This window comes from Eutrigla gurnardus (genome assembly GCF_963514095.1).
Source record: "Eutrigla gurnardus genome assembly, chromosome: 15".
NCBI classification, from domain to species: domain Eukaryota; kingdom Metazoa; phylum Chordata; class Actinopteri; order Perciformes; family Triglidae; genus Eutrigla; species Eutrigla gurnardus.
Genome location: NC_139938.1, coordinates 16120513 through 16228496, shown reverse-complemented (window position 1 = coordinate 16228496; position 107984 = coordinate 16120513). Strand labels below are relative to the sequence as shown.

Sequence of the window (107984 nt, the reverse complement as noted above, 5' to 3'; positions counted from 1 at the left end):
AGCCTTTGCTGTACTTTTTTCTTTTTTTTAAATTATGTCTTGGCATGATCTGCAGGTTAAAGACTCTGTGGATCCATGATGTAATCTAATGTAGATTAGGAGTCCTTTATCTCGTCAGACAGTTTTAAACAAAAGTTACATTTTAACCACACTAAGTGAGTATGTGTATTATCACGTTTACAGTCTGCATGCACTGTGGTGAAACTGGAGGATTAATGAGGCTACAGTTCCTACACTGTTCCCCTGTTATGATGTGATCTGAATCTCTCAGGATGTGAGTGCTACAGCCCTCTGGCCATCGAGCACTCCAGAATAAATAAACAGCAAGGCAGCCTAAATACAATCCGGTTACTCTAGATAATCCACAGAACAGTGAATGATCCGGAGTGAATGGAGCCCTACAGGTTTATATCAGCTTGACTATGAATACAGTACGGTGTCTTTGTCCATCTTGATTAAGGAACGGTATAACAATGTGGCTCATTTTTAACAATGCAAACATAAATAATCATCAGACTACCATCATAGACATATACCACTTAAGACAAGTAAGACAATGTACTTCAGTACAATTTTGTGGTACTTGTGGTCCCATCTTCTGCTACTTTACGCTTTGTGTACCTACATATTTTACTTTTTAGTCTGCTGCATTTACCTTACAGATTTTAGATAAAATTCTGATGTATTATTGTGGATAAAGTCTTAATCGATCCACACGCATACATACATATTATGTAGTAATAGAAAGTATAAATGGGCTTAATAATGATGCATCAATAATTACAATTTGATAACGCTACTTAAACTTTATGTGCTTTTGATGCTTTGTACTTCTAGTATTTCTACACTAGGTTACTGCTACTTTTACTCAAGTTAAACAAAGTTTTCAGTATTTCGAATACCACAGCAGTGATGGGCTTTTATTTTGAAGGCGCTGTACTTCCTGTTTTGTAGCGCGTGGGACTTGGGATTTGGAGCAGAAGAGCTCGAAAGAGAAAGTTGAGCTCCTTCGCGACGACAGTCTCGCGCCGTGACTTTGGCGCCAACACCTTGAGGAATGGCCGACCTGTACGTGTCCTGCGCGGCGCTGGGGGCCGCGGTGCTCCTCAGCGAGGCGACCCGCCGGGCCGCGGCGCGTCTCTCCCCGGGAGTTTTCTGGATTTACCTGCTGGAGGCGGCGTCCACCTTCCAGCTCTGCTGCTGCACGCATGAGCTCAAGCTGCTGGGTGAGACGGCTCAGCTGGGGCTGCCGGTCGGCCTCACCCTCACCTACGCCATGACGGTCATCCACTTGTCGACGTTCCGGGAGGCGACGTGCAACCCCAGCGGGGCTCTGGAGAGCGTCTTCCGCGGGAAGAGAAGCGGCAGGTCGGCCGCCGTCATCGTAGCCTGCCAGTTCGCGGCCGCGGTCGCCGCGCGGCATTTCGCCGCCTTCGTGTGGTCGCTGGGTCTCTCCGACGTCCACGTCCGGCACCAGAGGTTCGGGTTCAGATGCTTCGACCCCCTCGGCGGGACTCTGCTGGAGGCCGCGGCCGTTGAACTGGGCTGCGCCTTCACGATCCAAGCTGCCGCCACGCACGTCCACATGCTGGGCGAAAAACTTCGCGCTCACTTCGTCGCGGTTGTCATCACCGCGCTGGTTTACGCAGGTGTGTTTGACCACCTGGGGTTTACCTGCCGGGGCTGAAGACTACCACAGCGTGACAAAACGTAGAATATAACAAAAACGTATATAATTATTACACATAAGACAAAGTATTAAAAGTAAATTAAATGGTAAATGACACACTGGAGGGTTGCAAGCAGCCATCATTTTTGATTATTTGATGAATAATCAATGATTTCCTCGATTCAATTAGAGCTTTATTAGCCTACAAAAGTCAGAAACCCTGATGAAAAATGACAATCGAACAGTCCCACAAATGTATTTTTTTATCCAAACCAGCAGTCTAAAACCCTTTTCTAAAAACATTTAATTTACTCCCATGTGAACTGAAACAAACAGCAAGTTCCTGTTGATTTAACAGATTTAAATGTTAAGAGAAGAAAACGGTATGCAAAAACAAAATGTATTCAGTAAAATTAATATTGGCATGTAACAGGGCTGTGAGTAAGTACTAGTACTTGATTAATCAGTCTATTTATTTTTACATCTGTTGTTTAAAACTCCCTTGTGTGCAGGTGGGAGTGTCTCGGGCGCTGTCTTCAACCCCGTCCTGGCCTTCTCCGTCCAGTTCCCCTGCAGCGGCCACACCTACCTGGAGTACTGCTTCGTCTACTGGCTGGGACCGGTTTTAGGTGACGAGCAGACGCTTATTGCCCTCCTAGTTTAGTCATCACCGGTATCGGCCCTGAAAAGCCACATTGGTCGACCCCTAATTCGTACCTTTAAATGTGATTGGTCCACCTTAAGTGTAACCACCTCCTGTGTCGTCCCCTTGGTAACCTCCTTTGTCTCACCAGGCATGGCGAGCTGCATCCTGCTGTTGGAGAAGCTCATCCCCTTCCTCTCTGGGAAGAGCACCGTCAGCTCGGACGTCCAGAAACAGAAGAAGGCACAGTAGCGGCGGCGGCGACCTGGAAGGAAGTCACAACGGTTTTGAGCTTTTATTCCACGTGTCTGGGCGGATAATACCGGTAACACATCCACACCTGTGACGACTACACTCGCTGTTATTGTGTCCCAGACAGGCCCAAGTTATAACAAAGCTTTTGTCTTGAACAGAATGAAGGTGGGTTCAAATTAACACATAAATCTGCTTTGAAGTCACAGAAATGAAGACGTGAATGAATGTAAAGAATCATATAGTTTTTATTTTTGCCGAATGTTTTTCACGTGAATGCCTTTTAAAAAGCACAATATTATATTAGCGCTCCAATGCAACCAGGTGTTACTTGTTTTTTTAACTGTGACTGACTGCGACCATCATAAGCCTGAATCTGATAAATAAGACGGTTGGAAGCACTTTTGGTTGCAAAAGGTGAAAATAATGAAGCGTTGAATGAATTTGGGATGAAGTTCGGGGGTTTCTGTGCACAATTGTTGGTGTTTCCACCAAAATGTTCCTGGGACACTTGACGTGAACGTTGGTGAAATAATTCTTAAGTTCTGTTCAGTCGTTATGTTTTCCTGCATTCTTGGACAAATTCTTAACAACTTGAATACCTCTATGTTTGGATGACAGTGACTCTTTTTGTTTCTTGTATGCTTATTTCAAATAGGAATGTGAACAAATGTGACATTTTCTGACCAGGTTTTGTGTTGTGATTCTAATGCATTTCCAATATCTCGTGTGAAATATTTTGATTAAAAACATCTATTTTAAAAAGCACATTTTATGGTTGCCATTTCTTGTGTTTAGAAATGTTGTTTTATGCTCAATAGCTATAAAGTTATAAAATCAGGTTTGTTCAAATTTATTGAAGATAAAATAAAAGTAGCTTTAATCACTTTAATTGAATCTGTTTTTAACCATAACATGACAGCTAGTTTGGTGATATTGACAGAACTACCAGCGGCAGATTTGGCAGAAAACAGCCCGATCAGACTTAGACTTAGAGACTAAGACTTCTCTTTATTGATCCCTTTGGACTCTGGATTTGGGCCGTTTGTACTTGTTGACCAACAACAGTGGTCCATTTGTTGCTTGGATCAGCTGTTTGTTCCTCGTCATTCGTTTGTTGAAAGTTTAAATGTGGATTCTTCCTTTAAAGTTTAATCGTTGATTCTTTCTTTAAAGTTTAAATGTTGATTCTTCCGTTAAAGTTTAAATGTTGATTCTTCCGTTAAAGTTTAAATGTTGCTTCTCCCGTTAAAGTTTAAATGTTGATTCTTCCGTTAAAGTTTAAATGTTGATTCTTCCGTTAAAGTTTAAATGTTGCTTCTCCCGTTAAAGCTAAAATGTTGATTCTTCCTTAAAAACCCAGTTTTGCTTAGTGGAGCACTTACACCAGCGGATGCCATAAACAAAACCAAAATACGTCGACCAGGCCTGCCTGGTACTTTGGCCTGCATGGATCCGTTACACAACCTGACCTCGGTGACCCCGCCCCCCCCCCCCCCCCCCCCCTTTACACTCATGTGACACAAACACATAACGAAAGTGCAGATAACATTCAGCTCTTTAACAACGTGATGAACAGAAGACTGATCGCTAATGAACAGGAAAACTCAATACATGCTGCGTTAGTGCTTCACTCAACAAGCATTCAAATCTTAACTTTAAAAGAGTCAATATAAGTATTAATATGTAATCATGCGTAGCTCATCATGAGTGAGCGGGTTTTAAATGGTAATACTACAACTCAGAAATGCTCCATTACAAGTACAAATACTGCATTTATGAGAAACTACAAAGGTATTATCAGCCAAATGTTTTTGAAGTACCAATTCCAGAGTGCATTCTAATACTCAAGTAAAATACAGATACTTGTGTTCAAAAATACTCATTCTGATTCAACTTCAGACTCTAAAAATGAGGATATTTCTACTGGCTCTTTATTTTTTACATCGATAATCCCCCTCAAATGCATTTAAACTAAAGTAACAAACTGGTTTTGAAAATGTGAGGAATAGAAAGTACAGATATTTGTTTTAAAATGTCGGGAGGAAAAGTAAAAAGTTGCCAGAAAAGTACAAATACCCGAAAATTCTACTTAAGTACGGTAAATATTTGTTCTTCGTTACTTCCAACCTGAGTAAAAGTACTAACACCAGACTGTGAAAATACTACTTTCAAAAGCTTACTTAAGTAAAAGTATCATCAGCTAAATGTATTGAGATCTCCATGGTATTGTTGCGTGAACCTCGCAGCTCTCAAAAGTCAAGTTTTCATGAGCTCAGAAACTTACCGTTCCTTTCCTCCGTCCTGTTTGAGCCAATAATCCGATCTCATCTCACCGTCAACGCCTTCAATTTCTGTGGTAAAAAACAAACAATTTAGAAGTAATCGGGTGTTCAGTTCTCTTTAAAGATGTTTTTTAGCATAGCATGTTATCATGAAGCCGTTAGCATTTAGCTCAAAGCAGACCATCATCCTTCCACAAATGTTAGCATGCTAACATGCTAAACTAAGACACTGATATAAATATAAGATAATAAGTGACATACACCCTAAACTTGTTTGGACTTCTTAACGTTGCATAAATATATTCAAATATTAAGTCATAAAAAGCAACGTCGTTGAGTGCAAGTTAGCATGCTAACGTTAGCAAATCAGCGTGATAACCCATTAAACTAAGAAAGTGAAAATACATTTAAAATTATGTAAAATAACTGACAAATACGTATTCTGCTAACACCGTCAGTACTTGTTTACTTATAAATGTTACGAATCAGCAATGTCATCGTATGTTAGCATGCTAACACACAACTAATATGGTGAAAGTACATTTGAAATATTAACATTAAATTAAACGTAAACTTATTAATTGAACTGTATTTACCTACATCGCTGTCAGTTCAAGGACACATGAATATACGGTATTACAATTGCATTGTGTCACATTAGCTTTTACCTCAAAGATGGTTTACGCCTGTTTTAATTCTAAGTCTAATTTAAAAAAAGCATTTCTTAGACGTAAAACATTCGTAATACATTTGTATTAACGGCAGTCGACATTTCATCTCACATAACGCAGAGCAGCAACGATGAGGCTCGAAAACCATTTTATTATGACAAAATGTACAAGATCAGGTTCATATGAAATAACAGTAAAGTTAACAAAAAAGGGAAGGAGCAGACGAAACACCAACAACCAGTCTACGAGCATCTATACACAGTGGCAGGGCGTCTTCCTCCCAGCTTCATCATGAGGTAAATAGGAAACTGTTAACACTTCAGTTATTGGCACCGACTGTCTCCGTTAATCCCATCGCAGCCTTTATTATATGTAATTCACTCCTCTCTTCTAGGTCTTGCAACAGGTCATTTCATATTTAATACATCCTCCTCATCTGTGGAGGATTTTAAAAACGGTTACATACAAGCATCCACATTCCTTTAAGTCCAACTCAACCCACCAGAACACACACACACTTATGACATTTGTAGAATTGGGTTTCTATATTCTGTCCTGCTAATCTAAAAGCTAATTTTTCCGTGTCCCTGTGAGCAATGCGAGTTTCGTCTTGGAAGTCGTGTTTTAGCCTTTTGGCAATATCAAAACGGTTTGATAAATAGTGGTTTTTCCTTTGTGAAGACCATGCTGAGACTAATTTACAAACTATTTTACAAACAGGCTTCATTTCCTCTCTTAAATCAGATTCGACTGTCCTAGATTATTTCCTATAATCCCCCCCTCCCCCGAGCTTCTGTAACATGCCGTTAGTAGGTCAGTGCATGCTTGCCGATGCAGTTTCACTGCAGAACGATGAGATGCCGTGGCGTCGACGTCACTTGTCCTTCAGCACTGAAGGAGATCCTTAAAAACATGCCAAAGTTTCTGGTTTTGTTACAAAAAACCCAAAACTCTTGTGCCAATATTACTTCCCTACAAAAGAAAAACTATAAGAAACTCATGCAATCCCAAAGAATTGCCCGATATATTTTTCAATGATCAAAAAAATGCCTCTAAATATATTACAGCGAGAAAAACCTACAGATATACACAGACTGGTTCCAGCAGAGGTCAGTGGAGTCATTGGTTGTTTTTTTCTGTCCATTTCCCTCAAAAAAACTGCATCCTGACTCATCACTGTGAAAAACTCATTATTCCACTAAGTTGGTTATTTTCACAATGTTGTGTTGAGGTCTTAAAAGCCAACTGCGTCAACTCAGATCGTGAAATTAAAAGAACGTGAACAGAAATGGGGGAAGATCGGGAAACCAAAAAGAAAGACGTTTTGGAGTTTAGTGTTATTTTAGTTCACAAAGCCGCAGCTGCAGGTTTTGGAACCTTCTAAGAAGGACAATGTACAAATAAAAAATAAGACACTTTACATTTTGCTCAGAGTCAAAAACAAATAAAAAGTTTAGATATACAAAAAATACATTATTAAAAAAATGAATGTAATAAGTGGAAACTAAACTAGAGTTTAGGATTAGGAGGGCCGAGTTTTACGTCAGATTCTTTGAGCATGACGTTCGTTCGTGGAAACAAATCAGAGGGTTCACACGTATACTGATGGCATCGCACATAGTTAAAATAATTATATATGTATACAATATACAAAAGCTACTATAGCGTTCGTCAAAAAGGTTCAAAAGGGAGGACCGACGACGAAGGTTGGTCAACTAGTCGTTAGTCTAGAAGGTTATTATTTGACAAGAATATAAATAGTCTCATCTAAAGCTTTCACAAATAATGTTTAGAAATAAAAGAAGAGTTTGAAGCAAAGGTTTGACACTTTGGGAAACGTGCTTATTTAAGATGCCGCTCTCGTGAATCTACACAAACTTAGCACAAACACTGGAAACAGCCGAAAGGTCACCAATCATCATGTTATATCTCATCTGTTAAATCTGGACCAAAACTGAAGTGTAAAAAACACAATTTGCTGTTTTTAAATTGAACAAACGTGACGGCTATCATGACCTTCAGTATAAAATTACTTTAAATGCAGCTCATTTGTGTTTCCATTCAAGATCTGATTTATCAACAGAATGGAATAGTCCATGCTAGCTACTGTTAGCGTAGCGACGCCCAATCACAGCAGCTCGGAGCCGCTCCCTTGTGGCTACGCTAAGCTAACCGGCTTCATATCTGCGGTACAGATGTGAGAGCGGCATCGATCGATACCTGAAGGCAAAAGCATCAGCACTTCTTTCTTTTTTTCCTCTCCAAAATGTCAAACCATTCCTTCACGGGTTAAAATGGAACAGCATGATTACTTTTTCTAAAAGATGTCCAGAACTTCAAATCGATTACGGAATGACTTATTTTACTCTCTGAAAAGTCCCAGGTGCTTAGCATTAAAATACAAAGTATTTTACCATTTTCTACACTTTAAGCAATTCAATTTGCCATCAATGAAGACAAGGAGATCAAATTTGAAGAAATCTCAGATGTAACAAATCAATAAAATCGTTTAAAAAAAACATGATGTGTGAGGAGAAATGAGTGACCTGTGACCTTAGAGGAAGGAGGTGGTTTTGGCAGTGGAGCTGGATGTTGTGGTGATTATTACCAAACAAATGAGAGTCGGAGGTTTGGTGGCCCGATCCCAGAGGGACAGCATCAGACTGGAACAGGGATCCAGTTCCAGGTCCAGATGACACGTGTAAAAACGACGACAAGGAAGTGTTGGTGTGGGAGGGAATAATAAAGTTAAGCAATATAAAAATACAATACCACAAAAAATGAAACGGTACAACATTTTTTTTTTTTTTTTTTTTTTTTTACAAATCTTCGTTATTGCAGACGTAATCCACTAGGTCTGTGACTCCTAACAGGTCATCTTCGTCTTCGTCCTGCGGCGCCATCTCCTGGCCGGTCTGCCCGTTTGGTGCCACGCCGGGAGCCGGTGTGGCGTTTTTGGGTGTCTCCGGATGGGGGGTGAGGTCTGGAGCGGTGGTGGCGGGCTGGCTGACGAGGCCCTCCAGGCCCTTTATCTGTCCGTTGGTGGGTGGCAGCTCCGCCGCATTGCAGCCCACTTGGTTCGGTCCCTTTGAATCCTCGTCCACTTTTTCAGCTGCCTTCTTCTCCTTCTGTTTCTCCTGTGCATCCTTCTTCTCCTCCTCCTCCTGCTCCTGCTCCTCCTCCTCCTCATCATCGTCCGAGTCGATGCGGTTCACGCGTTTGCGAACGGGACGGTCCTCCTCCGACGATTCGTCCGAGTCGTCGTCTGAGTCGTCGTCTTCGGAGGCTCTCCTGCGCTTGAGTGCGAGGCGACGGTGCCGCTGCCGGGAATCTTCCTCCGAGGAGTTGGCTCTCCTCTTCACCCTCCGATCCCTCGACTCCTCCTCGGAGCCTTTGGAGGAACTCGCTGTGAAGACAAAAACAACACAAGCCTTTAGCTGCCTGTCGTTCTGCCTCCTCAAACACTCAACCGTTTTATGCAAATTAGATCATTGTCGAAATATAATATTCCATCACCGGTGATAGAAATATGACCTCATCTTGTCCATTTCCTAACATTTGCCTCAATGGAAATAACATATTGCTGTATAACCGTGGCACAAACAAACTCCTTTATATATGGCCACAGATATTTGATATGTGCTGAACATGGGTAAAACAAATTCAACTTTTTAAATGTAGTATTGTACAGTACCACCTGCGTGCCAAATTATTACGTTTCTGCTGAAAAAAAATAAATAAATAAATAAAAACAAGCTACAGTGTGCCGAACTAAAACACTTATCGACTCATCCAGTTCAGCACAGATGCATCAAGATGATCTTCATGTCGCTGTCCATGGTGCTGAACACGCTACATGAGTTTGGACATCGTGGATTAAATACAGGCTTGTTTTGTAAAAAGAATGACGACCGATTAGAAGTGACATTAAAGAGAAGCTGAACGCCGACTGACCCTCGCTGTCGGAGCTGTCCAGGCGGCTCCTGGGTTTCATCTTGGCCCGGTTGGTTTCTGCCTGGGAGCCTTCGGACTCGGACGTCTCGTGGTAGTTCACCTGCTTCTTTTGACTCCGCCGAGACCGCCGTCGACTCATATCCAGATCGCTGTCGCTGTACTCGCTGGAGCCTTCAGTCGCTGTTTGCACAGAGATAATAATAAGCTGGAGTGAGGAAGACCTGAAGACACTGTATTGCATAAGACACCATGTGAAAGACTGCAAAGATGAACTATTTTCATCAATGTTTTGCTTATTTGTTGATAAAAAAATGTTTTAAACTGTCCATTATAAGTGCAAAGCGCTCAAGATAGCTTTGTCTATTTTTACATTTACAATATTAATTTCACAATAGACATTTTGCACTTTCTTTAAACATGAAAAAACAAATTCTGTTGATAAATAATTGTTTGATTTTGTGTTAAGTTCATAAAAAGTGGCATTAAGTAAATAGCAAAACAATTTGGTAGTTATGATGTTATGTTATGACCAGGACTGAAAGGGGAAAATAAATATAATTGTATGGTGTTTTAAGGACATCAGACATGTTTTCTTGTTGTTAAAGGGATACACAGGGATATAAAGCACATTAAGGTTCATGTATGCTGATAAGACGACATCTCTTCTGCAAGCTTGAAAAAAAAAGCAATAGAAGAGAAGGTATTAATAATATATAATCATATATACCCATTTCCTCTTCATCTTCCTCGTCCGTTTCCTCCTCTTCGTCGTCCGAGTATCCTCTCGGTCTTCGCCGCTTCCTGGAGCTTTTCCGTCGTTTCACCGGCTGCCGGCGCCGTGAAGAAGGCCGCTTCTTCCCGCTGCTGCCACTGTTGTTAGACTCCGCCTCCGATTCGGCGTCAGAGTCGTTTTCTGACACGACAAACTCTTCTTCCGAGCTGAAATGCACAAGTGTGAATGTTTGATTTGACAGAGTTTGGTGTTTATTTGAGTGCCAAAATGGAGTTCAAAGGTCAGCTCTCTACCTTTCAGAGATGCGAAACTCATCCTCACTCTCCTCCTCGTCCACCGTGCTGTCGCTGTCCAGGTCGTTCAGCCGCCGGCGTTTCTTCCTGCGCAGGCCGGCGGGCGGGGGAGGCGGGCGGCCGTTCTCCTTGCCCTCATCGGCTTGAAGGATGGTGGACATATCCTTCCCTCTGAGCCCCGTGATGTTGGCCATGTCTTTACCCCGACCAGCTCCTGTGAAAATCATCATTGTTTTCAAAATGTAGAGCGACAGCCGCTTTGAAATCATCCTCTAAAAAGTAAGAGCTCATCGTCGTACCTCCGCCCTCGGCCTCTTTGATGTCTTCCTCTATCGCCTCCTCGATCGCCTCGTCGAATTCATCAAATCTGTTAAATTAACATCAAACAGCCAAGAATTCAATGTTATACTACATCCATTATATATATTACCACTTCTAGTACACTTAAAAAAAAAAAAAAAAAAGACCTGTAGCTGATGGATTTCTTCGTCCTCGTCGACCTCCGACCCCAGCTCTTACTTCGCTTTGGTTCCTTCTTCTCTTTGATGATAATCTCGGGCTTTTCCTCCTCCACATCCCCCTGTTGACGAGTTCATTGTTTAAATACGAACGGGTGAACGTACATCGTTAATCTCCCAGCGTGTACTTACGGAGGGCGTGATGATGTTTTCAAGACTGATTCCAACATAAATGAGACGCTCCTTTCTGGAGGAGAAACACAAGAGGAAAGCCTTTCAGTGTCAGTGCTTAAATGGAATAAACTCTACTTGTTATTACAATAATCAGCATGTGTTTTTGTGCCAGGGCTGCAAAGCTTTTACTGTGAAGGAGCTGATATTTCACAGTAAAAGCTGTGCTGTTATGTAAATTTGCTTTAAGATACATAGGAACTAAATGTTCACCTTCTCTCGGCCCGCTCCTTCTTTTTCAAAGCAGCGTCGAGGTTTAGGAGCTGCTCCTCTAGTTTCTCACAGAGCAGCTTCTGCAGAGGGGGGGGTCAACGAGGGGAAAACGTGTTTATTCATTTCAATAACCATCTTTGAGATGTGGCGCTCTGACGGTACGTACGTGGTGACAGGGCGGACAGAACCATTCCCCGTCTGGGATGATCATAAGCGGAGGCCGGAGGCAGGCGGTGTGGTAGCCGCTGTCGCACGAATCACACAGCAAGATCTGGAATGGAGACGCCAAAGATCAGTCACCAAAAGTTACCGAACTTTACCAACACATGAAACTGATGCTTTCTAAAAAAACTGTATCCCGGGCAAACAAAACAAGACATTTGAAGACGTCACTTTGGGAAACTGTGACAGATATTGTTCACTATTGTCTGACATTTTATAATCAATGAATAAAATAATAAGATCATCTGAAGGCTGAAAGATAATTGGGAAAAGCTGGTTTAGCGAAGGTTTAGTGAATACTGGGATACGAGATGCCTGGATAACGCTGCACAGGAATGTTTAAGAAATGTTTTGCTGCCGTTTCCTTCGTCTACGTACCAGCTCGGGGTGATTTGGAAGCCCACAGTGCTTGCAGGGGTCGTCGTTTGGAGGTAGGTCGTCGTCGGTGGACGTAGAGGAGTCTGAGCTTCTTCTCTCTCTGTTGCGATTCCGCCGCTTCCTGCTTCGCTCGATCTTGTAGTCTTCATCGCTGTCGTCCTCGCTCTCCTCCTCCTCCTCCTCGCTGGACTCCTCCTCGCTGTTGTCCTCGTCGTCGGAGCCTTTCTTTTTACGCCGCGTCCTCGTGTTGGACCACCGAACCCTCCGTCGCTTTCTCCCCTAGAAACAAAACAACGTGTTCAGCTCAGGAAATCCTACATTTTTTAATTAATATGTGTTTTCTTCTTCTTCTAGGGGGCCTATTGGTGTCGGTTCAAAAAGCTAACATACATATCGACTACAGCTGTCTGAAGTTTGGAGGGGGAAAATGAAAACCATAATAACCATAGTAACTCATAATTCTACAGCACCAGACACACACATCAGCGTTTGGTTTTCCAACATATCTTCCCAAAACAGTGGTGATTTTGGACAAAGATCATGAATTGATGAAACATTGATTGCTGACTGGCGTCACAAACACATTCAACACTTAGATTGGATTGTCCCATTGGCCTGCAGGTAAACAGCTAATAAATCAAATACACTGACTGCCCTTCATGAAGAGATGTTAGAGAAAGTGCACCCGTGTTAGCAGGCTTACCTTAGATTTGGGCTGACCCTCCTGATCAGGCTTTTTCTCTCTGGGTTTCCTTTGAACAGCTTTCACCTCCTCCACTTCCTCCTCCTCCTCGTCTTTTTCCTTCTCCTCCTTGTCGTCCTCGAGCGTCTCTCCTGGCAGAGCGGTCTGTGGTTTCTCCAGCTTCCTGTCATGGATGTCCACCACTTTGGCTGTTGGTCTGGAGATCCTGGGCGACCTTCGGAGAGACCTTCCCGTGTTGGTATCGGACTCGGAGTCCGCCGGTCTCTCCTCTCTCTTGAGCTGGGCTTTCCTTCGGTGGCCTCGGGGCTTGATTGTTCGACAGGAAGTCAGAGTTTCCCTGATGTTCCTTTTTCTTGCTGCAGAGTCCTCTTTAACACTTTTGCCTTTACTTTCCCCGTCGGTGGGCGTTTCGGTATCCGGTTCTTTGCCTGGGTGGCCGGCGTTGTCTGTTTCACCGGAGGCTTTTCCATCAGGCTCGTCGCTCACCTTTTGGTGTCCAGATTTCTCCTTTTTGGTTGAGGCTTCATCTTCCTCATGAGCATGTTTCTCACCCTTTGTTTCATCAAGCTTTGAGATTTTATCTGCCGTGGAATCCTCTTTATTTTCGCTCACTTGACACAGGTGTTTCTCACTTTCATTTTTACCCTTTTCCTTGACAGCGTCCTTATTCTGGTCCACGTCTGCATCCTTATTTTTGTCTACATCAGCGTCTTTTTTCTTCTCCAAGTCTGTGTCTTTTACCTTGTCCTCATCATTTATCTTATCTGCGTCCTTATTCTGGTCCACGTCGGCGTCCTTTTTCTTATCCGCCTCCTTTGTCTTATCTGCATCCTTATTCTTGTCCACATCTGCATCCTTATTCTTGTCGGCATCCCTTTTCTTGTCGACATCCCTTTTCTTATCCCCCTCTTTTGTCTTATCTGCATCCTTATTCTTGTCCACATCTGCATCCTTTATCTTGTCTGCGTCTTTTGTCTTGTGTGCGTCCTTTTTCTTGTCTGAGTCTGCGTCCTTTATCTTGTTGGCATCCTTTTTCTTGTCCATGTCTGTTTTCTTGTCTGTGTCCTTTATCTCATCTGCGTCTTTTTTCTTGTTCACATCTTCTTTCTTGTCCATGTCTGCATCTTGTATCTTGTTTGCATCCTTAATCTTGCTTGCATCTGCATCCTTTTTCTTGTCTGCATCCTTTATCTTGTTCAGGTCTGCGTCTTTTTTCTTGTCCATGTCTGTGTCCTTTATCTCGCCGTCGTTCTTTTTCTTGTTTGCGTCCTTTTTCTTGTTCGGGTCTGCGTCCTTTATCTTGTCTGAGTCTGTTTTCTTGTCTGCATCCTTTATCTTGTCCGAATCTGTTTTCTTGTCTGCATCCTTTATCTTGTCCGAATCTGTTTTCTTGTCTGCGTCCTTTATCTTGTCCGAGTCTGTTTTCTTGTCTGCGTCCTTTATCTTGTCTGAGTCTGTTTTCTTGTCTGCGTCCTTTTTCTTGTCTGTGTCTGTTTTCTTGTCTGCGTCTGTTTTCTTGTATGAGTCTGCTTCCTTTCTCTTGTCTGAGTCCTTTTTCTTGTCTGTGTCTGTTTTCTTGTCTGTGTCTGTTTTCTTGTCTGCATCCTTTATCTTGTCTGTGTCTGTGTTCTTGTGTGAGTCTGCGTCCTTTATCTTGTCTGTGTCTGTTTTCCTGTCTGCGTCCTTTTTCTCATCTGTGTCTGTTTTCTTGTCTGCGTCCTTTATCTTGTCTGTGTCTGTTTTCTTGTGTGAGTCTGCGTCCTTTTTCTTGTCTGTGTCTGTTTTCTTGTCTGCGTCCTTTATCTTGTCTGTGTCTGTTTTCTTGTGTGAGTCTGCGTCCTTTTTCTTGTCTGTGTCTGTTTTCTTGTCTGTGTCTGTTTTCTTGTCTGCGTCCTTTATCTTGTCTGTGTCTGTTTTCTTGTGTGAGTCTGCGTCCTTTTTCTTGTCTGTGTCTGTTTTCTTGTCTGCGTCCTTTATCTTGTCTGTGTCCGTTTTCTTGTGTGAGTCTGCTTCCTTTATCTTGTCTGCGTCCTTTTTCTTGTCTGTGTCTGTTTTCTTGTGTGAGTCTGCGTCCTTTATCTTGTCTGCGTCCTTTTTCTTGTCTGTGTCTGTTTTCTTGTCTGCGTCCTTTTTCTTGTCTGTGTCTGTTTTCTTGTGTGAGTCTGCATCCTTTATCTTGTCTGCGTCCTTTTTCTTGTCTGAGTCTGCGTCCTTTTTCTTGTCTGCGTCCTTTTTCTTGTCCAAGTCTGCGTCCTTCATCTTGTCTGAGGCCGTTTTCTTGTCTGCGTCTTTTTTCTTGTCCATGTCCTTTTTCTCATCAGCGTCTTTTTTCTTGTGCACGTCCTTTATGTTGTCCCCGTCTGCGTCCTTTATCTTGTCTGTGTGGTTTTTCTTTTCCTTGTCGGCATCCCTTTTACCTTCTGATGGACGCTCCGTCTCGGTTTTCTTGGGCTTTTCTTCAGACACCTTTTCCTGTCCCGTGTTTGGTCTTTCAGGTTTTCTAACAGTTTCTTTGGAGATGTTTGTCTCAACGTGGCTGGACGGTTCATCTCTCCCCACAGATGCTTCCTGCGTTGTCTTACTAACCAAGTTAAACTCTGTTGTGTCTTCCTCTCGTCGCTTCGTCAGATCGGGTTTAACAGCCACCACGGGCTCGGGCGCAGAGTCTGCCATCTTGGAAACACATATCGTACCGTCGTCACAGTCGGTCTTCTTCACATCTTCAGGCTTTTTTGTGTTCTCTATTTTTTCAGCGTTGGTCTCAGAGGCTGCACCGTCTTTCTCTGGCTTCCTCTCTACACCTTTGGCAAGATGCTTCTCCACAGGTTGACATGATTTATCTAGCTTCTTAATAACGGAAGACTCCAAGCTCTCTTCAGTGGACGTTACTGGTCTGTCTGCCTTTTTAATGACGTTAGGACTCCGTGTGGCTCCTTGGGCCTCTGTACGATCACTGTCTTTGAGTGTTTCTGCCTTTTTAATGACAGACGGTGATGCAGCGTTTTCAGGGCCAGCACATTTCTTTGCAGAATATTTGTCTCGACACTCTATTGTTTTGATGACTCCCGTTTGATTTGTCAGCACTGATTTTTCCTTTTCCTCTGCGTTGGGCTCAAGCGCTGCTTTCTTGTTGCGTCCGCTCATTTCTGTACTCGTCCTGGCTGTTAGGCTTTCTGAGTTTTCTGCTTTTTCAGTCTTACTCGACTCTGAATCTTTTGACTCAACTTCTTTGGACATGCATTTCTCTGACTCGGCAGTTGTTAATGTTTTATCAGTTTTCTTTAACGTCTTTTCTACTGTATAAGACTCTTTCATTGCTGCTGGTTCTTTTATTTTTTCATGCTCTTCATGAATAGAGGGTTTCTCTGGTGCAGCATCTTTAGGTGATGGCGCCGGTTCCTTTGGAGACCTGTGTGCTTCTTTCTTTTCTTCTGATGCAGTGGTTTCCATTTCTACCTGCACATCTAGATTTGTATTGCCGGAGTCTGCTTTATGCGATGTGACTCCCTCTGTGACCTTCTTTGCACTGCATGCTGCAGCCTTTTTATCTTTGGCATCCTCCTTGTCTGTGGACGAAGACACCTTTTCTCTCGTTTCTACAGATCTACCTGGTTCACTCGTCTGCTCTTTGCCGACGGCGGCGCCTTTTAGTGAGTCAAGGGAGAGACTCTGTAGGCCTTTTTCTGATGCTGCAGGCTGAACTTCACCGTTAACATGATCGTTTACACTCTGCACCGTCTTCGCCTGCTCAGGAGTCGAGTCGGCTTTAGGGGCCGAGTCAGCTTTAGGGGCCGAGTCGGCTTTAGGGGCCGAGTCGGCTTTCGGAGTCGAGTCGGCTTTCGGAGTCGAGTCGACTTTGGGGGTCGAGTCGGCTTTGGGGGTCGAGTCTGCTTTGGGGGTCGAGTCTGCTTTGGGAGTCGAGTCGACTTTAGGGGTCGAGTCGACTTTAGGGGCCGAGTCGGCTTTCGGAGTCGAGTCGGCTTTGGGGGCCAAGTCGGCTTTAGGGGTCGAGTCGACTTTAGGGGCCGAGTCGGCTTTCGGAGTCGAGTCGGCTTTGGGGGCCGAGTCGGCTTTGGGGGTCGAGTCGGCTTTAGGAGTCGAGTCGGCTTTAGGGGTGGAGTCGGCTTTAGGAGTCGAGTCGGCTTTAGGGGCGGAGTCGGCTTTAGGAGTCGAGTCGGCTTTAGGAGCTTCCTTCACCTCAGAAACAGACGGGTTTTGCACTATGATGCTACTATGTTTTTCGAAGTCTTCACTAAATTTCATTCCCCTCTTCTTCAGCGGGATTTTGGCCTGCTGGTCGTTCTTCAGAGCTTGTTGAATCTCCTCCGCGCTGCTCTTCTTGACCTCATCTCCCTTCTCCGTCTTCACTGATAGACTCGGCGTCTCGGCGGTGGCTTCACTTGTTGCTGTGCTTGTTTTCGGGTCCGACACCTCCATCGGCTCTTCTTTGATGCTCTGGGCTTTTGAACCGCTACAAAGATCTGCTGCAGATTTCTCCGAATTGAGCTCTGCTTCGCCTTCAATGGTGCCATTCAGAGAGGATTTCGCCTCGGAAGCTTCTGATTTTAAGTCGTCTTTCGGCGTTACTTTGTCGCTGTCCTCCGTCTTTGGCGAGACTGGACCAGCGGCCTTCGGGGAGACTATTTTGTCTTCGTCTGATGTGTCCTCAATCTTTTTAACTTCACCTGACATTAAATATAAAAGAAAAGATCAGATGACTGTTTAATAATATAGAAAGGAATGTTTATTTGGATTCAGTATTTGGTGCCACATGATGGCCGGGTAGTAAAGGACTGCACTATTCAGCTCAATGACTGGCAGAAGTATAGTGGTGAAGTGCCTCCACTTGTTTTGGTGGTTGTATTGGTTCTTTTCAATATAATCATGCTATAAGCCACTCGGCTCGTGGTGCTCAAAGTGCCAAAAAATACTCAAGCTTGTTGTTACTTTTTCAGTATTCATCGTGCAGCCCTGCAAATTAAAAATGCAAACTGAAACAAGTAATTCAAAAGTGGAAGCTTTGCTCTTACCTTCTTCTGTTTTGGTTTCCAGATCTTTTTTTAACAACTCCGGGTCAATTTGTGTCTTCAGCAGAGCCACAACCTCAGCCAAGTCGTTTCTATCTCTACAGGAGGAAAAGACAGGAGAAATATAACCGCTTCCTTTTCAATAATAACAAACACAGGACCCCCTCATTTAAAACACAATGTAGTTCAATCAAACATCACTTTTGTGTGCTTACTTGACGATGCACTTCCATGTCGAACCGTCCAAGTCGTCCTGTTCCTCCAGGTAAAGGCGCACGTTGTCGTCCTGGTCCAGCTGGAACCAGTACATCTGGCCGTCCTTGTCCCGGCCGATCGGCTGCAGACGCATCTTGTCTGGGTCCTCTTCGTTGATGGCCGTTTTAAACTTAACATTTTCATCAAACTGGCACTCACACAAATACTGGAGAAAGGAAAAAAAACACAAAAACATTGTTGCTGATGAAGACTGAAGGATTCAGAGGTTTTCTGCTGGTTTCGGGTTGTGTAAATGAAAATAAAAACATTTGACACATGAGAAAAAGCCAGTTTCAGTAGGACTGTAATTCAAATAAATGTATAAAATAATACAATAACACAAGAGATGTGAAAGGGGCTTTTCGGTTTTCCTGTTTGAGCAAACAAGTACCAAAATGTTCCTGTGAAACAAATATTGAATACTCATAATTCTCTTGTTTTTTTCCCCAATACAAATAATTCATATTAAGGTTCATATTTCTTGAAATCTGGTCTTTGCTTGACTTTAAATGCAAAAATCACTTAGCTTTTGGTGTGAACGCACATTCAGAAGAAAAACTTACTTTAAGTATCCCCGTCTTGCACTCCGTCTGCAGCTCCTTGTATCCTTTTTCTTCGAGTTCCCAAGCCCACGTCGCGTTGAACTCCTGACATACCTGCGAGGAAAGTTAGAACAAAGTGAGATGATGTCAGAAATGGACTGTGAAACAGCTTTGTCGTCATTAAAACATTTCATTTTAATCAACACATTTCTCGCTGACTCGGCAGTCAGAACTAAATATAAACTGGGTTTTAATGGATGGTTTGATGGTCTCAATGTGGTGAAATGGTACTTTTCCAATGGTTGTAAAGCAGCACAAATCAATATTTTTCATAGTAATAAAAAGAACCATGTGACTAATGTGACACGGAAGGCATCGCCAACAAAATAAAATAAAGAGAAGCTGCTCCTACGTAGATATGAAGGACTCATTCCAACGGAAACAAATCATTCTTAGGTTCAGGTGATTAAACACGAATGATAACATAGTGATTCTATTTCTGCTGATAAATGCTCAGAAATTCTGCACACTGGCCCTTTAAACTTATCAGGTGACAAACTTCGGACATAATCTGTTCAAAATGGAACTTTGGGGGGGAAAACAAAAAAATAATCATACATGTAATACGAGTAAATAAATAAATAAAAGTTATTGATTTACCTTCACTAGATATTTCTCCCATCTGTCCGCCGACACTGACTTGCCGATTTTCCTCAGCAACTTGACATGAAGATCAACCAGCAGCTTTGGGACTAAGGAGTCATCAGAAAGACAACAACGATAAATAGACAATACATCATTACACACAGTTTATTACAGGGGATGCAGAAAAAGACAGCGACAGACAATCAAATATAGTCTCTGTTGTTACTGATTTAAAGTGATTTAAACATTGGTTTTCAGCCCAGGCACACACATGATCATTACTCTGCACCATTTCAGAGTTTGCAGTATTAATACGACAGGTTTGCATATCAACAATAGAAAGCTATAGGGTTTTTTTTCTCATTTTGAAATACTGATTTCAAGTGTAGCATCCATGAAAATAATGCCGTAGGAAGGTAGATCCATACAATCAACAATTCTAAAATTAAATATAATTTTAAAAGATGATGTTTAAGTTCAATTTGAACAGCAGACGTCAACATGAGACAAAGTGAGAAACACTTGTAAATAAATAGTTGATATAATATAATAAGCAGCACAAACAGAAGTAGAACCACTTTGCATGAAGAGTAACCAAATACACACCAGAAAACGTACAAATGTAACAACTGTGCCTTTCATCGTTACTAAATGCAAAGCCAGAACATTATTTAATAAAAGGAATGTGACTTAAACTCCACAAAAGCTGATTAAGTATATTATTAATCATTAACTAAATGCCTCATTTTAGTTTGGCTTTATTTTGACAGCGTCCACCGGAAGTGGTGTCCGCCGCGGGCGGCTTGACGGAAGCTGAGCGAACCCACTTCATAGCAAAATATTTTAACTGTAAATAAAGTGCACAATCGCGCACCCGTGACAGACGTTGACCTCTCCGCGGGTCGACGAGCAACACCGACGACGCGTCGCACGAACCGTGTCCGTCTTCCGCCCCTCGCCACCGCGGTGGCCACATATTAATGCCCGTGATACAGGCGGCGGATAAAGGCTGCCTGGGAGAAAAATTAAGCCCTATTCAAAAGCTAAAAAGTGAGAGAAAACCTCGACCGATTCGGTGGGCTTGCACTCGCACCATCAGTTAATCGCCCCTGGGCACATTTTCCACTTCGAGAAACGGCTCCGAGATGCGGTCGACTCGCACTGGCGTGAACGCGCAGGACAGAAAACCACACAATAACACACAACTAGCTAACGTAGCTGCTAGCCCGCTAGCACGGTATCACTAGCTGTGAATGGTTGGAAGTCGCTCCTCCTCCAGCCGCTAGCAACGGGGTGTTTTTGCCGCCTTACCCGAGGATGTGTCCTGCAGATATCTCTCCAGCTGGGGGAAGGTGAGCTCCGGTAAGTCCAGCAACGCTCCGTAGCGCTCCAGGAAGGAGCAAATCACGGCGTAATTTGGACACAAACCGGGGGAAGAACTCGCCGTTGCCGCCGAAGCAGCCATCTTTTCCACACCAGTGTCAAGCCAGCCGGAATGCAATGTAGTACTTCCGGTGTTAACAAAATAAAGCGTTGATAATAATTTTGTTTCGAAGTCGCAGAACTGAATTAACTGTATCTCTTCAATAATAATGTTTTTTTTTTTTTTTTAATCTACCATCGTCTAGGTTGGTAGATATTAAGATTCATTGTGTTTCTAAGCAGTTTGCTATTTTAAATTTATAATGTTAGATCTTGGAAAAGTGGGGTGATTTAACTATTTTAACAGTTATGAAACAGCCTTTTTGTTCAAAGAAGAAAACATTTTTCACAATAAGGAACTGGCGGATATAGACAATAAAGTTTAAGTGATGAAGAATATGGTTTTCTTCGTGGTGACTGACTGAATTCTGGTGGGATTTTTTCTTGTTTATTCTGGAAATAAACGAAAAGAGACCAGATGTGAAGCTAGCCGCAATGAGCTACACTAAAACCGGAAGCACGGCAATATTTATTTCAAATTAAAGCAGTAAAGTGTGTTTTGTGGGGGACAAAACGTTGCGAGGGACCTATATACAATTAGTAACGATAGAGGATACCTACCACATATGATTTAATACATTTGTAGAATTTCTTCTATTTGTTTTGTGTTCTTATGGAACAACACTGAAATTAAATATTTTACCTTACCAAATACGCAACAAAACAAACATTATATATATATATATATATATATATATATATATATATATATATATATATATATAATGCATTTTTATTTGCAATTCATTTGCAAAAAAATTTACTTAGTTTTCTTCAAGAACCTCATATTCCTCCAAATCAACACGTGTTTTACTTTAAAAGTTCTGCCAGGAAGTGGCGCTTTTAATTACATGGAAATTGACGACGTCCCGCTGTCAACGTAAACAAACGAGATCATCGTTTTAACGATGCGTTCATGGTCCCCAGTTCATTTAATAATCAACCTGAAGTAATCATTCATACTAACCTGCGCTCCCTTGCTTTAAAAAAATTAATTTGAAATCAATATGGATCCTTTTTTCTTTTATCTGCAATGCTTTTTAATTGACCCAACAACCTATACACTCAAAGCCAGGGGTGGAGGAAGTACAGCAAACAGTACTACATTGTGAAAAAAGTATGAATTAAAATGATGTATCATCAGGAAAATTAAATTTTCTATGCTGGATTATTACGACTCATGCATTAATGCATAAACAGGATTTCCATGTTATGGTTGGTTGAGGTGGAGCTGCTTTTTTTTTAAACCATTCAGTACTTATTGTCGGGTTGATGAGTAATTAATGCCATCAGATAAACACCCTGAAGAAGAAAAGTACATTATCGTTTAAGATGCAGTGGAGTAGAAACCCTCATATCAAATACCTAAAATGTTGTACTCAGACAGTAAATGTACTTTATTAAACTCATTTAACTCATTATACAGGGCTGCCTCAGTCAGAGTTGTTGTTGCGTTCACGTTTTTGCTGCCCCCATGTGGCCAAAGCAGGGGTCTCACTCTAAGTCAAGTGTCAGATTCCTGACTTTTTCCTGGGGGGGGGGGGGGGGACGGACACATGGACACACACACACGGACACACACACACACACACCAGAAAGCAGAGACAGCAGGGTGGTAAGGTTTCATTTAAGCTATCTTTATTTCACATTTATTTGTACACAATAAATACAGTTAAACATGGCTGGTGCGTGAATGTGACACTCAGCCTCGGCAGAGCTTCCGTTGTAAAATGTGGGCCGTTACTGAATTTCAGATCCAGACTTTAACATGAGTCACGCCCAGCAGCGAGTTAACAACAACTCCTCTACTGGGGGAAAAAGAGACGTCAGTCTGATGACTATATATATATATATATATATATATATATGTGTTTTATTCCAATACAACAGGGTAAATGCAAACTTCAAAAATAAGTTTGATGTCATTCAGATCTCAAGGAGATCAACGAGAACACAGCAACATGGCTGACAGATATCTCTTTTTTTCTTTGATCGAATTGAACTAGAACGGTTTAATTTTTTAATAACCTAATCTAAAAACCAAACAAAAAAAAACATAAAAAAGCTGCGCTGTTATTAGTACAGATATCCATCTCCAAGCTCTCTGTAAACTATCGGTATTTCAAACAATACGATCAGAAGGTCATATCTCAATCTCAATCAAAGACACTACAAAAGGCTACTTAAGGCTAAATAACGCAAGATAAAAAGAAAAGTATTCATACCAATATAGCTGGTAAACAAATCGTCAAACAGGAAATATTCAACAACGTAGTATCCACAATACTGAAAAGGAATAAGAAGACATCAAAAAGTGCTTCACTATGACGTATACATGTTTTTGTTTTTTAATGAATTAAATGGACAGCTAGCAGCTCGGATGGTTCCCTCCTTGAAAATAAAGTTTAAACTGCACATTACCTCAGTGTAAACTGTCACCTGCACCGCCTCCTCAATAAACCACACTGGCCAAATATGGAAGCTCAAGTCTGCCAATTAAATAAAAAATAATAAAGATGAAAATAAAAACTTTCTTGAAATAATGGCAAAGTTACGACGGTGTTTTAGGGCATTGTTGGTAAAAAAAAAAAATTTGCGGATTAAATTTTGAGAATATTTCTCATTACAATGACACACACAGGGTCGTTGTTTTTTTTTAATCCCATTGACGGAAATGGGCTTCCATAGGCTAAAATTAGTGTCATGATAACATTTCTAGATCTTTATTTTACAACACGAGAAAAAACAAAAAGGTTAGACTACGTAGGTAAGGCGCTACGTTTCTCCCTTGAGGACTTTCTTTGCATTCGGTGCAAAGAAAACTAACACAAGAAGCAGGTTTTAAAAAATGAATCAATAAAAAAAAAAGATAAAGGATCCATTATTTTGATCAGAACATTTCTAGGAGATTCTCCCTACTGACATAACAAATCACTCAACTAAAATTGCCACTTTTCCCTTGTTTTACGTTTCCGTGTGTTGGAGGAGAGGACCAGCCTCGACCCCGCAGGCCTTTCTTTGTTTGTTTGTGTGTGTTTTTAAATCGACGACCAGACTTTGACTTTGAACGTTGAAGCTTCGCGTTCACGCTGCGATGACGAAGTGCGACGCCGTTGCATAGAAATCATCCGATTGTGAGAACGAGAGCTACAAAGTAAGTGATAAAGTGAGGCGTTGCTGGGCGATATGGTTTTAAATCCTTATTATTAATATATTAATAATCAGACTTTATGATGCCAAAATCATGACTACGAGGTATTGATTAGCTTCAATCAATATAACTGGAGGTTCTGACGGCATAAGAGGCCGATGATGAATCTGCAAGAAACAAGTTAGAAATATGTTTTTTTAAATCGTGTTTTTTTTTCATGTGGTCTTTGAAGATTCTGGAAATATCTTCACGACCACTTTGTGAGGTTTTTCAAACATCGCCCTGCAACGAGCCGGCAGGAAGCTGAGCCGAGTCGGAGGTGATCGGCAGCGTTTACTGGCCGATGAACTACAGCGGTGAACACGCCGCCTCCTTTTCCTGCATCTAAAGATAAAATACAGATCTTCATGTGGGAGTGAATAATGTGACGTCACCTTTGGACAGTTTTACTGTATATCCAGGCCCGGCACAGAAACATCGCATTACACGCCACAATATCAATTACTGTGAGCAAAGAACTGTTTGTGTGATTGTGAACTGATAATTGAAGGATATCAACAGCTGATATTCAGTCGGTTATCAATACATTTTGTGAGGACTGTAAACGGATCCATGTCCAGGTAGAAGATGTGGACAATGAAGGACTACAGGATGTATAAATAAGGCCATATCTGCCCCATTAATCAGAGCAGGCACTGAATAAAGGAGTGTCGTAAGAGAAAGGCACAATGTTCTTCCACAGCACACTGACCCTCATAAAGGCCTCTGTAGCAGACTGACCCTCATAAAGACCTCTGTAGCACACTGACCCTTATAAAGACGCCTGTAGCACACTGACCCTTATAAAGACCTCTGTAGCACACTGACCCTTATAAAAGCCTCTGTAGCACACTGACCCTCATAAAGACCTCTGTAGCACACTGACCCTTATAAAGGCCTCTGTAGCACACTGACCCTCATAAAGGCCACTGTAGCACACTGACCCTTATAAAGGCCTCTGTAGCACACTGACCCTCATAAAGGCCACTGTAGCACACTGACCCTCATAAAGGCCTCTGTAGCACACTGACCCTCATAAAGGCCACTGTAGCACACTGACCCTTATAAAAGCCTCTGTAGCACACTGACCCTTATAAAGACCTCTGTAGCACACTGACCCCTATAAAGACCTCTGTAGCACACTGACCCTTATAAAGGCCTCTGTAGCACACTGACCCTTATAAAGGCCTCTGTAGCACACTGACTCTTATAAAGACCTCTGTAGCACACTGACCCTTATAAAAGCCTCTGTAGCACACTGACCCTTATAAAGGCCTCTGTAGCACACTGACCCTTATAAAAGCCTCTGTAGCACACTGACCCTTATAAAGACCTCTGTAGCACACTGACCCTTATAAAAGCCTCTGTAGCACACTGACCCTTATAAAGACCTCTGTAGCACACTGACCCTTATAAAGACCTCTGTAGCACACTGACCCTTATAAAGGCCTCTGTAGCACACTGACCCTCATAAAGACCTCTGTAGCACACTGACCCTTATAAAAGCCTCTGTAGCACACTGACCCTTATAAAGACCTCTGTGGCCCCTGGGGGTCTCAGGGGTTTCCCGGGGGTCTCTGGGGTTCCCGGGGTCTTCAGGGGTCCGGTTTCCTCGGGTTCCTTTGGGAGTGCATCAACAGAGCTGTGAAGTCCCGGCTGGTCGTCACACCAGCGTGATCTCCACCTCCTCCCTCCGCTTCACCTGCCCCCGAGGGTGCTGCTTGGGGGGGGGAGGGGCAGCACGGACCTGGAGACATCATCAGTCAGGCTCGAGTCAAATACGTAATAGTGTGTTTTACATGTTATTAGCAGTATTTTAACTGTGTGTATATGTATGTATGTTGTTGTATTAAAAAAATGCCCAAAAATTATTAGTCATATCTGAAAAAAAAAAAAAAAAAAATGATTTTTTAAAATATGTTGTAGACAAATGTTTCAAAATCAATAGTTAATGTGTGGAAAATATAATGTCAGAAAAAAACCTTAAAAATTATTCATAAGATGTAATAAATATGAGTGAAAAAAATAACGAAAAGTATCTGAATATGAGTCAAATATGTGAAAAAGAATCGATAAATGTCCAGAAGTGGAAATGTTAATGCAATTTACATAGTACTTTAAATTTAGCATTTTTCAATAATAATAATCTCAGCAATTTATCATTAATTCCTTTTTTTTTTAAATGAAAAACAAATTAAAACTCTGAATGATCAACTCTTCTGAAATGTGATAATTAGCAGCTTCTCTGTGTTTTCTAGGATTTTAAACGTTGGACTCACAGGCCGGATGGAGCCGGAGCTGGTCTCGGGGTATTTGGGGGGTTGAGGCGAGGCCTGGACCGGACCTGGAGGCTGAGGCGAGGCCTGGACCGGACCTGAACACAGCAGTGACACACATCACCATCGCTGCCTTCACACATTCACTCACTGTGACACGGACGCACCAGGAAGTCTTACTCTGAAAGGGACTTTTGTGCGGTGCCGGCGGCGGCCGGTGATGTCCGTTGTGATAGGAGGGCGGCCGGCCAATGGGAGAAGCCGATGCGCTGCAGGGGCTGGACAGCGGGGAGGACACGGTGGGCGTCTGGAGGGGGCTGCTGTGGAGAGGCTGAAAGGGACTGCGAGGGGATCGGTCACTCTGGGCCAGAGGGGAGGGGGACGCCTTCATAACAGAGAAATATTAATTAAACAGTGATGATGTCAGACAGACCGACATGTGTGACAGGAAAACCAGATTCAATTTTAAAATCAGCCTTAACTTCATGATATCTATTAGATTTTATCAACCACTTCACTAGACCAGGGCTCCAGACTAACTTTTTCCTTGGGTGCACTGGTGCGCCTAACTTTTTAATTTGGGTGCACCAGCACATATTTTAGGTGCACCCAAATTACAATATTACATTTTCAGCGTCAGTTCACATAGACATTACGTAAACAGAAGTAAAGGTGTTTTTTTTTAAGTGGGCGCACCAGTGCGCCCACGTAAAATATCTGGTCGCACTACCCCGATTTCTGGGCGCACGTGCGCCCAAATTAGGCGCACTCTGGAGCCCTGTAGACTGGCATCTCTGCTGATATTCAGGTGTCAGAACATGATGATTAACTTATTAAAAGATACAATTTTTTTTTTTTTGTTATAATTTCTGTGATTCAAAAGAGAGAACAAGGTCGTCCCGATAACAGAAGATGCAGCTTTGCAAAAGTGTAACAAATCAAATTAAATAGCTTCTCACAAAACCTCAAATAATGCAATTTATTCATTTCTATAAGCTCCATTCATACAAAACGTAGGCCAATTAAAAGGTTAATGAACTAATTGTAAAAAAGGATGGCAAGAGATATAATATTTGAGAAATACATTTCTTGTTAAGACTGGCTTCCAGTACAGAAATACAAAAATATTGTTTGTTTATTGTCAAAATATAACCTAGATTAGTTATACTAATGATGTGTCATTAAACTCTGACACATCATCATAACTTCCATATAGTTAAACTACATGGCAACGCTGGATGAATATAAGCAGAGATGATCTTCACCTGTGCTCTGCCGTCTCTTTGCCCATCGCCGTTATCGCTGGCGGCGCCGGCGGTGAGATCCTCCACCAGGACGGCGGGGAAGACGCCGACCACGCCGTTGAACTCGCCCTCCCAGAAGCCGTCGTCCTCGTGGGTCTCTCTGCTCAGGATGCGGATGATGGCGCCTTCAGGAAACGACAGCTCGTCGTCCGTTTGTCCCGCGTAGTCGTACAGGGCCTTCGCAAAACACACTGCAACAGGAGGGAGGCAGTGTTGACAGATCCCAGACCAGAACGAGCCACACACAAATAAAAGAAAGCCTTATTTAAACCCTCACCACTGGAGTCTCCGTTGACGGAGCCGGTTGCTGGTTCGGTTTCCGGCTCCGTGGAGTTGCTGGAGGAATGGGAGCGGGCGTCCAGCGCGGCCAGAGCCTGCAGCATGCTCAGCAGGCTGTTGGAGGAGGGAAGCTGCAGGTATTTCTCCGGGACGTAGCCCACCTGCCCGCCGCGGTTCCTGGCCTGGAGAATGAAAGGTGACGTGAGATCAGTGGGAAATTCACAAACAACAAAAGGAGGTTCCTGTTCATTCAGTCTGGTGCTTCTTTTCAAGGAGTTAAAAGGTCGACAGCTTTTAATGCGATCAAACGTCGTCTTGAAATTAATACGAGGGCACTTCCTGGTTTTATCAATGACGTCATCTCTGCAAACCACACACTGAATGTTCCTGTACTCATGAAAAAGGCTCAAGACTCACCTGTTCAGACTTCACCTCGACTCTACATAGCATGACCCACTAACACCCTCCCTCGACACCCCCCCCTCCCCCCCCCCCGCAAAAAAAAAAAAAAAAAAAAAAAAAAACTCGGATCGTAGCACTGTTACTCTTGAAGTACTAGTTTACTCAGATGAGGACCTAACACTTGTTCTATTTTTAGCTCTTACTGCATCGGCAATGATACGTCGTGGTTTCTTTGTTTCCTTCTTTTGACAAATGTACTTATTGTAAGTCGCTTTGGACAAAAGCGTCTGCTAAATGACCTAAATGTAAATGTAAATGTAAATGTACTCCTGTAGAATAAACATGTATATGTACAGTACCTTGACCCAGTCCTCCATGTCGCCATCATCAATAACCTCCAAGATTTCCTGCTCCTCAATGGTCAGTTCATCCGGCTGAGACGCCTGGAAACCAAGACACGGGTCAGTTATCAACAAGCCGGGTCTCCTGAACTTAAAAACACGCCTCGGTTTCTGAGTCCTGCATCCATCGGTGTTCAAGAAGAAATCGCTTCTGTTGTCAAAAACACTTCCTTATTGCCATCATAAGCAAACGAAGATATACGGTGAAGGGACGGCGACGTAAATGAGCAGTTTAACAGCAGTGACGTCCCGCTGAAAGCCCAACATGGTACCTTGTAGGAGTAGAGGACTTTACAGGTGAGGGGGTAGTTCTTCAAGGTGCTGGAGGGGCTGGAGCTGCTGTCGTCCAACACTTCACCACTGTCCTCCATCTCCTCCTCCTCATCCTCACGCTCCAGATCTGCTGTTCCCTGCAGAGATACGACACGGTACACTTGTTTTTTAAAGTACGCTGGATAAACTGCACTAATCGTTGGCCAATTCGGTCACTCTAATAACCACGGAGACAGGTAAGAAGAAAATCCGACATTAACATGATGCAGGCCTTACCGAGAGTGAAGGATCATGGGTACTGAGGTAGTTCCAGCGCTCGTTCTCCAGCTCCTCCATCACCTGATTCATGGCGCTCTTCAGCCACGTCTCAACAGCAACGCCCGCCTGCCTCAGCAGGTCCAGACGGGCCTCGGCCTTCACCTTCATCGTCTGCAAATCACAACATAAATAAGACCTCCGAAAATACCGCATAGTACTACTGTTCATTTATTATCTAAACTAACCCAAATACCTCATAGTACTACTGTTCATTTATTATCTAAACTAACCCAAATACCTCATAGTACTACTGTTCATTTATTATCTAAACTAACCCAAATACCTCATAGTACTACTGTTCATTTATTATCTAAACTAACCCAAATACCTCATAGTACTACTGTTTATTTATTATCTAAACTAGCCCAAATACCTCATAGTACTACTGTTCATTTATTATCTAAACTAACCCAAATACCTCATAGTACTACTGTTCATTTATTATCTAAACTAACCCAAATACCTCATAGTACTACTGTTCATTTATTATCTAAACTAACCCAAATACCTCATATTACTACTGTTCATTTATTATCTAAACTAACCCAAATACCTCATAGTACTACTGTTCATTTATTATCTAAACTAACCCAAATACCTCATAGTACTACTGTTCATTTATTATCTAAACTCACCCAAATACCTCATAGTACTACTGTTTATTTATTATCTAAACTAACCCAAATACCTCATAGTACTACTGTTCATTTATTATCTAAACTAACCCAAATACCTCATAGTACTACTGTTCATTTATTATCTAAACTCACCCAAATACCTCATAGTACTACTGTTCATTTATTATCTAAACTAACCCAAATACCTCATATTACTACTGTTCATTTATTATCTAAATTAACCCAAATACCTCATAGTACTACTGTTCATTTATTATCTAAACTAACCCAAATACCTCATAGTACTACTGTTCATTTATTATCTAAACTAAGCAAAATACCTCATAGTACTACTGTTTATTTATTATCTAAACTAACCCAAATACCTCATAGTACTACTGTTCATTTATTATCTAAACTAACCCAAATACCTCATAGTACTACTGTTTATTTATTATCTAAACTAACCCAAATACCTCATAGTACTACTGTTCATTTATTATCTAAACTAACCCAAATACCTCATAGTACTACTGTTTATTTATTATCTAAACTAAGCAAAATACCTCATAGTACTACTGTTCATTTATTATCTAAACTAACCCAAATACCTCATAGTACTACTGTTTATTTATTATCTAAACTAACCCAAATACCTCATAGTACTACTGTTCATTTATTATCTAAACTAACCCAAATACCTCATAGTACTACTGTTCATTTATTATCTAAACTCACCCAAATACCTCATAGTACTACTGTTCATTTATTATCTAAACTAACCCAAATACCTCATATTACTACTGTTCATTTATTATCTAAACTAACCCAAATACCTCATAGTACTACTGTTCATTTATTATCTAAACTAACCCAAATACCTCATAGTACTACTGTTTATTTATTATCTAAACTAACCCAAATACCTCATAGTACTACTGTTCATTTATTATCTAAACTAACCCAAATACCTCATAGTACTACTGTTCATTTATTATCTAAACTAACCCAAATACCTCATAGTACTACTGTTTATTTATTATCTAAACTAACCAAAATACTTCATAGTACTACTGTTTATTTATTATCTAAACTAACCCAAATACCTCATAGTACTACTGTTTATTTATTATCTAAACTAACCCAAATACCTCATAGTACTACTGTTCATTTATTATCTAAACTAAGCAAAATACCTCATAGTACTACTGTTCATTTATTATCTAAACTAACCCAAATACCTCATAGTACTACTGTTTATTTATTATCTAAACTAACCCAAATACCTCATAGTACTACTGTTCATTTATTATCTAAACTAACCCAAATACCTCATAGTACTACTGTTCATTTATTATCTAAACTAACCCAAATACCTCATAGTACTACTGTTCATTTATTATCTAAACTAACCCAAATACCTCATAGTACTACTGTTTATTTATTATCTAAACTAACCCAAATACCTCATAGTACTACTGTTTATTTATTATCTAAACTAACCAAAATACTTCATAGTACTACTGTTCATTTATTATCTAAACTCACCCAAATACCTCATAGTACTACTGTTTATTTATTATCTAAACTAACCCAAATACCTCATAGTACTACTGTTCATTTATTATCTAAACTAACCCAAATACCTCATAGTACTACTGTTCATTATGTATCTAAACTAACCCAAATACCTCATAGTACTACTGTTCATTATGTATCTAAACTCACCCAAATACCTCATAGTACTACTGTTCATTTATTATCTAAACTAACCAAAATACCTCATAGTACTACTGTTCATTATGTATCTAAACTAACCAAAATACTTCATAGTACTACTATTCATTTATTATCTAAACTAACCCAAATACCTCATAGTACTGCTGTTCATTATGTATCTAAACTAACCAAAATACTTCATAGTACTACTGTTCATTTATTATCTAAACTCACCCAAATACCTCATAGTACTACTGTTCATTTATTATCTAAACTAACCCAAATACCTCATAGTACTACTGTTCATTTATTATCTAAACTAACCCAAATACCTCATAGTACTACTGTTTATTTATTATCTAAACTAACCAAAATACTTCATAGTACTGACTGTTAATTTATGTTTCTAAGCTAACCAAATACCTCATAGTACTACTGTTCATTCATTATCTAAACTAACCAGTAAACTCGGTGTTGGTTCGGGAACACCACTGATGCACCGCATTTGGGTTTCAACAAGCGACTGTCTTCATTATTGATCAATGTCACTTTCTTCCCCCTCAATTAATCGATTGGTCAATAAAACATTCAGGAACATTTGGAGAATGACCATTGGTCAGAAAAACATTTAATTTGTTATATCACACTTTTGCCTAAATACCGATTAATTACCAAAATAAATGCTGATTAATCTTCTCTCAATGAATTAATCCTCTCTGTGAATACAGGCGTCACTCTTTAATCTGTTGCTTCGTCTTTTAACCAGCAGGGGGAGCTCTGGGGCCATTTTAGGCAACGGGAGGTTAATTAAGAAAACAGAAAAGCATCACACACACACACACACACACACACACACACACACACACACACACACACAGAGACACACACACACCCACACACACACACACACACACACACACACAGAGACACACACACACACACACACACACACACACACACACACACACACACACACACACACACACACACACACACACACACACACACACACACACACACACACAGAGACACAGAGACACACACAGAGACACACACAGAGACACACACAGAGACACACACACACAGAGACACACACACACACACACACACACACACACACACACAGAGACACACACACACACACACACACACACACACACACACCTCCACACACACACACACACACACACACGCGTTACCTCCGCCCTTCGGAGACTCTGCCTGGCCACCTCTATCTTGGTCTCCAGCTCACAGTTGTTCTGCTCTGAAGAGTCCGGTGTCCCGAATCCCTCCAGAGCCTAAAAAACAAAACCACCACCACCATCATCAAATATGTATTTAAAAAAATAAAACACACACACCATGAAAACTGTCATAATAAAAAAACACATCTGATGAATTTGACTGAGCTTCGCTGGAGAGAGTGACTCATTTCCTCTTTACTGGGAAACTGGTTTACTCCAACGTCTCCATGAGTTTATCGCTCAGCTTCACCGACAGCGGAAAAGGTGGCGATGTTGATTAATTTCATCACGTCTTATTTCTTCATCGTGGTTTCCTTTACACATGGGAGATGATTTTATGATCTCCAGGTTTATTACTGTCAAACTGACCCACGCTGCTGCTTTTGCAACCATGTTTAAAGGCCAAATTCCATTTGTTGGTCATTAACACAACTTTGATGTATAATCAGTCAGGCTGTTACACATCAGAGTATTTGTACATCACAGCTGGTCCTCTCTAAACTCCCACATTGCCTAACTTGACCTTTCGTTTCATTGCAAATTAAATATATATTTTGTGACCGTTATAAGGGAAAAATAAGCAAGCAGTATAAACGAACCACCAATAGAAACAGTATCTCTCTCTCTCTCTCTCTCTCTCTCTCTATATATATATATATATATATATACATATTATATGTACAGATCTGGCTCATACCAATTGATGCAATGCAATAAAATGCATGATTGTTTCTACTATCACAGTTAATGTTGCCACCATAAAAAGGAAATTGTGTTCTGTTCAATGATTGATAACTCATTTATGGATGTTCTTTATGCTTTGTAATGGAGCGCTGCAGGAATGACTCCTAAAGCCCGATTCGTTGAAGTCGATGTGTTATTTGAACGGGGTTTTTGGGTTGGATGCCTGAAATAAGGTCCGTGGTTAACACGAGGAGATTTTAAAGCTTTGTTTGACGATATAAAGGACGTCAGTAAATTCTCCTCGGGTGCATTTTCAAGCTTTTATGCTTTCACTTAAAAAAAAAACACAAAAAAAACGGCGGTTGCTAACAAGTGGCTAAACGAGAGGACAAAAATGCCATCGTTAACAAAAACAACAAAATGTGCACGTAACAAACGTTTGGTTATTGCAGAAAATAAGCTCTTTGTTAACCAAACAATCAAATGGATGTCCATGTTTTTACGAGTCACCATTTCCTGGATCTGTAGAACATTAATGTTGAAGACGTTTACTGGAGAACGCCGGCTGCAACCTGATTGGTTTGTTAACGCCACTACAATATCAACTATCTGACTCACTGTTACAGGTGTTTTTATTCCTTTGGAGAGGTTTGTCAGGGGCATTAAAACTCCAGCTTAGTATGCAAAGAAAAAGTAAAGGGATGTTTCAAATCAGTCCATCAGAGTTTAAGTCTCCCACAATGTTTCCTAGTAACAGCATATGTTCCTTATTCTTACTTTTGAGTCTATGATGCTCAGTGTTTAATAAAAAGGTGCAGATTAGATTTGCCTGCCTGCAGCATCATCATCATCGTCTTCATCAGTCCGGTCCGGTTCTTACCCGCTGAGTGTGGATGACGCTCTTGTATTCTCGGGCCACGCGGCTCGCCCACTTCCTCGCCTCCTTGTCCAAACTGTGCTCCTCCGACGTTCCACTCTCCTTCTGCAGCTGCACCTCCTACAAACACAGAGAAGGGGGAGGTGAAACCATCACACTTCATCAGAGATGGGTCAAACCGCTGACACGCCAGCGCTGAATATCAGTTTACAAGTTTAATATGCTGAGAAAGTTTTTTTTTTTTAAGGCAATCCAAATTAAAATCCTACGACCTTAAAAAAAAAAAAAAGTTTTGGCAATGACATTTCTCTTGACAAGGAGGTGGTTTGTCAAAAACAATCATGCAAATGACCTCGCGTGGAAACACAAATTCTTTCTCTCCAAAATAAAACATTGCTTCCTGCAACGGCCCACCAGAACACCTTTAAGAGAACCTTGTGTTAGAACCAGCAGTGAGCTGGTTTAACACTGTGTTTCAATGTGGCAGCTTCCTCTGAAGGAAACATACACAGGAGTGTGAAACACAGCATTCGTCTCAGCCTCACCACTGTTCACTACTTTTCATTTACGTAGAACATCATCATCACGACGGCAACAGATGCATTTTTCACTTATTTATGAACCCTAAAGTCTGAACCCGGCTGTCTCTCCATTATGTAAGAGGGAGGGGAAAACCCAAATGTGTTTACTCTGAGCAACACTGGAGAGCCAACAGCTTCACTGCAGTCCACCAAGGTATGTTGGTATGTCAAATAAAACCCTCACAAACCCCCGGATGTTTACTATTTGTGTTTCAGATAGCCGATATCACATTACACCATTTTCCTCATAAAAACGACAACCAGGCACATCCCCAACGATGCATTTCTTATTTTAGCGTTAAGGTTCTGAAAAGTGAAGCCAAAGCGAAGTGCCTTAATCCTGCATTATTACTACTGGCCACCAGGTGGCGACTCGTCTGGTTTCACAAAGAAGTCTGATTGCATGGAAGTCTATTCATCATCTCAGTAAACATTGTAAACATGCGTTTATGGTCTCAATCACTAGATTTGCGTCTTCTTCAATCCAGCATGATGTTCATTTAGTGCATTACGGTCCATTCAGAGTCCACCAGACCAGAAAGCAGGGGATGATTTAAGGGGGCGGGGCTTACCTGCTGATTGACAGGTCCATTCAGAGTCCAATAAACCATAAAGCAGTGGATGCTTTACAGACTATCTTTCATTTATGCAGAGGGACCTTATCATTACCTCACTTCAGATTGACTGATTGAAGGATGCTCACAAGAAAGGAGAGTTTTAAACGTATGTCGGTGATTATCTGGATAATATTGTGAATCTCCATCATTTTGCCTGGGACATTAAATGTGACATGACATTTTCATATGATCCCATGCCTAGTGGGGGTTATTATCAAAGCATGATAACATCCTATTGGGGGTTATCATAAAAGCATGATAACATCCTAGTGGGGGTTATTATAAAAGCATGATACGTCCCGTTAACAGAAGACATTCCCCGTATCTTTGGCGTTATCAAGAGGTCACATTTGATTTTATATTTTAAAGATAAAAAACAATCCTTAAAAAGGTGAGTTGAGAGGTTTCCACATGACAACAGCAGTGTGTGCATGGAGGGGAAGGCCTGGGTGGGGGGGGGGGGGGGTCAGTGCACTCTGATGAGGCCCGCTCACAATGCCTCCTTTTCACAGATGGGCCGTTCACAGGGCCGGCCCACCTCCTGCCCCTCCCTCCCAGCTCTATTCCTTACCGGATCCCTCTGTCTGGTGTGGGAGGGGGGGAGGGAGGGGTCTGCACCACTAATGTTTTCTTTAGGAACAGGCTGCTGCTTGTTTGACTTCCAATGAAAACAACGCCAGCATTTGCAGTTTGAACAAATTGTCCAGTGTTGTCCAGCTGAGCAGAGGACCAGAGCAAGAGGAGGACCGGACTAGTACGGTAAAAATAAATACAAATACACTCGTGTGCGTCAGCCACAAATAAACCTCAAGTCTGACAGGAAAATACTTTGGACATTCATACTGCCATTTAATGTTTTGTGGAGGTGCAAAAGAACCTATGAATTACCAATATGGGTGAAGAATCTTTACAACTCTGGACGGTTATCACGGGAACAATGAGGTAAACGGCTTTGATGATGTCGAGGTCAACATTTTCCTCCCAGACAACGCGCCATATCTGCACATAGCTCGACTGTACATGATCCCTCCTGCAATTAATTAATACGAAGGCAATAAATTCTTGAAAACCAGCAAGTGTTGCATATCTGCTCCTGGTCAGAGTCCGTATGCGGCTGTGCACAAGGCCACTACTGAGATCCTTCAGTGATAAACCAAAGGCCGACACTTCCCTGGTAACACTGGGCACCATTTTGTGGCATTAGATAATCGTGGAGATATTTCCATCCAACACGTGACGATGGACCTCCTGAGCTCAATCTTCTTGTCCCGTTCTAACCGGATTTGTAACGTCGTTTAAATCAAAGTTTGGACCGCTGACCTCCAGTCTAACTGTAGAGGAGGTTGCCACGTTCAACGTGAAGTAAGAAGGTTTTCTTCCAGACAAACGTGTGTTCATCTCTGTGAATGAATACTTTCCATTTCAGGCTGTCCGACATGATGGACGAGACGCTAAGCGTAAAGAGCCATCATTGAAGACGTGCTGTAATCCTGCTGGATGTGTTCATTATTTACTCCTGGCTGCCATCTGCTTCCACATCACTGTTTACAGCCCAGATATCAACAGGTTATTTTTAGCTTTCCAAACATGAATTCTGTGCAAGACAACCATGGCGTGACATGCCAGAATATTCCGTTCTCACAGTGCATTCGTGTTGTATTTTTTTTCCTATTTGCTGCACATTTGCATACCTACATTTGGTTTTGACATTTCCAAGTTAAATCAGTAGTGGACGAGCCGATTCATCACAGGAGATATGAGTGTTATTAGAAGATGACGAACTTTGAAAACCACGGATGAACAAACTATGACCGTCGTGATAATACCTGAGGGTTGACTGTGTCCGAGTCGATGGGCTGGTACGAGAAGCTCGGAGCTTGCTGAAACATGACGTTCTTCTGTACAAACAGCTGCTGGTGAAACTCCTGCACAACCTGTCAACAAATTAAATACACATTTAAAGTTTTACAGCTCTGTACACTTGCATTATTCAAAATAAGATAAAAACTCTTAGTGGAGTCTGTGTTTCTTCATTTCACTCGTTTCCTCTCTCAAAGACAAACGCTCTAGTTTACGACAATAAGAGACTGAAAGGGTGAGGCTGATTAAAAATAATCACCTGTAGTTTAATTTTTGTTCGGATTGTATTTGCTGCTCAGCAATATTTAGACCATTCAAACCCAACACAATAAAGAATCAAAAGACATTCATGAGCACGTCATTCAGTCAAATCTAAATATCACCTTACACAAAGCACACGCCTGTTGACACAGGAAGCACATGGGCTGAAACGTGAGCTCTGTTGAGAAACCAGCGTGGCCGCTGCATCCTCTCTAATGGTTGTTCATATTCTGGCCTGAGCAGAAACAAAACGCCATTCTGGCTCCGGAGAGGCAAGGTGAACCCAACAAGGCAGACTGAGAGGCCGCTAGCGACTCGAGTGCCTGAAACCGAGGAGCGCCATGGTAACTCAAACCTTTCAATTAATCAGAAGGCGGTCGAGTTCAGCTTGTCCAAAACTAGCGAGTGATCCGGGTGACCTGAACGCATCCTCGGGGTCGGTCATGGACGACATGGTCATGACCTTCTAGATCGCCATCACCTAAAACAAACCCGTTCAAGAGCAGGTTCTTTGCTGAACTCATTGAAATATTTAAACTCGAGCCAATCAGAAATAGTGACAAACACATGTTCAGGGTGTGTGATCTCCCAGATCTCTACGATACAACATTAATACACTCACATTAATACAGCGAGACCAGACTATGTGGAGAAACCACTGGTCCAAACAACACGGTCGCTGCTGTATTTATGCCTACATTATGTTATTTTAAGTGTTGATGGAGCAGCGACAGTGTCAGCCTAGCTCTGATTGAGTCACTTTGGCATCCTTTTTATCCGTTTATTCTAAATAAATCACAACAAAATAGTTGGTTTGGGTTCACACCGCTGCAGTAAACCAGCCGACATGTTGCTATTCACAGTGACTACCCAAAGTTAAACGTGTGGTTGTGCAGTAGGTCTGAGGACTCACCCCATTGGAGCTGTTTAAGAGCTGGTTGAAGGTGTTGTGGACCGCCTGGTAACTTTCCAGCTCCGTCTGACACAGCGAGACCAGGTAGTCTTTCACCTGCTCGTAGATCCGGCCGTCTAAGACCTGCAAACACGTTCCAGACGTTCAAGTTGACAGCACAGTCTCCCTCCACCCCCCCCCCCCCCCCAGAGTCCTCCTCACCTGGATGCAGTCCATCAGGTCCGTGTCATAGTAGCGCTGCTGGTGAGCGTTAGCCGCTGCTAGCGTGAGAAGGTAGTCGTTTCGGGCATGCGTGGCTTTGGAGTTGCACTCGCTCCTCTTGGCTTTCAGCTGGAAGGTTAAAGTTCACAACTGCTGACAACAAAATCTCAGAACATTTTTTTGTTTTAAATGTAAAGATCTCATACCTTCACGCTCGCCCTCTGAAGACTGGATCTGGACTGGAAGAGGCTTAGCTTGGACCTGAACAGAAAAAAAGACATGTTTGACTTCATGTGTGACATACAACATGTAGCAGGTCAGCAAAATGACAGGATTATTCAGCCGTCATGGCCGTTTCAAGTCCTCTATGATTAAAATACGTAGTGATGATTAAAAGATGGTGAGCATTTCATGTTTTTGAATGTTTTCAAGTTAATTGAAGGCCAGCGTAGTTCTCCGACACGCTTGTGAAACGGCAGAAACATGAGGTGAGCCTAAATACATGAACTGTTAGCGTTATCAAAGTTAAAATAACTCCATTTACAGGCTTGAAACTGCCAATTAAGTGAAGCAGAGGGAGCAGCAGCTTCCATCACGACAGATAAAATAAGAAAACCACGCTTCCAAAATAAGTCGGTTTCAGGGAAGAAATCCGATTACTGACCTGTTGCATGTATGTAAAAGCAGATTTACAGTAACCAGGTTACCACATGCACAAGTTGTGATTAATAGTTTACAACATGGTAAATACAAGTGCATCACCACAGAGATTAAATAATCCAATTTATACTTCTTTGCACCTCGATGGCCTCAGGTCCCTCCACCTGCATTTACACGTGTGTACACATCAGGCCAGAAGAAAGTAGTACTTGTAGTATTAGAATGAGTGCCAACCCAGCTGTTGAGCCTTTTTCCGACGGCAAAACCAGCACCTCGGCTCTATAACAAACTTCCCTGAAGGGCAGAAAAATGTCTGCAATGTGGTCCAAGTGCCAGCTGCTCATGTTGGGAAGAGACGTCGCCCTGAAGCCTGAATACGACTCGTTTGTGGGACCGACGGCTATCTTCATTATAATCAATTAAGAGTTTGACACTAGAAGGCCGATTTCAACATTCCTCTGCTCGGGTAGAAACTTCTCTCTGTGACATCACGGGTACGTTGGAAACCAATCATGGTCCAGTATGCAAACGTACAAAAGTGTGATATGGAAACTTTTTTCCACTTTAAATTGCTAGTAATTTGGTTCCTACTTGGCGTCCAGCTCCGCCTTCTCTCGGACAGCCTGGGCCATGGTCTCGGCCTCCTGGTACTTCTTCCTGCTCTTGGTCAGCTCCTTCACCGACTCCTGCAGCTCCGCCTGAACCACCGTCAGCTGCTCGATGCACTGGGGAAGGGAGGTTGTGAGTCACGCACAGAAAAATAAACACACATTGATGCAAATGATTCAACCCGTAACGCATCACCTGAAACATTATGCAAATGTGTGTGTGTGCTGAGTCATGCAGTGACGCTGTGAGGGATTTCAGGAACTTTAGTGGCATCATTTTCATAAAAGGTGAGCGTGAACAAAAGCAGGATGACGGCTGAGAGGCTCCAGTGTGATCAATACTGGGCCGACAGCCGCCTTTAATGATAAGAACTGCTGCGACTTCTGCCCTCATTTGGCATTGTGTTTATGGCACCGTTTATCAGGATTACACAGGTTGTTTACATTGAGTTCCAGCTGGAAATGAGGTGACAAAGGACATGTTTTCAAACTCATATTACCTTCCTCAGCTGCTGCTCCTTTTGCAGCCTGCCCGTCTTGGCTGGATCGGCGACCTGGACTTTGTAGTTATCGCAGGCGCTGATTCTGGACTGGGTGACCTGGACCGTGCCCTCTAAATAGGCCCTCCACACACAATACATGTTCCTAAAACACAAATGCATGGGTTATTATTTCACAACCCCCCCAAGAGTCACCTTTTGCTGTAATTTCTTGTACATGATCCATTTTGGAGATCTCCAATCAGGTCTCATATGCAATCAAATTTATCCGTGAAAATAATCCTGCATCAAAACAAACGCCTCTACTCTCTTCCAAACTTGCACCAGTCAATGAATTCTCAATGAATGGTTACACCCGTTATGGTCAATAGTCACACCCAAAACACAGTCCAAGTGGATGTTGTCTTTTGTTCAAAACCAAAAATTATTCAGTTCATCATCATGCATGACGAACAAAACATAAAATCCTCACATTTAATATTTTGTTTGAATTACAGCCTCGCGGTTCCAGGCTTCTGCCAAACCATCACATGTTTGGTATTTGGTTGCAGTGGCATGCAGCTTAAAGCCGCGTCTGTCAACAACGCAGTTCGTCCTCGAGACCAAGTGGACGTTTGTGCCAAATTTAGGGAAAACTAATTGATGCACTTCTACAAGTGTGTGTGTGTGAGAGAGACAGTGTGGTAAGAATGTGGTGAAAGGAAGACCTTTTTAGATTCACTGTCTGCAGGAATATCTCATTTGGGTCAGTCAAACTGACTCAGCAGCAAAAACAGGTTTGAAACATAACGATAGAAGCTCTAGAAGAAGATCCAGTCGGAAGACATGAAATTAGGGAACACTGTTCCTGTCAAGCCGTACGTTTTTATTCACTTTTACAATCATTCTAAAAGCTAAAGCAGCATGTGGATGCATTTATCTACCTTCAGTAGCCTGGTAGCATAGCCGTACTAACACTAGGTAATGATGTACTCTGCTAATCTTAGCTCCATGTTTCTGTAACGTTCTTACATGTCCTTCAGGTTAGCGAGCGTCACTATTAGACAACGTTTAACCAGACGATCCACAAAACCAGACAGTATTCCGAGAGTCTGGTGGATCAGTCCTTAAAATAAGAAATCTAAAGCAGATAAATGTTTGATTTGACAGAGTGGAGAAGTTCATACCTGTCGTCTGCTTGGTCTTCCACCAGACTGTCCGGCCATTCCCTCTTTAGATACTGATTCGCCAACTTCTGGAGCGCCTGCAAGAAAACGGACAAAAGCAAAAGGGGGGTGACCTTTCACCTTTGACATCAACACACATTTCCTGCGTCTCATCTTCACATAGGACACGCTCTGAAGCCTGTGTCCCCCCTGACCTTGTCCCATAAACCACCAGGCAGCCAGAGCATGCAGATGGAAGCACCAGCGTTAAAAAGAGCCAGAAAATAACTTTTCTTAGAAACGCCGCACCGTTTTTAAATCCACGCAATTTCAAAGCGTGCTTCAACACCGCCTGGACTCGTTCACCTGCTGGCCAGGCGAGCGGGTTGGCTCACTTGCTGGTTTTTATGCTGATGAAGGGAAGAAACATGCAATTTATTCAGACCACATTGGCCCGTGGAGATATATTAGGTTCCCCACCGCGGCCAACAGTGAGGTTAACCTTTGAAGAAACCGAAATAGCGGAACAGAGTCAACAAACAAAAACAGAGTAAGGATTGTACGTTTGGCAATCACATCAGTTATTGATGATGCACTACTCATGTGTTATTCAATTAAGCAATTATTAAGTTATTTAGAGAATGTTTCAGGAATTAAACTCGCTCTCAAAGCTTAGAAAGTCTCAGGATGACTTTAAATATATGTTGGGGCTGGCTTTCCACTTTTACATGTTTCTGTGGCTTTGCCTTCGCTCACTCGAGTGATTTTAGCATCGTGGCCATCGAGGAAATGAAGACCGGCTCTGTCACGCAGTCCTGAGGGCGACCAGGCCTCGGCTCTGAACTCGCCGTCTCAGTGCCAAAGCTTCAAACGCCGCTACAAACCCGACCATTGTGGGACTCAGACAGACACTGAGCTCGCCTAGCGGACACGCCTGAATAGTGTGATGGGAACGAGGAGGAGGAGGAGGAGGAGGAGGAGGAGGAGGAGGAGGAGGAGGAGGAGGAGGGGATGCGAGGACGAGGCAGAGGAAGAGCCACACAGAGGAGGACTTTTTAATCACAACTGTGTGATCGGAATGGCAATGGGCTAATGGCTGAAGCTGCATGCAGGTGTAAGAGACCCAGAAAAAATAAATAAATAAATACATTTTAAAAAAGGGAAGGGGGTGTAACCAAAGGGCACAAAGTGTTCCAGAGACACTCTGACCCACTTTGATTCAACCCTTGGCAGCGGGTGTCTAATTGATCACACAACTAACGGGGCCAGAACACAGGACACCTTTCACACCGAGGCGCACAATGAAGACATTTTCTTAGTCTTAGGACGGGAACACTTCTTTTCCAATTAACCAATTCATCGTTTTGTCTGAAGAATTGGAAGAATCTGAGGAAGAATTGATCTTCAGGTTGTTTGAAAAACACCCTGAACGCCACACACTTGCAACTGTTTTGATTGTGTGGGACGTTTGAATTTCCGTTGAGCATCTTGGAGTTACGTTATTGTATAACGAGCTCGGCCTGAATGCACTCCTTTGTCTCCAATTGATGGCCCATAAAACAATGTGAAACATGATGACGAAGATTATTCAGTTAAACATCAGAAAAAACACAGGACATCAACCGAACCAGTACATTTTAGCTTAAAAAACAGACTTACATTATTAAATATTATCCTTAAGAGTGGATATGTTGGTCCAATCAAACTACAGTGAATCAAACGTAGGACAGAGCTGTGTTGCATTGCTCGATTCTGATGAAATCTGACTTTCACAAACAAACCAATCCAATAAGACAATAAAACACACATGCTGTAAAAGCTGGCCTGCAGGCTGATCTTGAGCCTCCGCTGGATAACGAACATCATCATACATTTCTGTGTAAAGTATGAAGAAATCCAGAGTAAGCACACGCTCACAATTTTAAAATCGACCACGTTTCCAATCAGGAATTTGTCCAAGAAGAAGTGTACCACATAAAAAAAGCTATGGATCACAGACAGTTTTTCTGATAGTACTCTCTTCTAGTACTTCTCTGTCCTTGTTTGCACACATCTTTTATGCAAGGTGACATGATAACATTAGCCCAGCCAAGCCAGATAAATAATGTAAACCAGGCATCAGAGATTCCCCTTTTAGCTTCTCTTGAATGGAGAATAAGTGATTCTGTGCATGTCAGAGTTCGACTGGCTGCAATCGATCCATGGTGTGTTTGTGTTTACTCATCGTACACGTGTTATATTAAGCCCAGAACCAGCGTCGGTTATGACAGAAAGAAGGAAACACATCCTATGTGTCTCAGTGGAGACTGTGATTTTAGTAAGAGCATGTAAAATAGGACTCCGGGAGAGCAGAAACCACTTCGAGGGATCGTGTGTGATTATAATAGATCACTAGAGGCGGATGTTTGTCATTTCTCATTCTGATTTTGATCCATGTGACCTTGTTGATACAAAGTTAGAGGCTCGCCGACATCAGCCTCTTCTCTCACCGAGGGCTGGAGGAGAGGCATCGCTGCAAAGAGCAGTGGTGGACTTGATCACTATTAGTGATCTATCTGTAGGAATGATATAATGTTCTAAGCTTCATCATCCATATCAGTGGTTGATCACTACGAGGGCTCACCGCCGCTGTACGACGTTATGAAGTGGTTGTTTTTTAAAGGAGCCATGAGAGAAATCGGACTGTTTAACTGTTCAAACTGCAGAAATCTCTTATGTACCAGAAATCTAACCAATCATGTGAGAGCCTGATATTTGATCATTTACGCAAATAATCAGATGCTTCCACATCAAACGGATCCTCACACAACCAGACAGAGATATGGGCGACATTAATAGCTGAAAACAACTTTGGCCCCTGGCTGTAGCCTCAGACTAATAATAATAATAATAATAATAATAATAATAATAATAATACATCGGTTTTATATAGTGCTTTTTCAAAGACGCAAGTAACATTTTCACCGTTTGTTTTCACCAAATGTACCAAAGAACCCAGAGCCCAAAGTGACACCTTCACTGTGTTTCGTCCAAACCTCAACATTATTATCCATTAACATCATTGGTGACTTTCCACCACCGGCTCGATGAAACCTGGTTCTGTTTGGCACATTTAAGGCCTTTCACAACCAGTGCTGCTTTTATGAACCCCACCCAACCAAGCCAACCCTCAGGACCCGACGAGGCCAACAGACATGTCAGGTGGCCGATACTACAGACATGTCAGGTGGCTGATACTACAGACATGTCAGGTGGCTGATACTACAGACATGGCCCTCTCTTCACAGCGATGGTGGACATTCCTCACAGCACTGCAAACCCTGAACGCAGCCAAGGAGGCATTCAGACTGTCGACGTCTCCAGGAAGCTGCGGGCGAAAACAACACAGCGAGGAGGAAACCAGCCCGTGGATTACTACTGGATGTCATTTCTCCTTTCTGTTGTGGTGGAGCTTTTTTGTTTTTTTCCCCCTGTGGTTTCCATTCATGGGCTTTCTGGCCACAAAAGAACAAAGAGCTTTCTTAGGACCACATCCTCAAACCCGACTTTGTCGTATGCCGTCTTTGCAGGACAGTATATGGTGAAAGCTAACCGTATTCTTAGCAACACAAATGACAAGGCAGCGCAGCCATGATGTTAACGGCGTCGGTAGCACGTGTGAGTTAACGTTTACTCACCTGGGCGTAGTCCCTCTCGACTGCTGCCCTCTTTTGGCTGAAAGTCCTAAAAAAAGAAGAAGGAAAGGAGTGACGTTATTGGATGAGACAATAATATAGAACAAGAAATATACATTTAAATTCACTCACAAGGAATGGGACTGACACAAGGTCACAATGACCTTGACCTTTGACCTCAGAATCTAGTTAGTTCATCCTGGTGGATGAAATCCCCGTTCCTGAGATTTGGTGTTCACGAGACCTTGAATTGGCGGTCTGAGTCCGATATATTATCCCATCTTCTTCAGCTATCTTCTGATTCTCTCTTCCCATTTCCTTTTTACATGTAAAGTAATATCTAGTCTCTGATCTGATCACTTTTCTCGTTACACTTCACTGTATCCACTCCCTGAAATGCTTATCAGGGTATAAGCTCTGCACCGTCCATCACCCATTTGAACTTAAAGCCTTTTGTGGGTCTAAGACCACATCTTATGGGAGCCTTAATCCGTTGGTTTGCCTAATCTATATAGTAATCCTTACAGGTACAGTAGGGGGCGATGACCCAGTGTAGAGTGTGCTGGTAAATCAAAGTTCATTCATTCCAAATCTTTCCACGAAGCCAAACAGTCAGTGAAAGAAATGCTTTGACAGCAAAGAGAGAACTGAGAGAATGTTCTCTCTTGTCAAAGAGGATTTGGATTACAATCTGTCGGAAATGTTTTAAAAGACCGGCACCAACACAACACCTCTATTTTCACTCAGTAATTTAGGGCTGAGGCGACTCAGGAACGTCATCTATTAGAGAAATATGAATGTGTGACGCTGCGTCGTCAGAAGTGGCCTGGTCAAAAAATACAAGCTAAAAAAAACAACCTTCGCCCACACAATCGTCATAAATGTGAAAGTATTTTACACAGAGACCCAATGACTCTGTAAACTCAACATAGGAAATGAGCCTATCATAGCAGTACAAGAGTTAAAAAGTGAAAGCATCCCGGGGGCTATAAGGCTATAAGGATGTGACCTTCAGCCAATAAGCAGCCAGTTCTCACTCCCAGGTCAAAGCACTGCGGCGTGCTGAGGCTCATGGGCCGCCAGAGACAGAGAGAGCAGGCAGGCCACAGCAGGATGAAGCCTGGCTTGTGCATTCATTCAAAATCCGGCACCTTCCTGCAGGTTTGCGAGGAGGTGTGGACGCGTTTATTTGCGCTTTACAATGTAAAAGCCGTGAAACAAGCAGAGCGATTTATTCTTAGGAATCACAGCTTCGTTCTCTCTTCATTCATTTGAATGCTGCGTTTACAAACAGCAAATGTGACTGTGTTAATGTATATATTGCTTCGGTGCGGTTAAATGCAGTTGCATTTATTCGGATTTACTGCGTCGACTCGACTGTAGCTGAACCTTTTGAGTTTCACTCCGATTCGTTGACGCAAAACGGCAGATGTTTGCAAATACGGTTTTCACAAATATGTGTACAAATCATAAAATGTGCCGATAAGAGTGAGGCATATCGGTAAATGTTGTTTTAATGCTGGTTTGACTCATTCAGGCTTTATTTATTAATAACGGGAACGAAGCAGAAATGCATACAAAAGTCTAAGAGAAGAAGAGAGGTCAGTGCCCTGGGGGAAAAAAAAAATCCTCATCAAGTCGTTAAACATGTCGAGACTCGACTGCGACGCTCCGCCCACGACTCAACGATCCGGCCCACTTCCTGGGAGATTCCCTCTCTTCCTTCAGCCAGCTATCCTTCCTCGTTCTCCCTCTCTTCCACTAAACACCACACTCACTTCCTGTCCGGTTTCTCTCCCCAAACAGAGATTTCGCTGACAAACAAGATGCAATTTCCAGTTTGCTGAATCATTTCTCGTCCGAGATCAGGGCGTGACCCCGGTAATCCTGCTGCAGTTCCACATTGTTTCTGTATAATGTTACCGAGCCTCCCACGGCGAACGGTTCAGGGCTGTCGGAACATCTGGCAGCTCTCTGTGACCTTAACTTCCAGCTGTTTGGAGGTTCAGAGAGCTCTGCCACCGACCACAGACAGGAAGTGGGGAGCCAGTAGGCTGTCAACTCAACCCAACGCTAAGGCTGCAAACACAACCACAACCTTTGGCTTCTCCACCTTTAATATGTGTCTCCAAGTCCAGCATCTTTATGATTATTATACTTTAATCTTTGGGATGAAGTGGCAGATAGCTGCTCTTCAGAACCCTGGCAAACAATCACACATTTCTAATACAACAGTGTAGAGTTCATCACGTCTGGAGGTGTGTAGGAACTGCATCATCATAGGAGGATAATACAAATACAGCAGAGTATAGCCATGTATGCGTGAAAGTATCGATGTTTCATCATATAAGATATTATTATGGTTCATACAAATAAAACCTTTTTAGTAACCCTTTCTTTTAAGTGCTGTAGAGGGTGCTGAGTATTTTTTCTGTAATTAACTGTGATTTACTGTAATTACCGTAAACAAAGCTCAGAAAGAAGAACCCCCCCTCAATCACACAGTTTCTACTGAACTCCGACAGTCCATTTCTACATTTCTACTCCCGTGAATGTGACGTAGTCTCCGTTAGACCGCTCACCTCAGGTCTTCCAGGAGGTCACACTCTGCCTGGTGTTTGATCTGTAATCTGCCCATCTGCTCTGCATGAATGTGTTTGAGCTCCTGGGTGACCCGGACCTGCAGGGGGAAGAAAAGATGGGTTTATCACACCGACTCTTCAGAGTTAAGACTTCAGCTGGTGCAAGAAGACAAGAGGATCTCTCTGCTTCTATGTTCAACTAAACCTTTCCCACGTGTTTACCGATGACTTGGTTCAGCTCACAGCTGGACCGCTCTCATCATCACCCTGCAGTCTCCCCGGGGTTCTAATTGGCCGTCGGATTAATTACGAAGAGCAGGTCTCGTTAGCTGGGAGTGTCGGGGTTTGTTTTCTCCCATCCTTATTACAATTAGGAGCCAGATTTAGTTCAATAACGACTAAAATGAAGATGTAAAACAATAACCGCCGACCAACGTGAGGATATGATGAATTTATTAATAATAATAATGAACTCAATGTCTTTGAATATAAACGTTGGTTTAAGATTAATTAAACAGGTCACAAAAATAGTTTGATTTTCTAAATTAGATGATCACTGTCATTTCAAACAAACTGCATTTCTCTGGGACTATTTTAATCCACATTCGGGGCTCAAGTGGCGATTTGTGGGACTGAATCAAATTAAAGTATAGTATGAGTAGTACTGAGTACAGCAGTGTGGCTCATTGATGTGTATATTAAGTTAGTAATTAGTTAATAGATCAGAATATTAATCATTTTACATGTGAAACTGACAGATAGTCAGTAGTTATGTCCTTTAAATGACTAAATCCGCTAATCAAACACTGAAAAAACATCAGATATATGATGAAAATGATTGTTACTTGCAGGCGGCCCTAGTTCAGCGGCAGAGAAGGCGTTAAAGCGACTCAAAACCAGAACCAGACCTCTGACTGGTGTTACTGGGCGACCAGTGACTCAGTGTTTATCTCCTCAGAGACCCAAAGGCACCTGAGACTGAACTATCCTCGGAGGGAACCTACGAGTTGAAGTAATTAACTTAAAAACGCTGATCAAATAATGACTCAAGTGTTTTCTGCACAGTTTCTTAGTTTAGGCTTCTCAAATGAGAGAATGTAACGTCATCTATTTTTAACTTTAAAACAATAATAGCAGCACTAAAAGATGATTGAAATAATTGAGATATGCAGCCCTATAAATTATAGAAATGAATATCAAGCAGAGTGCAAAATAAGTTTGGGAATGTTTTTCTTCTAAAATCCCCAAATTAAAACAGCTTAATGAAGACCTTCAGTGGGTCTCTGGGTTTCTGAGATAATTAGGAAGTGAGTACCCAGACAGCATCAGAGCAGGAAAACTGTTTCCTTCCTTCCTTATTCCAATTATTAGACAGATAAAAGTGGGTTCTGCAAATTTTTCAAAGACAACAAAAATGAACAAATATGACCCATAAAATTAAATCATATTTTTGCATCAACATCAAAAGAAAAATAAATAAATACATGTGTTCGAGTCGTTCCCAGTATTCTGGTGGTTCTGGGTAGAACTGCTCAATGTTCTGCTGCCGAGCCATGTTATTGAAATATGATCCCACAGGAACTTTTTTTTCACACAGAAGCGAACTTTCCTGAGATTTCTGCGTTTCTTGCGTTATTTCACCAAACGAAACGCCCCAAAACACAATTCCAATCTGAAACTAGGTTTTTAAAAGTAAAGTAGTTAGTTTTTTTATTCTTTTCTACCAAAATGCCCCTTGGACGAGAAAAAAAAACAAGAATGCACCAAACTACTTAGAAAAACCTGTCAATTTAAGGGTGAAGAGCTCCAAACGCGTTTAAACGACACGACGTGGTTTAGTTTGGCTTTGATTTAGATAAAAGTGGACCCGCTCTTAAAATCGGCATGGAATTAAAAACACAAACTGTACATTATTAGGATGAAATCTACATCTACAGCCCCTGCCATATTCTCCGCTCCGCACGGCGTGCGAACCAAACTTCGTATTTACTTGAACTTAACAGTTGTCCGACGAATCGGATGCAACACAAACACCTCGGGGCCGTGATTTCTTTTTTTAATTACGCGTTCAAGTCGTTTTCAGAGTGTATTATTATTCTATTATTACATCTCTTTAGTGTGACTTGGCAGGCAGTTCGAGAGGGAGCGGGCACGTTAACGGGGCTATTCTCCCCTAAAAATGTGGCACATGGGACTTTTTTTTTGTTTTTCTTCCATAGTTGCTATTTTAAACCCAGCGAAACGCAAATTAAACGCACGAGACGACAAACCAGTGAACATTTGCGGTGTAAAAAGCTAAGTTTGTGGTTTCAGCCAGCCGAGCAGCAACAAAGCGTACACTTTCCAACCATTAAAATATGCAGCAGCTCGTCGACGCTTCCAGACCAGTAACGTTAGCTTCGGCGGCTACGGCGGGGGAGAAACTCACCTTTCTCGGTGGGGGTTGCATCCTTACTTCTTGACATAAAAACTACGCGAAAAAACACGAACGTTCGTCCGGGAAACGTTTGAGCAAATGTTCTCGAACAAGTGACAACGGAGAGACGCGGTATTTCAGCCCGGGTCAAGCGGCCATGGCGAGTCCGGTGAGTGGTAAGTTGAGTCCCGTTGAAAACACTGTAGCCCCAGGGGAACGGACAACGCGAGCGGCAAGCTAACCACGTACAGGGCAGCGTATTTCCTGTCATATTTTCAAAATAAAACACGCTCCGAAACGTCAAATACTACTTCCGTACAATCTTCAGAATAAAAACGAGCAATTTAAACTAAAAGCCTTGATGAGATGAACAACTTCTATAATAATATAATAATAACATATAACAATAATTAAAGATCAGTGCTTGTAAGAATGGATTGTGGCCTCATGGAATCATTTGCAATGTCACTTAAATATAAAGTAACATTTCTGATTTTAAAAGACATCAAAACCATTCACATTTGGCCCTAATCATCTTCCATACTTTATAACCGAGCCTTGTCTAAATAATAGTAGAATAACAAATAGATACCTATTAATAGTTAAGTAATAAAAAACATCTAAAGGAAAAAAATGACCAGAACAGACAGAGTTGATAAATAAAATAGTAAACAAGGTGCAGAATATTGAAGTGTTTAAAAATTACAGATTATTTCCATTCTTACAATCAATTAATTTAAATTAATTTAATTTAACTTTCGCTGTCTTCTTTAATGTCCAAGATGAAAAAGATGAGGTTGTTTCATGTAATTGTGAGCGATTGTGTATTACAGCTCAATAATCTATGACTCAGAGAAATATAACCTGTAAACTAAATGTGTCTGTTTTTGGGTGGATTGTGATGTATTGTTAAAAACACGTCTGGAATGAGTTCCTCTCGTCTGTCTCACATTGAAAATGCAAAGCGTAAAGGGAAGTCATGAATGTTCCCACAGTTCATGTCAATTAGCTATGAAAGTAGAAAGAAGAGATACCAAAAAAAAGACATTCGTTTGTGTTTGTGGGAATTTAACAGGCTGGAATGTGGGACTTTTTTTGTAATTGAGTGACAATCTTCTCAGCATGAACTCGTTTGATAGAGCGCCCTCTAGTGGCCATGACTTCAAACTTTTCTGTGTTTAACGTTGATGTGATTGTCTTTTGCATATAAACTAGTAAAAATCAACATCTGTGTCTCAAACTTCTTCAACCCAAATCAAAAAAAGGAACTAGTTCCCTCTGTTGCTTAGAGTTCGGCTACCCATAATTCCTCTAATTATGCCCCAACTTCCTGCCGCCTTGCCTGTTATTGTGTATGGCATCCTGGACCAGAGGTGTCAAAAGTACAGGCGTTCCACACTCAAGCAGAAGTACTGATTCAACTTCTTTATTCAAGTAAAAGTGAAAAGGTGCAGGCGTACTTCTTTATTTCCTACATCTGTCCTTTTATTCTCAAAGGCTGATCATAAATTAACAAAGAGTCCAGTACTGGTGTCATGAAAAACATCTCAGTACCAAATTGTAGGACTTGTAAGCATTACATATAATTGCAGCAGTATACTTGTGTACTAGAACAGGATCCAGAGTACTACGACAGAAAAGTTTGTATTTTACTTGCTTGATTTTTTTTCTTGTAAAAGCAGGTTTTCCTCTGTTTTAATTTGTATAGTAATAAATTATATGGAATATTTAAAAAAAGCACCCCAGCTGGGTTGTACCATCTCTGATTGGCCCGATGCGGTCACATGACGAGCCACCGCCTCCGTCATGAAACAGCGTAAAGTATGCAGGATTTTAATGAAAGTTCCAAGAGAAGTTTTCAAAATAAAATGTTTTCCCCACTTAAGTGCTTAATTTGGACAGACAGACAGACAGACAGACAGACAGACAGACAGACAGACAGACAGACGTGCTTCATTAATCCCAAACTGGTAAAGGCTGTGTGATTTGTTACAGCAGTTGTATCCAAAAGGCCAGTAAATGTACAGTGACTTCATATATGGGATATCCATATATACACAATATCAATAATATAGTAGAATACACTATAAACATACCAGACTACAACAACTCCAGTATACAATATAGAACTAGCTTAAACATATACACAATATAGTAATAGTTATATAATACATAATGGACTCTTGGTTATTCAAATGAATCTATTAATCAAGAAACTTTAGCAGACAGACTGATATAAATGAACTGAAATAATAATAATAATAATAATAATAATAATAATAATAATAATAATAATAATAATAATAATAATAATAATAAATAATTTAATGTAGTAGTAGTAGTAGTAGTTGATAATGACGGCATGGAGACGAGCCACAGCCCTTTTATTTTGAAGGAGACACAGTATTACCGGTGTTTCACTCTTCCTCGTTGTGTTTGACTTGACTGAGTCGACGTCAACACTTTCAACAGAAGCGCTGCTGCTATTTTGGTTTGCGCAGCGCAACCTTCGGATCGGTTAGCTGGCTAGCTAGCTCCCGCAGAGATGTCAACGTGGTGCAGGTTGCAGGCGAAGACGCGGCGAGTCGCCGCGTTGCTCACCTCCAGTCGGGCGACGCGACGACACAAGTGGCCGGATGGACGTTTCCCTCCATGTCAGAGCCTGAGCACAGGCCGAGCTCTGCGGAGCGACTTCTACAAAGGTGAGGCACTGTCCCGAGAAGGGAACGTCAGACGCGCTGGCCGACTCTGCGTTCACAAATCCTCAAATTCTCAGTTTCTTAGTTTACTCACAAATGTGTGATTCTTGTATGCAAAATCTTAAACTCGTTTTTGAACTTTAAGAGGTCTCTTTACAATTCGGCATGCATATAATCTTCCATGCAACACTATTTCCCCCCCAGATGTAGACATTTACAGTGATCCTCACACTAATATTACTCTATTTACATTATAAGTAACCTTAAACCGTTTTCCAATATGTGAATTAATATTTATATATACGCCGATTTGTGGAGGGGTAGCTGGAGTTCCAGGAAGCAACTTGAGTTGCTCGCTGCGCTGTCAACATCTGCCAAACGGTCATGGAGTAAAGTTGGTGCGTTTTTGTGCCGATCAGACCTGGAGAGCCAGCTGACGGCGATGAGGAAGAAGGCGTCGGACGCTCTGCCGGGGAGCAGCTGGAGCCCCCTGGAGATAAACCCCAACCTTCCACCGGAGGCGGCCGACGTCGTGATCGTGGGAGGCGGCGTGGTGGGCTGGTCCGTCGCCTACTGGCTCAAGCAGAAGGAGAGGGTCCGAGGAGGCGTGAAGGTCGTGGTGGTGGAGAAGGACATGACGGTGAGGCCCCGGGATAGATGAGAGAACTTAGGTGAACTGCCTCTCATCTTACAGGGTTTCCCAAGGGGTTTCCCACGGGTCAGGGGATTCCTGGAACATCAGGGAATTTAAAAAAAGTATTTTCCAGGTAGGGAAAGTCAGTGGATTTGATCAAATGTATTTCATGAGTGGTTGTTATGGTTACTTGGTTTTTCAATACCAGTTTAAAACTCAGGGAATCTGATCTTTGTCTTAAGAGTGGGAACCCTGGTCTTAAATCCTAAACAACTACTTTTTCCAGGACGCTCAGCCAACGATCAGCTGACCAACTGTCCTCCTCCATGTGGTTCTCCTCAGTACTCCCAGGCCTCCACCGTGCTGTCCGCCGGGGGTATCCGACAGCAGTTCTCCCTGCCGGAGAACATCCACCTCTCCCTGGCCTCGGCAGACTTCATGAGGAACATCAACGTGGGTTACAGGCGGCTTCTCCCTCTGCTTCTGTTAAATGTGGTGCGGCGTTAATAAGTGAGCTAGTGCTGCTTGTGGAATGACTTGGAGGTCTCGACCTTGTGTCGTCTCTGTTCGTCTCCTTCCAGCTCGCCATGAAACACTTTGGCTGTAGTTTAAAGGAAAATTCTGCACCTTTTTTAGTCCTCGATTGACGCCGAAATCTGCAAAATCTGTTGTTGCAAAGGAAAAACGTAGCCTGATAATAACAAATAAAAACAATAAAATACAGTTGTAAAAATATCTACTTAAATACCATAAATGATTGAATGAATTGTCCAAAATGACAACATGTCTATAAACCTTCTAATGTGGCTCCTCAGGAACACCTCGGCGTGTTGAACGAAGACCCAGTGGACCTCCAGTTCAACCAGTCCGGATACCTCTTCCTGGCCAGCGAGGCGGCGGCTCACATCATGGAGGAGAACCACCACACCCAGAGGTGGCGTCCCCCTGCCTTTCAGACCGCAGCACCGATTGCTTCGGGGGTTGTTGTTGAGCACCAACGATGTTGCTTTGTGGTCGCAGGTGCGCCGGAGCCAAAGTTGCACTTCTCTCTCCGACGCAACTGAAGGAGAAGTTTCCGTGGATCAACACGGAGGGCGTCGCGCTCGCGTCGTACGGTGAGATTTCATTTTGGGTGTAAAACAACACGAGAGGCCAAAATATTCAGTTAAGCTGATTTACTGAGAAAATATGTTGATAAACCAAATAATTTTACTAAAGAAAATCTTCATATTTGCACCATAATCTAAATTTAAAACAATCATATTTATTTTTAGTATTCCTTATTAAAAAAAATTGACCAATGTTTGACCAGAGGGCGTATTCTATTCAAATGAAATCCATTTTAAATGCGTTTTTGTGCACGTTTTGACGCCGGCGAGTGAGTCAACATGAGCATCAGCGTTCTCTCCGTGGTGACTTCCAGGGTTGGAGAACGAGGGCTGGTTCGACCCCTGGACTCTGCTGAACGCCTTGAGGAGGAAGGCCATGTCGATGGGAGTCATCCAGTGCTGCGGAGAAGTCACGGGTTTGTTTGTCTGCTGTACTAAAATGAGTCATTTCAACACAGGATAACCAGTGAGACCCGTCTGGTGGTTTTTATTACTTGATTCAACATTTTAAACCAACATCTGCTCATTCTTTTAGATATTATAGATCATTCTCAGTTATTCTACAAAAACATCTAGTTTAAAAAATGACAGCTGCAGCTGGTCGACGAGGAACACCAGGAGAAATCATATCAAAGGAGAATTAAGAATTGATTTAAATCCTGCTCAAATATTCTGTTTCACGTAAGAATAACAGAAAAACAGAAGGTAACGACGTTACGTCTTTGAACAGCTGACCGGCCGCCTGCTGGCTCCTAGTCATCATGTTTCTGTCTTCCACAGATTTGAAATACTCAATCAACACGATGACATCTGCCGACGGAGATCAAGTGGATCTCAGGAGGATCCAATCTGTCAGAGTGAGTGAGCGGTGTGACTGTGTGTGCGTTTCCACATCTCTTGACGTGACGCGAGTCCCACAAATGCATTGGTTGGATTAATGTGGCCAGATATCTGTGAAGTTCCTTTGCTTGAGTGCCACGTCGCCACGGCAACGGCGTGGCGTTGTGCACGGTGGGATAAACGCGCTGTGTTGAGCAGGTGCAGATGCCGAACAGTCTGGAGTACCAGCCGGTGCGATGTGCCATTGTGGTGAATGCAGCAGGAGCCTTTTCTGCTAAACTGGCAGAGATGCTGGGAATCGGCTCCGGGCCCAAAACCTCCGCCGCCGGGATCCCGCTGCCCGTCGAGCCTCGCAAAAGGTCCGTCAGCCTCGAGAGGCAAAGTTTCCTCTTCTTCTCAAAGGAAAGAAACCCAGCTGAGGTTTCTTTGGAAGCCTCATGCAGCTCGTCAGTGTCCTTGACTTTTTTATTCAGACTCCAGTAAAATAACGTTTCTGTGGTTATCGTCGTTTATCCTCCACTTCTTCTGTTAAACACAATCAAAGAGGCCACCCTGATGCATGCTGGTCCTAAATGTGAAACTCTGAGATATCTTTATAAACCACAGGTGAAAACTAATTAGGCAAAGTGTTAATACACAACCCCGGAAAATAATTAAGCTAAACAATATAACTAGAAAAAGAAAAATGTAATCTAAATAAAGTAAACCTATGAAAAACAATCAACACTTCTTGTAAATAAAACGACTAAATTCTAACAACAAATAGCTCCTGAAGTGTTTTTTTTATACATAAAGGGTCAAATTGCCTAGAAAACTGATTTGAATTGAGTCAAAGAGTTCATGTCAGGTACAGAATATTTGTTTAAAGCTCTTATTTGCTCTGAACTGGCTTCAGCTTCTCTGTAAAAGTCTTCATTCGCCTGAGGAAGCCCAAACGTTTCCACCCAAACGCAGAGCCTTCGTGCCAAAACTTGTCTTAGGTAAACATTTGTAATGACGTGAAGAAAGCAGCGTTTACAGGATTGTAAGATACTCCATGCTCTTCCAGGTACATGTACGTGTTCCACTGTCCCGACGGTCCGGGTCTGGACACCCCCTTCCTCATCGACTACTCCGGAGTCTACTTCAGGAGGGAGGGCTTGGGAGGGAACTACGTCGCTGGGACGTCACCACTGGAGGTGTGTTACCTTAGATTTTCTATCAATAAGAATTAAAAAAAGCTGAACAGCTACGACTTAACTCAGACGAGGACCGAACACTTACTCTCCTACTTTATCGGCAATGACATGTTGTGGTTTCTTTCTTTGGACAAATCTGCTCTGCATCGTCTTCTCCATGCCCTACATGTAAACGTAAACGGCAGGGATCTCTTCCTCCTCAGACCGAGGAGCCAGACACCAGTAACCTGGAGGTGGACCACCAGTTCTTTGAGGACAAGATATGGCCCGTCTTGGCTTCTCGCGTTCCTGCCTTCGAGAAGCTGAAGGTACTTTTATTTAACAACCTTTTTATTTGTCTATTGACTTCCCGTTTGGCGTGAACGCACCTTAATCCCTCCCTCCCTCCCTCAGGTGACGGGTGCGTGGGCGGGGTTCTACGACTACAACACCTTCGACCAGAACGCCATCATCGGCATGCACCCGCTCATCAACAACATGTACTTCGCCACCGGCTTCAGCGGCCACGGCCTGCAGCACGCCCCCACCGTGGGCCGGTCCGTGGCGGAGCTGATCCTGGACGGGAACTTCACCACGTTGGACCTCAGCGGCCTCGGCTTCAGACGCATTCTGGCCCAGGAGCCCATGCTGGAGAGGAACATCGTGTAGGGGAGCCGGGTCCGGGACTTCACGCTGCAGATGATGCCAAATAATGACCTTTGGATTTTTTCCACAACTCGGGAACGTGGCTTCATCGCTACGGTCCAACCAACAGATGATGGAGGAGGCGGGACCTCATGACGGGTCCACAGAGGGAGGTCTCGTTGGCCGACGGGGGAACAAACAGACTTAGACAGCAGAGGCCGGAGACAGAAGAACAAGTCTGACCGTTTACTTCAGTAAAGGTCACAATAACACATGTAGGACTACTCTGTTACAAAGTAAAAGTACTACTCAAAGTAGTAGTATTAGCATCAGGGCTCATCGGCATCCACTCCTGAACATATCAAAGACCAAGGTGCATCCCAGAGTACATATAATATTAATAATATGAGATATCGCTGTTACAACCGGCATCGGATTTTAGAGACAATCACAAGCAAATTAAGTCGTTTGACTGTTGGTGAAAACAAATGTGCAAATCATTTCAGAACCAGATGAAGGTCGATGAAAATCCAAAATGAAGTTTGTGAATATTTCGGGAAGATAATTACAACCCGGATACGTGTCACAACTTTTAAACTAACTGCATTATGTATTAATTACTCAAAATATATAAAAAAGGTGACTAAAAATGAAAAAAAAACACTTTACTCCACTTCAGCAACTAAAAGTTGAAGCCTGGTTGCCTGGCAACCACTTTTAAAAGTTAGCGTTGAGGCCCTGAGCGTCAAAATATACTTAAAATACCAAAAGGTAAAAGTAATGATTATGCAGAATCACATTATTTGATTAAAATAAGAGGAAAATGAATAACCAGCACTAATATACATAATATATTAATCAAAATGTGTTGGTTTTATGTATTTTGTATTCATCTGTTAAAAAAAATTATCAGTAACTAAAGTTACCAAAATCAGTCCTGTGGAATAAAAATTTTAATATCTGACATGTATGAAGTAGAATCAAACTGGAACAATTGGAATTGGAATACAGTTTCCCCTCAAGCCTGAAGACCTTCCCCTCTCCTACGTCTCCCACATGTTGAGTGATTTTTACCTCCAATAAAGTGGTTTAGATCGTCAGTGAAACAGATTTTTGATACCTTAAAGACGCTGCATTTAGAATATTTTCACCACTTTAGCTTCCCGTCAGGACTTTCTGGTCGTCATTTAGACAAATCGTTTCTTCTCTTCTCTGATTTTGTCTCATTTATATGATCCTAGCTTTACTTCTGTGTAAGTATTGTGAGAAAAGAAGGAAAAGACTGGTTCTGATTCTCTACCTCGTAGTCAGGTTTGGTGTTTCAATTCATTTAATTTCAACGTTGAAACGATTTGGTATCCAGCTGCTGATATGATCCCTCAGGATCAATACAGTATCCATTATCATCACAACATCACAGAATACCTCAGCTGCTGTGCTGACATTGTCCACCAGATGGAGCCATTTCTCTGATTCTTGACATCAGCTGGAGAACGTCCCACTTTTAAAAGGACCAAACCGTCTGATTCAGACTTCAACACTACATTTAAGTCTCTGGGTTCACGACGCTGTTGATGTCATCTGAAATTACAGGATTTTAATAAAAGCCATTAAAACATGCTTCCAGTATATGTGTATCATTTCAGCGTAAGTGACATTTCCTAACACCGGGATGGTCCTATAAGTCACATTTTAATAGGTGGACTTATTTAAAATCAGTGAGAAGATCAGTGTCAGCATTAATGAACATATTAACAATAACAGTATTGTTGGATTAACGCTGGATTAACGAGGTGCATGCATATTACATGTTATGAGGTTATTAACCACTGGAAATCAGCTCATTAAAGAGAGAGTTGAAAAACATATTACATAGTATATTTACTTTGAATAAACAACTCACACCAACAGGTTTCATCTTTAACTATATATTGTACTGTATGTTAATACATATTTATATATTACATTTGATATTCTAATAATGCATTTATAAGATCAGCATGTTTTTTATGTTAAATGTGTGTGTAATTGCTAAAAAAATGTATGAATCCGCTGCTGGAAATAGTCCCCAGCAAACACTATTCACTCACGTTTGATGTAAAACCACAGTGGCCACCTGTTTTAATTCAATTAATTAAATGACTAGAATGTCTGTTTGACACCGCTCCGGCACACAAACCCCCCCGACAACAACACAGTCTTCCAGTTCAGTCTTTATGGATTAAAACCAACCAGAACAAGTTCACCGGCGGGCTTTAGAGCTGCCGTTCTGTGACCTTTGGACGGAGCTCAGAGGCCGTTCCTGTTGTTTCAGTCTATGTGTTGGTTAGCTGGATGCTCCACAGTGAAATGTTTCCTTTACACGTCTATTCTCTCATTTTATTATTCCTAATGGTCTCTTCTTTCATTAGGAAAGATGATCAGACGTCTGTCCCGACACTGGAGCAGATACCTGCAGGTTTAATATGTATATAAAGATCCGTCTCGGTGCCTGGTTTTAGAAAAAGGGATGAAATCTGAAGAGCAGCAGCAACACCGTCTGCATCTTCATCTCCTGCTTCGTTTCCATGCAGCCGACAGCATCCATCACTGGGGGGGACAACCCTCCTCCATCATTACACACATCGTGGAGAATATGGCAAAGGCATTTCTGTCCCTGCAGCTCTTCATTTTCATGCAAATGTGAGGCAGCCTTGCAGGTTCGACTGCGGGGGGGGGGGGTGTGGGGGGGAAGCAATTGAGGGATTTCTTTGTGAGGCCCCGACTCAAATCCCAAATGTTCTCAGGGCTGAAAACAAAAGCAGCATGGGTGCTGCCCGGCCACGTTGGCCCCTTCAATAGAAGCACCGAGGGCCCAACATTCCCTCCTCGGCCCCCGGAGGATCCACAGCTGCTGGAAAGTCACCGTTGTGCTTCCCCGGTCGCCTCGTTGGGTGAGGAAGGGAGTCACCCTGAAGTGACGCCCTGTGGGAGATCTCCGGCTGGCTCCTCCGCCTGCGATGAAGCAGCGTTACACGGCGGTGGCATGTGGCTGGGATTAGGGCATTTCACTGTGGATTAAAATCTTTCCTCCGTGGCCGCTCGCTGGAAGAAAGCAGTCTGAAGTTCCACGGATCACTCTGGGCCCATGGTCTCACTGAGCAGGTACGTTAACTTCTCTACTGAGGCTGGATGCAGTCTCAAGACTTTATTTAAATATATTCATTCCTCCAACGAACCAGATTCATCCACCATTTAACACGACTTTAACTGCTTAGAGGAAAGTTCTGTTTATGACTTATGACTGCAAACTTTCTCTACTTTTACCACTGAGATGTGGTGCAGAATGTACAAGAGGGGATTTGTCAATCATTATTTCTTTAAACCCTTATAAAAAGTTCATAACTGGGGTAAAAACAACAAGCCACAAATTATAAAAAAGAAAGAAATACCTAACGAGGAGTTGATGACAATAATACTTGTGTGATAAAGGGAATAAATGTTTTCAATAAGATTATTCTCAATGTCTAAAACGTTTTATTGAATTAATAAATGAAACTTAACTGCGTTTATGCAGCAAATGTCCTTCTTGAGTGTGTTACGTAAGGCTCAAGTGGGCTGCGGATCACACAGCACAAACAGGACTAATCAGCTAAATGACGAATACGGGGAAGAAGAGATCATTTCACTGCTTGTTAATTTGTGTTTTCTGACCGACACCAACTCCATCACATCTCTCGTTTGTGGGTTTGGTTAAAATGATAAAAGGTGAGATTCTAGGTTTCTATAATTGTCAATAAATGAAAAGACCAAAACTAACTGATAGTTCTGTCAAATGACAATGTAGATCACTTTTAAAAAGGCCCAGTGATTTACTAAAACAGGAGTGAATAGTGCATTAGCTGTGGATTATTTTCGTCAGCGGATTTATACACATTAGTCAGAATTTACAGTGTGTTTGGAGCTCTGTGGCACAGAGGAATTAGATACATCAAGCTTCACACAGAAGATATCAGTAAAAACTCAAGTAAAGCTCTGAAAACCACTTTTCTGATTTTTGATGAGTAAGAACAGAAGAGAACGTAGAAAGACGAGGCTGTAAAGGCGGACTGGTCGGCGTGGTGACGTTTAGTCGGCTCATTTATCTACTCATTAGAAGCTGCCTTTGTTAAGACACATAAAAGCGTCAAAATCTACAAATGAACCAATGATTTCCTGTATTTTATGTTGGAGAACAAAATCCCATCAGCAGTTTTCCATCAAAATCCTTATTTCAGTCATCCAACCTAAAATCCTTAAAAACAAAAAAACTATCTACTTACAGGCGAGGCCACCAAAAGTAAAAAACACGTAAGAAAAATAAAGAATACCACAGATTTATCCGTTCAGTAAAAAAGAATCCTTCCTGCTTCACTTGTGAATTGGAGGCTCAACTAACGGGTCTGTCTGGTTTTTCCTTTTCCTCCAGTTTCAGGGAGTTTCCTCATTAAAGGCTCACTCTAGTTCATTATAGTTGCTGTAAAGATGGTGAATCCTCTAATCCTCTCTCTCCAGCTTCAGGATGTTCCAGGTGCTCCAGGGTCACATCCAAGGTCACATCCCGCCGGCGGGACACCCAACCTGCAAAGCCCGCCTGGTCACCAAAGACGGACGCTGCAACATCGAGTTCGGCAACATTGAATACAGCAACCACGTTGCGTACCTGGTGGACATCTGGACCACGTTCGTGGAGATCCGCTGGCGCTTCGTGGTCCTCCTGTTCGTGGCGTCGTTCACCGGCAGCTGGTTCGTCTTCAGCCTGCTGTGGTACTGGGTCGCCAAGAGCAACGGGGATCTGGCGGGGCAGAACCGCACGGACGGACACGTCCAGTGTATCGACAACGTCCACGGCCTCACCACGGCCTTCCTCTACTCGCTGGAGACCCAGACCACCATCGGGTACGGCGGCAGGGCGCTGACGGGCCACTGTGCCGGCACCGTGGCTCTCATCATCGTCCAATCGCTGGTCGGCGTCTTCATCAACTGTTTCATGTGCGGCGTCATCTTGGCCAAGATCTCCTTACCCAAGAAAAGGGCAAAGACCGTCACGTTCAGCGACACGGCCGTCATCTGCCTGAAGAAAGGGAACCTGTGTCTCCTGATCCGAGTGGCCAACCTTCGAAAGACCTTGTTGATCGGCAGCCAGATCTACGGCAAGCTGCTCAGGACAACCACCACGACGGACGGCGAGACCGTCATCCTCAACCAGGTGGACATCGACTTCACGGTCGACGCCGGCAAGGACAACTTGTTTTTCGTTTGCCCTTTGACCCTCTACCACGTGATCAACACATCGAGCCCTTTCTATGAGCTGTCAGCGGACTCGCTCCCCCACCAGGACTTTGAGTTGGTGGTCTTCTTGGACGGGACAGCCGAGTCCACCAGCTCCTCCTGCCAGGTCCGGACCTCCTACGTCCCTCAGGAGATCCAGTGGGGATACAGCTTCCTGCCCATCATCTCCCGCTCCGACACCGGGAAGTACCGCGTGGACTTCTCAAACTTCTCCAAGAGCGTCCAGGTGTCCACGCCGCACTGCGTCCACTGCTTCGAGACGGACGCCGACCTCCGGAACCACAACAGCCACCGCCAGGAAAACCACCACACCCAGCAGAAGCTGGGGATCGACAACCTGGGGTTTCACGTGATCGACATCCACGACTCGGTGGACATCACCAAAATGTGAACTTCCTTCTGACGCAACGCGAGTTGGTGGACGGATCTTTGTTTCCTCCAGTGAACATTTGCATGGAGGCCCATTTCTGCCAGCGTCCGAAAAAAAGAAGCTTTCTCAAAATGTAGTATCTCAAAATAAAGACTCTATGCTAACTCACTATTTTGAGATATTAAGTCATTATTTTTGTGAAAGTTTCATTATTTTTCGAGATAGTGTTTTGAGAGTATCTCATTATTTTACGAAGGTAAAGTTTCTCATAATTTTGAGAGCAATAATGAATTACTAATAAGTAATACTACTTACAAAGTCAATATGTTTTGATAATTAGTCATTTGGATAAAGTTTTTCGTTTTTCCCTGACAGTGGCAGGAATGGGCTTCCATACAGTCGAGTTAATCGTCTTTTTTTTTTGGTCGCCTGAAACATTGTGGATAAAAGTGAGACGTGAGCGAAGTTAAGCTCTTTGCTCAGCAGCTCATTACAATCAAAGCACCTTTGAGACTTGTGACGTTGTCTAGGTGATGTGTGGAAGAGGAAAGAAAAAAAGAGGGATTGAAGTTTTGATGTGTGAAAAAAATGAAAGGGGTAAAATACTGGACGGCACAGTGGGTCCTTCCTGAGCAGATTAGAACTTGAGCTTGTTATAATGAAAAACGGTGTGCTATAAAGTCTGTGGAAGGAAATAAGAAGTAGGACAGGCCTTTGGAGTTTTGTCATTAGTGCGACTAAAACACGAAATATATACGCCTTGATAGTTTACAAACTGTGGACTTGCTGCTAAATAAATGACGTGATTTTAATTGTGACCCGTCTACGTTTTGTACACTGAAACTCCTCTCAGGGAATATATGTAGGAATAAACCTTTTTCTTCATTTAAGTCTTTTTGTTCTACACATTGAATGTGTCAGAATATCAGAATTATGATTCATAGTGGCGGAATTTCAAGTTACATTTACTTAATTGTTACTCTGAGGAATCTATATTTTGTGTTGACTTTGGCGGCCCCTGTGGATAAAAGCGGTAGTGTTTCCGATCACCAGAGTCCCTTTGAGAAAACCGTTCATTTCCCTGCATATAGATATCTATATATTGATGGATAAAACCACATTTACTGAGACCGTTTCATTATTAAAAGCTCCTCAAAGTAACTTTAAGTACAACTTGGAGGTACTCCTACTCCTTTTCAGAGGGGAATGTTGTATTTCACATACATATATTTCACATCTATATTTGCTAGTTACATTAATAAGATTTTATACTCAACCAGAATGTGATCTTTGAGATGATTTGTAATTTTATAAACCAAGTTTATCAGTGGAGAAAGTAATCTGACAGTAGATCATAATGAAAATGATCAAACGAACTGATTAAGATGATTAACCAACATTAACAGCCTACTGTATCTAAGAACAATGTTCAGGTACTTATATTTCTTCAGAGAGTGTACTTTTTACTCCACTACATATATTTGGAATATTCAGATTATTAATACAGAAGCTGATAGATGATGTCTTGTTATGGATTAAGCCACGCAGCAGCATATAACGTATTAGCTTCATCTTTACATGCTGCAGAATGAACGATGTTTACACCTGAATGCATCAATAAATCAGAATCCACTCATTTGCATATTTTGATGCTGGATTTGCCTCGTCAGAGTATTTTCACATGGTTGTATTTCTATTTTCCCTCGGAGTTAAAACTATCTGGATACTTCTTCCACCACTGCAGGCTATTATTTTCAGCGTCAACATGAGGAAATTAAACGAGGCAGTGCAAGTAAACACAACATGGCAGCTTTTGTCACATCTCTTATGAATAATAATCCCCCGTCTCGCCGTTACATAACATACAAATACCAGAAGAAGTGTGGTTGGAAGTGTGACGGCCGCCTGCCCACCAGAGAGCATTAGAGAGCTGCTGTGATTTACCATCATTAGCATTGAGACGGATAATAAACAATTAATGCTGCAATATATTAAATAAATAAATTCATACATCTCAAGCCGTCCCAGTTCTGCCAGCAGACTCTTTCATGCTCAGTGATGTTTGATGGAAACTTTTCCTCCCCTCCCCCCCCATACCCTGCAGTTTAAAACACTTTACCCATAATGCTTCATGCTGGAGTGACGGACCTCGACGTCTCTGCAGGTGATCCGGAGCAGACTTCTCATTTAAGACGTTTCCGTCAGCCAGGCGGATTCTGGTGAAGGAGCTTTCATCCCGTTTGGATTTACAGAGGCGACTTTAACTGGGCTTCATCTGCATAACAATGGAAAAGGAAGCTGATGGGGGGGGGGGGGGTCGGGACTGTGAGCCTAAAGCAGCCGAGGAGGAGGAGGAGGAGAAAAAGATGAGAGGGCTGAGAGTGACGAGATACAGAAAGAGTATTTTAATTTGATGGAGCCACAGATAAAAGTCACACTTTCTCCTCCACAGCCAAAATATAAAAATACTCCACATCGTTAACTGAACAGAAACAGTAATGTGGAAGTAGAAATACTTTTACTACAGGTAAAAAGTACCTAAAGTAACTAAGTACACATCCTACTGATACTTCAACCATTTAAAGTGATAGATGGAGTAATACAGCATCTCAGGTCAAATGTGATGTTTGATTGACAGAGACTTACTGCACTGAAGTATAATTTTATTCTTCATATTTCCATTAAAGTTTACACTTCTCTACATTTCAGAGGGAAACATTGCACTTTTGAATTTTTCCAAGACATGAAATCCGATCAGTTATAGATTTAAACAAATAGAGCTGTGATGATGAGTCTGAAAGCACCATGGTGGACCATTTGAGAATATTATTATTATTATTATTAATAATATTAATATAATAGTTTTATTGGATCCATTTAAGTGTGCATGGTGAGGGATGCTCTTTCCAACTACTTTATGCTGCAGTATTTCTCACCTGGGGATCAATAAAACGTTATATTTTGTACCATTAACAGAAAGGATAATACTGCAGTACATGTGCTTCAATATTTGAGTAAATACTCAGTGTCCTTAATAGGGATACTTCTTACTTTCTAGTACATTTCAGAGCCTTTACTTTCACTTTTACTGGAGTAAAGAAGTTGAATCAGTATACTTCTACTTTTACCGGAGTCTTTTTTAAGTACTTCTACTTGAGTTTCGGATGTCTGTTAGTTTTTTAATGAACACTAGTTGATCAGAAACAGCTTACAGGCATCGAGTCCCAAAACGCTGCAGGAAACCTCAGGAAGGCCGAGGAAGAGACGACCAGGACAAAGAGACAAAGGAGGAGCGGAGAGAGAGAACAGGTGAGCAGGATGTGAGCTAACGAGGGACAGGTGGACGTAATCAGGTCGGGGCCAGACCATCACACCTGATGGGAGGGCAGGAAGTGAATCTGGAACGAGGCGCGACGAATAAATAAAACAAGAAACTCTGGAGGTAGAATGAGCAGTCCTCTGATTCCGATTCCCGGCTCCTCCTGTCTGCATGAAGTGTCCTTGGCCAAGATGCTGTGAATGTTCGATTAGATTAGATGCTGTTGCATGTATATGTTTTGTATTATATGTATTATATAAATGTGGAGTGGAGACATGTGATCACTGGAGAAATGCAGGTCTGAAGTATACGTCAGGGTTTTTTGCATTTTCAGTTCTTCTTAAAGTCATTTTTTTTTTGTTTTTTGAACCTTTGTCCAGCTTTTACGTCCTGATTTTACATGGTTATCACATGACAAACTGACTTTTAAGCTCCCGACAAACAGGAAGACACACTTCAATCAGAATGGCAAATTTATTTTTACTGACAATCCCTTGATCCACACAGGAAGCACAACGGAAATCCTTTCACATGTAAACGCGTCGTTTAAGGTCACTTGAATGTCTTGAGTCCGCAGGACGTCTCACACACACACACAAACACACACACACACACACACACACACACACACACACACACACTGTAGCACGAAGAGATGTCTTCTTCAACTCTATGTCAACGTGGTCATACTAGTAGTTGCTCATGGAAAGCTAAGCATGCAGAAGAACTTTCCCAGCAGCCTTCATTGAAACACCAAAAACACTTACAGAACGTTTTCCATCCTTCAGATGAATCATGTTTCACCATCAGAGGCCTCGTAGATAAACGGACACTTCAGAGATGATTCACAGCCAAAACCATTAAAAACTACATTTCTAGTAATAAAAGGTTATTTAAAAACGACTTTTACTGCTTTTATGATCAAAATTCCGTTCACTTTGTGGGCAGACATGGTTAATTAGAGAAATATTGTTAAAGTTGGAAGGTGTTATTATGTCCTAGTTTTCCATTCTGTGAGTATGAATTCACATCTCCTGACCTATTATTAGATGCAGGAATGCAAAAAAAAAGAAGTTATTTCCACCTGGAGGCAATTTAAAATCTATAACTCCCCTGATATTGTTGGAATATCAGAGGGAAAGGAGGGGAACGTATTAACTTCGACTCCACTGATTAAGTGTGCTGCCTTTTAATTAACTAGTCCATGATTAATTAATTAATGAGTGGAGATAATGGAGCTTCCTTTCATTTAGGACTCATTTCTGGTGCTTAATTACTGCTGTGCACCAAAACCCACCTCCAAGTGAAGCGGCGTCCGCCTGTTCGAAGCAGCAGGTTTGATTCTGCTTATGTAATGTGAAAAAACGGCCAAATTGAACTGTATTGAAATAATGGAGCACCTCCTGCATGCTAGCGTGTTTTTCTATATGTGGACCATCATCAACGCAATGACATAACGCTAACTAACGCTATGAAATGTATCATCAGTCTAAGAGGCTAATTAGCCGACTTCATGTTACGATAATGAGCTAGCTACTAGTTTCTAGCTAGCTAGCTTGAATTCATCGCTAAGCTAACTAACGCTATGAAATGTATCATCAGCCTGAGAGGCTAATTAGCCGACTTCATGTTACGATAATGAGCTAGCTACTAGTTTCTGGCTAGCTAGCTTGAATTCATCGCTAAGCTAACTAACGCTATGAAATGTATCATCAGTCTAAGAGGCTAATTAGCTGACTTCATGTTGCAATAATGAGCTAGCTAGTAGCTTTCTGGCTAGCTAGCTTGAATTCATCGCTAAGCTAACTAACGCTATGAAATGTATCATCAGTCTAAGAGGCTAATTAGCTGACTTCATGTTGCAATAATGAGCTAGCTAGTAGCTTTCTGGCTAGCTAGCTTGAATTCATCGTTAAGCTATGTAAGTTCAGGTCAATCGTATGACGAAATACCAAGTTTATATGACTAAACATGTGATCCCCGGGTTCTTATTTAGTTATAACACAGCTGTAGTCTGTATAATTTAATAACCCTATAAATATGTTTGCTTGTGCATACTGTTTATTTTTATTTTTAGCATTATAAATAATTAAAAAGAAAGTATATTGTTCTTGAGGGGCCATGTTAGCTCAGTTTACCCTTCTCACTGTGCAATAAAACGTTGAAGGTTGCACTAATATTCATTTTAAGTACCTTGTTTTTTGTTGTTGTGATATTTGAATCAAAAAATAAAATGAGGACAATCTGATCAAACAAAGGCTTTAAAGGTCAGAATTAACAAACATGTGATTGGTTTATAAAATGTGACCCGTCAGATTTAAACAACCAAAAAAATATGAAGTAGTTAAATTAGCTCCAAACGGAGTATTTTCATTCTGCAAGTAGATAAAAGTGAGCGAAGCAGCCGTTTCTGTCGTGGCGAATGTGAGTGAAGAAAATGAACGTTCTAGAAATAATAAGATTGGACAGAAACGTTTCAGTAAATCAGACGTTCAGACGGCCGACCAGCTGCTCCGCCGCCAGAACAATCTTCATCACATTTAACGGTTCACTGACGTCCACAGACAAACTGGACTAATGTACTCTTTATAAATATTTAAGTATCATTGTGGCTCGGCTGCGTCAAAAAGACAGGTGTTAAAAAAGGTCCTGGAGGAATAATCCACAGCTGTGTCATAACCCTTGTTCAAAATATATTCATAAATCATAAATCAATCGTAATTTGGTCCGAAAGTGACGCAATTTATTCAGCCCAAGTCGGATAAGAATACATTTTTATTGGGTTTTTTTCAACCCTCTCAAGAGGACGGATGGTTTTCTCTTCCAGGCCGACCAGTTAAACCAGTGACCTTCCATTCAAACACCTGCTGGCATTAAGATAGTGTTTATTATTGATTTCCCTATCAAAAATGTATTGCCTCTTCGAAGCTGAACTAATGCCATAACGAGCTTTATACCTTCGCTAAAATGATCTAAATTGGTTTCTTCTTCTCCGTTAATCGTTAGTCTTCTTTACTACATATATTATTATAGAATATGAGGTTTACAACAACAAAAACATTCACAAGCTAACCAGCAAATAAATGAATTAAAATTGCAATGCAACATAATCCAGTAATAAGATGTACATCAATCTGCATGAGTACTTTTACTTTTGATACTATTAAGTCAGAACTTCAACTTGTGACAAAGTATTTCTACACTAATGTATTGCATGGTTTTACCAGAGTAAAGTATCTGAGTATTTCCTCCACCACTGGAGAAAACCCAGCAGAATAAAGAAGGGATTGGAATTTGATGGGATTTATTTTTATGCCAGGATCAATACTGATACTCCTTATGAGGAGTTGCTTCACGTCGGTTCTGATGTGTTATAATAAATATATATATTTCATGTTGATAAGTGATAAGTACAGCTCCGTGTGCATTAGTGGACTGAGACATTTCCAGCTTTTAATGATGCGAGTCCAAAGCTTCCTGTGGCCAGTTGGTTGAAAAAAAAAAAAGTCTGGAAAACATGAAAGTGTTCAGATCATCGAGCAGAAATTACTTTGGCTCGGAGAGCAGCCGTCACAGCTCGTTGTGGCCGCGTTGCTTTTCGGCACGAACGCCTACTCGGGAGATTTTACGATACCAGAAGATCACAGCCCTCCTGGGTTTTATGTTGTACTTCACGCAGCAAGACGTATTAACATCTTCTCTTCCTCAACGTTCCACGACCTCTAATCATCAGCCAAATCTACTTCACGTTAGTATTTATTCTGCAGTAAATGTGTTGTGTTTATCTGATGTTTCTGGATTAATTTCACTGCTGCATTAGTGTGAACTCCTTTATCTACGGTGATGCATCTTATAATATAAATCACGTGTTTGTAGCGTTGCTTTCCTGTCTACATATCCCTCTAAAAAAAAAAAAAAAAGCTTTCCGACATGCGTTTTCCAGCTGGTCAAGAGGCTTTTTTTTAAAAATAGTTTATTTCTCTTAAGAAGTTGGAGGATTTTCTCAACACATACAGGAAATACTTCATCCTTCAGTTCATCGCAAACATTCAACCTCAACAAAGAGTTTTCACTGCACTGGGAGCAGATGAAAACTGTTAACTATAAAGTAACTAAAGCTGTCAGACAAATGTAGTGGATTAGAAGTATAACGTTGCATAAAGGGGAAATACTCATGGAAAGTACAAGTACCTTGAAGTTCCACTTAAGTACACTCTGTGTATTTTTGCCTCATTGCTCTTTACCAATAATTCATGATAGTCACTGTACTCATTAAATATGCATCATTTAACCGTTTTATTTTTCTTTTTGTTGTAAATGCATTAATAGTTTAAATACGAGGCCTCTTAAAAGTACAGTGGGTTGCATTTAGGGGCATAAACCAGCTGATTAATTAATTTTGTTACTTTAGATTGAGTTCCTCTTCGCCGGAGCTGCCCGCCACGTTTCTACGGCAACCCAGAACGGACAAACCAAACACCGACTCCAGGGAGGAGGAGGTCTTTTTGGCGTCAGCCGTCGTAGTTCTTCCACGTGCTAACAGCCTCAACGCCTAGGTGGCGCCATATTCTACACACTTCGCCTTTAAATTGTAAATGACTAGGATTCAAACCAAGCAGTTGCTGTAGCAGCAACGATGACGTCAGAAACAGAGTTTCCCACCAGTTGGCGTTTCCTCGGCCACGTGCGTCGTCCAGTCACCATACTGTACGCAGCCGCCGAACACGAGCTGATGGACGCACGATGGGAACGACTGGGATATTATTAGCTCGTGTCTCCGCTCGCTGCGGCGCTGATCGGTTTTGACATCGCCTGTAATCATCTACGAACGCCTGCAGCGGCCGCGGCTCCTTCAGCTCCTTCATCTCCTTCATCTCACAGGCTGCTGATGTAAAATCCTCCGAGACGCCCCGGCTCAGTGGCAGCATTTTATTTTTAATTCTTTAGGTTCTAAAGCAACGTTCATTTATCCGTTTTCATTACGGTTCTTTTGGAAGAGGGCTGCTGGGATAAATCCTTTGATTAGAAAAAGACACACAATATAATCAGACTGGACAAACAGGAAACGAGCACTTTACATTTCAGCAGACATGAAGCATCTGGCCTGAATTCAACCCAGTGAGTTTGTTAATAACCTTCATTCGGTGGAACGTCACTGCAACAAAGGAATGAAGTGATCTGGTGTGCGGTTATGGTGAGAGGAGGAGGAGGGGGTCAACATGAGATCCATGATATGGAGATTTCTTTCCTGAGTGGACACAGAACTACATGTTTGGTGGAGCCGGTGCCCAGTCACATGGAAATCTGATTTCCTTCCTTTAGTTTCTCTCTTGGCGTCAGATGAGAAGACTGATAGCTCTCATCCCTCAGCCGTTAGCTTAAAGACGAGGGGGGGAACAGCTTTGTTCAAAGGTAAACCCAACTCCCAGCGCCTCCAACGCTCGCTGCATTAACATAAGAGAACACGTCAGTCTTCTCATCTGACTCTGCAACAAAGAGACACCAAGGTTTCATAAAGTACTGGATCTATTTCCTGGAGGGAAGTCAAAAATATTCAGTGGTTTCAAATGAATGCATTTAAAAAGCATGGTATGCTTCCCCTATTTGTAAGAATTTGGTCCAAGGCATAAAATTAAAAAAAAATTGATACAAAGAAAAAAACATCTGACGAGGGCTGGAGGATGTGGAGAAAATAGAACGTCACAATATTTCTGTACCAAATATCCAGATATTGATACATTTTGATTAATAATCATCAGCCATGCCGACATTATGACTAACGGCTTAAATTTACTTTTAATTACGCGTGCATGTGGTGAGCGAGTCTGCAACGGCAATCGTTCACGCAACTTCAAGGTGTTTCTGTGGTGCGCCCTCTAGAGGAACCACGAGGAACATGCGTTGTAAGGCGGCAACATAGCCGGTTGTCTACGTGTTCGCCTGCAAGTACGTTGAACTGTTGGAGTAAAGTCAAATAAATGAACAGCTAAAAACGCTGTATGGAATGGATGCAATGCAACACTTACGATATCCAGAATCCGAACACGATAACTGCTCTCATATCGCGATATTGCTAGAATACATTGCCCAGCCCTAAATCAGACTACAGCGGAGAAAATAAGATTGAAAAAAGCATCAGGCAGTCTGAAGAGACCAATCTTTCAATTTCAATCACTAAGAAAAAAATGTATGAAAAATATGAATTTGGTCTTTTAGCCATTCATTTTTTTATTTTTTATTTACTAATTGGAGCTAGTATCATCATAGTAAGATCTGTGAATGTGGCAACGGGGAGGTTGTCAACAGTGATTGATGATTGTTATGATTTTTTCCTTTAAATATATTCACATTAAGTTTGAAATATCTGTAGGTTTTGTTTAGAAACTGCTTTTGTGTTTTGAAATATATTTATTCATGTTCAGTTATTTCCACACAATAAATAGGAACACAAACAAACAAACAACAAAATCAGAAAACAACAAAAATGAACAAATGAAAATGAAAGAAAAACATGTATATAGCTCAATAACTCGTCATATGTTCATAGGAAAGCTGTATTTCTGTATCAGAAGCTACAGGATTTGTTGGGCACCTTGGTTTTTCAGGTCTATGTGTATATTTTTGGACTATCTCGTAAACATCATCTTCTCTGTAACAGCTTCCCATTAGTTGGTGATTCTGTTAATACTGGGTTTTGCTCGTAGAGATAAAAGGAAACCAAAGAAAAGCTTCATTCACAGATCTGAGTTTAGAAGGTTATTAGATATGAACGACGACCAAACCCCACAAACAAAAGAAAAGAAATCCTCAAAGCCTTGAAATGCATTCTATTATGCATTTGAATATTTCTAATTAGAACAACCACTTGTTTTAAATATATATCTTAAAAGGTGATTTATGTAACTGGGCACTGGCCTGCAAAAGGCATTTTCATGTATTTTGTCATGCTGTCGTAAGCGCACACTTACATTAATGAGCACAAATGTTTGTTCAAGAGCAGAACCATCCAAAAAACTACAATCCGGAGCTTTTCCCTTTGAATGCTGAAGGGTGAAAAACTGAAAAACCCTCCTTCTATTCGACTGTGGGCTTTGCAGAGCGCTGGCATTCTCATAGAGATTAAGTTCCCTCACTCTGCGTCTCAGTTCGGGTGGGGGGAATAAAAACAGTGGCTGCCTTGAAAGAGAGCAGCAGCTCTCATTTAGCACGGTAAACAAGAAGCTTTGAAGTCAGCCATTTAAAATAGGATTTACATGAATAAATAAATGGAGTAAGCTCCAACACCGCTTCATGAAATCGCACAAGAAGGCAGACGGCTCGAGGGGATCGTCTTCTGCGACGCCGACACGTGACGCAGCAAACATTATGGACGGGTTGTGGTCCGGGACTTAATCGATAGACGCCGCTGATCTAACATCAGCATCCGTGATCTTGTGATCCAACTTCCACGTATGAATGTTACTATTCAATGAGATGGACAACAGTTCAAGTCTCATAAAGGTGGATGAATGAACGACGAGACCCTTTTGCTCCCTTCTTTAAATCAACATTAAAGATGTGCTTCACAACCCTATAAAGTACAAAACAAAATAATTAAAACGTTCCTTCCTAGGGATGGGCTCGTTAGCATTCTAATGAATCCACTTGTAAATAAAAGTAATTCTTTAAATGGATCTGTGTTTCCCCATTATAAATAACATGAAGGTTGGATCAGAGACTCGTTCTGGTCTCAACGAGCCCATCCCTAGTCCTTCCTCCTCGTCACTTCCCCAGCTCTGCTCTGGTTTCTGTGTGTGGTGGATGGAGGACAGAAATGGCGTCTGCAGTGCTGCCTGTCTCTGGATCAGTCTGACATGGTTGTGACAGCAACTGTTTGGTTCCATGTCTCCACTCAGACTGGCTTCCTCCCCCCTCCTCCCCCTCCCCGTGGAGCTTATCGGTACGGCGGTTCGGGCTGCTGAGGGTTGGGCCTGTAAAGCTGCTGGACTCTCACCGGCCGCCCGGCAGCCGGCCAGCCGCCCGGTAACTGTCCGATGACCCTGAGGCCGACCGGCTGGCCGTGTCCCGGGAGCTGGGTGCCGGGGCTGAGGATGTGGGTCTGTCCCAGCGGGGGTTCAGGTGTGGGGGCGCTACCCTGGTGGCATGGAGCCGAGGCTGGGGGGGAGACGGGGTAGTGAGGGAGGAGGATGGCGGGCGTGAGGCCGTAGCGTACCTGGAACACCCGGAGAGGCCCCTGCGCCACAAAGCCGTTGGGCCGCTGGGGCTCCGGCGGCTGCTCCGAGTCCTTCCTCACCTCCTTGCGCTCCTCCGCTCTCTTGGTTTTGCTCGGCTGCCGCTTGGCCTGCGCGACCTCCTGCATCTTCTCGGCTTGAGCCCGGCGGATGTGATACGTCTTCCTGGAGCTTTGGAAGGAGTCCAGGAACTCATCCAGGCTCACGTTCCCCTCCATGAACTTCTCCAGCAGCTCCTGTGAAGCCGGGCAGACAAATAAACTGACATCAGCAGGACAGGACAGCACACAAAGGGAGGTCGGACCGCGGGGAAGCGCTCCAACAGACTCCTTGAAGAATAAAGAGGATTTGATCGGCTCGGGGATGTTTACCCATGAACTCTGGCAGAGTTGGTCAGCCACAATATTTCACTGCAAGGACATTACACACTGCAGAACAAAGGCCCAATACGCTGCAACTGGTACTGGATTGTTGAATGTAGTTTTCCTTTAATAAGGTAAAGATACCGTCGGGTTCTGCTGTAACCTGATTTCTTTCATGTGAATGAGGTTTCCACAATCGAGGGAAGGGATTAAAGGGATATTTCATGGCCATGTGTGAACACAAACAAGGTTTTTTTTACAAAACAAGCCGGCGTGACGCGGCTTCACCGAGGTAAATTAGTGCTGGGAGATCAGCGCGGCGGGATTAAAGGAAACGTGAGTTATTGTATTTATGAACATTTCATGCTAAAAGTGTATCTGATACAAAGCTCTCAAACATATGTGAGTCTCCAGCTTACAATGTGTGAAACTCGGACACATTAATACTGTGAGGAAACTGAATCCATCCAGCAGGAATGTTACCGTGTCAACCAGGATTCTTTTTTTTTTGACTGGAATCAAGAAATGTTTGCCGATTTTGCTTGGAGAAAAAAAAAATCATTCATTGATTACTATATTGATTTTTTTTGGTTGTTTGTGATCTAAATGTGTCCTGTGTGACCTGGTTTCTCCTCACTGACCTGGTTTCTCCTCACTGCCTGATGCTCTGTACACATATATATATAGATTTAAATGCTTAAATGTCTGGTACTATTGTGTACTTTTACTCACGGGTTCTCCAATTAAACCTCATGAAAAGACAAAACCCAACAACGTGTAAAGGGAACGCACCTTCAGTGGATCTTTGACCCGTCTGAACTCGTAGTCCGTTTATTCTACTAAGAAATTAATCTTGACATTCAGGTTAATTTGGATTTTTAAAGGAGGCTTTAAAGCAGCAGGAGGGTGGAGAATGTGAGGTGACATCACAATAAACTACAGGTGATGAAGGAACACAGTTCAACAGTGATGATGTTGGAGCTCCTCGGATAAGATACCGGTCAGTCTTATAATAAAGAGGTGTTGAAAATGAGGTACATGTCTATATTTATCCTTTAAATAACCGGCTAACTTTAGATCGTGGTTATTGCATCTCCTCCCACTGCGACTGGAGAGTTCCTCCATCTGGCTGGACATCGTTAAATTAAGGTTTCTGTGAATGTGATTGGCCTTTACTGCCAACAAACAACAGCTGCTACAGGCAACGCTCATTGAATTTTAATGCACAGCGCGTGTACAAACAACAACCTGCATTAAAGTTTAACGTCCGGGCAAAAAATAAATGTCACATCACCGGGGAAAAATGTTATTAACCACCAAAACAAATGTTTCCTTATAAAGAGCTAACAACAATAGAAACGACCTTTATCAGATTAAACAACATAGAAAACATTGTTTTGGCAAATACAAAAATTCCAGTCTGGTTGTGTGAAAATGGTATTTTAGGTTCTTGAATGACATCAGGCAGTGAGGAAGCTATTTCTTTTTCTTCTTTTATAGTTTCTTTGTTCACTGTTGACTTTTATTGTTAACAAGAATGGCCTTTTATGTGACTGTAAATCCATTTTTAGTCACGTCTCACTCCTTCTGGAATCAACCCGACCGCTTTGAGAGGAAAACTTGAAACACGACTGAAGGAGGACTTTGAATGTTCCGAAGCCATCGGGGGGGGGGGAACGGTTTGATTTCCCTGTTAAACGCTTGTTTCAAGTAAATACTCCATAGGAGTCTTGTTTGGCCTGTCTTCATTTTGGACAGTCTTTGGTTCACTGGTGACCGATGGTGGTGAATTTATCTGGGTAATCGTGAATGCCGTCGAGTGGTTTGAAAGGGGGGTCGAGATCATCAGAAGTTAAAATATTAGATTCCTTACTAAACGTGTAAAGTGATTCCAGCTATGTGTTCAGTGTTTAAAGGCTGGAGGGTCGTTTCGATTCATCCGTATGAGCACCGAGGACAGCGAGTTCAGGTCTGTGTGTCAGATTTCTGTTTTTCATGCTGGTACCTGACGGGGGAACCTTCCTAATGAAGAAGCCCGTTTGACTTCAGGCAACAGAAGACGACGGCGTCTTCAAAGGCAGACGCCGCGGCCGAGGGAAGACACGCGCTCCCACATTTTCACGCTCGCAAGTGCCACTGCTGTGATTACGTGCACACTCTGAATATGGAATGAAAACTACGTCTCGGAAATCAGGATGGTTTTCCCTGAAGCAACGACCCTCTGGAGCGGCTGGATCCCAAACATAGATGAGACCAGATAGTCACAGCGTGGAGGCGTTGGAGGATATCTTCAGACTCGGGTCTGACTAAAACACATACAACACAAACATTAACCGACACGCTGAACCGGTAAACAGATGTACGGAGGCTGTTTGGCTTGTGCATGGTGTTGCTTAATCAATCAGTGGGCCGTCTCATGAGTCATGGAGGGAATCGATCCGAGCGCTGTGAGCTGGGGGAGGGGGAGCTGAGCCTGGAGCATCTGTGTGGGTTTCATGTGTGAATAAAAGACTCCCCCGCTGGCCCGGGCCAGGCCAAAAGAACATGCGGCACTTAAACACTCGGTCCTGCATCGTGTTAACAGAAGTGATTGTTATTAATGATGTAATTCCACAGCGGAGGCTTTCTCTTTGTGTGGTACTACAACGACACAGAATATATATATATATATATATATATATATATATATATATATATATATATAACGACTAGAAATGATGATACTAGACACGATTTGATCTTGAAAGCCTTGAAGTGAAATTCTTAAAACATCATGTATTATTGTATGTATTACCAATGAATGTTTGGACTTTACTGAATAAAAGGAATGTTGGAGCAACATCAGAAATGCTCCTTCAGCCAGTTTAACAGTGAGTGGTCGGGACGCTGTGCGTTTCATTGACGGCTGATTTCTGGACATTCTGATGAAGAAACCTACTTACAGTCGGGCTACACCAAACTTGAACAAAACTGACGTAACAATATTTTTATTCCACGATATATATATCGGGATATGAAAATGACAGGAATTTCTACTCAAAATGTTTTTAAGTAAAAAGCCTCACTTCGATGCACTTTGAGAGATCCAGATCTATAAACAAGGTTGTGCTCTGGTAAAACATGTATTCATGAACTCACTGGTGGAGATATTTATACAAACTGTGGTTAAGAGGTTAAGGGTCGCTGGGTTGCCAACATCGCCTCAGGCCCCTCCCACTCTGGACAGTCTTGCTGGGAGCGCCGTTCCTCCTCAGGGAGAGAGGGTGAAGGAGTACTAAGTTCACAGACGGGAGGTGGCGAGGTCAAGACGAGGGTTCTGTAGAGCTAATGGGCAGATCCAAGCCGACCTATCATAGCCGGTCACGGTGCAGCGGTATGGGGAAGTGTGCTCGCCGGTGAGAGGCTCCTCCCACACAGAGTAAAACATATAGTTCATCATGAAACTGTGGTGGGCCGACCTTGACTGTAGGTCATTAATCACAAATACCGGATTAGTCATGAAAAGGAGAATCACGAGAGTAGTGTGACATGTTTGACTTAATTTACCCAAATCACAGTCGATGCTGAAGCAATAATATCTATATATTAATATATATGATATACATGATAATAAATTATTATCATGCAGTATAAACTGGTACACAAGTTACTCAGATGACATCACTGACTCTGTGTTATGAGGACGTTCTTGGTGTTTTGATATATTTTGCAGCACCCACTGGGTTTTCACAGTATAATGCATGGCCTGCCTTAGATGGAGCAGCGACCTGCTAGGATCGGATTATCAGTCAAGCATTCAATATGTTAATATTCCTCTCAAACACCACGTTTTCATTAGGTCACCCCCTCCCCTGCGGTTTTCTATTTAAGCATTTATGACCCTCCGTTAATGCTGCTCCATCCCCAAGATAAATGAGCATTTAGAGAAGGAGAATGTGAGCTGGCCGTGAGCTCCGAGGCCGTAAACGTGTAGAATCCTGAACACATGTTCGGTGTGCGGGGCGGGCTTAGTTGCTCTCAGATGTTGTAAGTATATGCATGGTGTCTTCAGACTTCAGTGGGTGGGCTTTCAGCTACACTGCAGCCTTTTACACAATCATCCACAGCAGCGCTGCACGGTGATGCAAGACTGGGTTTGATTCTCAGCGAGAACAAGAGGGAAACGGCTCTGTTGTTTGTTTATTATATATATTATATATTTATTTCTTACCTCAGAATGCTCCTCAGCACGCGCCACCTCCTCCTGCAGGAGGTTCTGTGCCGTCTGCAGGCTGTGCTTCTTGACGCGAGTCTCTGGAAACGAGAGAGGAAGATGGGGTATGATTTGGAAGAAAGATCCAGTAAACCCAGAAAACCGCAGCAGAGAAACTTATTTTCCAAATGACAAAGAGCCTGGAGGGTATGTGCTGACGCGGAGATGCTGGTGATGGCATGGACAGTCGTTGGCTCGGGGGAAAAGGGGAAACATCAGGCTGTAAATATTAAACTTTTAGCTATTTTGGGAAGCTGGTCAGAGTTTGGTTTGACCACGAAACTGAAACCTCTTTCAGAGGCTCGGGTTTTTTGTGCCATCCACACAGATTACTTTCTCAGATAAACCATTTGGGTTTTTTCTCCCCCCAGTTAATAAATCTATAAAACTTCAACAAACAATGAATCATCCGAGCTACCTGACCTCATACCTTGACGAGAACGCCCGGCAGCTCGGTGTTCACGCTCGCACACAAATACCACGTCTGAATTATTAATGTTCATGTCGATATGATAAAAAATGCAAGCAGTCTTAACAGAATGACTGAGGCAAGCAGCTCAGAAAACCACATGGAAAACCATCTGCCACCGAACACTCGGCTCGTGTCAACGATGCATCAGGACGAAGCAACGAGGAATGATGAGTGACGAGATGCCGTCGTCGTGACAAGTCAACAAGCTGGAGACAGGAACACTGAATGCTCAGTAAGCGGGAAAGCTTTGTTTTCTCTTCCATGTAAGTTTGTCTAACATGAGGCTTCATTTTAAACCCGTCTGATCTTCTTCAGCCATGTCACCGTGTTCCCAGAGATCGGCGGCCAAAACGGCAAGAATGTGACCCAGGTTAGAGAAGAAAATTAACAAAATCCTCAGAATGTTGAGCAAAATGTTACTTTTTTAGGGATATTTCCAAAGGACATGACTTAAGTTCAATCCAAAGCCTTTGTAGATAATGGGACTCTGAAGCGCTCTAATGCTGGGGAATCCTCTGGGGGGTTCAGGTGCCGAACATGAACCACATTTGTTCATGTTGTTTTCCCACAGGATTTCATTTCCTATCATCTCTCAGCTGCTAATGGAGCCATGAAGCTGAGGTCTGTGCAGCAGAGCTCATGGAGACGATGCCGAGTCCCGTCCAGCTCCCACCGGTCCGACAACAAGCCGGCTCTGCTCCGCAGACTCATCGCTTCATTCCAGGCTGGGTTTGTGGGTTTGGAGCTCTTCCTGGGTAAAACGTGTAATAGTGAGGTTTGAAGGAGATGTTTCTAAACCTTTATGTTTTTACGTTAAAGTCCTGTGTGGCGCTAACATTAGCAGGTTAGCACATCAACTCTAGCGATGCTACGGAGGAACTTCTATAACAGGAAACTCTTCTCTCTGCTTCTCAATGAACTTGCTTTTTCCCCCAAAAATTTGACAATATTTCTTCAGGGAGTTCACCCGTGGTCGCTCTGACAGCTTCATGGAGTAGCAGCAGGGGGCGGGGCTTAGCGAAGGGTCAACTAAGGTACTTAAAAATCGGTACAAATGCATATTTTTATATTCGGTGACTTTAACTCCACAGGGATATCATTACCTCATCATCTCTGACATTTATAGATGTCTTCATATCTGGCTGTATATTGATTTGCTTTTTACATATTCAGTCAATACCAGTTTATATTTATAGATATATCTTTTCTCATGTTTCAAGATGCTGCTTACTTGTTTATCTGCACGGATGCAGTGTTTTTTGCTTGCTTTGTTTTGTGTCACCATCTGTACTTCTCTTCCTATTTTAGTTTTCACGTTCTCTCCTCTCCTCTGTGTAATTTTGTTGCTGCTGCAACAACAACCCCTCCTCCCCTCCCCCTCCCCCTCCGGGGATCAATAACGGCTTATCTCATCTTAAACAAACGGAGCACGGAGACCGGCTTTGGATTATCTTATTTTATCATGGAAAACAAATTTACATTGCTTGCTTACACACAGGAAGTGGCCAATCACGCCACGTCTAAGTGCCGACCAGCTGATCAGGCGGAGCCGGGCCACAGCTTGCTTGGTAAATGTGTGCAGCACTCACGCAGCATGTGTTCACCTCCTGGGGACGGCGGTCGGTCATCATTACGAACAGGCTTGACCCAGCTGACTGCAAAGTGTGTCTCATCCCTCCAAGAGATGCTGGACCGCCCTGCTCTCCCCCACAAATCAGGCTGGTTCAGTGGGAACTGGGGGGCAGATAAAGGTCACAGCAAGGACTCTAATAACTCCCAAGCCTCGGGGGGGGAAACAGACATTGTGTGTAGGCCGTTGTAATTCTAGTTTCTTTTTAAATGCCTGTCACTAATAAAACGCACTTTGGCAGGCAAATCATTCACAGAGATCTTTAAAAAAAAAAGCATTTAAAGGAAGGTTTCGCAGAACGTACTGCTTTCTAGAACGCCGTCGCCTCGGCATTAATAATCTATCGCTCCACGTTACACATCATTGTATGAACATGGAGGAGTAAAAAGCAAGCATGCATTAAGGAAAGGCCTTGTTCATGACCCTATACAGCAGATGTGGGGAGATGGGGGTGTAATCAGAGGTGACAGCCAGGCAAACAAATGCTCCTACAGCAGCTGTATGTGACCTACATTTGAGGAGGGGGTGGGGTGGCGTGGGGTGTCAGACCTGGAGGCCAGCGCCGCCTATAGAGCTGCACCGCGAGCACGTTGGGTCTGGCTGCAGACGTGAGATGATGAGGAGTCGATGCCATCACCCCACTGAGTGAGCTCCACAGCCAGAGACCCTTCACATCTGTGCTTCATCTCTGAGATGTTTCCTGCATGGGCTCCTGTCTGAATGACCAACGTTCTGGGGAACCTGTACCGGCAACTTCACCTTAAAGTCCAGCTTAAACGGCATTTCCAGAGTATCCATCGCCCGTGTGGTGACGTATGTCTGAGTAGAGCAGGAGGCGGATGTAACCATGGGAGGAAGTCGGCTTGATCAGTTAACAAATGTGCATTAAATTACTTTAGCTCATTGGATTTCTTCCGTGTTTCCTTTTCAGGCACATCTGTAGTAGAAATCACCCAGTTAAACATTTCTCACTCGTAATTATGACTCGGATTCATTAAAGTTAACGATGTGTTAAATGTTGGAAACGACTGATTACAGTAATTCCCATATGACATAAACTCTGAACCAGAGAGTTGAGTCTTTGAAAAAGTGCTCAATGTTTAAAATGGATCATTTTAATCGCTCTTATGTTAGTTTTTGTTACTTGGTGATGTATGCCACAGATTTCAAACAGTCAAGTTGAAGCACAGATTCATAATTAATATTGTTGACTATCAACCATTTTGTTTAAGTCTTTTTATTATTCTGCCTTAAAATGTTTTTCGACGTTCTCTCAGAAGAGGTCCAGATGTTTACAATTTTTGACATTTCAGAGACCAAATTATTCATGGACATCATGTAACACCGTATCTTCATCTTTCACGAGGTCAGAAGTGGATAGCCCCTCCGGTGGCCCCTTGAAGCCTCACTGGTTATTTCATGCCATAAAAGAAACCCTTTGGAATGGAACAAACAACATGCTGACTGTTATGATTATTTTCCACCAGGGTCAATGATATCTGCAGATAACCGAGACACCTTGCCAATGACAGAGGCTCTCGCCAGGGGGACATGTCTGACACGGAGCCAGGAGCTCAAACCAAAGTATTCTGAATTATAGTCTGGGAACAAACGGATGCACAGACGGAAACAACCAACTGACATTGCCCCGCACATGGGAGTCATTTGCTTTCAGGGCTTTTCTGCCACAAGGAGTTTATCTCAACCCAAGCCGTGATCTTCTCCTCAACATTACCGAGTAGGTTTGTTGCAGAAACCCCCGAGGGTAAACTCCTCCCATTGGCACCGCCGTTAAAGGGCCAGTTCACAAAGAGGTTTTCACGATTTCTAAGTCAAAAATCCATCAAAGCGACCTTTTCTTGTCAAGATCAGATTTGGTTTTCCCTCCGCCACGGCCAACACTCTTAAAAGACGACCCGGTGTAATTTACTTTACTTTACTGGGAGCCAGCAGCTGCACTTGAGGAGATACCATCACCACCGCCGGAGATGCCTGAGGGCCCACTGACACAACAACGCCTTCAACATAATACGCAAAAAAAACTAAACATGTGGTTTGATGTACATTTATGGTTTATTTTCCCTCCCTTTAAAATAAACTCTATTGATCTCATATTTCAGTCCTGGACTAGTTCACAGTCCCTAGGACCAGATAAATCAAACAACAGGACTACAGTCATTAAAGGTTGAGGAGCCTGTTCCCCTAACAGAACAGTTGGACCGGCCTTCAGGCACCAGAACCCCTCAAGCCCCGACTGTCAAGAAGTCCGGAGAGGTCCGGTTCAGAGTCAGCATTCAAGTCAGCGAGCCGAGTCCACGGCTTCGACCCGTTCTTTGAAAGCATTGATCGATGTGACAGTTGCCGTCACTCGTTGGGCTAAGCTGCAACCTTTCGGCAGACAGCTGATGTCAATGTGTTAATGGACCACCCTAAAGCTAGAGGAGCCCTCCATAAACTCTGGAGGTATTCGCCGGTCTCAGATGGCAGATACGAGGCGACAGAGCCTCTGCTGCTTCTCGTAATCACTTGTGTTTCTGCTGTGATCTCGTCCCGAAAGGCATTCTGCGAGCCCGCAACCATGACGTACTATTCCTAATTTAGCCTCTGTTAATTGCTACTCTCCAAAAGGTGAGCCTTGGTTTTCATGTCATGATAGGATCTGGGATTGTTTTAACGTTCTAAAAGGGCGCTGAGTGATTGGCCAGCAGGTGTGCAGCAGAGGTGTGAAAGTAAGCAGCTTTTAAAATTCTCTCTCCGGGTCGTTCTTTACACGTGGACAACATCGTGAATGCCTCCGAGCGGAGACTCTATTTGGACAATTTGAAGAGAAGAAGAAGCCGCCCTCACCCAAAACAATAATTTGTTGATAAAGACAATTTTGTTGATCAAAAAATTCTCTTGATCCACTTTGAATCCGACTTTGGGTCCACTAGAGAAATCCTAGTGGACCCAAACGGTCGTTTTCAGAAGCAGAAACTGTGAAAAGTCGTTGGCTGGACTGATTCAAGGATCATTTCATATACTTACGCAACACAGGATCCCACAGCGAAATGCAGTTGCGAGCCCCGTTGCTCCACGAGAAGAACGTGACAGCCAGTGGCATCGCTGGTCTCTGAACCAGCAGCCCAAATCACAGCGAGGTGCGTGAACAACACTCAGCAACACGGAGCAACGCTGCTGCAGAAAGAATCATGTTGCCTGGGCAGCCAGACGTAGAACAACACCAATCTGCAGCCAGAGGCGGAACTTCATTAGCGTAACGACGACAGGGGGAAAGGTTCGTTAAAGCTGTTTTTAGGATTGCATCAGATGCTTTTTTTTTAGTCATAATTCATGTCATTTACAACAACACTTGAACCGTGACATCCATGTGACGAGCTCCACTATTCAGATGTCTTCTGCATAAACAGGCAGGATGCCCAGTTGTAATAATGGAGCATGAGTCTGGTGTGTGTAGAGGTGTGTGTGGTGATTCCGCAGCAGTCTGGTGACATTTGCATGTAATTTAATGAGGGCCGCTCTTCCAGAATCAGAGGCTGCGGACTTATAAACAATTTGTTCTGTTGTTGTCAGATGGCTGCGAGGATTTAATGAGCTGAAAGAGAAACTTTTCATACAGTATAAATCAGCTGTGGACAGGGATGCTGGAAGATTCACTCATAATCATGTAACATGTAACGTTTCCTGCTTTTTAATGGCATTACTTATCCTTAGATGTCTAATTAAACACATCTACTGGTCACTTAAATAGCTTATTTATGTGTGACGTGTTCATTCATTTTTGCAGTTCAGTTCAAATCAATGACAAGGAAGTGAAGCTGCTTGTTTGAGTTGGAGCTTGTGTAAAAAAATAAAATAAATAAAATGTCAGGAAAATATCAATGCATGGTCGATTCCTTACAGCATCCGTTTTCTGCCTTCGAGCACAACAGATTTCCACATTTCACGTCTCAGCGGCCACCACCATCGTGTCCGGTCAATCACAGGCTGCTGGATATCAATGCGACTGACTGACAGAGCGCCAGCTGGAAACAACGTGAAGATGCCATCGCTCGAGAGGAATGAATGCAGAAGAAAAAAAGCTGCTAACTCCACTGTACCGGATGGCTTCTGAGAATTCAAGTGAATGAATGCAGTTTAACATGCCGGGAACGCGTTCTGCTGCTTATTACACACAAATAGGTCACGGTATTACAGATGGGGCCTTGAAGGGCATGGATGCATCAGCGGCTTGGGAAAAGCATTGAATTCCACCCTGCAGCATCCGATGTTTGTCCTGGACCAACGCACGGCGGCGAAGCGGCAACCCGAGAGGCTTTGTGTTGCATTCAACACAAGTGTGAGAACAGCTTTGCAGCTCCGCGTGAAACAACAGTCACAGGAGCAACACTTTCAAGCCCATTCTTGAATGTGAGCTGAACGTCGGCACACTTTAAATAACACCATCTGCTCCTTTGCAGCACTCGTGGCGCGTCGTGTCAATCGAACTGCACGATCAGCACCTTTTTCTTTTAATTGATGTTTGAGTTGAGCTCTGGCTTTATGATCTTCCCTTGGTCTGTGCAGTCATGGTCATGTATCTCACCGGATTAATGCAGACTGTCAGACAGTGGTCTGATACCGGAAACCAGAGCGCTGACAGCTTTCTATTTCATCCATTTCAAGGAGTTTTCCGTTTTTATTCCCGTGTGGGAAAAACAAAAGACCCTGCACACTTTCATGCATGTCACTGCCAACTTTGGTCGGGGGAGGGCCAGCTATTCCCCCAAAAATGTAACCCCCCACTGTGCAGGTGCCCAGACAACCCAGTAGGAACAGCAATAGTGCGTTTGGGGCTGAATGAATGTTTTTATATTGAAAAATGGGATTTTAAAGAGTGAAGTAGTTCAAACGGCCACTTCCATGATCAATAGTGTCTCAATAAGCTGTAGCCACTCGTAGTTTGAGCTGGCAAATGAGGATTTCACCGGCGAAGACATAACTTGGGTTTATTCTATTCAGCGTTGTATGTGTTTGGTTAAAAACTAACTAAACTCCCAAACCACTTTGTTTCAGCTGAAAACCAGCGTATACAGGCGTTGTACGTTCTAAACGGAATCTATCCTGACCACAAACAGATGGTTTTAATTCCTGTAAAATCATACACATTAGAAATGTCTTTTCTAGAATCATTCAGCCGTGGCGGACCACCAGGGAGCCTGCTGGCCTCGAGGTGGGAGAAGGAACTTATACACCCAGCAGAAGAGAATCTGACCGGGCAGCAAAGCGCCTCATAAATATCTAAAATATCTACAGCAGCGTTGAGAGACACAGAGAACGATTTCAAGCTTTGACATCATTCAAACATACGAGGATATAATGCTTCCACTCAAATCTGAATATGGAAAGCCCCGAATAAAAAAGCTTTGTTACGTGACACCATGTACACTTAAGTCTCCAACAACACAACCGCCGGCTGGGTTCCCAGAGGAAGTGGACATAAAAGCCTCGTTTCACTGTTCATGTTCACTTCGTTTTCTGGTGGGATGGCAACAAAAGAGCCCATAATCCCAGTTAATGACCACACCCAACATCACAAATACCAGTATGAATATGAGTCCCGCAGCAGGATGTTCACTGTTGACTTGACTCGTTCTGAACACGTGGGCGGGTGGATGATGGACTGTGTGGTCGCCGGGTCAAAGTTCATGCTTTTCTTTTTGCCTCAAGAACATCAGGATCTGTGCTCTTTCAATGTAAAACGCTGACCAAGCTGCGTCTCGTGATGCGTTGGATTCAGAACATGTTGCCTAAACACACCTGTGTGTGAGCTCTGTACGCCGCCATGCACCTCCTAAAGTTTTATTTCCAAGAGACAGGGTTGTTTTAAACAAACAAGGTCACCTACGTCCATCTTTTATCACAAAGGTTTAGCCGATGATGAGCAACTAGGCGGCAGCAGGAAGAAGCAGTGGGACATCGATGCCAATAATAGTGATGAGAAACACTCAACTTCACCGTGGGACCGCAACACACACTGCCAGCTTCCCCAGGTCCCAGATCCTCATCCCCCCAAACCGCAGGATGTATCCCACAATGCAGCGGTCCGCCTTGATCCACTCCACAGTTTGCCTCTGTTGCCATTGCTCGGCCCTCCTCATTCATCTTTCCTCCCTCTCTCCTCCCTTGTTGCAGCAAATGAGAGTCAGATGCCGTTGCAGAGGAAGGAGGACCCCCACCCATCCTGCTTCGCTGGGGAGGTGGGACAGCATCTGCGTAGCGCTCGCACACAGCGACAGGAAGTTTAACATTCCACCCAACTTCCATCATTGGCCCGGCAGCTGAGGCTGCAGCACAAAAACCTGGCAACGTCTTTTCCACGGACGGGGCTCGCGCCATCAGAGTCGCCATCAACAGTCATAAATGTTGCAGTTGACGTTACCTCTGGAAATTAATGCAGCGTGGCTCGTTTTATCACCTGCTCTCGGCTTGGCTCTGCTCGTTGCCAGGAAGTCTAAAGCTTGCCCGTGGGGCTTAAAATTTAGGGCCGAGGCTTAAGACGACATCCTCTGGTGTTGCGCTTGTAGCCGCCCCGTCAAAAGCATGACTTGCCTAAACAAAGACAAGGCCCCCTTTCACCCGGCAAATTCCTTGACAACTGCTGCAGGCTTCCTGCTGGCATTCGATACGCTCCGTTTCGTTCCCATGACCAAAAAACTCCAGTCATGCTGAGGCTGAGCGGTTGAAGGCTCGTCTCGCTGGCGCTCTGCAGCTTTTCCCGTACTCTGATGTGAAACGTCCTTTATTGCATGACAGTGAGTCAGAAGTGATTTAGCCTTCTGTGTGTGGAAGCGTGCGGTGAAAGCTATGTGTCTGAAACTACGAGGAAAGACAATGAGGAGCCACTGCGTGATAACACGTTTATAATTTGTTTTGACCGTAAGTGGTTAGGAGGACGCAAACTTCTCTTTGTTTCTGCTATTTTCTTTGTTTTTCCCGACGTCTGCTCTGAACATTTTAAAAGCTCTGTGGCCGTTTAAGTAAATAAGGACAACAACAACAGTCTGCTGCTTAAGCTCATCCAGATAAAACGTTCCAGAAACAGTTCCACCAGGCCATATTTACCCATGCAGTCCTGGAATCTGAACCAGTGACCTTGTCATCGCAACCACAGTCCTCTCGACTTATGTCTCAACAGCGATGGTCCACTGGCGTCCCATATGAAACCAGAGACATCCCCCCCCCCCCCTTTCCTCTTTGTCTCCCGGTGGTGGGTCAAACTCACCAAGCTGACTCTGTTTTTCCCAGCATGTGGTTGCCAGGTTGGACAGTTCCCGGTATTTCTCCGCCAGTTGGAGTTTGCCGTTATAGAGGCGGGGTCGCTGGGCGAGGCTCTCCTCGGCCACGCTCCGATTGGTCGCTTGCAGCGTCTCCCTGTCCACTTGGAGCTCCTGAAACTGAGCAGAGGTCAACAAATCAGAGTGGTTTATCATACATGTGGTGCAGCTGTGTGTGAGTTAGAGTATATTATAAATCACTATAACATACACAGGGATGAGGCTTTGATTTGGACCTTTGTGTATTTATTCCCTCTTTTCTTACTCTTACTAATATGATTATATGGGGATAAATACATGTTATTAAATAATTCATACACAAACATGGTAATGTGTTTTAAGCACTCATTTTATTTTATTTATGTATGTCCTTAGATGAGCTGCACATCCTCTTTCACTGTAGGATTTTTTTGCTCTTTTTCTTTGCTGTTCACTGACTGAATATTATTTTTGCTACACATCACAGCTGCAGATATTAGTTAATCCACAAAGATTAAAATCATTTTAGCGCCATCAACAGTTGAGCCTGACTTTGACTTCAACAGAGCCCGACAGACAAAGAGCTTCATGGAAGAAATGGGAACTGTGATAACTGAACAAGACCCAGCAAGTCCGGGCACAATCTGCCAAACCCAGCGGTCCCCTTATATAGTTACAGCAGCGCTGGCACCAATAAACGCATCAATCATTAGAAATGGACTCCCCATCAATAATATCAACTGCTGCTGGCACTTTTAGAGCTTTATAGTCCAGCTGAAATGAATAAAAGTGTCTTTTTAAAGCCTTTCAGATCACATCAGCAACCATATATAGTGAAAAAAAAACAAGTATTCATATCTATGATTCAAAATCCAATATTTTCTTCCTCGAAAGCAAAATATGAGGCGTGCTCATCAGCGAGTACCGACCAATGACATCCATCCATCAATCACTCTGCAAGTTTTAACAGCACAGGAAAAGGTCGGGAGCTACATTCATCCTTTCAACGATCTAATAAACATTGTGTCCCACCCATTCCTGATCCAGTTTCACTGTGAAATACGTTGGGAAATATGCCTTACATATAGTAATACTAGTCGGTCAAAAACAAAGCGTATTGGAATGAAGAATGTTTGTTGTTGAGCTTGTGAATTATGCTATTTTGGAAAGAGAAAGAGTTTAGTTTCAGTCACAGAATGAGTACTTTTACTGTTGGTACTTTAACGTTTGCTTTGCTGCTAATAAGTTATTACCTACCTCTGGGCTTCTACTTATGCAGGACGTGTCATGGTGTATATTTACATTCTCCTGCCAGTACTTTTACTTCCCTGGAAGATCAGAGTACTTCTACCACTAAAATACAGGGCTTTTCATTTAATAGGCCCATTATATTTCATATAAGAAATGGAAACCCATGAGGCTAAAAGTTCAAGTCATTCATGGTTATTATTCTGGATGTGTATGGCTTCAACATGCTGTTGGTGGTGGTCTGGGTCTGTAATATGCACATGGGGGGGGATGGCGGGGTAATCGCTGTCAGCAGACCATAAGAAAGCTATAAATTATTAAAATTAATGCCACTCCCTTCCAGTCTGGCCGTGAAGAACCCGTCGGCGTCTCCCAACACTGACACAAAGCCACTTTGTGAGCCTCACACTGCAGAAATCTGCCTTCGGCGACCCCATCCAGTCACAGCATTCCTGTCATTCTGCCCGGCCGGATACTTTTCTCTTTCAGCAGTCGGCCAGCGAGACCCTGAAGGGCCGTTTCATTGGGTCCGCTGCTGTACGCTGCATCTGTCTCACATTTAACGGGTCATCACAAAGACCACCAACTTCAGAGGAATCTGCAGAATGTGACCTGTAGTCAGAGAGGAGTCTCAGTGCTAAAAAAGCTCATTCTGAATAAATGTTCCCAGCCAGAGGAAAAGTAACACAGCTAGTTTCAGCCTCCATCATCCATCCCGGCCTACGTTTCCCCCCTGGCTCGTCCGCTCCGTCTATCAAACAACTGCTGCAGTCTTCGGGGATCGAGGGTGTTTTTTTGCGTTTTGACGTACGGGCTGTAAAGCCGAGCTGACAGTGTTTACCGTGCCTGACAAATGACACTCAGGGAGCACTTAAAGAGTCAGAGGAGTTCAGCACTGGAGACGGCGGTGAGGAGCGGCGGCGAGGAGGAGCGGCGGCGAGGAGGAGCGGCACCGCTGCTTTCTGTGGTTCAACATGTCTGGCCACATGAAATGCAGTAAATAGGTGTTACTCTTTTATTTCAAACAACACTCAAGCTTAATTAGGCTACTGCGGTCCGAAGGCATCGGTTTAGTACGAGATGAAATTGACGGTTAGCAAAAGGGAATTCTTCATGTTCTCCAGGCCTGAACTCAGCTGGGAGACGCTGCTTGTTAAGGCTCTCTCTCTCTCTCTCTCTCGCTCTCTCTCTAGAGTTTAAAGCAGCTGTGATTGCTGTTTTTCAGAAAACAAATGACCAAAACGCTAATGTGAATTGATGAACCCGCTGTGTAGTCATGTAAGCTAGTGAACTTAGTGGAGCGTTATGAGTTGGCAGTCACCTAAACAGAGCCAAAAAGGGAGTCACATTTAGGAAACGCTTGTTCTGTAACGGCTACAAAGAAGATGTGTAAATAGGCAACAAGCGTGTGTGTGTGTGTGTGTGTGTGTGTGTGTGTGTGTGTGGGGGGAACGACCTCCTCAACGACCCTCGATGCTATACCTGATGGTTCAGATCACGGCACAGGAAATGGCACGACAGGCAGCTCGTTGTACGTGCAAGTTATTAATGAGAACACGGAGAACGCTCCAACAACCCCGCTGGTGTACATAATGTTCATTTACATGAGATTAATGCAGCACCCTGATGTAGAGCTGAGCCATAATGACAGATATTGCACGTGTTCGATGTGCATTAAAGCAGACTGCAACGCTGGGAGCCCGGCTACTTCCAGGATAAATGCCCTCTGCACAAACACAAGCTTTGTACTATCAGTTAATGACTTTAATTATTGCTAAAACACCCCCGAGCTCTGTGCTTCGTGGCTGAGTCACTCTGCTTCCAGCGTCGGGGGGGGGATTGGGTGACCACTGGTGGCTCCATCATCCCAATTCATTCACAGAGCCAAGTTTCAAATGAGTAATGCCTTTCTTTGTTTCTCAGCTAAATCACATTACACTCGGCGCCTTCATACATCCAAAAAGGAAGAAGATGGGAGTTGAAGAAGGCGATGCATGTTGTTCTCCAACGCGGTTTGCGCTTAATTCTTCCAAGTCCCCAGATGCAGTCGGGGGAGCAACATGTAGCTGTATGACAATCCCACCCAGGGTGTGTTTCACTGCACACACTGTTTGCATCACTCCACCCATTAGTGGTGAAAGCATTCAGTTCTACAGCAGCCAACTCAACCCCGGCGAGCAAAACCTCATCAAAATGGGGCCGTGAACAAGTTTGGGAAGCACAGTACACCATGAATGTGTGTGTGTGTGTGTGTGTGACAAGCATAAAGCCAGGAAGGCACGGGACATCCAAAATCTGTATTTTTTTTAATTCACCATGCAAATACCTTAATCTGCACACGTCTGAAGATGTTTTCCAAATGACAAGAGTCAACTGTTCCATTCGGCGTGAATCCCAAAACATCGAGACGTCACCTCGTTGCATTAAAAGTACACTTTTGGTCAGAATTCGTGTCTTTTAAGTGAAAGTAAGGGGGGCTACCAATTGGGAAAAGTAGAAATTGTATTCAAATAAGTCTCGCGATACATACTGATGTAATGCCGAATTTAAAAGTGTGCTGTGTGAACTCCAATTATATTGTGAATGAATCTTCCGCCTCACGTTTGAGTATTCAAACGGATGAAGAACTCAGGGTTCGCAGATTTTTAAAGGGGGTCCGGTCGCGAGGACTCAAAAGCCACAGAACGGCGCATGTGGGGGTCTTTAACACCTCGACGTGACGCTCCCGGTCCGTGAAACACACACGGCGGCTTGACCGCACAGATAACCCGCTGTGTTCCCCTTCGCTTCCGTCACTGATACACATTGGGAGATATTAGGAGTTCACGGAAACGGATTGGAATCCGACCGCTCGCCACGCAGACAATCGATGAGCCATGTCAAGCGGGTTTTTTTTTTTTTTTTTACACGCGCCTCACATCAAATCATCTAAACGCTCATTTAAAGCGACTGAACAAAAACCACAGAAGGAGAAACGCGAGAAATGAGGGGTTTAAAAAGCGCGGAAAAAGCGCAGGTTCGTTACTTGGGTTCTTTACGGGGGACGGGGGGAGGGGGGGTACTGCCTTACCTTTTCATTGAGGCGAAGGATTTGGTCCATTTTGTCGTCGTTCTGTAAAAGCTCCCGCAGCTCGCTCGGGTTCAAAGCCCGGTATCCGTCGGGACAAGAGCTCGCCTCCTTCGGGGTGGACATTTTATCCCGCCGGTCGGCGCCTGAAGACGGTTTCCGAGACACAAAGTCCGCACAGCGGTTACATCGCGCTCACATCGGAATGCGAAGCGATCAGCCGCCCCAGCATGCAGCAGCGGCGGCGGCGGCGTCAACGCGCGCGGACCCGGCAACCGTTACACTTCCTGTTAGCGCCTTCACAATAAAACACGTTCCTCCCCCTCCGCTCAAAGCTCCAGGGAGAAGAGCTGACTGCAGCCTTCTCAGTTAAAGGACCATACCAGTGTTACTACATGTCATTGTCCACACCTAGCTTACATAAAACTGTTACATTTAAATGTATTTTTTATTTAGACATCAACTGTTGAAGATCTAAAACTTGCAGTCAAAAGCCAGACTGAGGCAGAAGCCACCAGAGGGCCTGAGACACCGCTGTAATGAGGAGAATGACAGAGAGACAGTTACTCCAACCATTCTTTGCTCAGGGCCACCTTATGCAATGCCAATTTATGTCTTGCAGAGGTGGAAAGTGACAAAGTAGATTTGCAAATCATTTTGAGGTACTTGTACTTGAGTATTTCCATATTATATTACTATTTCTACCACACTACATTTTAAATTCAACATTGATTTGACAGTTGTAGGAGTGAACTAGTTTCCAAACTTAATGTATATGTTCATCCACTTTAATTCTCACGCACTGTATCAGCACACAAACCTCTTACTATATTTTTGGGTGGCCAGGTTGTGGAAACAATCCTCCTCCGGCATCACACTTGCTTTGTTGTTTTTGTCAATCTGAGCTGAGAGAAGTGCAAATACTCTCACTTGACTTGTCTACCGAGTTTGAGTGAGCTTTACTTTGGAACGTGTTGACATTGGATATGACTAATTATTCCACCATGATGCCGTGTTGTTTTAAGTCCCCACACTTGTCTTTGGTATGTTTGAAGTGTGAGCAGTCAAGAACTCTTGAACTCAAGGATGAAAAGTTGATCAAATCCTCCTTCTTTCTTTCTCCTGCTTCTTCTTCTACTTTTACTCAAGCAGAAGACTACTGTTGCTTACTGATAGTTGAAGTAGTTATAACTACTATGGTGCAGGTCCGAGTCTTATGGGGTAAGTTATTGTCCCATATGATCTGTGAAATAAACTCACATATCAATAACTTTTTGCATAATTACACAGCTTTAATATATTCAGCGTACAAACATTTCTGAAAACAAACTCACGACGAGGCTTAATGAACAGCTGAGAAAATTAAGATCATCTTCAAGGAAGTTTTTTTCTTAAAGCTAAAAGGAACAAGAGGCTGAAAGAACAGAGAGACAACCACATGGGGCAATTTACATTCAAGAGGATAGCATATGTTAGTTATTATAAAATAAGGGGATGTTTAAAATGTTGTTTTTAAGCAGTGACTTGTTTTAAATAGTGTTCTGGCTTTGAAAATGTGGTTTGAACAGGAAATGAAACAAACGTCTCTAATAAAGGCTCAGGGAGACACAGAGGAATAAAAAATACCAGTTATTAAAATCATTATTTAGTACGCACATATCAGAATGGCATCAGTCTTTCTAATTGACTCAGCAAAAAAGCAAACCATTAGAAAATATCAAACTATTCCCTTAGATGGTATTACACACAAAAAAAAGTTTTTAGAAATATCCAGATTAAAATATTTGCTTTTAAATCAGAAATATAAAAAATACACTTATTTTTATTTATTTTGAGCCCCACCATCTGATCAGATAGTCACACATGTTGTGGATTATTATGGATTAAGTATTGAAACTATAATAACTTTAAATAAACTTGAAACAATCAAACCTTTCAGCGCCTGTTGCCTGAACTCCACGTATTCTTTCTGCATGTCTGCCTCCTCAGTACTTTTCTCTGTGCTTCAAAATTGTACAAACAGTTAAAATATATGTATCTGCTATTTTCTTTTTCATGAATAACATCACACCTGTTCTCTCTGCTCAGCAGGATCCAGATATGAAAGTTAAAAGTTTCTTTTGTGCCATGATCTCCAGTTCTCTCTCCATCTTAACCCACATCGTCGTAGTCGTCTTCGCCCTCGCCCTCGTCTTCATCTTCACCTCCGATGTCATCGTAGTCCTCCGTGGAGCTGTTGTCTGCTGTCGAATCTGGATTCTTGTATGGTGGAGGAGGAGGAAAACGCTCATCCTCCTCCTCCACCTTCACGTTGGTCAGGTACTGTTTGAAGTCAGAGATGTCCTGCTGGTAGTCGGGTATACCCTGCACGTAGTCGGCCGTATCCTGCTCGTAGTCAGGTATACCCTGCACGTAGTCGGCCGTATCCTGCTCGTAGTCAGGTATACCCTGCACGTAGTCGGCCTTATCCTGCTCGTAGTCGGCCTTATCCTGCTCGTAGTCGGGTATACCCTGCACGTAGTCGGCCTTATCCTGCTCGTAGTCGGGTATACCCTGCACGTAGTCGGCCTTATCCTGCTCGTAGTCAGGTATACCCTGCACGTAGTCGGCCTTATCCTGCTCGTAGTCGGCCTTATCCTGCTCGTAGTCGGGTATACCCTGCACGTAGTCGGCCTTATCCTGCTCGTAGTCGGGTATACCCTGCACGTAGTCGGCCTTATCCTGCTCGTAGTCGGGTTCATCCTGCTTGTAGGCAGCCTTATCCTGCTCGTAGTCGGGTTCATCCTGCTTGTAGGCAGCCTTATCCTGCTCGTAGTCGGGTTCATCCTGCTTGTAGGCAGCCTTATCCTGCTCGTAGTCGGGTTCATCCTGCTTGTTGTCGGGTATACCCTGCACGTAGTCGGGTATACCCTGCACATAGTCGGGTATACCCTGCACGTAGTCGGGTATACCCTGCACGTAGTCGTGGTTGTCCTGCACGTAGTCGGGGATGTCTTCATAGTCGGCCTTATCCTCTGCCAGGTTTTCATAGCTTTGGGTGTCTGAAATAACCAATAATGTAGTAAGGCAGAGGTCAGTATTACATTTCAGAGTTACAACAGTCTCGTGGTTTGGTGGTAGATTGCAGCAATAATGGACCGTGTGATGGCGGTTTGATTATTTTATTGCAGCCAATGAGACTCTAAAGATATTCCACAGAAGTATACATAAAAACGTTATACCTGGCTGTATACGTGTGATGAGAGATTTACTTGCATTACCATGATCTTGATGACCTTCACAGACCTTCATGTTTATACCTTCGTATAACTTTCTAGTCTTTTCTACAAATCTTTGTATTATACCTTTGCAGACATCACAGAGTACAGTGTAATGTACAACTTATATCAAGTGTCTGTATAGAAAACAGAATCAAAACCCTCCACAAAAAGAGGTACGCGGTACACCCAGAGTGGATGGAAGAAGTTCTCAGATCCTTTACTTTAGCAAAAGTATAAGTAGTCCATATGTACCATTTTAAATATAGTAAAAGTTGTGAATTCAGCAACATGTCCTTAAATGTGGGGGACTTTGAGGGGAAGCATTGCGACTTGCCTGCTGTGAGAAACTGTGTACGAGGAGGTAAAGGTGGCATGTCGGCTAAAGCGCTTCTCTCCTGGTATTTGTTGCTCCTGAGAAGTCAAGAAGAAGAATTGTTCAACTTTATTTATTTATTTTTAGTGTGCAAAATCTGATCTAATCTGATCTAGCACCCAGGTGGGTTCTAGATAAAATCATTGGGATGTAAAATTGTTCAAAGGGGGTTCTTGGTAGCAACACAAAAGGAGTGAAGGTTCGGGATAGAACCTCTGGAGAGGATTTGGGTAGAACCATTGCTTCATAGAAGGGATCTCTGTGGAACCTCTTATAGATACCGGGTGGAACCTTTCACAGATGGTTCTAGGTATAGTCATTTTGTTGGGTTTTAAGTAGAATCCTCTGGAAGTGATCCAATTGACATCTTTATTTTTAAAAAAGCTACCAGAGGGTTCCCCTATGAGGAAAAGCTAAAAAAAAAAACCCTTATATGGTTCTAATTAGCACGTATATTTCGAAGAGTGTACAGCCAGCAGCTAGCTAGCTTAGCCTAGCCTAGCATAAAGACTGAACATAAGGGCAAATGTACAATTTCCCAGGGGCTGCATCAGGCACACAGGGCCCTGTATAAGCGTAAATTAATGTTTATGTCTTCAGTCTTTAAGCTATGCTAAGCTAACCACTTCATATTTAACAGACAGACATGATTGGCATCAACATCAACGAACTCTCAGTAAGAATGAGCATCACATTTGCTTTTTACAGTAGACTGAGATTGAACGTGTTCAACATGAAATGTGAACGTAGTGTGTGTTCATGTATTTACTTGACAGTGGCGTTGGAAGATCTCCTCTGAAGCCGTGTGAGACTGTGTTTTCCTTTGGAAATCAAGAAGAGAGAATTGTATTTAAACCAGAGGGAAAACAAATAAAAGTGGACGTGAGATGTTTGAGCACTGTGAACACGAGTTATTATGTGATGCAGGATCATGTTGTAACAAACATACAAACAGCAGGATTTCATTTATTGAAGTAAGACAAATCCTAATAATAACCATTTGCACATTAAATCTAAATCTATATACATATTCATGTTTTCATATCCTGTTTTTTCCTTCACATGTGTGTTTACTTGTTATTATCATTATTTGTTAATTTACACTGTGTTGATCCACATTCCTCAACCATCGCTGAGCTCCTCTCTGCTGCCGTTTCCGCTCAGGGATCATTAAAGTTTCATCCAAGCTAATCAAATCCAGAAGGCACCACTAATAATAGTAATTCATACAATTATAATAGTTTGACTTCAGCTTTGCAGTGGATCCCTAGGCGTAATACTTTCACAGTTATAATGCCGGTCTGTTCTTGGGTTTGGTTTCACTTCCTGTTCTAGCTGTTCATTTTCGTGGTAATGGAGTACATTGGATTTCTAGTTAAATAATAAAAAAAGAGGTAGTTCACAATATAAAATTACATCTACATCTTCCACACCCTTTTATTGACTGTAAACATGAAGTCTTAATTGAAAAGCCACCCGTCTTCTAGCTACCACAGTAACGTTTCAGAAACTTAACATAGTAAGATTTGACGTACAAACATCGTGAAAGAAAGATGCATATATTAAGCTATCCACTTCAACCAACTACAACAATAAATTGCTAAAATGCTAATGCTAAGTCCATAGATTAGGAGTAGAACGTACAGCACAAAAGTACAAAGTAAATGGCGATTGTTGCTAGTTGCTATGGTGATGAAGCCATAAAGTATTGCCAAAGCTGCCGGGAGAAGTCTGGTGGGTTTCTGCCACTAAGGGTTGAACCCCAACCGTGATCTCCTCCTCAACCTAACCAAGTACGAGTTTACTTGATCGTATGTTAAATTCTACTGCTCCCCCACAACAACTCAGACGTTAATATTGTGCTTTTTTATATTGTGACACACACACACACACACATCTCACTTAGTGTACGTTTATTTGTTTAATGTTAATAAACCCTTTTGAACATACTGCTGTGTTTATTAATATTATAGAATCAATATCAACCTCTTCTTTCCAACTAATTCCAAATTCCTTCAACTGCTTGTACTCATATGCTAATAGTTATTCATTTTAAGTTATTAAAATTGTCATTTTTGTATAAATCTCTTCATATTGAGACTGAGTTATATTTTTCCTCTTTAAAGGATGGAGCCCCGTTTTTATCAATTGTATTAATAATCCTATTAATATCAATAATTTTATTGATATTAATAACTGAATCTGCTCCTGCTAGTTCCCCAACAGTGTATTAAACATTTACCAGTCATTTTGTAATAAGAGGAAGCAAACAAAAATGAGAGGTAAAAGAAGTGTGTTTGTTTTTGACATACAGTAACTTTCTGACAGCACATTTTCAACCTACCTGATCTCGATATGCACCTGTTGATGCAGACGAAGATGATGCTGATCAGGAAGGATGCAAAAATGATCACAACGATCACCCATAACCAGAGGTACTTGCGCAAAAGATCCATGGGCGCTCTGCTCGACACAACAACAGAAGATTGAAGAGGAGAAGAAAATCTCAAAAACGGATTCTTCACTACAAGACATCTGACTTGTTGCTATTCAGTATACAAAGCTGCTGATCGGAAAGAAGACCATTCACCACTTCCCCTTTTTGTGCGTTGACTAAGTCTGAGGGTTATTTTTGTGTTAACAAGCCTAGTTCAGAATGAAACTCGCAATCTTGAGGGACTTTTTTCTGTTTTCTCATGAAGAATTCTACCACGAATGCCTTTTCTGGACATGAGCTCAACTTCATTGCTTATGTCAGCTAGGATGACATGTTTATGTTTCCTTATCTACATGAACAGAATGAAATAAATGCTCCTTTTTTCTGTTTATCTGCAAGCCCCCATATCCTCTCTTTGCAACAGCTTCCTGCCAACTTCCAACAAAAAGGCAATTCTGCCGATTAAGTCTTGTTGTGATATTTTATTCCACACATAGATGCACATTAAAGTGTTAAATTATTCTCTTCTGCACCACGTTACCTTTAAAGTTGAAATTACACCCAAGTACTTTTATACTATGTATCTTGTATTCACTTTTCTTAAGTAACAATTATTATGAATAATCCAGCAACAGACCTGGATTTTCTGATTAATTCGAGTCCATAATATTGTTTTATCACATCACCGTCTCCTTTTCAAATACTCATAATGTGCGTTACCTTTTTCAGCTGATGTCTTCAGGAACTGGGTTACAGTAGGTTGAAAAGAATAAAAGGATGATAGAAGAGGGTGGCGGATATGTTCATGGTCGTCATGTGTTGTATTTGCATGACAGTTTCAAATTCTTTTTCAGTTAACCAAGGAAACTTGATGTCTGAGACTGCAGCATCCCGCCTCCACCCTCTGCCATGCTCCAGTGACTGCAGTGTGTGTGTGTGTGTGTGTGTGTGTGTGTGTGTGTGTGTGTGTGTGTGTGTGTGTGTGTGTGTGTGTGTGTGTGTGTGTGAGAGAGAGTGAGTGTCTGGTCTTGTCAAACAAGCATACCAAATGTATACATCTGTGTGAAGGCTTGACATGTGATGTTTTAGATTATATGCCTTCGTCTCTGTGATGTTTAAGATGTGGAAACCAATATTTTATGCATAAATGTCCTATTGAGAATAGCCAGATATGTCAATGTCTTGTGAGAGTGTATGTTGAGGCCAGAGCAGAGCACATCCATTTCTGAGTCTATTTATATTTTCAGTTCCTCTTAAATTAGCATCATGTTACATTGGCTTTATCACCAGAGCAGCTGTAGAAACTTTGTGATGCTGCTTTTTTAAATTAGTTCATTGTTCTGTGACGAAAAAAAGAGAGAGCATAAATGTAAATGTGGAGCTTGATTCTATTTCTCAGAGAAAAACCTCAATGTAAATTGATTTTATTTTGAAAGGATACACCGGAATCACGCAAATTGGCTATAATTCCAAACAGGAAATCAGAAGTTTGCCGTCAAAATATAAGCACAAAACATTGTTAAATGCATTATTAGGACGTGGCTTTACAATATGAGAATTAGCTCTAAAATGGTTATTACATTTAAATTATAGCGTCGAATGTCACTTGTTTTTTTTATAATCAGGTTACGACTCAAACGGGCGTCGTTGAGCAGCGAAATGGGAATTTTGTATTGAAAGTCTAACCGGAAGTCTAACCGTGTCATCGTTCGCCAGCTAAACTCCAGTTGTGATGTTAGCCTGTTTTCTGGGACGCTCCTAGCGCTCGTCCCGCTGCCCTGGTAATCGCCTCCAGCCCCCCCTCAGGAAGCCATGGCCGAGCCGGCCACGGGACCCCCTCCGTCCTGCCAACATGACGGTAAGTGTGTGCGTGTTTGTGGGCTTGTTGTGTGTCCGTGTGTGGGAGCGTTCAGGGCTGCGAGCAGCCAGCGGGCCCGTCTCTGCATCCTTGACAACATTAGCTTAGTTAGCATCACCAGGACGACGTGTCACTGCTGTCAGTGGTTCATGTCGACCACTTCACGCTACGCAGTTGGTGCTTTGGCGAATATCCAACTGAAACTAGTTCTCGGGAAGTTGCTAAAGCTTCAGCCGTGTCGCGGAATAGGAGCCGTGATGCTGCATCCCAGATAACCAAGCTAATATGTCTGGTTAGCTGGTTAGCTGGTAGCTGCAGCTAGTGTTGACTGGTGTAAAGGTCGGTGCTAGCCTGTGTCAGCCCGACTTTGTGAGTCTTTAACGCGGATCATATGGATTATATCAGGCCGTTACGGTGTGCCGTGCACGGCCTGCACACATGGGGTTGGACCATAATACAGGAGGCTGAACCTGCTGGTTCCCAAACAGGGGTCCGGGGTCCATCTTCGGGTCCTCCGGGCGAATCAGAGCTGTAGCTTTAAGAGGCGAATTATAATCTTGCTGGATTTTATTTTGTGGATAAACATTTATGGTTGCTGCAGTTTGCACCTGTGAATATAGTTGTCACAAGCCGGAGTGGAAGCTTTGGTTGTAAATGATGCTGTCTGCATTATTGTTATAAGGCTATAAGAATAATTATGTTGTTATTTTTATGCATAATCTGGGAGTATACTAAATCTTATTTAAATCCTGCTTTTCTCTTGTGTGGTGAGAGTGCGATAATATAAAATGTGATTTACAGATAGCTTTTTATGATGTTACAAGCATTAAAAAAGTACATACAGTGTTTCACAATCCCTTAACTTGCACCTACAATTAAACATTTATGGGTTTTTTTTCCCATTTCAATCATCATTTGGAAGCCAAGCATATTGTAATGGTTTTAGCACAGTGTAATTGACTTCATCATGATACTTTCAGTTAATGATCGTCTAAAATTGATTGGACTATTAACACACCAAAGGTCTGAGACAGCTGCTGGTTTGATTAAATTCTAAATTTAAATCAACTTTGTTAAACCCAACATGTACAATTATCTGTTTGTGTACAGATAACTTTATCTTTATGTATGCTGTGCCATTCTGTGTGAAAGGCATAAAACTAAATGATAAAATAATAAGAAAATGGTCTTTTTTTAATCAGGTGATAGTTCAGTAAGTTTTATAGCATGCAGTTTTGCATAGTTATTTCTTTTATATTATACTACAAATGCTCAGAGGTTAAGTCAGGTCTTGAAAGTTTCCACATTGACCCTCTTTATGTTATCCATTTATCGCCGAAGCCTCTTTGCTTATGCTTTTGTGATTTATTTGGTATGTTCACTGTTGATTCAGCATGCTGCCTAATGAGTCACATTTCTTTGCCTGCTGGAAAGAGGAGCTTCATCCATGATTGCACCTCGGGTGTATTGATTGTTTGTTGGCTAATGATTTCTGACTTTGTTAAAGCGGTGATTCCTGTGATCTCTGTGCATTTCTGAATTTAATTAAATGACCTTTTTCGCACCAAGACTGACTATGTGAGACAAAAGCTTGTTTGGGTAGCCGTTATTTCATCACCATAGAAGCTTTGAGTTAAATGCAAAAGAGCTGAACACGCCACGTCTGTGTAACTTCACCAAGAAGCCACGTGAATGTACGTTGATCTCATGCGGCGGTGGAATTTGTGCTTTTAGCTGTCACATGACGCTCTGCTGCTTGCGCTGGTAAATGTTTCCGTCTGCGTCTGATGGTATCATCGTCTCTGTCTCTGTCCTCGGTCTGCTGGTTTTGAAAGAGAATTCATCAGTTTAGACATAGGCATATAAGATGTACAACTTACCTGATGCTGCGTTGGTAATTACAAATTATATTGTGTGACTAGCTGGTCTTCCACTCTTGAATGGTTTCTGAATGTCAAGGCTGTAGTCTAAAAATCACAAAGTATGGACGTAAGAGGGAATGTGCTTGTGTACTTCATATTTGATGGGAGATCACGGTGCCAACTGTTAGTGTATTAGTTCGTTTTGGAAACTGATACGGTACATTAAAACATATTTTTCTGCACATTTATTCTATTCTATTAGAAAGCATCAACGCCGTCTACCAGTCTGGCACGCATACTGCAGCATTTTCCTTTTTGCAGATCTGTGTGCATGTGGGTCGTTCAAAACAATGGGGTCTAAATGCAGAACTTTGTTAAAACGCAAAGGAAAAATGTTCCCGTTTTTAGCGAGACCGTTGTCGTGTAAACGTAGCCTTAACTCTGCTAGTAGAGTCTGATGCTGTGGTTCCCAGACCAGCTGGGGGTCGACATGTTAGATTACGGGGCTTTCAGATGATTAGCAGCAAGAGGAAATCAGTCAAATGTTTAATGTCTGCATCGCAAATGTTTCTTTGCAGACTTGAAGGGATGCTTCACTCACAAACTGGTCATTTGTAGGAGTTCACCCTCTCATTTATCTGGTTGTATCTAGTTAAAACAATTCCTATGTCCTCCTCACGCCTTATAGAAATATTCAAACAAATCGAATCCTGCAATTGACAATGACTCTACTTCAAGCTAAAGGTGCAGTTCAGATAATTACATGAAAATGATTTTACTCAAGAGAACAGGAAAATACAAAAGGTTTAAGTTTGTTCACTAAGTGATGATAAATGAAGGCGTGGACGGTATCTGATCCCCTGTCTATGTATTGATATAATGATATGAAACTGACATGAATGAAAGCATTACCATACGCTGTCTAATTTTTGTTTTCTTCTCTCCGTGATCCAGAGGAGCTCCAGCAGCGAGTGGCCGCTCTGGAGCAGGAGAGGGCTGGGTTCACCAAGCTCAAGCAGCAGCTGGAAGCCGAGTTCAACCAGAAGCGAGCCAAGGTTAAAGAGCTCTACATGTCCAAGGAAGGTAAGGATCCTGAACAACCTGGCAGTGATGCAGCGTCCCCCGTCATGTCTGCCGTTTGCTTCACGTTCTCGCCTCTCACCCTGTTACTTGCCTCGTTCCTCCCCAGAGGAGCTGAGGAAGCAGAGCGTGATGCTGGAGGGCGCCCAGGCTGAGCTGAGCTCCGTCCAGATCCAGCTGTCTGAGGTCCGCACCGAGATGGAGACCATCAGAGCGGTGGCCACCCTGTCGGAAAACACCAAGCAGGAAGCTATCGACCAGGTCCGCAGCCAATGGCAGGAGGAGGTGGCCTCGCTGCAGGCCATCATGAAAGGTGCGACGGAGCTGCTCCTCCATGATGTTTATTATTCCTAAACGTGCTGCTATTAAATACAGGGAACGTTGTAATTGAGCTGTGGAGATTTCAGTTAATGCAGTAACTCAAACATTTTATTTCACATGGCATGAATTAGGGATAGGACGATGGAAGATTTCATTGTGGAATACAATTTCAAAAAAGGAATAAAACCAAAAAAGTTGATCTTGATGAATTTCCATTATTCTGAATGAGTGACTTGAAAAAGTCAAACTTGCTGTCATGTCTCATAAAAATAGTGAAAATAATAATTGGATTCTGTTTCTTACCATAAACAACAAATAAATAAAAAAGATGTATGGAGCTTCCCCCCTTGACTAAATTATGTGTTCCATTAAATGCCCTCTGTTTCATTGTGTGGTTTGCTCTCTGCTGTCGGAACCAGAAACGGTGTGTGAGTACGAGGTCCAGTTCCACCAGCGTCTGGAGCAGGAGAGGGGCCAGTGGAACCAGTACCGGGAGGCCGTGGAGAGGGAACTGGGTGAGCTGAGACGGCGCCTCACCGAGGGCCAGGAGGAAGAGAACCTGGAGGATGAAATGAAAAAAGTAAACCTCTACCATCGTTTATTGAAATTGCGTGATTGTGTGATAGTGTGTTTGTTTTTCATTTTGTCCATATTCAATCCACCTTAAAAAGGCCCAGGAGGATGCAGAGAAGCTGCGATCGGTGGTGATGCCCATGGAGCAGGAGATCGCAGCCCTGAAAGCCAAGCTGACCACAGCTGAGGACAGAGTGAGGGAGCTGGAGGCCTCCAAGGTTAGTCGGAATACATCCATGAAAATCAGAGGTGATTGACAGTGATTTATTAACTGGGTGTGAAGTGAAGTCACTTGCTTATATTTTCGACCCGAACCTGCGGGTCCCGTCGGGTTTGTCGGGCCGACCCGACCCGTTGAGAACTCTATTCCCGTCTGCTGGTCATGATAATACGTGTATGAGGGAAAAAAGGGGCCGCAGTGAAGAAGTTGAATCAGTACTTTTGAACACAAGTATCTGTACTTCTACTTGAGAAGAGAAGACCTGATTATTATCATGCTGCTTCAAGTTGAAGTTCTGTTACCATGAAGCAGTTACGGTAACTTGTGATAGAAAAGTTTCCTAAAGACGTCTTTAGCTTGAAATACACCGGAGTTGCGTGTTTGTTGCTTTCTTTTCCAGGTCAAGGAGCTCAATCACGTCCTGGAGGCGGAGAAGTCGTGTCGTACCGACCTGGAGATGTACGTCGCCGTGTTGAACACTCAGAAGTCTGTCCTACAGGAAGATGCAGAGAAACTCCGGAAAGAGCTTCACGATGGTGCTTATGCTTTTTTTTATTTTTTATTATAATATATGAAAGTCCTTCTGATAAGTAAATCAATTAAAGTTCCTTGCAGTAGATTCAAGCAGGGTTTTGAATGTGAATTTGAATTTGAATGTTTACTTGTAATGGGGTATTTTTCCATCATGGTATAGGTCTGTAAGTATGCAACAACATCATCCCTCTTTCCTGTCGTTTCCAGTCTGTCACAAGCTGGAGTTGGAGCGGCAGCAGCACAACCAGTTAAAGCACACGTGGCGGAGAGCCAACGACCAGTTCCTGGAGTCCCAGCGCCTCCTCATGAGGGACATGCAGAGGATCGAGAGCGTGCTGTCCTCAGAACAGCTCCGCCAGGTGGAGGAGATGAAGAAGAAAGACCAGGTACACACGGACCGTCGTCGTCTCTCAGCAGCTGACATGTGAACTCATCACACAACAGTCACAAATCCAAACTCACCCCCCCCCCCCGACAGACACCCCCTTAACTAACAAATTTTCGGACTGCTAAGCTATTGCTTTACATTGCATTTAGGTTTTTTTTAACCTAATAAGTTGGAGTGGAATTCAGTGGCATTGGCCCATTTTAAAAAGCTTTGTCTGTGCGTTCTAGGAGGAGGACGAGAAGGAGAGGCTGAACCAAGTGAAGGAGGAGGAGGATGTGAGAGACAACACCGAGCCTCTGGAGGATTTGAGCGTCGAGGAGGTATGAGCATCATGTAATGTGATACGTCCCTCAGAGGGAGCCGGGCTGAGCTGCTACGCTCTTACGTCATATTATATCCCCCTTTTTTCAGTAACGTGAGCCTCAAACGGGCAACATGGCACCTTCACTTTCCTCCTGTTATGTTTCTAGCAGCCACCAATCGATGCTTCTTGGTGGGGAGGCTGAAAAAACCAGTGACGTTATGAAAGATTTAAGTCTTTTGTCTTCATTGTACATTTACACTTTATATTCTTTTCATGCTACTTTGTACTTCTACCCCTAACATTTTAATCCACTACAATTGTCTTATTATTATTATTATGAGCTGCTTTTCCTTTTAATTCATTTAAATGTATTTTTATATCATGATGAATGTTGTACTGTTGGTTGGATGAAACACATTTTTGAGAGATATTGGAATATTTTTTTATAAATATATTACTGAATGATGAATACTAGAGAGGACGCTCAGTTTGATTTCAGGGTTTTTTCCGGTTTGAGCGTTCCACGGTCTGATTTCCCTCGTAGGTTCCTCGGTATACGGAGCATACGAGATTAATAAAAAAAACATTTAAATCTGCCTAGCGTCTCATCTTCAGGATTAATGCGGCGTGTCGACGTTTCTTTCTGACATTCTGGAAACTTCTCTGGACTTATCGGCTCTTCTCTTTCAGCCCAGTGCCAACCACAGAGCCCACGGCTCCATGCACTCCTTAGACGAGGACGTGGGGGCGGGCCTGGACCCCTACAAGGAGAACCTGCGGAGAGTCCAGTCCACAGACAGCCTCGGCTCCTCTCTGTCCGTCCAGCTGGGACTCGGCGGCCACAACCACAAGGCCAAGTCGGCCAGCCACCTGGACGAGTCGGAGTTCGGGCCCTTGGTGGGGGCCGACTGCGGCGTGACGGACAGTAGCTTTGGCGACACTTCGTCCATCAGCTCCATCAAGCTGACGGCGAGCCACTTCCTCCTGACTAAAGACCAGGAGAAGGCCATCAAGGCCATGACACCCGAGCAGGAGGAGACGGCGTCACTGCTGTCCAGCATCTCCCTCGCGCCCGACACCGCCTTCTTACCGCCGGCCGGCTACCGGCTCGTCAGCGACAGCGAGTGGAACCTGCTGCAGCAAGAGGTGCGTCGCCAATCACGGGCTTTTAACATCAAAATCATTTTCCAAACAGTGTTGTGGTTATGACAGGGCGTTAAACGTACACAGCGCTGTGTAGCGTTTAAGCTTTTCCTGTGATTTAGGATGATTACTTCTCTTTAACAGCTTTCCCCGCCATGAACCAAGTTAGTTTTTAACAGAGCTGCAGGTGATTAATGCTGTTTATTGTTGTCTAATGTAGGAGAATAACTATTAGGGAAAAAAACAACCTTCCAGAATGATTTCATCCTCCACTGAACAGCTTTACGTTCTATGGGAGCAGCTCCAATTGCTCGTTTGAGGTTGTTACTGTGTGCAGCGGTAGGAAAGGAAAATGAATCACATCGAGTCGTTCCTGCATACAGTAAAGTCACATTTCTAGCATAACTCAACTCCCTATATTCAGACTTTTACACACATTTTTATAGCTGAGCTTTTTAATGTATTAACGTCTTAACATTATTAAATAGTGATTATCGTCTGTCACCAGGTGAAAAATGCCGGCAGGAAGCTGGGACGCCGTTGTGATATGTGCTCCAACTACGAGAAGCAGCTGCAGGCCATCCAAGGACAAGAGGCTGATACACGGGATCAGGTTAGTGTCTTTCCTCGCTCTCGCTTTGCTATTATTTATTTATCTTTTTTAAATGTTACTGCAAGAGTGTTTGTTGGCATCAACCATGGGTGTTTTGTGGAAGCAGTGTGATTTGTGGAC

General features: G+C 42.8%; 8 protein-coding genes across 13 annotated transcripts in view; 4 read left to right on the top strand and 4 right to left on the bottom strand.

The window, feature by feature from the left end:
• Positions 1-992: 992 nt before the first annotated feature.
• Positions 993-3325, top strand: LOC311025647 (aquaporin-11-like). Its single transcript, XM_084028658.1, has 3 exons — positions 993-1649; positions 2182-2298; positions 2464-3325. Exons 1-3 carry the CDS (start codon positions 1058-1060, stop codon positions 2562-2564), a joined length of 810 nt encoding a protein of 269 aa, XP_083884784.1. The 5' UTR covers positions 993-1057; the 3' UTR covers positions 2565-3325.
• Positions 3326-5651: 2326 nt separating this feature from the next.
• rsf1b.1 (remodeling and spacing factor 1b, tandem duplicate 1) lies at positions 5652-20654 on the bottom strand. The gene is made up of 16 exons (XM_084029864.1): positions 20486-20654; positions 19190-19281; positions 18551-18643; positions 17948-18153; positions 17736-17830; positions 12706-17390; positions 12003-12281; positions 11569-11673; positions 11403-11482; positions 11151-11205; positions 10968-11080; positions 10800-10867; positions 10501-10714; positions 10202-10413; positions 9475-9654; positions 5652-8926 (listed from the first exon to the last, which is right to left on the bottom strand). The coding sequence occupies exons 1-16, from the start codon at positions 20637-20639 to the stop codon at positions 8340-8342; spliced, it is 7218 nt and encodes a 2405-aa protein (XP_083885990.1). The 5' UTR covers positions 20640-20654; the 3' UTR covers positions 5652-8339.
• Positions 20655-25019: 4365 nt separating this feature from the next.
• Positions 25020-50458, bottom strand: LOC311025867 (F-BAR and double SH3 domains protein 2-like). Of its 2 annotated transcripts, XR_014598430.1 has the most exons (21): positions 50271-50458; positions 47843-47940; positions 45264-45309; positions 41608-41684; positions 40442-40586; positions 39925-40058; positions 38880-38934; positions 38674-38802; positions 38473-38595; positions 37265-37372; positions 34244-34360; positions 32635-32733; positions 29058-29210; positions 28781-28918; positions 28467-28550; positions 27704-27887; positions 27388-27617; positions 26303-26507; positions 26126-26220; positions 25383-25593; positions 25020-25295 (listed from the first exon to the last, which is right to left on the bottom strand). XR_014598430.1 is itself a non-coding variant. In XM_084029006.1 (20 exons), the coding sequence occupies exons 1-20, from the start codon at positions 50289-50291 to the stop codon at positions 25510-25512; spliced, it is 2325 nt and encodes a 774-aa protein (XP_083885132.1). In that variant the 5' UTR covers positions 50292-50458; the 3' UTR covers positions 25020-25509. The 2 variants fall into 2 exon arrangements, 1 of the variants encoding a protein (XP_083885132.1); XM_084029006.1 differs by having other exon boundaries at positions 25020-25593.
• Positions 50459-52713: 2255 nt separating this feature from the next.
• On the top strand, positions 52714-58613 carry foxred1 (FAD-dependent oxidoreductase domain containing 1). 2 transcript variants are annotated; one of them, XM_084029459.1, is made up of 11 exons: positions 52714-52960; positions 53377-53597; positions 53934-54044; positions 54407-54525; positions 54612-54706; positions 55015-55116; positions 55481-55557; positions 55739-55899; positions 56589-56718; positions 56922-57026; positions 57112-58613. In XM_084029459.1, the coding sequence occupies exons 1-11, from the start codon at positions 52804-52806 to the stop codon at positions 57364-57366; spliced, it is 1533 nt and encodes a 510-aa protein (XP_083885585.1). In that variant the 5' UTR covers positions 52714-52803; the 3' UTR covers positions 57367-58613. The 2 variants fall into 2 exon arrangements, with proteins under 2 accessions (XP_083885585.1, XP_083885586.1); XM_084029460.1 differs by having other exon boundaries at positions 52764-52960; positions 53878-54044.
• Positions 58614-60129: 1516 nt separating this feature from the next.
• Positions 60130-63185, top strand: LOC311025651 (ATP-sensitive inward rectifier potassium channel 1-like). Its single transcript, XM_084028662.1, has 2 exons — positions 60130-60486; positions 61876-63185. The coding sequence occupies exons 1-2, from the start codon at positions 60470-60472 to the stop codon at positions 63041-63043; spliced, it is 1185 nt and encodes a 394-aa protein (XP_083884788.1). The 5' UTR covers positions 60130-60469; the 3' UTR covers positions 63044-63185.
• A 6524-nt stretch (positions 63186-69709) lies between these two features.
• Positions 69710-93135, bottom strand: vps37d (VPS37D subunit of ESCRT-I). Its single transcript, XM_084028389.1, has 4 exons — positions 92902-93135; positions 88553-88724; positions 79145-79227; positions 69710-74808 (listed from the first exon to the last, which is right to left on the bottom strand). Exons 1-4 carry the CDS (start codon positions 93022-93024, stop codon positions 74275-74277), a joined length of 912 nt encoding a protein of 303 aa, XP_083884515.1. The 5' UTR covers positions 93025-93135; the 3' UTR covers positions 69710-74274.
• A 1045-nt stretch (positions 93136-94180) lies between these two features.
• Positions 94181-99835, bottom strand: scimp (SLP adaptor and CSK interacting membrane protein). 2 transcript variants are annotated; one of them, XM_084029892.1, is made up of 5 exons: positions 99689-99835; positions 98876-98994; positions 97301-97352; positions 96493-96569; positions 94181-95939 (listed from the first exon to the last, which is right to left on the bottom strand). In XM_084029892.1, exons 2-5 carry the CDS (start codon positions 98985-98987, stop codon positions 95050-95052), a joined length of 1131 nt encoding a protein of 376 aa, XP_083886018.1. In that variant the 5' UTR covers positions 98988-98994; positions 99689-99835; the 3' UTR covers positions 94181-95049. The 2 variants fall into 2 exon arrangements, with proteins under 2 accessions (XP_083886018.1, XP_083886019.1); XM_084029893.1 differs by lacking the exon at positions 99689-99835 and having other exon boundaries at positions 94181-95821; positions 95864-95939; positions 98876-99324.
• An 854-nt stretch (positions 99836-100689) lies between these two features.
• rabep1 (rabaptin, RAB GTPase binding effector protein 1) overlaps positions 100690-107984 on the top strand; it is a 14266-nt gene continuing 6971 nt past the window's right edge. For all 3 annotated transcript variants that reach the window (XM_084029664.1, XM_084029663.1, XM_084029662.1), the window contains exons 1-10: positions 100690-100826; positions 103643-103771; positions 103878-104081; positions 104509-104669; positions 104761-104880; positions 105283-105418; positions 105624-105802; positions 106032-106124; positions 106799-107254; positions 107760-107864. In XM_084029664.1, the coding sequence (XP_083885790.1) occupies positions 100781-100826; positions 103643-103771; positions 103878-104081; positions 104509-104669; positions 104761-104880; positions 105283-105418; positions 105624-105802; positions 106032-106124; positions 106799-107254; positions 107760-107864 (1629 nt within the window). In that variant the 5' untranslated portion in view covers positions 100690-100780. The remainder of the gene's footprint in view (positions 100827-103642; positions 103772-103877; positions 104082-104508; positions 104670-104760; positions 104881-105282; positions 105419-105623; positions 105803-106031; positions 106125-106798; positions 107255-107759; positions 107865-107984) is intronic.

Excerpts from the sequence above, each read along its gene's own strand:
- LOC311025647 (XM_084028658.1), top strand. The coding sequence starts at position 1,058 with ATGGCCGACCTGTACGTGTCCTGCGCGGCGCTGGGGGCCGCGGTGCTC. Across the intron at positions 1,650-2,181 it reads CACCGCGCTGGTTTACGCAG|GTGGGAGTGTCTCGGGCGCT; the intron begins GTGTGTTTGACC and ends CCTTGTGTGCAG. Across the intron at positions 2,299-2,463 it reads CTGGCTGGGACCGGTTTTAG|GCATGGCGAGCTGCATCCTG; the intron begins GTGACGAGCAGA and ends TTGTCTCACCAG.
- rsf1b.1 (XM_084029864.1), bottom strand. The coding sequence starts at position 20,639 with ATGGCTGCTTCGGCGGCAACGGCGAGTTCTTCCCCCGGTTTGTGTCCA. Across the intron at positions 18,154-18,550 it reads GCAAGACGGGGATACTTAAA|TATTTGTGTGAGTGCCAGTT; the intron begins GTAAGTTTTTCT and ends TCCTTTCTCCAG. Across the intron at positions 9,655-10,201 it reads GGAAGATGAAGAGGAAATGG|CGACTGAAGGCTCCAGCGAG; the intron begins GTATATATGATT and ends CTGTGCAAACAG.
- LOC311025867 (XM_084029006.1), bottom strand. The coding sequence starts at position 50,291 with ATGCAACCCCCACCGAGAAAG. Across the intron at positions 47,941-50,270 it reads TGCAACCCCCACCGAGAAAG|GTCCGGGTCACCCAGGAGCT; the intron begins GTGAGTTTCTCC and ends TTCCCCCTGCAG. Across the intron at positions 38,935-39,924 it reads AAGGCGGAGCTGGACGCCAA|GTCCAAGCTAAGCCTCTTCC; the intron begins GTAGGAACCAAA and ends TTTTCTGTTCAG.
- foxred1 (XM_084029459.1), top strand. The coding sequence starts at position 52,804 with ATGTCAACGTGGTGCAGGTTGCAGGCGAAGACGCGGCGAGTCGCCGCG. Across the intron at positions 54,526-54,611 it reads GAGAACCACCACACCCAGAG|GTGCGCCGGAGCCAAAGTTG; the intron begins GTGGCGTCCCCC and ends TTGTGGTCGCAG. Across the intron at positions 55,558-55,738 it reads GGAGGATCCAATCTGTCAGA|GTGCAGATGCCGAACAGTCT; the intron begins GTGAGTGAGCGG and ends TGTGTTGAGCAG.
- vps37d (XM_084028389.1), bottom strand. The coding sequence starts at position 93,024 with ATGTCCACCCCGAAGGAGGCGAGCTCTTGTCCCGACGGATACCGGGCT. Across the intron at positions 88,725-92,901 it reads TCCTTCGCCTCAATGAAAAG|TTTCAGGAGCTCCAAGTGGA; the intron begins GTAAGGCAGTAC and ends ACCTCTGCTCAG. Across the intron at positions 79,228-88,552 it reads GGAAAAACAGAGTCAGCTTG|AGACTCGCGTCAAGAAGCAC; the intron begins GTGAGTTTGACC and ends TCTCGTTTCCAG.
- scimp (XM_084029892.1), bottom strand. The coding sequence starts at position 98,987 with ATGGATCTTTTGCGCAAGTACCTCTGGTTATGGGTGATCGTTGTGATC. Across the intron at positions 97,353-98,875 it reads CAGGTGCATATCGAGATCAG|GAAAACACAGTCTCACACGG; the intron begins GTAGGTTGAAAA and ends TGATTTCCAAAG. Across the intron at positions 95,940-96,492 it reads TACACAGTTTCTCACAGCAG|ACACCCAAAGCTATGAAAAC; the intron begins GCAAGTCGCAAT and ends TGGTTATTTCAG.